The 117241-nt window shown below is 38.4% G+C and overlaps 2 protein-coding genes across 4 annotated transcripts; one reads left to right on the forward strand and one right to left on the reverse strand.

The window, feature by feature from the left end:
- Positions 1-7166: 7166 nt before the first annotated feature.
- LOC120299278 (transmembrane protein 151B-like) lies at positions 7167-28247 on the reverse strand. Of its 3 annotated transcripts, XR_005554374.1 has the most exons (3): positions 27622-27719; positions 21186-21269; positions 7167-7393 (listed from the first exon to the last, which is right to left on the reverse strand). XR_005554374.1 is itself a non-coding variant. In XM_039323921.1 (2 exons), the coding sequence occupies exons 1-2, from the start codon at positions 27712-27714 to the stop codon at positions 13029-13031; spliced, it is 1515 nt and encodes a 504-aa protein (XP_039179855.1). In that variant the 5' UTR covers positions 27715-28247; the 3' UTR covers positions 12559-13028. The 3 variants fall into 3 exon arrangements, 1 of the variants encoding a protein (XP_039179855.1); XR_005554373.1 differs by lacking the exon at positions 21186-21269 and having other exon boundaries at positions 27622-28247; XM_039323921.1 differs by lacking the exons at positions 7167-7393; positions 21186-21269 and adding an exon at positions 12559-14450 and having other exon boundaries at positions 27622-28247.
- A 29702-nt stretch (positions 28248-57949) lies between these two features.
- Positions 57950-110918, forward strand: RPAP1 (RNA polymerase II associated protein 1). The gene is made up of 25 exons (XM_039323895.1): positions 57950-58074; positions 59353-59584; positions 63359-63504; positions 64632-64724; positions 66227-66386; positions 68266-68442; positions 68968-69204; positions 76998-77113; positions 77315-77413; positions 77997-78098; positions 80296-80463; positions 82324-82518; positions 83325-83459; positions 84144-84323; positions 85130-85287; positions 86435-86614; positions 93371-93572; positions 95429-95538; positions 96079-96274; positions 97214-97363; positions 99493-99635; positions 106158-106962; positions 108092-108268; positions 109850-109906; positions 110510-110918. The coding sequence occupies exons 2-25, from the start codon at positions 59401-59403 to the stop codon at positions 110630-110632; spliced, it is 4293 nt and encodes a 1430-aa protein (XP_039179829.1). The 5' UTR covers positions 57950-58074; positions 59353-59400; the 3' UTR covers positions 110633-110918.
- The last annotated feature ends 6323 nt before the right edge of the window (positions 110919-117241 follow it).

Genomic DNA, 117241 nt, shown 5'->3' on the forward strand with positions numbered 1-117241 from the left:
TTATGGGAGGAAGTAAATTTGTTTCTTGCTTGTTTGTACTGTGAACATCTATGTAAGGTTGTTACGTTTGGATGGCCTTGCTCAGTGGAAATTCATCCAAAATCAGTACCTTTTACTGGAAATTAAAGCCAACAGAGAAAAACAAGAATTGAGTTATCATGTTTTGGTTGCAAATTGGGCAGCAGAGAGATGTAATAACTCTTAACTCTATGTTGCTTAACTGGTTGCACAGTAACTGGAGAAAAAGGAGTGTGTAACTGTACATTCCCTAGTTCTAGGTGTATGGCTGGCCCAAGATATCTGGCTGCCTGAGGTATGGCCAATTATTTTGATACAAAATATGAGAAAATTTCACAATAGCCTCTCCTGCCAGTAATACCACAATAATAATAAATTACATAATATTTGCTGTTGCTTCACAGCTGTCCAAATATAGCGGGTCACTTCACATTGCCCAAATTAGATCCATAAAGAGCTACGTACCAATGGTATGATAATAGTATAAAAAACTAAGAAATAATAAGAAATAGTAAAATCCAGTAAAATATGTAAATATCAGCATTAACAAATTCATTATTAGTCAATTGCAAAAAGCGGCTTTACTCAGAACATCTTACATCCTGTGACGATATCTGTAAGACTATCAAACATCCATATCTGCCTATCCCTTGGGAAGAATTCAATAGGTGGACAAAAATGCCAAACTCCAGTCTGAAGATCTGGCTGACTGTGTGATGAACAGTAATAATAATAAAGGAGACAATTTTTCTGAATATTGTAATCAATAAACAGTTGCCAAACTCTAAGAAAGCCATGCTAGTCTATGATGATAAAAAAAATCAGGAATCTGATAACATCTTTTCTAACTAACAAATTTAAGCTCACAAAAATCTGTTAGCCAGAAAAGGCGCTACAGATTTTTGATCTTTTGCCAAACTCTACTGAGTTGGGTTGGGTAATGAAACATCTGCAAGAAAGCAACCAAGCTCAGAGAGCACCAAATACTCCACAGTTCAACCTTGAGTAGACATATTCACTTACGTTGAATTGGTTAATTCTTTTTTATCTCAGTTGTGTTGTAAAGTTAAACATGGAAGCTGCCTCTCCAAATTCAAATTCCTCTCCAAATTTCAGCTGTAACTTCCTCAGAAAATAGTTTATTACTTCCTTTGGTTACTTTGTTAGTATTTCCTTTATGAAACATGATGACAGGTAAATAAAATTAAGTCGCCTTAAAGGTTATAATTAGCTTTTAATAAAGAAGAAAATTATACAGAGTACTCTAATAGTTTTTTCCCAGCTCCTGTAGATTTACTACCTGTGTGCATGGTTAGCTATGGCTATTCGAATCATAATTCAGACCCTTTTCAGGTTTCACATAAATGCAATGTTTTACTTATTTCTGGTTTGGTACAATTAATTTTTTTATTTCTTATCATGATGAAGGGCTTTATCCAAATCTTGTTTACATAACAAGAAATTGAGAGACACTCCAAATAAATTATTATCAAATGTATTCATTTCAGCAAACTTTAAGACAAAGTCCCTTTAAACCCCTCTTCTGGTGATTTTATGGATGCATCCATTCAATTTTCATACCAACAATGGGGAAGTGATGGTTGCTGCCTTAGCTTACACATGCCAAGGGAGGGAAAACAGAATTTTTTTTATAGGGAAGAAATTATAATCTCATAAAACATTTGGTTTGTAGTAATATATATTAATCCAACTAGTGGTGTACAAAATAGTTGACTACTGCATCCAGTTTTGGTCACTACCATGTAAAAAGGATGTTGAGACTCTAGAAAGAGTACAGAGAAGAGCAACAAAGATGATTAGGGGACTGGAGGTTAAAACAGAAAGAACGGTTGCTGGAATTGGGTATGTCCAGTTTAATGAAGAGAAAGACGAAGGGTGACATAGCAGTGTTCTAATATCTCAGGGGCTGCCACAAAGAAGAGGGAGTCAAGCTATTCTCCAAAGCGCCTGAAGGCAGGACAAGAAGCAACGGATGGAAACTAATCAAAGAGAGAAGCAACCTAGAACTAAGGAGAAATTTTCTGACAGTTAGAAAAATTAATCCGTGGAACAACCTGCCTCCAGTAGAAAATGCTGCAACACTGGAAGTTTTTAAAAGAGACTGGACAGCCATTTATCTGAAATGATATAGGGCAGGCAGGCATGTCAAACTCTCGACGTATCGGGCCGGTTTTGCCATTGCCGGCAATGGGGTCGGCATGGCTTCCACATGACGCATCCAGCCCACAGCCCAGCAGTTTGACACCCCTGGTATAGGGTTTCCAGCCTGAGCAGGGGGTTGGACTAGAAGACCTCCAAGGTCCCTTCCAACTCATCATCATCATCAACAACACCAACATTATTATATCATCATCATCATCATTATTATTATTATCATTATTATTAAGATTCCAAGAACTGTTCTTTAAGCAGATTGTGCAAAAAACTATTTCCATCAGAAATGCTGATTGCATGTCAAGAAGTCATAAGATATCCTTATCAGTATTGTAAGAGTGTTTAATTAATATTATCCCTTCCTGCCAGCATGAGATTTTGGCCTGCAAAGAAACTACTGGTTCAAGGCCTTAGAATGAAAGTTCTGCTAATTAAAAGTGTTGTTCTAATGCCTAAGTATGAAAGTATAGTGGGATATTTATATAGTAGGATGATATTGCTTTGCTTATTTATCCTTTAAATATGTGTTTAACATGCTTTTCATTTAGCTTTGGGGAAACAATAATTCCACAATTCTTGTAATTCTTCAAAAATAAACTTTGTTTCCCATCTGTTATACTTCAAGAAAGGCAATTTGTTTTTTTATCATGTTTTTTAAAAAATCCCCTTTATTACATTTGAAATCTGGTCTCCAACATTAAGTCTATTATTTTATTTTATTGAGCTAATTTGCGGCTATTAATAAAATTCCTGTGTGTTTAAAATGTCCTGTTGAGTTTTCTGTTTTGTAAAATTTTTTCTTAATTTCTGTATTAAGTGACACAAAGGCAACTTGAAAAGTATTCATTTTAAAATATGAATTATTAGGAAAAATAGCTAGTAATTCTGCAATCTCAACATGCTGAAATACTTGGACTAAAACTAGTCTAATAGTAGTTTGAATCTAAATGTGATACTTATTTGTGGGAGCCCAGCCTGGGCACCAGTAAGATATACTGTCTTTAATTTCCAGAATTCCGTAATTAGTATAATAATTACTGGGACTTTTGAGTGCATCTCAAGAACATAGTAAAAAAATGTTTTAAACTGCCAGTGAAAAGTATCCAGCCATGGGAATTCGGGGTCTCAGCTGAGTCACACTTGGAATATATGTTTGAGTGAATACATGGATGGATTGTGAATGAGTTTAAAAGTGAACAGGATGAATGTGCCTGAGAATATTTGTGTGAGAAGAGCGACTTAGTGAGCGTGGTTTCACTAACATAATGATATTCATTTCTGCTTCACTTAAGTTGCCAAAGGATTAGGCTATTATTTGCTGCTGATTAAAAATTAACAGATGTTATTCAATATCATTTTTATAATTATAAAATATATAATGAAAAAATGTACAAAAAGTATTTTCATGATTTTTTCCCCGCTCAGTGTGTATTTAAACAGTAGCAGAAATGCCACCTACAATGCTAGCTGCATTTCTTTGTTATATGCTTAGTCACTGGAGCTCTCTGGGTAGTTCAAAGAAAACAGATAAAAGAACAAGGGAACATAACATTAGTAATAAAGACACAAAACTAAACTGGTTAAATCACCACAGGAGTCTAGTAGGAAAGTAAAATCAGACTGTTTCCTAGAAGCAATAATGCTATAGCTTAAGTATTTTGGATTCATAATGTGAAGAATTTGATGCCTGGGAAAAACTCAAGGGCAATTGAAAAAGAGGCTGACATTAGCGAAAATGTTTAAAAATGTTTTGGATATCTGCTGGAAATGTAAACAACAGCCAGGCACTTATTACCATGCCTGGTGGATATGCCCTATCGCTAAGAAATATTGGTCTAAGATGCATAGATGGTTGGAAAAGATGATGAAACTACATAGAATTTAAACCAGAATTGTTTTTGTTAGGAATGTTAAGACCTAATTATGGTAAAGAGAATGATTACTTGATATTGCATGTTTTAACTGCTGCAAGGATAGTATTTGCCCAATTTTGGAAAAATGAGAATTTACCATCTGACCAGATTATAATTACTAAAATTTTAGAGTGTGCAGAAATGGATAGACTAACATTAGAAATGAAGGAAAAAGATGATTCAATTTATTTTAGAACTTGGGAAAATTTTTATCAATGGTTAGAGACACGTTAGAACTGGAAGGATTCAATATTTTAGAATAGATGACTGATTTTTAATCAAGTTCTAACTAACATTTTGATAATATGATTATTTTTCCTGATTTACTGATTCTCATTTGTTACTTTTGATTGTTAGGATTTTTTGAGATTTTATTAGTAGTGTTTACTTAATAGATCAACGTATTTGTTTACTAATTGTTTCTAATATGTTATAGTCCAAGCTCTGGTAAAAATGATTGAATATGATATTTACTCATTATTATGATCCGGACGGTAGCTTGTTTGTTGAAATATGTGATTGTACCTATCCTTACTTTACCCTAATTCCTTATATCCTTCCCTTTCCCCTTTCCTTCCACCCCTTCCTTTACCATACCTGTATTGTTCCTATTTTTCCTTATCTATATAAACTTAATAAAATTTTGTTAAAAAAAAAAAGAAAAAGAGGCTGACAGAAGTCAAGGTAGCTAGATGCTGTCACTGATGACACAAGCAGAAGCTTACAAGAATTCAGTTACAACCATCAGTCCTGGCATAAAGTAACAAAGAGACGGAAATGACTGAACAATTGCACAGCAAGAAACCTTGATATATAGCCTTAAAATGTAGGCTTTGTGATGTCACTATAACCTCCACAGTCATCCTTAAGGAGCCTTTTCTGTGCTTGCTAAAGAGTGTTTCTCAGTATAAGGAACCACCTGCTTCTCCTGCCTTACACATTTGTTGAGAATGTGAATTGTGCAAACATCTTCAAGCCACTCCTGCAAATGTGGCCTCTGCTCATCTTTGTTCCACTTCAAAAATGTGCCAGCTTCTGCCACCATAAACCACGCTGAACAGTCAGTCTTTCAATTCAGGGTGGGGACCTGCCTCACTGTTGTTGGCTACCTGATGTGCCTGGGCATCTGATTACCATTTGCCCTTTGACAGCAGGAGAATCAGAGCTCTCTCCATATGCTCCAAACCCATCTCTCCAATTTGCCTGATCAGGCTACGGTTGGCAGGAAAAGCAGAGTGAGAAGAAAGGGAAGTGGGGCTTTTGATTCTGGTTCTCCTTTCCTTCCACAGAAGGTTTGCTTTTCCATAGGAAGGTCACTTGCAGGGATATCTCCCTCCCCTCCCCCCACAGCAAGGTGCTATGTCCACCCTCAGTGCTTAAGTGTAAAGGGGCTTTTATAGTCACGTAGCACTGAAGCCATAAGGGGACAGCTGAACAGTGGAGAAAGCAGCCGGCACCCCTGTAGTAAAGTCACCCAACCTTTTCAGGGCTTCACTGCAGTTGCCAAAATTACAGCAGTGTTCTTGATACGTGTCCAGCAGGCTTTCAGTAGATCTGTGGGTACATGTAGAGAAAGTCCTGGCTTCCACTTTAGGCATTGCAGCAGCTAAGCTGCAGGAGTACTTTAAGCGCTAGTCCAGCAGTCATACCCTGGAGTGCTAGACACATTTAAAACACCCCTCTGCAAATTTGCCAGTGGCAAACTTAAATGGGGGAAAGCAGTTGCAAAGAATAACTCCTTTGTTGCAAGGTGACCTATCCCATTTGTGAGCAAAAGTCCCAAAGGTCTTTTGCTGCTGGCAACTGGTACTACAAGACCTGTTCTCCACCTACTGTCCTCTCTTGAAGGAAGTCATAACCTCTGTTCTGCTTTGTTGCCCAATAAATTTTCTAAGACAGTATTTCTCAACCTTGACAACTTGGAGATGTCCTTGCTTGAAACTGAATTAAATTGTTTTGAAGTTTGCTAGCTGGAGAATTCTGGAGTTGAAGTCCAGACACCTTCAAGTTGAGAAACACTGTCCTAAGGTTAGCCAGCATGGCTTGGAGCACTTGCAAATGATAACAGAATAGTTCTTTATGTGGTCTAAGTAAACTTTGGTACCTTCTTCAGATACAGAGAAATTTTCAAAGGTCAAAGAAAAGGGAGTGAAGAAAAATCAGGTATAAGCTGATGAAATTTCTGCAAATAAGAATGACAAATGCAGTGATCTCAGTAAATAGCTATTCTATTCTACCCTTCTGATTTCAACAATGGAATTGTTTATTTAGTCTCTTAAGATTCTATTTACTCTCCTTTTTTCATATACAACTCAAGGTGGCAAACATACCAATACTACTTCTTCCTCCTATTTTCCCCATAGCCCCTACCCTGTGAGTTCATCTGAGAGAGGATAACTGGTCCAAAGTCACCCAGCCAGTTTTTCAAGCCATAGGCGGGTCTAGGATTCACAGTCTCTGATTTCTAGGCCAACACCTTAACCTCTGCACGGTTTGTGCATGTTGTGTAACAACATTGCATGACAACTCTTACCAGGGATTTAGTTTTAGCATAAATTCCTTTTGATGTAGCAACATCTTAAAATTATGTAAATTCTTCCAATAGATCTTGCTTGAAGCATGTTGTTCTAGATGACTCTTGTCAACATTTTGAATTCTTGGGCATCTGGCAAGGCATGCTGACAGGGCCAGCTACAATCTTGCAACCCCCTTAAGTAATATCTTTTTGTAGCATTTTAATTTTTAGTGTCCCTTCTGCTATGTAATTCTAGAGCATGGTAAAAGATTACAATTATTTGAAACACAGCTGAACAGCAATGTATTTGCAGGGATCACTGCTCTATGACTATACAGGAGGCAGTTCATCACATCAGGGCTGGCCCACAATGATTTCACACATAAATTAAATGATACTTTGCAACACTTTCCACCCCACCCTGACTCAACTTCTCCCAAATTAGGAGATTAGGTAACCTCTGCTAATATTAGGGTTGGTCTGCCATGGATTCCCTAAAACATGGAATTGGCTCTGCCACTCTAATTAAGTGAGCCTTTGACTTGTTCAGACATAATATCTCATTTAATTAAGAGAATTAAGAGAATGGGTTTTGTTTGTTTGGTTGGTTGGTTGGTTTTTTTGATGATGTCCTCAGCACTGACATTAGGGAATGCAAGAATGGCCTGCTGATTTTTTGTCATTACGGGTGAGTCTTTGCAGATACGCTGCTTCCCTCCTCACATCCAATTGCTAGGTGAGAATAGTAGCTTCCTCAAAGGTGAGCAGATAACTGAAAAGGAAAGGAAAGTAAATCAACAAAGTCTCTTGGAGAGAAAACTTTCCTCAGTAGTTTCACTTTCCAACAGAAGAGAATATATGTGCTTCAGGGTCCAACTGTGGAGTGTTGCTGAGATGGGTAATGAAACACCTGCAAACACTCAAGCTCAGAGAGCACCAAGGATTCCACAGTTTGCGCTTTCAACAGGAATACTCAGGAGAGCATTTAAAATACAGTTTGAAGTTCAGAGAGCCAGATTAGGTTTGTCAGTCAGTCCAAAGGACAGTTTTACAAGTAGAATTCACAGGAATGACACACTAGAGCAGGAGGTTAGATAGTTGTTTCCAATGTAGAAACATAGGTCAAATCTGCCTCTTAAATCAGGCTGCAGCCAGCTCCCTTCAATTAAGTTAGTCTTTCCTTGCTTGGCAGGGACTCTCATTGAATATCTTTGTTCTGTTCTCAGCTCTGCTTGCTGAGTCTGAGGGTATGGGGGGCGGGGCACGCTTCATTATGTGACTACTAAAGCTGTTTTATGGTGCCTGTGTTTCATCAGCGTTACTTGATCCCTGAGGCGGACACTCCATAAGTTCAGTGGGAACAGCTTAGTCCTGTGCCATGATACCTCTTGTGGTATCCCCAAGGTCACCCATGTCTCAAAATGCAGTTGTATTATTGTCTTAGTTTCTTATTCTTATGTATAAGGCTGACAGCAACCTCCCAAAGTATTGTGTGCCTCACTCTTGTGGGGATTTTGTTGGGGAGCCTCTAATGGAAAATGCACAGCAATATTGTATTTTCTCCATTTGTGTACTGTTCACTATTTGCCTGACTATGTATTCTTTTTGGCAATGATTTTGTAGCCTTTTCTAGCCTTATGAATATCTTGATCTACTGGAATCTTTTTTCAATTCACATCCATAAAACTGTGTCACGAATAACAGACTCTGCTGACGGCAATCAATATGTGTGCATTTTTTAGGGAAGTGTGCCCCTCAAATTTACACCTGATTGTCATTTCTTGCATAGGAAAGTTTGACTCAATTTACCTTGTTTGGAGAGCTGAGTATCCTAGGGCTTCTCATACTTTTCCTAAAAAGTAGAATGAAGGTTAGCTCTGTGTGTTCCGTAAAGGCATGGCACACAAAGCTGTTTTTATGTTGTTTGTTTAACCAGAATTTCTTTATCCATTGATAGAACTTAGAGGAGGCTCTGAGCACAGCTACATCACAGCATTTCAGAATGATAGATAGTTCTAAAGTATCTAAAGAATTCATAAGCTGTCTGTTGATGCTATGAATACAGCTTGCTCTAAAGTTAGTGACTGCAGCTTCGATGTTCTACCCTTTGTATTATTGTCACATGATAGATTTACACATTCTAGGAATTGGGTGATTCACTTGTGTTTGGTAAATAGCTCTGTATCTGCTGCAGCATGTAGTGTACCTCAGAGTTTAGCATTTCTTGGCTTCCGGTTCTGTTTTCCATGAGCTGATTAGATTAGAGCTGCCCACACATTTTTCTGAGCCCCACTGTAAAGATAGTAAGGAATGACATACTGGGTGGGTGGACTATAGTCGGGAACCAAACTTACAGTTCTCATATATGAATCGCTTAGGATTTTAAAAGGAATGAAGATCGTTAAGGCAACATGATAACCTTCCACTGAATTCAATTGTGCTTTTGTTAGGTAAATTCAGACTGACTACTAAATAGCAGCAAATGTAGGTCATTTAGCATAACTTCACAGGATCAGCAACAATGGGCACTGGCTTGAAAATTATGGGTATGACTGGGTGATCAAAGCCCCACCCTCTTTTTAATGTGTTTTGCACGCATATAAAGAGAAGTAGGACTTTGCTTGTCTGGTTGTGTTTTCCAGTATGACAGTTGCTGTGAGTGCCTCTGCACAACATCACTGCCTTCATGTAGTCCTGAATGGGGCTGGTGAATAATAAAGATGTTAAGTCATTTAATTATTTTTTTTAAAAAAAATAGTGATAAAATCATATTGCTAAGTTTTTGAAGTATATCTGAAGTCTTGAAAAATGCATTGATTTAATGCTGCTTGTCAATTCTGGGATCAAGTATTGTCCCCCTCACCATTTTGCTTTAGAAAAGGACTGCAATTTTGGGGCAGAAAATGGAAAAGAGGCTTTACCATGGATCTCAAAGCATTTCTCTTCCATGCATTTACGTTGAGTGGCAGATCCATGAGAAAAAAATGGGCACATCATAGTTATATACTGTATGTAAATGTAAAACACACAACACATTAGAAGCCCATTAGGAGCACCAGTTTTATAACTGAACAGCAACAGCAAAACATTTCTACCCATTTAATTATCAGTAAAGCAAGGAAGCTGAAAAGATATTCTCCACTAAAAGCAGTGATCTTCTTGTACATCCAGTCAATACAGTCAGTACACATTAAGATTTATAAAATATTTATATTTCAGGTAGTAAACAGTCAGTGCCATCAGAAACAATTACAGTATGCAGGTGCCAGATAAGTCTGTGTATAATAAAGGCTGAGAGTTGACTTAAATAATTTCATAGGCATGTTCATGCAGGGATTTTTTGGGCAATGCTGCTTTGCTACTGCCTTTTTTCTAGGATATTATTTCACTTCCCAATGAAAACTACAGCCTTGGGATTCTGTGTAGTCTCCTATCCATATACTAAAGAGGCCTGACTCTGGTTAGCTTCAGAAGTCAGAAAAATGTTGCTACCTGTGTAAGGCATCTATGTATTCACATATAGTTCAACATATAACTAAATAAGGGAGAATATTTGTAGCTCAGGGTTGAAATGAGGGGTCCTTGGTGCTCTCTGAGCTGGCTTGTTTTCTTGCAGATGTTTCATTACCCTAATTGGTAACATCATCAGTGCTGATGTCTGCAAGAAAGCAAGCAAGCTCAGAGAGCACCAAGGACCTCTCATATGACTAAATAAAGGGCAGTGTAGTCTTAGTCCCTAACTCATGCCTTCTTCATTCTTAGCTCATTAGACCACATATTCCATGTTTTTGTCAGCATGATGGCTAACAGCCAATACCTCTGAGGGACTGAAGAAGATTGTTCTAATTCAACATTGTTAATAATTTATTTTCTTTACAGTGGCATATGCATTGGTGTTTATAAAAGATAATAATACAGTTTGGCAGTTGTTGCAATTCAGGAATCATGTACACATACAGCCCACATCCATATTCCTTCTGAAGATTTCTTCAATATGTGTACGTATGTGTGCGTGTATGTGTTTGCGTGTCCACAGTCTACTGAAAGTATAATTTTACCTGAGGAAAAAGGGAGGAAGGTGAATGCCTTGGTTGTTAAGGCTACCTGCAAGATGTACAGACTGCTTTAGCCAATGGTGCTAAGGCATGCTAGTTACCTCTCTGGAAAGATGCCCTGTTAAAGCTGTGTGGGAGAGAAATATACTTCATCAGCACCAGCAGATTACAGTATATTGCAAAAATAAAAAATAAAAAAATGAGATAGATACTTGAAAAATTCAAGCATATTTTGGTAAGAGAAGGAGATGAATGAATAGAATATTAGACAGTGAGACATGGCAGATACATCTGTGATGAACCTGGGAAAGATCTTGTTAAATCTCTCAGATCACATGTTTTGCTTCTTTTCCTTGCATATTGGAAATAGAAAATAAGGTATTTTCTTATCCCCCCCCCCTATTTCAGACTTTGGAGAAACGAGAAGAATTAAATTAGATGTGCTATTCAATCATGATACTGAGATAGTGTTCTACACAATCTGGTACATTGTGTTGGAATAGAACTCTTATAATAGTACATATATCTGCTGGACATCAGGTTGGTAAAAGCTAGACATAAGAATCTAGTGACTTCCTAATGTTTTAATAATTGAACTTCCAGAATCCTTTATCACTGACTGTGCTGTCAATAGATGTTATCAGAAAAACAACATCTGGAGAGGATTAGATTGTTGACTTCTAAAGTAAACCAGTTGTTATGAGCATGGGGTAGGGTGGGAAGTGACATCTCTTCTAAGAACTTCTCTTAAGATCTCTCTCTCTCTCTCTCTCTCTCTCTCTCTCTCTCTCTCTCTCTCTCTCTCTCTCTCTCTCACACACACACACACACACACACACACACACATTTGTAAATATGTAAATATTCATGAACCTAACTTTCCCCTCCCTTTCATTTGTCTCTGATTTTTAGACTGCCTGGAGAAATCCCTGCAGTTCTCTTGGCATGAGTTTTCAGAAGAGGTTTGCTATTGCATAGTCCTTGACTTACAACTGTTTCTTTAGTGACCATTTGAAGTTGCAACAACTCTGAAAAAAAATTGATTGATAGTTTTTCATGCTTAGGGCATCCTCATGGTCACATGATCAAAATTCAGATATTTGGCAACTGACTCATGTTTATGAGAGTTGCAGTGTCCTGGGGTCATGTGCGACCGTCCCTTTTGCGACCTTCTGACAAGCAAAATCATTGGGGAAACCAGATTCACTTAACAACTGCGTTACTAACTTAACTGCAGCGATTCCCTTAACAACTGTGATGAGAAAAATTAAAATGGGACAACGTTCACTTAACAAATGTCTCACTTAGCAACAGAATTTGGGCTCAATTGTAGTCATAAGTGGAGGATTACCTGTAATTGGCCCAAAGTCACTCAGCTAGCTTTATGCTATAGATTGCTACCACCTGAATTTAAGATAGGGTCTTTGCACATGTTATGTCCTGGGCCGGCAGGCACAGGCTGCAGCGATTGGCCCGGGCAGACCATGTGGATGCCCGGGACAAGAAAGGCTGCTTTCAGCCTTTGCAATGATTGGCCAGCAAGGTATTGTGCTGCCTGGGACAAGGAAGGCTGCTTGCAGCCTTTGCAATGATTGGCCAGCAAGGTATTGTGCAGGGGGGCTATAAAAGGGGGCCGCACCATTTTAAAACCTGTTCTGTTGGTGTTGCAATAAAGGAGACTGTTGGAACTCGTTGCTTTGTCTCAATGCCTCTTTTCCTGAAACAGAACAGCACATATTTCTTTAACAGTTTAAATTTAAAGTAGGAGAGGAAGCGAAGTGTGTTTCTATCTGTTTGACAAGAGGGGGGGGGGGGAGGGAGAGAGAGAGGTCTTAGAAGAAAAGTGAAATGAAGCAAATAGCATAGAAAAGGTATGGGATGGTTTCAGGGATAATCATTTTTATTGTGTCTTCTGAATCACACACAATAATTTTATTTAAAAATTAGATAATAAAATCAGGAATCTGGCTCTTACCGCCATGTAGCATATATAGGAATTAGATTAGTATGGCGTAGGAGTTGAGGTTTATGGAGCTTTTCAGTAAATTCAATAAAGTTCACAGGATGGTCTTAGAAATTTCTCTTATCCTAGCCATGAGCTTTAAATTCACTGGAGATAACCCTATAAACTGTAAAAATCCCTGAAGAAGCAATCATATCATGATAACCTCCTAATTAACCTGCAGCCTTTATTGACTCTTTGATTCAGAATTGGCTGTTTCTTAGATTTCTAGATGAATAAGTCTCTTTTTTTTGGAGAAATGGACAATTGAGACATTAATGAGTTTATGCTGTATGTATTGCTGTTACTGGCAAACAAGTAGTTGCCCTTAAAACTCTCCTAGGATAAAGTCAGAGTGAGGTCTCTAGGCAGGAAGCACGGCGAAGACAGAAGTGCCTCCTTTCCTGACCCTCTGACCTATGCACAATTAGTACTGGGAAAAAACGAGCTTCATGGTAAGTGGGTGGGTTTTCATTGATAACCAGTTGACTAGAGTGGGAGCAGCACTGGTCATCCTGGCAACCGTGGTCAGTGATGCTGCTGCTGTGACTTCTCCAGAGTCCTGTCCTATGAGAGCCATGAAGCTGGCATAAGGAGAAGCGGCTTGTGTTCAGAGAGAGCTGTGAGTTTGCACTTCCACTGTGGCGAGAAAAGATAGAGGAGGTACTGGAGGCATGACGGCAAGTATCACAGCCATGAGTGATTTCGTTGTACCTGCAAATGGAGTAACTGTTGCATATGGAAGAATGGGTCAGGTCCATGAGCATGGCCTCGGAATAGCTGGGGATCAGCTGGCGATTGGTGCAGATGTGCCACTCAAGCTCAGTACTGTCCTGACTGCTTACCCTGGGGATTCGGTATCTGTAGAGGGGCTCCTCTGCCACAGGGGGCACGCTGTACTCCACCCCAACAAGTTTCTCCACATGGTAGTGTACGTGTGCAGTCTGATATTCTATGAAGACTCTCAGTGGCCATGAAATCATCATTAACGTAGCCACCCAGAAAGCATAGTGGGATGCATACCAAGGAAGATGCCCTGGGTTTCCATAAGCCATCATGACTTCTTTGAAGTCTATATTTTTGAGTTTCATGCCTTCTCTGATCTCCATGTAATCATCCAGCCCTTCTATTTCTGTGAAGAAATGAGCTCTCTGTGCCAAGTAAGAATTCTCAGATTCCCTGTTGGCAAAGCTGAAACATTTCGTGAACTTTAGCCTTGTGGTGGAATACCATTCCAGGCCCATGAGTTCTTTAGATATGTCTTTGAACCCACAGTGGGAGTAGTCAAACTCTGCCTCAGCCACATGGGTGTTGACTCTCTCATGGTAAACCTGAGTTGTTGTATAAGCGTCACCATTGCGATACCGAGTCACTTGCCTTGTCCGTCGGACAAAATGGTAGCTTATGGCTTTCCACCATATACATGGTGTGGCCTGTTTCATTCTGGCAATTCGGTCATAGACACTTTCCACATCAGCTTTGTATTGAAGTTCACTTTTGGTACGGCAGTGCCAACACTCCGCCAAGTAAACCACATAAAGAATAACAAGGAACGCTAATGGAATATACACATAGCCATCCGAACAAGGACTGTCATGGTAAATCATAGACTTGCCTTTGAAAGAACTATCAAAACTGAGCTTAGTGACTTGTGTGAGTTGGCACCAAGCTATAGCCCCCAGGCAACTATATATCAGAATTGAGAGAAGGAGACACTTCCAGTGAGATTCTCTGCACAGTGAAGAGCTCAAAGATTGCTTGATTGGTCTTTGCTGAAAATCAGATAACAGAGAAGAAAAAAGAAAGGTCAGAAATGAAAAGAGAGAAAGAGCATTTTTGGTGAAATAATTTGCAGTAAATAATCTTACACATTTTAAAATTTCACATTTCAATGATATAAGGCACATCTCATCAAGATTTTCAGGTAGAGGATACCCCAACATTGCAATATGTCCCAGGATGCCTCCTCCAATAAATAAACAAATAATTGCTTTGAAATAATTCAGCAAAGTGCAAGAACTATCGTAAGCACATTTTACTAAAACTAAGACTTAGTATTGTTCCTAAAATAACAATGTATTATATAATTATTTTTAAGAAAATATATGTAATTTATCTAGTTATTTGAAGAGATCTTGGTATACAAGTCTCAGATAACTATACTTTTATACAGTTTTCAGTGTAGGTATATCAACCTAAGTAAAAACTTGCAGTAAATTTAGTGTACCTCTTGGCCTTGAAGTTGGAAAATAGTTTATTCTTAACACAATTGGTATCTCTTCCCTGAGAAATTCTGGCTTACATTTAAAGCCTACGTAAACTTAGTTACTTTTACCTTGCTTAGATTTAGGGGGGGGCATTATAGGATGTAGAAAACAGCTAATCCAACATGTAGAAAGCTGGAGATTTCAAATCTCCTGCCTTCACCCAGAAACCTTCTGGGTCTTCACTCCAGGGCCCCTCCCCTGTATGGGGGAGGGGCAGATAGGCATTCTTACTGCCAGTATACATCATCTTTGGGGCATCTCACCTAATGTCTTGCCCCTAATCTGGGAGTGTGAGACAGAAAGATTTCTCACACTCTATGTGATATTTTAAAGGTAAAATGAAAAAGTAAAATCATTTCAGTAATGCAACCTCCTGACTTTATAGAGAAAGGTGTGTGTCTAATGGTTTTATCCCTTCCTCCCATTCTTGGGAGAGAGAACAATCTCATAAGAGATTAACAAAATGAAAATTTCAGAATGTGATTAACAAAGTCAAACCCTGCAGCCTGGCAAAAACTGGCAAGCGAGCTATTTCACAACAATAATTTGTTCAAATCCATCCTGCTTTCGTCTGACTATAGTTATCTATTTTGTGAATAGAAAAAAATGGTTTTATTCAATAATTAAATTTATGCAAATGGTACAAAGGCAGTTATGTATATCCCATAATATGGGACATGCGTATGTAACAGAAGTACTGACTTCAACTGTTATAAACCTGTTAGGAGTATCACAAGCCTTCTTCATTTCCACAGCCTAATTTAGGTAGAAAAGTAGCATTCTTGTCACTGTTGCAGCTTGTTGTTGCTTGTTAATCCACTGCAGATCTCTCAGGGATAGATTAAGAGACTGTCACTTCTCTTCGGCCCACTTCTGCTTTAAAGAATCTAATACTTGATGAAATCCTTTAGAAATGTCTCCAAGTTCTTAAATTTGATTCAGCTTCTTTCAAAATCCAGAGAAGGTAGCCTATATCTTTCTTGTGAAGTCCTAGTCATAATGTATATATAAAAAAATAGAGTTGCCTTGAACCGCAAGATGGGTAGCAAATAAATGAAATAAATAAGTAAATTAATAAATAAAATAATTATATGAAAATAAGATTGGGCGCACATCCCGAAATGACCACAATTGGAGCAGTTTTTAAACAAACAAAATTGAGGGCCAAGTGTCTAAATTGGAGGACTCTTTTGAGTTGAGGGTTCCTGACCAAATGGTCTTTCTGCTCTTTTTGCATTCAGCTAGTTGTAATTATTGTAATTATTCAGAATCAGGTGAAATTGGAAGGTAGTAAGTTTCTATCATGTTTGCCAAATTATTTCTAGATAAGATTTTCACATTATTAATATAGATTAGATTAACTGATTATCGATTAGGACAGTGGTTCTCAACCTGTGAGTCGGGACCCCATTTGGGGTTGAACGACCATTTCACGGGGGTCGCCAAACAACGCAGTCTGCCATATTTTTCCCCTTTTCCTTAGCTGTGCTATTCCCTTTTATTCTATTGCTTTTGAAAGCCAATAGAATAGACTCTCTTGAATAGAGTCTAATTCTATTGGCTTTCAAAAGCCAATAGGAATTGTCCAGGCTGTCTCTGCCCTGCTGAGCCCGCCAAAACTCCCATTCTGCAAACGGTGCTACACCAGTTGAAGAGTCCTCGACTTACGATCGGTTGAGTAGTCCTTGACTTACGACCGGTTGGGGGTAGCGGCATTAAAAAGGTTGAGAACCACTTGATTAGGACATCACTGTCCTAACTGATTCTCAGTATTAGGTCATCTACAATAGTTGTTGGATTTCTCTGTTTATAGAAAAGCTGACCAGCTTGACAGCTGGCTAAGTTTTCTTCAGTTCTTCAACGAAGTTAAGTCAGGAACAGATCCTACAAAAACTTTATATACTATTATAGGATACAATAAGATAATTTTGAAAGTCTGTTTCTCTCTGTCTTTCTCTTATACCAAAGAAATTTCTTCCTGATCCTCTTCTGGCTCTCCAGCCAATGCTGATGTTTTTGTAAATGTTGCATACCTTCTTAAAAGTTATCTTCATAGTCCTCTACAGTTTTTTTCTCCAAATCGTTCAGAATGTGGACCAGGAGCTTCTCATATTTTTTTTTTAAATAAGAATTTTTCATCTATCTGACCATGAAATGTCTCATGTTCCTAAAAGGCTATTATGAATACCACTGATTCAACCCAGCTGCAAGTTTGAAATACAGTTGCATAATTTTCCATTTCTTGAACCAGCTTCTGATATTGAAGCTACTATTAATGTTTAAAAATGTTTTGGGTTTTCAAAGACTAAAATATTTTTCCATTGTGGTCCTAGTCATCACACCAGTTTCTATCATATCAGTTTTTGTTAGCAGAACACAGTACATTACAATTACCCAATCTAACAACACAATCTGCAACAGGACAGAAATTTATATAAAGCTTGTTATGAACTATATAAATGAATTCATCACTTGCAAATCTTATAAACAATTTTCCAAGCTTAATTCTTTAGAAGTTAATTAAGATAATAATAAATTACTCATGGATTGAGTTCTTCATATGGTGTAAAGCATCTTGTGCTACTTTGTTTAGGAAGATAATTCAAATTAACTATCACTCTAGTATTTGCAGATTTAGAACTGAAATTTTTGATACACATCTTGCCAAGTTGACAACAGCAGAGAAAATCTGATAATTCTGATTTAGTGTGTTTAAAGGGCAATTCATGTTCAATTAAGCAGCTATTCTTTCCACGCTATGTAACCTTAGATGTGCATTAGTTTGCATTTTGTAAATATGTAAGTATTGTAAATATGTAAGTATTACCAATCAGTCATAGCATTTCAAAATTTCCACCAAAGTGGTGGTATAAGGATCAAAAACAAAAAGGCCTGTACATGATACTTGAATTGGAATGTATTGTATTATGAATAAGTATGTCTTATTAATGCTTCTACATTATTATTTTTGCTACCAACTCCTGGCTGAGTTTTTAATAGCTACTAATTAGCCATCCAATCAATAAGCCAACTAAGGTTAGCCTGAAAATTCAAAAAAATCTTAACTAATATAACTGAAATAGATGTTGAATGGTGTCATCTCAAAGAGTTTTAGAATAAAATGAAGAGATTGTACTTCTAAAAGCTGCTACCAAGATAGACCCTATAATTTGGTAAAATTGATCCTGAGAGACAGCAATAAGATTTAAAAAACACAGTTAAAGGTACTTTTAAGCTTGCTGTGCAGTCTCTGAACTACTGAGCTATTTTTCTACGAGGTATTAAACGTTGTCCCAGCATAAGGACTGAACTAAAATTTAATGCATTTCAGTTGATGTTTTTATGTGAAAAGCAACCATCATATTCTTTGCCTCTTGCAAGTAATGATTTGGATCTACCGTGCTGTATTTTCTAACTGTTTTAAAAAATATAATGCCTAAAGGGGGATAAAATTCCCAGTCTCCTAATTTCTAGTCTGATGCCTTAACCAATGCACAGAACTGGTTTCATAATAAATTAAAATACTATTTATTTTTGTTTATGAATATTAAAGAAAAAAAATAAAAAAATAAAAAGCAACCTTGAAAAAAAATAATGTTCCCTTTCTTTATATTCCAACTAATTTACGGTATTCAGAAACATTTAGACTGTCTTAGAAACCATGTTGTCACTGCTTGTGGTTTTTCGTTTTGTTTTTTTTCATTCTGCCTTATATTTAGTATAACCTTTCTTCTGGATGTATGCTATCAATTTTGCCATTGCTGCATATCTTCCAGGTTTGAGTTTCCAATCAGATATTGTTGATGTAGTATGTTTTGTTCAATATTGGGCAAAAATTAAAAGTACTATTAAGTAAAAAGTACTATTAAGAGTCCATCTAAGAACTGAACTACGATCAGTTGAACTTAAGTCCTGTTCAGATTTACATACATATCACTGATTTTCCTCAACATTTATATATGAGCTACAAGAAATGAATATCTATATCTATATATGCCTGTGTGGTTTAGCCTGACAATGTTCTTGTTTTTTATATATATTCTGCTTATTTGGTTCAATTTCCTCTTTGCTCGGTCCTTTTGCATTGTGTCCTATGCTTCTGATCATTATTTACTATTTATCTTACATCAAATTACCACTTCCACTCTTCACCATGTCATGCTTGGAAAAAAAGATAAATTTCATACATGCCCACATTTTTCATACTTGGAAAGCCTTTGATATCGTCATGGAGCCAAAGTGAAATAGATAGAGCGCCCTCCAAATTGTTAGCTGTAAACAATGACAAAGTTCTTAGCCCTTCACCAGAATAGGATCTAAGCTGGTAAGGTAGATTAATATATCTTTATTTATGCATAAGTAAAAAGCGATACAGGTAGTCCTTGACTTAAGACCACAATTGAGCCCAACATTTCTGTTGCTAAGCGAAACAGTTGTTAAATGAATTCTGTCCCATTTTATGACCTCTCTTGCCATAATTGTTAAGTTGTCAATTGAGGGAGGGGCTATTCTGATTTGGGGAAGAAGGGAACACTGAAGGATTGAGCAGGCATGAAGAAAACTTTTCTGCTGATGTCACCCAAAACTTTGGAGAGAAGGAACATAAGGATATCTTTCTGACTTGAATGTATAGGGTGGAAAGAGTCTCCTTTAAGAAAATGGTCCATAAAAATTGATGCCCCAAGAGAAGGGTGTCAAACCCAATCGCATCGTGGACCGTATCGTGATGTATCAGGATTTGTTTTGCCCTTGCGGGGCTGGGGTGGGTGTGGCCAGCCCCAAGACATTAAGAGATCTATAAATAATAATGAGGACTTTGAATTGTATCTGAAATTTAGGCAGTTCTTATTAAATGGCATAAAGCGGCTGAACTGTGATCGGTCCCTCTGCATTTGGACCATTCAGTTTTTAAGTAACTTTCAAAGACAATGCACCCTGAATAAAGCACATTACAAAACTATAATCCAGTTGTGAGATGATGAGGACATGAGTGACATTTCCCAGTATATCCTATTCCAAAAATGGCCACATCTGATGTAGCAGCTATAGCTTGTTTCAGCAAGACCCAATGAGTCCAGGAAATCTCCCAAAATTTGGGCTGGCTTCCCCACGGGACTGCAATCAGTCAGACTGGTTTGCTAGAAAGTAGATTAGAATTAGATAACCTTAAACCCAATGAAATAAATGGGATTTAAATCTTATTCTGTTCCTGCTACACTAGTTTTATATAAAACCTACACTAGTTTTATATGAGTTATTTTAGAATTAAGACCAACAAAATTATTTTAAATATATTAGTACATAAATATGATTAAGGTTTTGGGCAAAATGATATGACCTTAGACAAAACTTTGCCTTGATTCATTTCATTAAGGCATGATTTATTTAAGTATGTTGCACTGAATAAATCTCAGCTATTGTTTATTATAAATAAATAATTTATAAGTCACAATGGCCTATAAATAGGCCATATAGCGTATTTTATAACATGCTATATCAAAACCCAATAAACCATATTTTGGATGTATACAATATGTGAGTTTAATCACTACCACATTCTATAATTGGAACTATGTACAAAAGTCTACCTTACTTTTTTTTCCTAAAGATATATAGGATGCTTATTGAAAATCAGCTACATTCATGCTGGGGATTATTAATACACAGCTTGCTGGAGCAATGATCAAAGACCATTAATTTTCAGCCTGCAGTGAAAGATTTTGCATAATCTAACAGGTCATCAAAAAGCAAACACTTCAGTGCAGACAGATACCAAACAACCATAGGGAAGAAAAAAGAAAGCAGAAATTAGGAGGAACAATTTACAAATACAGCAATCAGGATAAAAAAAATGAAATCAGTCCTTGTCCAGAAATAGATAATCAGGGTTGCACAGCTATGAAAATTAAGCTCCCATTTAAAAACAGTGTCTATACTTTTTTTCCTTTTTTTCTTCAGTAAACTAGACCTTTCTCAACATTATTATGTTGGATCAACTCAATTCTGAGAAAGTCTTTTTTAAAAAACAATGCAGACTTATTTTATGGTGCTTCTTGGGAGTTTATTCAACTTAAGCATTTGCTGTTTGAATTATTTGATCCAGATGTTGTCACTGCTTCTGAAATTCCACAGTGGTGGGCACTTTGGGAAGAATTAACCCTTGCTTCAAAATTAGTAACTTTTCTTGTTTAAAGAAATTGGAGATGATATAATGAATTGAAATTGATATTAGTTACTTACATCTGGAATTATGATCTTGAATGTCCCATCCTGATAAACCAGTAGATGATCACTTTAAAGAATTTTAAATCCATTTCTTATGACCTTAAAATGAAGTTAATAAATTTTTAAGTATTGGCTACTCTCATTGGGCTGTCACATTTTATGCTGAAACCAACAGGATTGTTAACAGAATTCTGGGTTGCTAGGTATTAAAATTTTATTTTTATCCTATGTTAAGAAACTATCAAAATTTAAAGATTGTAGAGTTGGTATGGAGACTAGCTAAAACATATAAAACTGAAGGAGAAATAATATGTTGGTGATTTGTAGAAACATATTTAAATATGGTAGTAGTCAACATTTGCATGCTTTCCAACAAAGAAACAAAATAGAAGGTTTTCAAATAATTCGGTCAAATTCTTAAAAGGTGTTCTAATTACCGGTATATATTTTTTCATGGTATTATCATCATTATTAAAGAGGTATACTATTTTGCAATAATGTTGTAACTAATTATACTTTTTCTGATAAGTAGTTTAACATCATTTTCTTTTTAAAAAGTTCCACGAATCCGTAGAGTTTATAATAACTTTCTGTATATTAACTTACTACAGCCTAATACAGGCTCCTTTTTGGGTTGCCTTCACGTCAGTCTTGAGTCCTGATGACTGCCTGGACAAGTCCCTGCAGTTTTTTTTTTTTTTTTACCAGGTTTGAGAAAGTGGTATGCCATTGTTTCCTTCCTAGGGCTCAGAAAAAATGACTGGCTCAAGGTCACCCAGCTGGCTTCATGCGTAAGTCGGAATTAGAATTCATCATCTCATGATTTCTAGCCTGCTGCCTTAACCACTTATGCCAAATTAGCTCTCATTATAAATAGTTGTCCTCTTATTTCTCCCCTGCAGTTTTCTCCTCTTTTTTTATGTTTTGCTTTATAATATCTCCTAAATTTGCCTTGTTTCCCCTTGTTCTCCTTACCGTTTCAGTGACTAAGGCCAGCATTACACATAAGGACAGTGTTTATCTGAGAGCAATGAGCAATATTTCTGAGCTTTTTACATTATAGGAAATATGATTACCTTGAGTCTCCATTTTGCCAACGAGATGCAAGTTAAGTTAATTTGAAACTTCCATTTTTATATTTGCAGCATCACATGCATGACAGCTTGTCTCGTGGAATAGATTTCAACAATAAGGTTTCTTGTAACCTTAAACCACCTTGCTTTCATCTACTTCCATTAACTAAGCTCATTTACTTTCATTAACTAAACATGCATTTGAACTGAAACATAGGAGGTACATTAAAAGGCTCTTTGGATTTAGCCATTTAATGCTGCAATCACAAAGGACTAATTTTAATTAAAGACTCCAAAAAGTCATAGGCAGAGATTTTCTCTACGGAATTTTCTTTTTTAGTCCCCTAAACAATCATTCCAGAAAACTGGGAATCATTCGGTATGGAAAGGGGCTGCAGGCAGATTGCTTGATGTGAGCGCAGTGGGTGCACATGTAGAGTGTGTCATGTAATAACCCAGTTTGAATAACTGAGGGTAATTTAAACAGCCAAGGTCCCATTTAGTGAGCATAGCTGATGATACACTGAGGTATCATCCAGGATGAGTCAAAAGGAACTACATTGTCAGAATAACCTGCATATAGTATAAGACATAGCATTGTTGAATTAACTGGAATCAGCTATCACAGAATTATGCTTATCAAAATATAAATGGAATGTTGCCATAAGAAAGTGCCATCTGACTTCAAAGGAAGCAATTTCTCTAAAATGAGAGATCTGGTAAAAAGAAAGCTAAGAGAAGTCAAAAGTGCCAAGTCTTGTCAGGATGTTTAGGAAGGAATATCAGAATTTTTGACTACAGCAGATCAGGAAAATTGTTACTAAGAGATCAACAGCATGATCAATAAAAAATATTAAGGGTTGGAGAAGAAAAAAAAATTACTTCAGAATCTGTGAAAACAAATCTGCTTAAATAAAACAAGCACCCTCCCACACACATAAATATTCTTATTAAGTAATGTTTTGGGAGGGTTGTTTCTTTTTAATCTTGGAAGCTGGTTAGAATCACTTGTGTGAGGTGGACAGCCATATAAATCATATAAATAAAAATAAATTAATAGAAAAATACATTAATGGAAAAGGATTGTAGTTTTGTACAAAAGAAACAGGAACAAACAGTAAACGATAAAAAGGGAGATTTGAAGCACAAATTTGTAATAACATTAAGACTATAAAAAAAGTAATATAATTAGATACATCAGAAATACTGTAAGCATTTGGATAATCAGGTAACAAGGACATAACAATATTAAAAGAGGTGAGGAGATTGCTCAGGAACTGGATATTTTGCATCTGACTTCTTTGTAAAAAATACAGTATAAACCCATGCTGAAATGTCATTTTCAGGAAGGGAATCTGTAGAGCACAGGCAATTTGCAGTGACCTCAATAGACTTACATATCTACTTAAAATAAATACATTACAAGACTCCAGATGCTGTCCATCTGAAAAGTTCTTAAAAGAAGAGTGGGGACAAAAAGTAAAGCAGATCAAGCATAACAACTGTCTCCTTGAAGCTGGCCTACTGTATCATCAACCCTGTGTCATCAGCTAAAAGACTGATACAGAAATACATCTTTCTTGGAAGATACATTCCCAATGACATAACCTCCTTCCAACCCTGTAAACACTGATTTGTAAGTAATTGCCTGGTAATTGTGATTATTTCAAGGAAACAGATAGTAAATTTCACTAGGGAGTGTGGGGAAAAAAACATTTTATTATCATAGTAAAGTCTAAACAGAAGATGGTAGAGGACAGGAAGACCTGGAGGAACGTTGTCCATGGGGTCGCGATGGGTCGGACACGACTTCGCAATTGGTCGGACACGACTTCGCAATTAACAACAACAACAAAGTCTAAACAATTGACAATTGAAGTGTTTATGCCTTTGATGTGCTGTTCATGGTATATAGAGAACAATTTTCTGCTGCAGCAGACAAGAAGAAGAGACTAGCTTCCTTTTGGTCCTATCTGTATTTCTTATCTATAGTTGTAAACTAACTCTGTAATCTTTCTAAGACTAGTGGCTGGAGCACTTCACTTTGCTACCTAGGAATATGGCCATCACAGTCTTCTAATAAAACAAAAATCAGTTTATACCTCTCCAATCCTTTAACTCAATTCCTTAAGGTGAGATTTCTACCACAGAAGTCAGGTAGAGAATTGCTGTCTTTTTGAGAAAAATATATAATATTGTCCTAACATTAACTTTCTATCAAAGGATATAAAAATGATCAATTTAAACTGTTTTTAAAAAAAAGATCAGAGGAGGTAATAGAGAATTAGAAGCTTCTCTATAAAATGATAAGAGCCTTGCTGAAGAGAAAACAGGGCAACTTTTGTGAAGGTAGATGTTGTTTTTAATAATCTTTTAGAGGTCTGTGAGACTGCCACTGGACAGGCAGATATCAATGATCCAGTGAAAGTGTTTATGTGCACTTTAAAAGATTTATCCCTTAGCAGACAAGGGAACTAGAGGAAATCTCAAGTTATGGACTGGGAACTAATGCAGGAAAAGAAAGTGTTGGAATAAAGAGATATTTGTGCAATGAAAGAGTACCTTAGGTATGTTTGCTACCTTGAGTTGACACACACACACACACACACACACACACACACAAAACAGAAAGATTCCACAAGAATTGGTATTGAAAGCAATGTTTTTAAACTTGTTTATAAATTAACTGGATAATTAGGATAGGGGATCAACTAATTTTTTAGAATGGCCAAAGCCTCTAGATCACGGGTGTCAAACTCGCCACGTCACGTGACGTGTTGTGACATATTGCAACTCTTTTTGCATTGCTGGCAATGGGGTGGGCATGACTTTGATATGATGAAACTGGCCCGCAGGCCAGCAGTTTGACTCCCCCGCTCTAGATGAGATGGGCGGCACACAAATCAAATCAAGTAATCAATCAAAGCAAAAATAATGATTTTTTTTCAAGAACTACAAGAAATCAGGGGAATAAGGATTAAAATGGCAAATATAATAGTATAAACAATTATCAAAGGAGAGAAGTCCATTTATGTCTCCCCTCCTCTCTGGAATTGGAAGTGATTACCCAGCAGAGTGATGCTATAAAACTTGATTAAAATGTACTGTGAAAAAGACAGATATTACTTGGGTATCATTACAGTATTACTAGGAAAATAATATTTTCAAAATCATGACAATTTAACCACAATGCGTTCAACTATGGTTGAGATAATGTCTAACATTCTGGTCGCGAGACCTTAAAAAGGTTACTGTATAGATGGAACAGTGTAGAAAGCAATAACAACAATCTAAACACTTTAACAACTTTCACGAAAGGCAAAATAACAATTTAAAGGGCCTTTTTAACCTTTACAAAGGATGGGAGGAGTGATAGGGATCTCACAATATTAGAATGAAGGATTTTTCGAGTAAGCTGCTGTTGGGAATTTCAGACCAAATGAAAGAAAACCTCATTGCACTATTCCAATACAAAGGATTGGTGTCTACTAAATTTAAAGTTAGACCAATTGGTCTACAGATACTAAAATGATGGTTTATTACTATACTACTATAGTACTGTAATGTTTATTTTTATGGTTATTCAGTTGCTAAATTATGTCTAACTTTTGCAACCCAATTTGACCATAGCATGCCAGCCCCCCCCCCTTCCCCACCACTATCTCCTGGAATTTGCCCAAATTTTTGTCCACTGCATTATTGACACTGTAACCATCTCATCCTATGCCATCCCCTTCTCCTTTTGCCTTCAATTGTTCCCAACATTGGGGTCTTTTCCGGTGACTCCTCTCTTCTCATTAGATAGCCAAAGTATTTGAACTTCAGATTCGGCATCTGTCCTCCCAAAAACCAGTCAGGGTTGATTTCGTTTAGGAATAGCATTTATTACTAATGCTATTGCTATAGCATTAGAAAAATATGTCTCTAAGTACTAATTATTGGGCGCATAAGGGAAGTAGTATGGGCCAGTATTTAAAGAATTGTACTGGAACTGGGAAGTCCCACTTCAAGTCCATATTGACTGAAATCACTGGATGACCTTGGCCAGGCATTGCCTCAGCTGAATGTATTTTACAGAGTTGCGGGGGGGGGGGGGATAAAACTGGAGGCAGGAGTACTAAATACGCTGGCTTAAGCTCCTGGAGAAGAAAGCATGGAATACATTAACACATAAAAAATGAATGTAGTGAGATAATGGTGTTGTGCTCACATCCAACAAGGATTTGGCAGGGTTCTCTGGGTGGCCACTGAGGAATCCCTATGTTAGGCTAGATAAGCCCTTGATTTGATTCAGCAGCATTCTTTTTTAAGATCTTATTCTTTGCCTTGTATGCCATGCGGGCCTTTGAATTTACAATGTCAAATTTATGATTGCAAAATCATTTACAAGTTGATTCTACTGGCATTTTGTTGTTATGGTTAGCAGTTTGCACCATGACAGACAAATACATCTGCAGTATGTTTTGTGGACCCAGGTGGAAAACAGATTGGTTATGCTCCATCTACCAGATTAGCACATTTCAGTTTGGAAGCCCAGTGGTACAAAATGTCACTCAAACAGCAGCAAAACAGTGAGTGAGAGAGCGGTTGTTTATCGGAGAAAACGCACTCTGGATATATTCATAAAAAGTCGGGAGGAAATCTGGAGCAGAACACACCCCCCCCCGGGAAACTCAAGTTATAGTTTTTATAGATCCTTGAACCTAAGAGAATCCAATATTCATTCTTACTCCAGAGAAAGGTTTTCAGAACATTGGAGATCTCCTTTCCCTGCTATTGGAAATGGCTTTAAACTTGGTAACCTTTGACTGGCAAAATAATACATTTTGGCTGGCTGGTTACTGCCCCAGGTAGGCCCAAGGTACTGCTCGAAGGAAGTCTACACAACACAACATAACATAAAACTTCTCTTGCACACCCATCTTATCATAAGAAAAAGATGAGTGTACACACACCAATGCACACGCACACACACATACATTAGAGATTACCATTACAGATCTCCAAATCTACGTTTTCGACCAAAAGAACATGAAAATGACTCCATCATGCCTTATTACTGTTTTCCTTGACCTGCATATTTTTAACAATACTTTCGTATGAGTTTAATGAAGGCCTAATCGGAAAGAATCCCAGTGATGTTTGTAGGTTTGGTTCCCCCTTCCCCTCCTTAATCAATTTTTCCTAGTGCCACATGCAAGTTGCATGGGTACACAAAGTCCCTTCCTTCTGGGTGCGAACATATTCTTCATGCTCGCTCTTTGGAGGATGGGTGCAGCTGTACACGCATCCTCAGGTACAGACAGCTGGGTTTCCCCGTCCGCCTGGCGTTGCCGACACACAACGCCTTAGACCCCCAGACGCCCTTCGCTTCTCACCTCCTCTCTAGCGTCTGTAGTTGCAGCCGCCGCCCCCACTGCTGCTTCTGGACTATTTCCAGCGGAAGGCTCCGGCTCCCCCTCCGAAGACATCCTTGGCCATTACAGATCTCGCAGCCCAGCTCCCGCGTCCAACGGAAGGGAAAGTTCCTCCGTTCCGCTCCAGAGCAGCCGACCCGGGCCCTCTAAGGATTGGGGGGGGGGGCTGGTGAGGAGAGAGCGGAGAGAATCCACCGGACTCTGCCTCCGGCTGCAGCTTCCCCTCCAATTGGTCCCGCTTTCCCTGCGCAGACCAAACGGGAGATCCGCTCCAGGTTTTCGAGCGGGGCGCCTTCGCTTGCCAGCCCGCCCGCCCGTCCGCCCGGCTCCCGAGTCAGGTGCGTCCTTAGGGCTAAGGGGCTGCTCCGCCTGCCGCGGTCCCTGCCTGCCTTTCAAGTCGGGATAGACTGCGGCTGCTCTTCAACTTTGGAAGGAAAGACGCTGGAGACGCCTCTGGGAGACGCTGGAGAGGCGGCCGAGCCAACTCAAGGTCCCTCTTGCTGGGTACGGTGCCAGCTGTCTCCCCCGCCCGCTCTCTCTGGCCAGGAATCCTCCGCAGCCCCCAACTCTGCAGTAGAACTAGTTGGCTGCCCACTTCGAGTTCCTCTCTATTTTTGGTCACTCGGCATTCCCGGCGCCCAGTCAGGAAGACGGGAGGGAAACCAAGATCTCTGCCTGAGGGCATTCCCTGGGAAAAGCCCTCTCTAGCTTCCTCTGCATATCTCTTGAGTGACACAGGTTCTTCCTTCCCGATAAATGATAAGCCAATGATACGCTTAGGACTGGCACAGAAAGAGGTCAATCTTCTCTGGAACCAGGAAGCCACAAAAGTCTATGGGGTAACAGGAGTCCCAATAACCGTAGAGACTTTTCTGTCCTATCCTGACACGTGAACCAGGTATTCCAGGGTTTGATCTGTTCCTCATTGTTGCCTGTTTGATGGGGGGGGGGCGGAAATAGAATCGGAAGGAGGGATCCATGGAAGGCATCTTACAGCTCTTTTGATCCAGCCTCTTGTCCAAAGCAGGAAGCCTAATAATGGCTGTCTAACCTGACTTATGACCTCAGGACAAGGTGTTAAATAGATTAAATGCCTAACATCGACATCCTAAACATAATTTAGCCACTGGCCACTAATGGCCCCCTATACAAAATTATTCTTGACCCTCTAGAACATAACCACATGTGAGATTTATTCTTTCTGCTAATTTATATGATTCCATTACCAATAGAATCATAAGGAATTGTCTTCTGTTTTTATCTGCTGTATAGATGTATTATACACACACACACACACACACACACATACATATATACACATACACACACACACACACACACACACACACGCACTGAATTGTCAATGGCATTAACAGATTGATTCCAAACGACAGTGGGAATTTTGTAATACAGTAGAAGGATTCCTATAAGATAAAATTCATGGCAAACTGGCAGAAATCAAGTATAAAGCTGAAACTATTTACAAAAAAAGAAAGAAAAATTGGAATGGGGATCATCAGAAAGTACAAAAAAATTGGAGAGCAGCAAGCAGTGGTGAAAAAACTAGGAGATTCGGAAAAAATGGATTGGGGAAATAAAGAAACCCCATATGATTTGTGATCTGTACATATCCTTTCCTATTTCTTGCTGGAGGCCTAAAAAGAGTCTTGTGGGTCAAGCAAGAATAACCCATATCGGTTCATTTTGACTGTTCGTTTTTTAAAAAACAGAGATGACAGATGCTTGGGCAACATTTGTTTTGATTTCAGCAAAGCACATGAAAAGATCTATGATTTTCTTGCTGAGAAGATAGTACAATGTAAGCCAGGGAGTTCTAAAATAGACCCACCACTGGTTGAGTTACCATACTGAATAAATTCTCATTAATGGAGTCCAAATTGCAAATTAATGGAGGATGCAAATTGCAAATGGCTCCTTCAGAGAGAGCATATCAGTACTAAATCTATCCTTAGACATAAAGCAGGTTCATTAGAAAAACTAGATACATCTCAGTTTTAACAAAGAAATATCCTGATCTATTCTCAGTCAGTTCATGCTGAAATACAATGCACCTCCTGCAATAGCCAAATGCAGGCCGGTTATATGTTAGCACAATGGGAGTTTGAGGGTTCTTGCAGTATCTTAGCTGTTCCTAGCATTGCATCTTCTGGCTAGAGAGCTCTGATGTCATTCCTGGGATTTGTTGGAGACAGTCTCCAGCTTAAGAATCACAGCCCAACCACGTCTGGGACCACTTTGGCCTTTACTTTCCACATAGTCTCTCATTTCTTCTTCAGGCCCTGGTACTTCTCCAGTTTTTCATACCCTTTCTTTCGGATGTTGCTCACTTGGCATTGCTACATCTATCACCATTGTGGTCGTCTGGTCCTTATCTACAACCACAATGTCTGGTTGACTGGCCAGTACTTGCCTGGCCATCTGAATCTGGGAGTCCCACAGAATCTTAGCCTGTTATTCTCCATGACTTTCTGGACTTGGGAGGGTCTAGCCCATATATTATGCAAATGTTCCTGCACACAATACCAGCTACTTGCTTGTGCTCTTCAATGTATGCTATTCCTGCCTGCATCTTACACCCTGTCCCTATGAATTGGACAGGCTCTGAGGTTTCTCTGCATAGTCTGCACTTCAGGTCCTATCTAGTGTGGTAGACCCAAGCTTCGATAGATCTGATGCGTAGTACCTATTCTTGTGCCTCATAGGACCGTGCCTCAATTCTGTCTTTAGTCTTTTAGTTCAGTCCTTTCAGCCACTGGTAAAATTTCCTGATGTCTGGCACCTCAGCTATCTCTTGATGGTACATTCCATGCAGGGTTTTCTCTCACTATAGCACTTCCTCTGCTTGATCTTCCTCCCATATCTCCCATGTCTGTTGCTGCCTTGGGGATTCTCTTAGCAGCTCATCTTTGGGTGTTATCATACTGATGTATTCCTGGATGTTGTGGGTTTCATTCAGGACAGTGACTTTGACACTCAACAAGCCTCTCCCTCTTTCCAACTAGTGTACAATCTCTGGGTGCTGGACTTTGGATGGAAATCTCTATATATTGTGAGGAGCTTCTTGGTCTTCACATTGGCAGCTTCCAGGTCCTTCTTTGGCCAGCTTACTATATAGCAGCAGGTTATCTGATGATTGGCGAAGTGTAAGTGTGGATGATGTGGATTTTGTTCTTCCCATTGAGTTGGCTCTTTAAGACCTTTTCATCATTTGTTGGTACTTGGATGTTTCTGTCTTCCTTGCCTCCTCCTCATGGTTCTCATGTTACTGTGGGTTACCAAAGTACTTGTAGCTGGTCTATATATTGGCCCACTGATAGTTCCACCCCATCAGTCTTAACTACCTCCCTTCTCTTGATGACCATCTGATCATACTTCTCTAGTCCAAATGACATCTCAGTGTTCTCAATGTAGATCCATGTTAGGTAGATCAGTGAGTCAATGTCTCATTCATTCTTAGCCTCTTGATGTCATCCATGTAGAGAAAGTGGCAAATGATAGTTCCATTCTTGAACTTGTATCCATATCTAGTCTTTGTGATTATTGATGGGGTTCAAGCCTATGTGGAACAGCAGCAGGACAATGGATCACCTTAGTATTTGCTGCATCTGATAGCCAGTTATGTGTGGTGTCTTGAGTTGAACTATCCAGTGTTGTCTTCCATAGTCCTGCTAAGTACTTGAGGAAAGCCCTTAGTGTCCTGTTGACTTTATATAGCACCAGGCATTCACAGATCCATATGTGTGGCATTGAGTTGTTGGCTTTCCTGTCGTCAGTCCAGGATGTGCTCATATTTGTCTGTCTTGATATTTAATCTGTTCTACCTATGAGTAACTGATGTTGCCTCCAGTGTTGTTCCAAATGCTCTTCTGAGATTGCTCATGTACCAGTCCATATAATCCTGAAGCTTAATAGCTATGATACTTAATAGGACTTTCCATGTTGTGGGGAGGAGGGTTATTGGCTGGTAGTTATTGTGAGAACATACACATACACCATCCCTCTTCATTGATGACCTTCAAGCATACAAAGATTTTTGGTATCACAGCAGTTTAGTGAATGATAAACTGGGGCATCATAAGATGTCTTTTAGGTTTAGACCAAAGTCTCAAGGCAGCAGTTTTCTTTTGAGTAAAATGTCATGGCCAAAGTTGGTACAAAATACATCCAATCGAGCTTCTTGACAGAGATATAAATTGGTTCTCAATATTAAATGCATTTTTCTGCAAAAGCATTATAAAGGAAATTAACATATGGAAAGAAAACACAATACCCCTTTTAAAACTGAAAACAACAGATGAGTTGTTTTAGAAATGGCTCACCTTTTGCAATTATGATTGGTTTTGGCACCCCAAGGATAGAAAGCAGTCTAAAAATTCATGTTTCAGAAAAAGTATTCAGTATTCACATTAAGAAGATAATTCTGGGATATCATCAATGGAATGTCTTATCAGTAGTACTTGCAGCTTACTTATTCTGTTCTCCAGAACTTTTTCTTCCTATTCTTATGCACATTAATTATATATTCCATGCTAAATGTTTGATAGATGCTTTATGTACAGGCATATCATACTCAAATGCCCTCTGCTAATTTTATCTCTTAATAGCAGAACATCAGAGTTAGGCAATTTTTCACATGAGTAGCAAATGAGGATGTGGGATTAATTCTACCGATGCCTTCAGAGCATTACATAGCTGGTGCAAATTGTTATCTTCCTCAGCTCCTTCAAAACTACAGCTGACAATTTAACTGGAAAGGGAGAAATAATTAAAATAACTGCAAAGAAATTTCTGACCTTTCTCATTTTCGTTCATTGATCAAAGAGTGAAGATTTAATGTTAAGCCTTCAAACTAGTTTAATCTCGCCTGTTTTCAACCATGCATACTAAAAAGGTGAAATACTAATATGAGCCTGTTCCACATCTTACCATAATTCTGAAACCAAATATATTCTGTCTTCTAAGTAGTGGTCTTCTTATGATGGAGCTTCCAGAGAGGGAGGAAAGGAGAGAATCCAATTTTTAACTTTTAGACTATTTATATAGGTTCCTAATTTGATTAACATATCAATACTGGAGCTGCTCTGTACAAGTGTAATGATACCAAACATTAAGAACTGTAGGCTTTGCTTACCCACTCCATGCAAACAGAGAATCCCAGATGAAGTTCCCCTCCTATTAACAGGTGCAAGGAAAGGACTTTAGAAAGTGGGCAGTCTCTGTAGGAGCTCCACTCAGTTGGAACAGGTGGCCCCTTGAAGTAAATATGGCACTATTGTGGACATCTGAAAACTCAATAAGACCTAGTTGCTTCAGAGGACCTTCAGGAACTGATGAATTCGAAGTTAAATAGTAAATTGTTTTAAATTGTTTTATCTAGTGTTATTAAATTTGATGTAGTCTTTTAAATTTTGCATTGGTATATCACATATATCATTGCTCTAATTGTATGTTGCTTACAATTGCCTAGCCTAAAGTGGTATGTATAATACAAAACAAAATAATGAAATGATTAATATCACAACTTTTCAGGGCTGTGTCAGAGACTGATGGAAAGATGCCTCCAAACATGCATATACCTGAATGTCATTTGTCCTTTTCCCTTCAGTTTCCTTGAGATGTTTGAAGAAATCTGTAGGAAAATATGTTTTAGGTTTAAATCTGGAGACTTGAGGGGGCAGATGGCTGCACTGTGTGAATGCAGATAGCCATTATTACACATTAGCAACTGATACTACTTCCTTGTAGTCTCTGTTCTACACACATATAGGTTGATCAGTAAGCTTATAGTGATAGCAGATCACAAAGAACAGAAGAAAACATTTTTTAATCAAGAGAAACTTGGCGGCAGTTCTGACATCCAGAGGATGTTGCTTAACTAATGTGGGTGACTGGGATCACACAAGATCTCTGCATAGGTGAAAGAGAAGGTGCTGCAAAGAAAGCCACTGACCTTGCCAAAGACCTCTCTGAATTAGCTTTGATGGAACTTTGGAGAGATCCTACCTCACTCCACTTACTTCTCACCTCCTTTCCCCACTACTTATTTGTGACTGGATGAAAAGGATGATAACAGTGCCAACCCTTTGACTCTCTCGCCACTCCTGCTTTTCATATGTTTGTTAGTTTTCTCTGCTTGCTTTGTAGCTCGTCTTTACCAAAGGCATTTCAGGAAATGACTGCTTGGAATTCGTAACAGAATGAATGAGGTTCAATAAACTGAACTTGAATTTTGAGACAGTGGAAGGACCATTCGTGGAATTGTTTGTTTGTCTGTTTGCCTGGATAGTAATGTTCAACCTCTTTTAGACAATGTGGCATCCTTCTTAAAGCAGTCTCAGAGTATTCATGAATATAGTTTCAAAGTGAGTGTGACGATATGGACACAACTTTACAGATTTTTTGGCAGTATATTATGACAGTAGTTTGCCAGTGCCTTCTCCCAAGGTGTTCCTTCCCCGCAGTTCCTTGGTTGTCTCCCAGGCTTGCTTAATTGAGACATACATTTATTTATTTCATTCATTTAACCCCACTTTCAAACCCAAACAGCTTTGACTACATAGACTTTCTCTGTCCTCTGGCTTAGAATATAAAAAGGATGACGTGATAGGAATTAAGAAGGGGGAAAAATAAGGCAGGCATCAAATCTGAAAAAGTTCACTGGTTTATGCTTGTCTTTAACTATAGTAAAGAATGATTGGTTATTGCAATTATTAATCAGCAGTAATAGAATTTATTACAAACAAGGATGTCAGGAAGGTGATCATAGCAATGTATTTTTTGTGCACCTTGCACCATCACAGCTGCCATCTTGACTATTTTTTAACCATGGTTTGTGGACACTCCCAATTCCAGTTCTTTTAGATCAGGCATGTCAAACTCGTGACATTACGTGACATCACGTGACATATCGGAGCTTTTCCCCCATTGCCGGCAATGGGGTGGACCGCGGTATCCTTGTGATGTGTCTGGCCCGTGGGCTGGCAGTTTGACACCCCTGTTTTAGATGGTTATTTCCTGCAGCATTTTCTTCCCTCATCTATGAAAGCAGGAGGCTTTCCTCACAATGGTGTTCCTGGGACCAGTGGTGGCCTTCGGCTGCAAGACAATGGAGATGGCCAGAGTCTGCTTCCCTTTAGCTTCGCAGATTGAAGGCAACAATTATTGAGTTCTGTTGCAGTCAATGGATACTCTAATAGTGGGGATAACTTAAAGCAGTGTTTCCCAAACTTGACAATTTTAAGGCATGTGGACTTCAACTCCCAGAATTCCACAGCCAGCATTGCTGGCTCAGGAATTCTGGGAGTTGAAGTCCACGAGTCATAAAAGAGCCAAGGTTGCCTACCCCTGGAATATACAGTCATGTGAAAAAGAAAGTATACCCTCTTTGAGTTCTATAGTTTTATATATCAGGACATAAATTACAAAATTTTATATTTTTATTATTTTATAAAAATAAACCTCAAAAAGAGCTAGTTTATGCTTAATAAGTTCACCAAAGAAAGAAAAATCTTTATATCTGGAAAAGAACTAGACGCAGTAGACCATTACATATACCTTGGCCAATGGATCTCAGTGGAAAAGGAAATTGAACAGCATGTTAAATGTGGTTGGCAGGCATTTGGCAAACTAAGCATAATTTTCAAGAACAATCTCCTCCTATGCCTGAAAAGTTTTTGGTCTGTGTGTGCTATCTGTTCTAACATATGCCAGTAAAACATGAACACTAACCTCACAATCAATACAAAAGAGTGATGCAAAGAGCCCTGGAAAGATACATGCTTGGTATCACAAGACAAGATGGAAAGATCTGAACATGGATTATTAGAGAATAAATGAAAATATATGGCACTATCAAAAGAGTAAAAGAATTGAATTGGAAATGAGCTGGTCACATAATAAGAAGAACTGATGACAGGTGGACTAAGGCAGTCATAGAATGGATCACACTTGTCCACAGAAGAGACAGTCTCAGCAAGTATTGTGGGCCCAGCTGGCAAAGGAAATCTCAAGACCTCATTGGGCAAAAAAGACCTTTATCCTGTAGTGCAGCAGTTCTCAAACTGTGGGTCGTGACCCCATTTGGGGTCAAACGAACATTTCACTAGGGTCACCAAACAATACAGTCCGCCATTTTCTTTTCCCCTTTTCCTTAGCTGTGCTACTCCCTTTTATTCTATTGGCTTTTGAAAGCCAATAGAATAGACTCTCTTGAATAGAGTCTAATTCTATTGGCTTTCAAAAGCCAATAGGAATTGTCCAGGCTGTCTCTGCCCTGCTGAGCCCGCCAAAAGTCCTATTCTGCAAACGGTGCTGCAAGTTGTCTGCAGCGAAGGCGAGCTGTCTGGAAATTTCCACCCCTCCCTACTGAGCAACTACTAAAAATGTAAGTAAAAGAAGGCCAGAGGTGGGAGGTGGGAGGCTGGCGGGCACAGGGAGGGTTGCTGGCGTGTGTGGGGCCTGGCAGGTGCCTTACCTCCCTTGGTGGTCACCCTGCACTGTCGCTGCCCCTTGCCAGCTACACCTCGGCCGGCGCAGGGGGCGGCACCTCGTATGCGCAACACTCCCGGGCAGGGAAAGTCCTTGACTTACGACCGGTTGGGTAGTCCTCGACTTACAACCGGTTGGGGGTCGCGGCATTAAAAAGGTTGAGAACCACTGCTGTAGTGGATAGATGTTGTTGATTTCAATTGTAACAGGAGTGTCAAACTCAATTTCACTGAGGGCCGCATCAGCATTGCAGTTGCCCTCAGGGGGCTGGGTGGGTGTGGCCAGGATGGGTGTGGCCTACAGGGTGGGTGTGGATGGAGTGGGTGTGGCCTACTGGGTGGGCATGGCCAGCTCTACATCGTTTGTGTCAAGGGTGCCTGTGGGGGCCTGGGCAGGAGTGGGACAGATCTGGGGGTCTCTGGCAGAAGGGGCTGGGACCGGGGCAAGTGCCAAGGCATGGTGCATTTCTTCATTCCTCACAAAGGGTGACACCTTCCCAGAATGCACCCAGGGGGCAGGGTCAACATGGCAGAGGCGGGGTTCCTCGCTGTTTCTCGACGGCCTTGTGGAGCTAAGACTGAATGCATTTCAGCATAGATGGCCACCACAAAATAGTAAATTGGCTCCCTGCCAGCCTGGGCCAGGGCCAAGGCAGCAGGGGCCGTTCCCCTAGTCTCCAGGATGGCTTCATGGGCCACATGAAACCACTTCGCGGGCCACATCCGGCCCCCGGGCCTTGTGTTTGACATGTCTGAGTTATAACATGAAAAAGTGCTATATGGTTAAATAATGTGGCTATATCTTCCCTGAAGACCAAAGGGCAGCTTCAATTGTTGAAAAGCAGGGTAGAAAACTTGCCTTTAAAGAAAGCCAAAATGATGGAGTGATCTAAGAACAATTACCAGTTTCTTTTTTTTTTAATGTCTTACTTGAAGCAGGGATATACAGTCTCTTCAAAAAATATAGTATCTATAAAGAACAAAGTTACATTGAAAGGCAAGCAACTCTATACAAGATTGTCAACTATTGTAGCTTTCTAGATTCTATGCACTTCATAAAATATATGCCCTCCAATATATACAGTCATGTGAAAAAGAAAGTACATCCTCTGAATTCTATGGTTTTACTGTACATATCAGGACATAATAGGTAAAAGTAGGTAACTATAATCTACACAACACATGATATATTACACCATGTCATCATTTATTTTACAAAAAGAAAGGCACAGCCATACATTTTCTATGTATCAGGGCATAGAAAAAAATCACCTGGTCCTCAGCAGTTCTTGAAAGTAGGTAAATGCAACCTCAGATGAACAACAACACATGACTTATTACACTATGTCATCATTTATTTTACACAAAGAAAGCCAAAATGGAGAAGCCATGTATGAAAAACTAATTTACACCTTATGTTTCAACAGCTTGTGCAACCACCATTAGCAGCATAACTTGAAGTAATTGCTTCCTGTATGGCTTTAATCAGTCTTTCACATTATGGTGGGGGAATGTCGATCCATTCTTCTGTACAACATTGCTTCCCTTCATTGAGGTTTGTGGGGCATTTGTTTATGCACAGCTCTCTTGAGCTCCTGCCAGAGCACTTCAATCAGGTTGAAGTCTGGACTTTGACTGGACAATTGCAACACTTTGATATTTTTTCTTTTTCAGCCATTCTGTTGTAGATATGCTGGTGTGCTTGGGATCATTATCCTGTTGCATGACCCAATGTCAGCCAAGCTTTACCTGTCGGACAGATGGCTGTGCCTTTCTTTTTGTAAAATAAATGATGACATGGTATATGTCATGTGTTGTGTAGATTATAGTTACCTACTTTTACCTATTATGTCCTGATATGTACAGTAAAACTATAGAATTCAGAGGATATACTTTATTTTTCACATGACTGTATATATTGGAGGGCATATATTTTGTGAAGTGCATAGAATCTAGAAAGCTACAATAGTTGACAATCTTGTATAGAGTTGCTTGCCTTGCAATGTAACTTTGTTCTTTATAGATGCTATCTTTTTTGAAGAGACTGTATACCCCTGCTTCAGGTAAGACATTAAAAAAAAAAAAGAAACTGGAAATTGTTCTTAAATCACTCCATCATTTTGGCTTTCTTTAAAGGCAAGTTTTCTACCCTGCTTTTCAACAATTGAAGCTGCCCTTTGGTCTTTTGGGAAGATATAGCCACATTATTTAGCTATATAGCACTTTTTGATGTTATAACTGAAATTATTTTAAAATATATATTGCAAATTACTTTAAGAATCCCATTGAACTTAGGGCCTCAATGCATTGAACTTAAGGATAGAAATACAGAATATTTTAAAATATCAATTACTGGCCAATTTAGGTACAAATATAATTATTACATGCATTATTGTAGGGGAAGAAGAGACACACCCTGGGGGCAGAGTCAAGAGAGGAATAAGCCTGGAGTCATTACATTCCCACAAGCGATCTAGCCCTCTCCTTGAGTTCCATAAACTCTTCTAGCACCAATTTAGTGCCGACTATGTTGAATATATTCTTATGTATAGGCTTGAGCAATAAATCTTTTTAACTGGAACTTTGGACCTGATTCTTTGCACCTGACAATTATCTACTCTAGTCTACAATACAAGTAATCCTCAACTTACAACTATTTGTTTAGTGACCATTTGAAGTTACAACAACACTCAAAAAAGTGACTTATGACAGTTTTTCCCACTTACGACCATTGCAGCATCCCCATGATCTTGTGATCAAAATTCAAATTCTTGGCAACCAGTCCATATTTATGATGGTTGCTGTGTCCCGAGGTCATGTGATCATCTTTTTCAATCTCTTGTCAATAGGGAAACCAGATTCACTTTACAACTGTGTAACTAACTTAACAACTGCAGTGATTCACTTAACAGCTGTGCTAGAAAGGTCGTGAAATGGGGCAAAACTCACTGTCTTGTATAGTAACAGAAATGTTGGGCTCAATTGTGGTTGTAAAAAGTACATAATTGATATACAAGCTTTTATGAGCTACAAACCATTTTTCAATTAACAAGTAAATTAACAATAGTGAACAAATATATTAAGTTGATCCTTAAGTTAGATAATTGATTCCCTTTACATTCCTGGGTAATTAAATATGTTTCCAAAGAAATGGATACACTGAAGACTTCTTTATATACATTCTTAGAACATATTGGTATGTGTGGTGCGTTCGTGTGGAACTGAATTGTTGTCAGGACAACTGCTATGTAACCACATCTATAGTTATTCTAGAATAAACATTCAGTTTTCACATTCTTCCTATTCCTTCACATCTACCAAGCTATTGGTCTTGAATATGTTTGGCTCTGAACACCATAAGAAATTAGAGAAATTATTGACATTTTATAGAAGCCACCCACAAAAAAACTTCTCTTCCGTACAAAACAAGGAAAAATACTTTCAAATAAACAACAATAGTTTAACTCTGGTAACTCCAGTATCCACAGCTGAGAACATTTTGTTCTTCTACATAATTAAAAAGATTTAACTGTAATAAGCCCCGAGATTTATGTGGCCCTGCAGTGACCCCTAAAGCCTCTAATAGTTTGACCCATAAAATCAATGTCTGCATAAACTGGTACAATGAAGACTTGATGTGAAAGTTGGCAGGGCCTGGATGGGGAAAAACAGGCTCAGACTCATCCAAAACAAAATTGTTTTTATAGTTAGATTGATTCCAGAATTGGACCATCTTTGACTCTTGATGGAGTTGTGCTTCCCCTGAAACAGCAAGCTCACAGTCTGGAGTCCTCCTGGTCTCACAGATATTGCCCAAAGAGTAGGCAGTGAGCACAGTCAGGAAGGTTTTCCAATTTCAGATGATGTACCTTTGGACGTAGTTATAACAGGATGCACTGAAGATGCCACTCATGCCTTGTTATTGTGGATTAGACTACTACAGCTCATTATACATTGGGCTTCCTTTGAAAACTACCTGGAAACTTCAGCTGAATCAGAATGCAGTGGCATATATGTTCATGTTAGCTGTGATATTTCCATACTGCATCTCTGCTGCAGAAGCTGCACTACTTGTCCATATTTTGCCAAATGTCATTCAAGATGCTGGTTGTTACACAAAGCCTTAAAAACTGCCATTTCTCAATAGCTTCTATTCACCCTACTTGAAAAACTAGAGCCTCTCTTTGAACCCCAAATCAGACCAAGAAATCAACTGCATATTAAGGCTAAAGCTACCTTTATTTAGATTGGCTATAGTGACAGAATCTTGCATGTCTGATTAAGGTTTACTTCTTCCTTTTTTATACTACAGTATATAAATTAGGAAGGTGTCTGAAACATACAATATTCACATTCCTTTTCCATTGTTTAGTCTTAAACAATATCCCTCCCAGTGCTTTGGTAATGGATCTCCTCTCTCTCTCTTTCAAGACATCCTGTTTATCTTTATAACGTCTGCTAAATGGGCCCATCAGCCAGGAAGTATGATGGGAGGGGGCCCAGTGGCAAGCATTCTCTGGAACAGCTTGTTCCTTGAAACAACAATGGCGCCCACTCCATGCCCCATGGCCTTGTAGTAACAGGTGAAAATCTGGTTTTTCTAAAGCTTTGGAAGATTAAATATAACAAGCAGAACCATACCAAATAAAGTTTAGCTACCAAATCTGGGGGTTTAATTTCAGATTTTACTATTTTAACTGATTATCGTATAATTTTTTGTAATGTACTGAATTTTATTTGGCTAACTTCTGTAAACTGCCTAGAATCTGTTATGTTTCAGGCAATGGACACAGCTCATAAACAAGCAAATAAAGTTTCTGATAGACTTTATGCAAAAAGCCCTGAATCCCATGAAATCCTTAATTTATTTTCCCAGAGACTCTTCCATGTAATCCCATTTGTGGGAAGAATCCAGAGAAAGAAATATTTTGAGAAACATTAAAAAGGCAGAATATATTTCCCCAAAGGAATAATGGAGAAGATCTTTTAAAAAAAAAAAAAAGACAGAAACCAGACCCCAGAAGCCAGCTTTTAGAAATACAAATTCAATAATCCTTTCAGAAAGGTTGGAGCCTTCCAGCTAGAAACTGAAAAAATTAGGAAGACAAAGACCCTTAAAATCTACATATCTCACCCAAACTCTAAGACAGGACATAATAGGATCAACCCACCAATACCAAAAGGGCACACTCAGACTCAGGTCAGAGTACATGACACAGGAAATACAAAGCTTCAAACGGGAACAGGAAAGAACCTCAAAAGCCCCAGAAGGTTTGAAAGCCCACCACTCTGTTCCATGTAGTCAGTTGTTTTTCCAGAGCCATCTTTCTGTCTGGGTGGGTCTCCTCTTCAATAAACTACAACTTTCTTTCTAAAGCAGTCTCCATTTTGTTTATTCTCAGCTTAGACTGGACCCTGATGAAGATTTTTCTTTCAACACATTTATGTGCAGAACTGGTGAAAGCCAGATGGTGTCTAGTACCATTAGAGATCCTTAAGATGAATTTAACCTGTTAACAATTCCTGATTTGCAGGTTCTTGACCCTCTATGATACAGAGATGGGGAACTATGACCCCTTTATGACTTGTGGACTTCAACTCCCAGAATTCCCAACATGGCTGTCTCGGGAATTCTGGGAGTCGAACCCCATAAGTCGTAAAAAGGCAATAGTTCCCCATCCCTGCTTATGCCATGAATGTGCTGAAATCCAAAACCTTATGAAGGAGTAGTATTATTACTTTAACTATACTGATACACTGTAATGATTTTATTTAAAATCCTTTGGGTGATTGTTGCTTTCCCTTCCCCCCCCGCCCCTTATATTTCCTTTTTCTCAATAAGCTCTTTGTTATATTTACAGATTTAGCTTAGAAGGTAATTTCTTACTATTTAGAAGTAGATTAAGAATTTAGGATTAGAATTCTTTTTTATTTAGTCAATGCATCTTACAGGTTCATGGATGAGGACAGCCAGATATGGCAGAGGAAAAGACTACTTTAACACAATAACAGAATAACAGAGGAGTTGCAAAGGACCTTGGAGGCATGCCAGTTGAGAATCTGTGATGGTTTTTAAAACTTATTTCCTTTGGCAAGTTATATGCCTAGTAGAAAATGGCTCTGCACACACTTTTTCTAGGCACCAGAAATGTGGCTAGCTTATGAAAACAACTATACCAGACATGTCAAACTCGCGACGTCACGTGATGTTGCGCAACGTATCGGAGCTTTTTCGCCATTGCCGGCAATGGGGTGGGCGCGGCTCCAGTATGATGAAACCGGCCTGCGGGCTGGCAGTTTGACATCCCTGAACTATACTTTGGAAACAAAATGGGTGAAGTAGACTCCAGTTTTGACTGACAAAGTTTTGGATCATTTGAATCAACATATGTTCAAAAAAGAGGAACAATAGAAAGAATTAATTCCTGAAGGTGCATATTTACAAACAAATATATATATATTTTGGAGGAGATGATGTTTTCCGACTTATATCCAGTGATGAACAAATAACTTCTCTAAATGTAATTAAGTAAATTACTAGCGGGGAAAATGCAAGCTGGGCAACTAGCCATGTCCACAATAGAGAAAAACATCACCAAGGTAACCAAGGCCATGATGCTAGGCATCAACAGCTTCTACGATACAACCTGCCTATACGCTGGAAACCATGGGAACCACAAAAATGGCAATTAGAGAAGTTGAGATAAGTGAAAATTCCCTAAAGAATGCCAATTTACAAATCAAATATTATTTTTAGCCATTACTTCCTAGCCAATTACTTGACACAGTAATACTTTCAGATCAATTGATATGACTCCATATATTAAAAAAAAATCTTGTAGTGATGAAATAATAGATTGATCTGACTCCGTGATGGAATAGCTGAGCTGACATATCTGATTCAGATATTCAGAGTTTATGAAGAAAACCACAAGGAAAATGGATTTGGAACCGAAATACATAATTTTCATTTTTATACAAGTATATGAATATAGATTAATAATAAATTAGGGAAATGAGAGCACTGGTGGAGTTATTGTAAGCAGAATAATATGAATGCAACACACTTTTATTACAGGTAGTCCTTGACTTACAACCACAACTGAGCTCAAAATTTCTGCTACTAAGCGAGACAATTGTTAAATGAATTTTGCCCCACATATTATGTCCTTTCTTGCCACAGTTGTTAAGTGACTCACTACAGTTAAGTTAGTAACATGGTTGTTAAGTGAATCTGGTTTCCCCATTAACATCAAAAGATGGTTACATGACCCCGGGACATTGCAACTATCATAAATAGGAGCCAGTTGCCAAGTGTCCAAATTTTGATCATGTGACTATGGGGATGCTGCAATGATCATAAGTGTGAAAAATGGTCGTAAGTCACTTTTTCAGTAACTTTGAACGGTGATTAAATGAATTGTTGTAAGTTGAGGACTATCTGTATTTCTATAATAGGTGAATACTACCAGGGCAAGCTGAGAGTTGCATTCAGTCACCTATTACTCAATCTGAAGTACTGACTTACAGTACATAGAATTCATACTTGATATCCCAAATATATATGTCAAAGATAATTAATATTCTAACCCACAGTCACTAAGACCTAGAGGCCTGACAATGGTTCCACTTTATTTTGTGATTTTATCTGTGTGGCAGATTATTTTAAAAAGAGGGGAAAAGCTGCTATTGGATCCAATGATTTCCTCTTTTAGAATCTCAAGCATTTGCTTCTATTACTGTTTGAAGAGGTGAATTTTATAGACATATTAGTAGTTTGAAACAAGCCGAAATTAGGCTAGACCTCAGAGAGTTAAGCATGAAATGGCATTGTTGTTTTCAGTTTGAAACATTTCTTTGAGTTACTTCAACATTCTTCAGCATTTTTGTCAGTTTTTGAAGCTTGATTGGCACCTAGGTTTTTAAATAGATGATAAGAGCGATGGCTAGTCATACAGAGTATGCCCTGTGGAAACAGCACTAGGATACTTTAATAATTTATTTCCTTTGCTTTCACCTCTGAACCTATTAATTATGCATGTGGTAACATTTAGTTGGTAAAAAATATGTTTCAATATTGTTAAACCAGTAAGAGCTTATCAGTAAGGAATTTTTTTTACTAAATTAAGGAATAGAATAACTAATGGAATAAACAGTTCAATAAAAGCAATTTTATACATTAATTTGTCCTCAGTTCAAATATATTTTTTTGCAGATGGGAGAAAAATGGCACAGCATGGTTGATATTGACAATACTGGATTTAGAATTTGCTTCACTGCATTTAAATATGGAATTGTGTTGGAGTTTTCAAACTATCCCCTGGGTTATAGGTATAAATTTTATTCTTTGGTGGAAAAGCATAAACAGTAAACTGCAAAACAATTCAACGTAGGAAGAACTGTAATAAGCTCCACAGCTATCTTGGAAGATAGAACTTTGGGTCTTTCCTCACTATCTAATCATCCTTTGTTGTTGTTGTTAGTTGCTAAGTCGTGTCCGACCCATCGCAACCCCATGGAAAACATCTGATCATCATTAGGTCTGTACAACAATGCTTGTAAAATATTTGCAATCAACATTTGTTATTTCCCATGATTAGTTATTGTCACTGTGACTTTTAAGTCACTGTTGAATTGTTTGTGATTTACAAGCAAATCAATCATCGCAGGCAAGATAAGTGATTTTCTCCTGGCTTTGCTGCTGTTCTTCTTCAGCAAGTCACACGCACATGTCTGGAGGGGGGGGGGAATTACACAATAGGATAGATGTGGCAAATTGCACAATTCAGGGATTCCAGCTGGTTGTTTTTTCTTCTCTTCTTCCAGCATCCCATTTGGGCATCTCACAAGTTCAGAGTAACTTGTGATTAAAACAAACAAACACTTTGAATATGTGTCTCACCAATGTACATCAATTATTCAGTACTGAGCTAATTCTCTTTTGGACAATATAGTCAGGAACACACAAGGTTCTAGCAATGACAGTTCAGCTATTGGGTCTTCTGTATCTGGAGAACTGAAGCTGACCATCTGCCAAGCAGTCTTCTCTCTAAGCAATGTGTGACGTGACATGCAGAGGAGATGCTCCCTGTGGCTGTATAGTCACTGCAATGCAGTGGAATCATACTTTACTTTGTTCTGGGGTACAGGTGGTGGAGCTTTTGGTGGCTACCATCACTTCCATTCATGCACAGAGTAATTTGCGCGAAGTAGTCGACACCTTCCCTCCCATTGCATTCTGGAAATGTGGACTTTTCTACAGAAACTGTTGGGAGCGTTAGATCGGATGCAATAGAAGACATTCCACTTTTCAATCCCTCCTTTTCTAGTCACACTCCTTCTTTCCCCAGCTCTAATTTAACCCTTTTAAGGTTTTTCTTTCTTTCTCCAATTTCACATTTATAAACTGTTTCTTTCCCCCATCCCAGTTTCTTTCCTCCCTCCTTCCACTCAAACCCTCAAATTCATTCTTTTTATTTGATGTTGGATTTCCAATTTCTTAATTCAGGTGGGTGGATGAGGTGCCTGGGTTGCCCCAGTCTCTAATATGATAGTTTATGACTCTGATATGTTATCCTTCAAGATATCTTCAGCTATTTGGTCAGCCAAAGATGTTTTCCTAAATCTCAAGAACATAAAAGATAACTCTGCCCCCTCACAATAGTCTAACAATTGCATCAAATCCAAATGCTAAACAATGTTTATTTGTGCAAGCCACTGGTTTTTAAAAGATATTGAAAAAAGAGGAATTATAGGCAATAATAAGAGTTTTCTTTCATAAATGTGAATTAATTTTCTCTTTTTGGGTATCCTTTAGTGGTTAGTTTACCTCACTTCTGACACTATAGGGCAGATCCCATAGGATGAATGATTAAAATTCTCAAATCTCCTCTCCCAGAAATCTCCTGGGTCTGTACAGAACGAGCCTCGCTTTCTTGTCTCGGGGTAGCAATCTGATGGTTTCTGTTGCCACTACCTGTCTTTCCAAACCTCCTTCCAACCCCCACATATGTATGGGAAAGAGGCTCAGACTACTTTTGTTGACTTACAGATACTAAAAAAACACATTTGTATAAAACAACCTTCTGGCTTCATAGCTTACAGGAATGTGACTAGAAGTTTCAGCCCATCTTTTTCCTTTGGGAAATATACAATCTTACAAGAGATAAAATCTGATTCAATTATTCTGAAAAACAAGGAACTGAATGTTAAGATATATCAGGGGTCTTCAAACTTGGCTCTTTTATGACTTGTAGACTTCAACTCCCAGAATTCCTCAGGCAGGAATTCTGGGGGTTGAAGTCCACAAGTCATAAAAGGGCCAAATTTGAAGACTCCTGAAGCCTCATTTAAAGAAATGCATGCTGGATTCTCAGCAGACAAGAATATGTTGCTGGTGGTGTTACAGTCAGTGAGCTGGAGCAGAAACACTACTCTCCAGTTAGATTTTCCGTTCACAAAAACACTGAGAAAATAAAACTTCTGGAAAACAGTCTCCATCGTAACAGGTTTGTGTTGTCGTGAAGTGCTTGAGGAATGGGGAATGATATGCTATGGTTGAATTTCTAAGAAGAAATATACCAACAGATGTCCTAAGCCTAGTTCAGCAATGGTGCCCGTCAGCTCTTCTATTGATTAATTTGCAAGACATTAAGATTCAATGAGTGCTGAAAACTAAAGAGCATGGCAGTGAAAGTTAATGGCATGATAACTAGGGAAAGAAATCTTTGTAGTGCCTCCTTTCCCTTGGTGCCAAAATCATGTGCATATTTACTTATTGGTTAATCCAAGCCTGTTAGCAAAGTGCGAATGAATAGTTCCTAGGCTAGAGAGGGCTAGAGAGGGTCATAAGCTTATTTCAAACACCCAAGGCTACTATGTAATGTGTTAAATATGCATTAAAATGGAAGGGTGTGATAAATAATCCTAGGTTTAAACCACGAAGAACAGATATACAGTATACCATATATCTGGTTTCTGTGCAAAGTTAGATGTTGTGTTTGAGACTTCATTCTTCTCCACGAGAAGAGTCTAAACTAGTTGAGAGGTACCTAGGACTCTTCTGTCAAGTTTAACTAAGAGTTAGTATATGGACACCTATGATTTATAACCAAGTGAAATGGTGTAATCTGATAGATTGCAAGTCTGAGCAACTACTGATATATTCAGGAATACAGGTATCCTTGATTTACGACAATTGAGTTCAACATTTCTGTTGTGTTGCTAAGTGAGAGTGTTGATAAGTGAATTTTGCCTCACTTTATGATCTTTCTTGCCACACTGCAGTTGTTAAATTAGTAACATGGCTGTTAAGTAAACATGGCTTCCTCATTGACTTTGCTTGTCAGATGGTTGTAAAACAGGGGTCTTCAAACTTGGCCCTTTTATGACTTGTGGACTTCAACTCCGAGAATTCGTCAGCCAGCGAATAAGAGCCGAGGTGGCGCAGCAGTTAGAGTGCAGTACTGCAGGCCACTTTAGCTGACTGTGTTCAGCAGGTCAGCGGTTCAAATCTCACCGGCTCAAGGTTGACTCAGCCTTCCATCCTTCCGAGGTAGGTAAAATGAGGACCCAGATTGTTGGGGGCAATGTAAATATATATATATATATATATTGCTTACTGGTGTACACCGCTTAGAGAGTGCTTGTACTTAAAGTGGTATATAAGTCTCATAAATAAATAAATAAAAGGGCCAAGTTTGAAGGCCCCTGTTGTAAAAGGTGATCATATGACCCTGGGACACTGCAAGTGTCATAAATATGAATCAATTGCCAAGTGTCTAAATATTGACCACATTACTCTGAGGATGCTACAATGGCCATAAGTGTGAAAAGCAGTCTTCAGTTACTTTTTTCAGTAAGGTTGTAACTTTGAATGGTCACTAAACGAACTGTTGTAAGACAGTGCTATTGGAGAACAGAAATTCCCAAATGCTCTTCGACATTCCTGCACTTTCTTAAAGGCATGTGAATAGTTCCTAGCAAAAAGCTGACTACAAATGGCTTTATTTGTCATTGTAACAGGTTTATGTTATCACTGAGTTTTGGGGAATGGGAAGTGATATGTCATCATTGAGGAACAAAATATAGCAACATCTATTGGTTCAGAGGGAGGTTCTAAAGAGAAAAGCATGATGCTAAATGCTACCATGCCTAACTTCCATGTCTATGAACTGTCTAACTAACTACTTTCCTCTGAAGAGAGGCAGGCTAATATATATTTTTATTTTAAAAAACTGATCATTTTATGCAAGGAGCATAGTGGAAAGACAGCCTGTTGATCTAATGATTAAGGGTCCAGGTTAGAAACCAGAAACTTTGAATTTTAGTGCCACCTTAAGCATGAAAGCTGGTGGGGTAACTTTGGCCCCGTCACTTTCTCTCATCCCACAACATCAGGCTTGGGCGACATGCTAGCCGGTCAATTCTGTTGCAACCAACAGATCAACATTAAGTTGATTTGATAAAGCAGACCTGGCATCTGTTGGACAATTGCTAGGAAAAAAAAAAGAGGGAATGACAACCATCCATAACAATGATACAGTGTGAAAAGCCCACGCTGTCAAAACCATACATGATCTCTGAAGAAAGAACAGGAGGTATAAATGCCAGTATACATCGCAAAGCCATGTTGCTTCTTTCACATTTTCTGAGTAGTGCCTCTGCATATATGTGTAACACTGCTGGGTTATTCCATTGTTCCTAAAATAGTTCACAAGCTTTTTTTAAAAAAATCATAGTGAGAGTATAATGATCCTTAAGGGAACAGTCATCTTATTGCACAATAAAAAGAAGCCTGCCAAGTTACTTTTGAAGAGTACCTTTGAGACCAATGAATCAAAGTGACTGCAGTCTTCGAAATACTTACTTGTAATATGCTACCAAGACCTAGTTCAACTGCACAGCTTCTCTGAGCAATTGAATTCAGCGTATTTGAAAAAAAATCTCTTTCAGTCCTGAACTATACCTATCTTTTCACGACCATAATGTCAGACTATGTGTCAACGCTGCTATCTTCTCAACCTGTGATATTAGGACAAATTCAGCCTATTAATGGGTGCACGTTCGATATACCCATTTTTATTTTGACTATACATGTTGGATACATCTATCTGCCTCTCGACCATCCATCCGTCAACATTAAGATAACCCTTGAATAACAGTAAATCATATTCATCACATCAGTATACAGTGGCTCCCAGACTCTTTTAATGCACTGCACTAAAACTATTTCAGTGTTTCTTCCTTTCCCAGAACTAAGTGCTGCCACTTTATCAGGCAAAGAATGAAATATTCTAAGCAATCCTGAGAGGATGTTCCCCCATCTGAAGCTCAATACAGATACTGTAGTTCTTGGCTTACGACCACAGTGGAGCCCAATATTTCTGTTGTTAAGCAGGACAGTTGTTAAGTTAATTTTGTCCTGTCTTACGACCTTTCTTGCCACCACTGTTAAGTGAATCTGGCTTCCCCATTTACTTTGCTTTTCGGAAGGTCGCAAAAGGGGATCACATGATCCCAGGATACTGCAACTATCATAAATATGAGTCAGTTGCTAAGCATCCAAATTTTGGTCACATGACCATGGGGATTCTGCAATGGTCATAAGTATGAAAAACGGTCATAAGTCACTTATTTCAGTGCCGCTGTAACTTTGAACGGTCACTAAATGAATTATTGAAAGTTGAGTACTACCTGTGTAGGAGAAAACCATTAACACTTTGCATGAAAAGGGAACTACTGCTAGATTTTTAATTGCAAGTTTATGTGAAGCTTCTGTGCTGAAACGCCATGTTTTGAATAATTACTTTTACTAAGATATCAAAGCAGAGCTGGAGTGCCAAGGATGAGAAAGACACTCTGTGAAGGAAGCAGCCAAACTGATAGACTCAGTGACAGAAACTTAGTAGAATTTCCAAACACTCAACTCGGTACATTTTGGCTAACCTTGCAGGCTCCAATTCAGCTGATGACTCCAAACATAGAATATAATATGGCACAGCTAGATCAAACTCTGCACTGTACACTAAGATGAGTCTGCTATAGCAGCTGATTGCTCTGGCCAACATTAAATTATAGTCCCTTCTACGTATTTTTGTTACTTCCTTTTTCATGCCCTTCCCATGGATAAATAGACTTAGCCTTGTATTTTTCAATCACCGCATCATTTTCTTCTCCTATTGCACAATTGCATGATGTTTAGTAATGATACAATGGCAAGTTGTAAAGGGGGAAATTAATATAATAAAAGTCTAGGATCTTGACACATGTGCCAAGAGAAACGAACTATTTGGATGAGAATATTAGTACTAATGACAAGGTACAATAATTGAAAGCATGGTGGATGGAGTTGTGCAGCTTCTATGCAGCCATAAACATCAATGCTTAGAAAAAAAAGGAGGCATTGCATTACTAACATTTTTAGAGCATTTAGAGCTCAGATAGAAGAATGACCTTGAGGCATACTCCATAGCACACATTAGAATTTAGTACAGGAGACTGAAAGAAATTTTAGACTTCCAAACAAATACCATGGAGTGTAACCCCATTTACAAACAAGATGCTTGGGTTATTATCCTTCCATATTTTAAAGCATCAAAATGGGCAACAAACAAACAAACAAATGAATTATAAAATTGGAAGGGACATTGGTAGTCTTTTGTTCTGACTCCTTGCTCAGAGCAGGAATCCTCAAAACATTCCATTCAACCTTTGTTAGAAAAAACTTCCAGTGATGGAGCACTTAGCCTTCTCTTCTTCAGACTAACAAAGGCAGTTCCTTTAATCATTTTTACCGGATTTAACCTTCAAGCTCCCTGTCATCTTTGTTAGTTCTCTCTGCACTCTGTCCAGTTTATCAGCCTCCTTCTTATCTTGAGGCAACTAAAACTGGGTCCAGTATACCAGGTACAGTTTAATCAGTGCAGCAGAAAATGGATTTATCTCTTCTTTTGATCTTGGTACTTTGCCTCTATTAATACAGCCCAAAATTTTTGGCTCTTTTGGCAGGTGCAGCACACTGCTAGCTCATGCTTAATCTGTGATTTATCAGGACATCCTGTTCCCACTCACAAGTACTGCTCTTGAGCCAGGTCATGCTTGTTTTTTACTGGTGCAATTGTTTTTTTCATATACAAATGCAAAACCTTATATTTTTTGCCACTGAACAGCATTGTGTTGGATACAACCCAATGTTTAATCCTATCAAGAATGCTTTGAATCTTGAGCTTATCTTCCACGTTTGCTAGCAATCCCCCTTGTGCCATCTACAGATTAAATAAGTAGCAATAGATATATATAGACTTACATATATATATCGCTTCTTGGTGCTTTACAGCCCTCTCTAAGCAGTTTACAGAGTCAGCATATTGCCCCAACAATCTGGGTCCCCATTTTACTGACCTCAGAAGAAGGAAGGCTGAGTTAACCTTGAATCTTGAGAATCGAACTGCTAGCAGTCAGCAGAATTAGCCTGCAATATTGCATTCTAACCAATGCACCACCACAACTCTTAGTATTCCTTTTTATACCTTCCCTAAGTTATTTATAAAAACTGTTGGAGAGCACCAGCCCCAAGACAATATCCAGAGGTATCCTCCTAACATGTAGAGAAGTCCATTAAGATCATGCATTGAATACAGTTCTCCAACCAACTATGAGTTCATCTGGTACTGATACTATCCATCCCCCAGTGTTCCATTTTATCAAGGAGAATATTTATAAACTGCCTTCTTGAAGCCTAGGTACACCAAACCTATAACAATCCCTTGGTCTAATCCAGTCACGCTGTTAAGAAAAGCCGTAAGAGTTGTCTGGCATGACATATATTTTACAAATCCACATTGGCTTCTAGCAATCATCTTGTTCCTTTCTCATTACTTACAAACCACAACCACTGTTTGATAATCTTTTTTAGGATTTTCCAAGATATTAACTGTAAGTTGGTCTATGGTTTCCTCAGTCCATTTACCTCTCCTTTTTAACATTTTCAGCATTAGCTCTTCTATCTTTCCGCACTTCCACTGTACACCAGAAATTCTGATCATGGAGAGATGGTGGCTGTGGAATTCTGGGAGTTGAAGTCCACATGCCTTAAAATTGTCAAGGTTGAGAAACACTGGAATAGATTTATATTGAAGAATTTAATGTTAAATATATGAACCCAGACAACATATTGTTTACTAAGCTCTAAAGATTGTAGTTTAAAAAAATTAATAAAACCTATAAAAATGTTCGCATATTTTGATATTAATGACCTGAATCTGCCATTCTGTTTACATAGCACGTTTCCTTTTTTATTTGGCTTATTTATGAGCCATCCAGAGTTGGTCTGTGGTCAAGCAGCACCAAAGTCAAATAGACAAACATGCAGACAGACCGATCCAAAAGAAGGGAAGTGCCAGTAAAAGATTAAAACACGTATTACCCAACAAGTCATACATGGCCAAATGTCTTGCTCACATAATGCTGTGTATTGAAAATCCTGCATATTTTACAATATTCAGCCACCTCTGCAACAATGTACAACATAATACTTGAAGAAAAAAAAAACCAGTTTTGTATCAGCTACTACTGAGATCCTTCTACGACTGGGCTCTCCCACCAAGGCATTGCCATTATGCTGGGCAAAAAGAAGTAAACACTCTGTTAATACTATATTAAGACTTTCAGGTGAGCTACAGTGAAACATATTTGGCAATGTAGGATCTGTAAATCTCTCTGGCATATCGTTACAGGCAATATCTGAGTCAGAACTGCTTCCACCCACCTTGCCATCTGGGAAGCCACCCACAGGCTTTGTCTGTCCAGTTATTTATGAAACCAGCACATTATCCTCTTGCAAGGAAACAATATCAGAGAACTGACGGCAGAAGATCTGGTTATTCTCTTTCTCCCTTCCCCTTTTCTTGCAGGAGAAGCTGGGGGAAAAAAGCAGAGAAGACGACCTCCTTTTGTGTAAAATTCTCTGATCCTATACAGTGACCTCTCTGGGATTGATGAATTGGCATCCAAAGGTCCATAGGTCTTCTACTGCCAGCAACTAGGAACAATGCATTTCCCCTGCCCTCTCTTTGTAGAGATGCATCTCCCATTCTGTTTCATTGCTGAGGTAAAATAGGAGTTGGAAGTGCAGTCAATACACTTTTTCTGCCAACATATTTTCTGCCCGCTTCAGCACTGGAGAACAGCAGTTCTGCTGGGCTGAGAGGTCCTAAGTGATCCAAAATCAAACTGCTAGTCTTAAGAATGTGCAATGATAAAACTAGCAACAAAGGAAACAAAATTTGAAGCACAGCTTGATTAGCCTTAGCCCACCAGTTCATAGAATCATAGATTCATAAGGCTGGAAGGGACCTTGGAGATCTTCTAGTCCACCCTCTGGCTCAAGGCAAGGAACCTTATACTATCTTAGTCAAATGGTTGTCCAGTGTATTTTTGAAAACTTCCAGGGATGCAGCACACACAACCCCAGGAGGCAAGCTATCCCATTGATTAGTTGTTCTCACTGTCAGAAAATATCTCACTTCTGTGTTGGATTTCTTAACAAGCTTCCACCCATTATTTTCTTGTCCTGTCCTTTAGTGCTTTAGAAAACAAATCAATCGCTTCTTCTTTGTGACAGCCCCTCAAGTACTGGAAGGCAGTTATCATGTCCCACCTAATCCTTTTCTTCAATAGGCTAGCCCAGTGTTTCCCAAACTTGACAATTTTAAGGCATGAGGACTTCAACTCCCAGAATTCCACAGCCAGCAACGCTGGCTGTGGAATTCTGGGAGTTGAAGTCCACATGCCTTAAAATTGTCAAGTTTGGGAAACACTGGGCTAGAGATACCTAGCTCCTCTACTGTTTGTCATATGATTTAGTCTCCAGACCCTTTATCATCTTTGTTGCTCTTCTCTGCGCACTTTCCAGGGTCTAAATATCTTTTCTGTATCATAGTGGACAATCATCATGGAAAGCATAGTGAGTAGTTTCATCTGGAAATATGATGAAACTGAACAGAGATGATTCAAGATTTGGTTTGACTGGGGAAATGGTTGTTTTTAAAAAATCCAAGCTTCATACTTAGGTCCAATATTTTGTAGATGCACACACTGTCATCTTTGGAAAGAGGATATCTTGCTGCAACTTCAGTTAAGAATCTACCTATTTCCTCCTAATCTTGGCAACAGCTGCTGTTACCGTTCTCTTTCTTGTTCCTCCAGACATCGCTAATGTTGTGTGCATTACATTAAGCTGGTTTGAGCAGGTTTGGAGTAACAGATACTTTTGTACTGCTATTTTATTTTTAGCAAATGTAGCTCTTTTGCTTCTTCATTGTGCTGAACCAAGTTCTGGGCTGTCCTTATACCTACCCCTAGGCCATTTACTGGATGAAGGATTAATGAAGGATGCAAAATAAACATGCTTTGGTCTTTTCACAAGATTCAGAACTGTCCAGGTTGCATTTTTGATTAATAATGTTCTCATGGTTGTACATTGCTCTTTCAAATGCAAACTAGACAGTATGATTTTATATAAAGCTCAGAAAGCTATTTTGAATACATCCTAGTTTGCCATTAATGTCCAAAATCACACTAGTTAGTTTTACTTGCTTACAGATTAAAAAACAATTCTCAATGGTTGTCCCAAAGGTGCTTTTTCAAGAGGCAATTGGACTTTCTTGCTTTTCTTTGAAGACATTTCGCTTCTCATCCAAGAAGCTTCTTCAGCTCTGATTGGATGACTAAGTTCTCAGTAGTTCTTCACCTCAAATATATTTTTTATCATCCACAGACAACAGTAAGCAGAAACTTTCCATTAACCTAAGTTCCTAACATTGATTTGCAGGTGACATAAATTTGCACCTTTTTGAATGATCTGCAATTGGCTGGAAGGCAAATGTATTAGAAGGCAGAAATAAAATTCAAAACAATCTTGACAGGTTAGAGAAATCAGCTGGAAATAACAGAAGAAAGTCAAACAGGCATAAATGTAAAGTTCTGTACTTACGAAAGAGAATCAGATGTACAGGTACAGTTAACAGTAGTATCTATGAAAACTATTTTGGAATAGCAATTATTTTCAAATTAATCAGAAAGGGATGAAGCTATTAAAATGGCTTATGAAAATGTAGGCCACACCAGTAAAATATAGTTTCTAAATTATGAGAAGAGGTCTACCTTTTTTTTTGTATTGTTCTGATTGTATTTCAACAGTTGCATCCAGTTTTTGGAACCAAATGATCTGAACTAGAACAGATTCAGAGAAGGATAATAAGAGTGATTGGGGGATATATCAGCCCTCTTTGAGTATATATACTGTGCTGAAAAACAGGATTAAACCAAACCATTAAATATCTGAAAGAATGCCACACTAAGATCTTTGTCATTTCAGAGGGCAGAATATGAATAATGGTCTTTAAATTACAAGGAGTATATAACAATGGATTGTTATTAATAATTTCCTAATAGAGCAATGTTATAGTAGCATGTAGTAACTACAGAGATAGAGATTCTCCTTCACTGGATATGTTGAAACAATTATCATGGTTATTGTGGATGTTTTAATTTAGACTCTGCAGTGAGCAGGAGTTTATGCAGTGGTGAGATTCAGCCAGTTCGCACCAATTCGGCAGATCTGGTAGCTAATTTTTTGTTAGAATGGACTTCTGGAAGCAGCATCCACACAGAGAACCAGTTGTTCACATATTTGAATCCCACCACTGGGTTTATGGCTGAATGGTCCTCAAATTTTAACTGAAACATTTTAGTTTATAATAGCAGTTGTAATGTTGTAATCAATAATTATCACCCTAATTATCTCAATCATGCAATTAACGCAACCTATGAAATACTACTTTCAAGTACACTCACAACAATCTAGATGACAGTAACTTAAAATTTTCTGAAGCATTTCAGCACTTTATTTCATAACTAAATTGCACATGTTCAATCCATCTCTACTCCAGAATATCTGATCACTTTCTTTTAGTTGCATAAGCACACCACATATTTATTTTGCTAATTTATGTTCCTTACAATTTTCTCATACTCGTAATCCTCCATATGCCCTCTATTTCCAGATGGACCCAAATGTTGACCTGCTTCCACTCAACCAAGGCTTTTACATCCTGTAACTCTTTTTGATAAGATAGATAAAAGTGTAGACTATGCAACCAATCTCAGTTGAACTCATGCCACATGCAATATTCCCTGCTAATAGTAAAGTCAGCATCAGTCAGTTTTGGTATGTTTTGGCTACTATGACACAAGTGCAATCAAAGCCCAGTTTTATCCCAAGCCCACTAAGTTAAGGAAGCTAAAGTCTCTACTCAAAAGACTGTCTTGCATATTAATGTACAGTTGCCTATATCCTATCAGTTAAGAGGCATGTGTGTTGCATTGACAAATTAATATATAAGATACATAATGAAATAGGATTCCAGTGATGAAAATTATATTTAATCCAGTTTTGCCTTCCTGATTCCTGGTAGAAGTACTGAGGTTGTGCTAATCGGGAATTTGGGGAATTGGAGAGCACAAATTGGAGAAAGATGATAATGTAGCCAAATCATCAGCATAGTATATTGCGCATTTGAAGTTCAACAAATGTCTATGAAGATTCTCAATTATCCAGGTCACGATTGTCCCAAAAGCGCTTCAACTCCACTGAAGATGTTATCTAGCCTGGTAATGAAACGTTGGGAAACCAATCCACAAGCTCAGAGAACAAACCTTCACCCACATCCAAAGAAGCTTCTTGGATGAGAAACAAAATATTTTCAAAGAAAAAAACAAGAAAGTCAAGTTGCCTTTTGGAAAAGCACCTTTGGGACAAGCTCAGCCGATATTTTGTTTGTACTTAAGTTTCATAAAATATGAGGAATTATATCCTCCAACAGTCTTCTCTTCTCCAACACAAATATACCCAGTGGCTCCAAGCATTCCTAAGAGTTTTTAGTTCCAGATCTCTTATCTTCTTAGTTGCTCTCCTCTGGACATGCTCATTTACCAATGTCCTTCCTAAAATGCAATACCCATAAATCAGCATAATTTTCCAGATACAGTCTGATTAACACAGTTTAGAAACAGTGATTTTTCTTGAATTTGACACTTGGCTTCTCATCCTTATTGATTTAGAAACATCAGTTGTGAGTTTTGAAGTGGATTTCTCTTTCTTTTTGGCACCATTTGATAACAAATTCAATACGAATGATAGACAACTGGAGTAAAATTTCATTTCAATTTCTGCCTCCTAAGCTCACCTTCATCCATCAAAGTAAGGAGGTAACCCTGAAATATCCTTTCAGATCTTTGCCTTGCATAAAACGATATCTGCATTAAAATCCAAAGCCTCTACCCTGCATAAATTTGATAAAAGTCTTTTTCCCAATAAATCAGTATTTGTTATGAAGACAAATTTTTAACCCCAATAAGTATTTATTATGATATAATAAGTCCCTGCCCCTTAGAAACCGATGGTGATATGAATTTTCGCCCTTGCTATCTCTTTTTAAACCCTCCATTGTCAGAAATTAGTATTCTTTAAGAAATTGGTGCCTGACACTCACGGAATGATTCCCCCACCCCCAAATTTCTCTCCAAAGCATTCAGCAAACTATGCTAGCAGTCACAAAAAACTCCACGTGCACCTCTCGACCAGCAACAGATTTTGTACTCTTCCCCTCTTCCTTCGCCCACCAATCACTAGAGAGCAGAGGGGCGTGGCATCCTTCCAGGTGACGTCACCCAAGAGCACCCCCCTCCTTTTTTCCTGACTTGCGCGCGCTTTAAGATGACGTCCTTCTGCGCGTTATCATTTTAGTTTCTAGTAGTGGCTCAGAGCGTGAGAACGGCGAAAGGCGGACGAGCCCGGGAAAATCCGGGCGGGCAATCTTACAAGAGTTTTGTAGGTTGAAGCAAGGTAGGTTGAGCCTCTGAAAATTGGCTTGCTTGGCTATTTCCGATTCAACTAAGATTTCTTTTGATTCCAAGGAATCCCGTTCCTTTCTTTAGTTTAGAAGGAAGCTCATGAAAAAGGATCCAGTCGTATTTTTTGTAGAATGAAAAGAAAAGCAGGGTAGTTTTTGTTTTCCGTTCTGACAACAGAATTGGTTGCAGTGAGAGGCATTGTGCAGAAGAGATGTCTTTTCTGTTACGCTGCAAGCCACTAAAACACGTCTGTCTGGTATAGGATTTCACTTTTAACTAGAGCAGAACAGAAATAGCCACTAGACTCCCTTAAGTTTACTCACACAGTTAATTTGTTAGTAAAATTCAAACAGCCCTGTTTCTTCTGTACATCGTTATTTGCCCGGTGGTGGCTTTTTTGAAGTCTTATTTCTTAAGCCTCTTTGCCCTGCTGTACTTTCTGAAGTGGACTAGCCCTTGAAATGTTGCTAATACTCCATCTACTATGTTTGAAAGCTACATAAATACTGGAGAAAAGGCATACAGAAAAAAAATGAACCCTTCTGTGACTGCAGTCTGTGGAATAGTTGATATGTTGAAATTCTGGTTCCATCCCAAAATAGTGGCCCCAGCTGAAAAATAAACTTGCTCTATTCACTCCCTCCCACATCCCTTGGTTGAGAATGTTAATGTAACTTTCAGAAAGTTGTTGTTAGTTGCGAAGTCATGTCTGACCCATCGCGACCCCATGGACAATGTTCCTCCAGGTCTTCCTGTCCTCTATCATCTTCTGGAGTCCATTTAAGCTCACTCCTACTGCTTCAGTGACTCCATCCAGCCACCTCATTCTCTATCGTCCCGTTCTTCTGTTACCCTCAATCTTTCCCAGCATTAGGCTCTTCCTTCTCATTAGGTGGCCAAAGTATTTGAGTTTCAACTTCAGGATCTGGCCTTCTAAAGAGCAGTCGGGATTGATCTCTTCTAAGACTGACCTGTTTGAATGTCTTGCAGTCCAGGGGACTCGCAGTAGTCTTCTCCAGCACCATAGTTCAAAGGTCTCAATTCTAGTACTTACTGCAATACTTTTTACCTGCTTTCATTAATGTGGTCTCTTTGCACTTCTAGAATTGGATATTAACAGTGATATTCTGGGCGGGGGGGGGGCGATAATGATGTGATATAGAATTGAGAATCATAACTTCTTTTTTTAAAAAAAGGATCCATTTGACTTATAGTTTTCATAAATAAAACCTTGTATTTTTCATTTTCTTTCTTTCATTATTTGCCTTAGGTATGCCATAGATTCTTTTTTAAACAGCAGCAGAAACATAGAAGTAGGATGTTGTCAAGGCCTAAGCCTGGAGAGTCAGAAGAAGATCTGCTGAGGTTCCAGAATCAATTCCTGGAGACTAAATCTTCCCCAGCAGTTAAATTAGTAAAGAAAGCAGATAAAAGAAGAGGAGATGTGGACAAAGACGACAGACATCCACTGCAGTTCAGCAAGGATGTGGTGATGCTAGATGGTATGTTCCTTTCTAATTATTTTATGCAGATTATTGACAATTTAAAAAATGGATATAGCCAAAAATGTGTCACCTTGTTTGTTAGAATTGTTATATTTTCATGGCATTTGGATATGGCCCTATCTACATTTGATATGATAAAATTCCATATATAGTTTAATCTAAATTAACCTTCCCTAATCTAGAATCGTCCAAATCTGATATACTATCGCATCTAATTTAATTCTTCCTCTTCACATTTATCTTCTTGGTTGAAGAATCTGTTTGATTTAATCTGTGCTTGCCATTTCATCCCATCTGCAGCATTTTTATAGTTGAACTTCACAAGGTACATGTAATCTTTTAGTTGGTTGAGCCAGAGTTTTTTTTAGTCATTCCTTTAGCTCAGGCATGTCAAACTGCCGGCCCATGGGCCAGATGTGTCACACCGAAACCACGCCCAGCCCATTGCCAGCAGTGGAGAAAAATACATTGTGTGATGTCACATGATGTCACAAGTTTGACATGCCTGCTTTAGCTGGTGACCTTCTGCATGTAATTCTAAAGCTGTTCTTGCAATGGAGTTGTTGCTGCTCTGTAGTACGTGGCCATCACCATTGTAGATGTGATTATTGCATTTTCTCAGCAAGAAATACATCTTAATTTTTCACTTGGTCTAGTCTTGCTATGGAAGTAACCCCTGCAGCATTCTCATCTGTACAGCATGGAAACCCTGTTTATGTTTCTTTGATACTAGCCAACATTCTGCTCCACCCATTGCTACTGGTCTGATGGTCATTTAGTAGAGTTTGGATTTCAGGAACAATATAGAGAAATTTACTTGTCACATAGAACACCAGTAACTAGGTGCCACTTCATTCAGGCAGCATTTGTCATCTAATAGCCTGTCACATTTAGAAGCATATGTAGCCCTAGGTGTTTGAATGGTTATCTTATTTAATTTGACGCTATCTTTCTTGAGTGTACCATTGGTCTGGATTTAGGAAATTAAGTATTCTTCATATTGATTTTTATTTCAAAGTCCTTAAGATGCATCTCTCATTCCTATATTAAATTTTCAGGTTCCTTTACGTTTTGCTAGCAATCATGACATCATTATATATAATAAATCCATTAGTTGTAATTGGAGGTTTGTGGTCATAATGTCATACAGAGAATGAAGAGCAATACTGAGAAGGTAGATTCCTGGAAGACACCTATGAACATTACAAAAGCATTTAAGTGTATGGCAGCACTACTTACTAAGCTGATAATATTGTGGTTCAGCAGATGTAGACCTTGAATACATTAGTCTAAATCAGGCATGTCGAACTTGTGATGTCATGTGATGTCATGTGACGTATCGTGACTTTTCCCCATTGCCGGCAATGGGGTGGGTGTGGTTTCAGTGTGACACATCCAGCCCGCAGGCTAGCAGTTTGACATGCCTGGTCTAAATGATAGCTAGATAAAGGCATATGATATTTGGCTGATATGCTTTTACTAGGCCTGTGAATGCCACACGTGTGTGTTTTCTTTTATTGCTTCATTAGTAGCTTAGCAGCATTTATTTCGTGGGTTTTTCCAAAGTTCTTCATAGAGCCACACACTGATTTGACAAAATGGGGATGACTCAGAAATGTGCATCAAAAACTTTTATGGTGAGGTATGATAGCTGAGCTGGCCTGTAGTTTGAGCTGTGTTATGCATTGCCTTTGTCTTTCTTGCCTCGTATTTTTGTATAGCTCTGCCAGATTGATTTTCTTCTAAATTTTGTTGAGCGCTGTAAATTATTCTGCTCCTTGTGCTTCAAGTAGCTTCCAGATTTCAGCTGGGATGTCATCCAAGCTAGTCACTTTGTTGTTCCTACTCTTGCAGATGGCAGTTGAAACTTCTTCAATACTAATGACAAGTAGCAAACCAGAGACAGGGTCAGTTTAGCCCAGTGGTGGCGAACCTATGGCACGGGTGCCAGAGGCGGCACGCAGAGCCCTCTCTGTGGGCACGCGCACTGTCACCCCAGTCCTAGGCCTTCAGCTGGGATTTATAAAACCTTTTCACCTTAGGCCTCTGCCGCCATGTGCAAAAAAAAAAAAAAAAAAAAGGTTCAGCCAATTTCAACTTCTTGTGGGGGGAAAAAAAGATCTTGCAAAGTTGGAATTGATTGATTGAACTTTTTGGTCTCACCCAGTCTGCCGTCACCATTGCAGCCACGCCCACCCAATGGGCCACACCCACACAATTGGCCACACCCACCCGGCACCCGACAATGCATAAATGGGTTTTGGGTTGCAGTTTGGGCACTCAGTCTCTAAAAGGTTCGCCATCACTGGTTTAGCCAATAGTGGAAGAGGGAGCTGTTTAATGCAGCTTATCTTGAAATAGTTCCTACATTGACTGTGTGTGTTTTTGGCTGATGTAGCAGTCAGCTGTTCTTATCTTTAATATTGATGACCTGTCCTAAATTTTGTGTGGAGTATTAGCATGCTTTAGCAAGGTAGTTCCTTTGACTTCCTTTGTCCCACCAGTATTGCCTAATTGGTTATATAGACTTTGCAGCGGTCACTTTTTGCTTTGCAGCAAATTTTAGTTTCTGATATTGCTAGTGATTATCTGCATTTATTGTCATCCAGATCCTGTAGGCATTTCTTTTTGCCTCATCCATATTGTAATCTCACCATAAGGTTTGTTTATCAATGTTGTGATAAATGGATGTGTGCCAGATGTTCTGCTTCCTAAGATTTTAATATGTCCAACTAGCCTGTTCCAGATATTGGTTTTTGTTTTGCTGAAGTTTGTAGTCAATGTTCTCAGTGAGATCTTCAGCTGGCCCCATGTTTTGATGACTTGAAGCATTCACTACTGATGGGAGGCCTTATTGAAGCTATAAGATAGATCTGAGTGTCAAGAACTAGTAATCAATATTGGGTAATTATAGTTTCTGAAAGAATATTTTTTGTATCTGTGACTATCTTTAGCATATGTTTCTGTGCTATTCTATAGTCCATTTGTATAGCAGGTTGACATGTCCTCCATACATTTATCAATCCCATTTTAAGCTAACCCAGTTAATTGTCATCAGCAAATCTTGGGACAATTAATTCCATGTTTTAATTATGTATTGTGTTAAAAATGCTTTTAAAAAAAAACAAACCTCTTTCATTGATCTTCACTGGGTGATCTTAGCTGTAACATTTTGAGATAGGGAGAAAAAAAATTCTCCTCACTTTCTTCATCCCATGCAAGATTTCATATTCCCAGTCATGTTCCTGCTCACCTGTTTTTTTTCAAGCTTAAAAGTTTGAAATATTCTAACCTTTCACTCTAACCAATATCTTTGACTCCTCTGATAATTTTGATTGTCCTTTGACATAAGAGGGTGCAAGGGTGCATTTAATATCACTTGTTTTGCTTTGCTTTGAACTTTCTGAGAAGCCTACATCAGCTAGTTAATTAAGAACCCTGAATAAAAATTGCTTTGGCTGAATTCTATTATTGTGCTTAGCCACAATGTGATCAACATGATTTTGCCCAATATAATGTGTGAACTTTGGTATTATGTTTTGTTAAATATGGTTAGTTATTATCATAAAGTAAGTAGCTATGGCTTCTTTAACAAATCATGTAATAAAAAGCTGGCTTAGTACAAAATGTTTATTTTGTAATTTTATATTGCTCCAATTAATACCACAGTTACTTAGGATTTTTTTTTCATTTTCCTATCTGTTTCCTTGAAAAAAGAAACCATTGGATCACTAATTTTCTATCTATTTGTTATTTTCTTTGATTTCTCAGATTTTCCAGATGTTCCTCCACTTCTGACACCAGCTCCTCCAAAGAAATCCAGATTCAAAACTGCCCATGTCCATTTTGATGAAGATCCAGGGAAGCAGATCGATCATAATGATCAACATATCACAGCAGTCTTAAGCAAAATCATTGTATGTCACATTTGTAAGAGCCATTATAAAAATAAACCACTAAAACTGAGCAGTGTGCTCTAAAAAAAGTAAAATAAAACGATATCTACCAAAGTAATGCAATCAAGACATTTCCTGAACATCCAAACATCCTGCAGTTCCCAACCTTTTCTATACCCTGCACCCCTAGAACGCTTCTGATATATTCTCGCACTCCTTACAAAAGTTCAAAATAACAGCAACGGATTATGCATATATACTATAATTTTGAAAACCCAAGTTTTCGTACCCTGAGTGGGTGTGAGCACCACCATTGGGAACCTCTGGTACATAAGATGTGTATATTTGGTCATGTTTTCTCATTTTTGTTTAATTTATACTTCATCTGTAAATACAAACTGGGTTGGTAGAAAAAAATTTTCAGGATCTGGCTACTGGATCTACAGAATGTACTAAACCTTATGCTTGGTCTTTTGCTAGCATTTACAGTGATATATCACTGGCGTGTCTTTCCAAGTTTTATAGCAGAGATTGTTACTACTTTTGCCCCCTAGGATTTCTTTAGATGGAGGTACATAAGGTTGATTTTGGAATATTTTGTATGACAAATGTTTTTCGACTAAGGAGCTCCTTCCTTCAGCTGTTCTTAGATAGAACAGACTTGTTGGATGTATGATGAAGATAGGAAGAGAAATGGATAATTTTGTTCAACCAATAGATGTTGTGAATCTGTAATGTTTTCTGCCTGAAGCATAGCCATTAAGTCATTGCTTAGTGGCTATGAACAGCTGCCTGTTTAGTTTTACAAGAAGACCATTCTTAATCAAGGGGGGAATGAGAATGTAAATGGCCATGAGAGTTATTTAAAACCTATTTAACTCTCACTGAAGAAAATTGTGTTTGAATCATCTGCATCTGAGTCCCAATTCTTTCTGCTAGGCCAGGTGTGTCCAAACGTGGCTATTTCAGGACTTATGGACTTCAACTCCTAGAATTCCCCAGACAGCCAAACTGACTGGGGAATTCAGAGAGTTGAAGTCCATGAGTCTTAAAATTGCCAAGATTGGATATCCCTGTCCTAGGCCATACTAAACCATCATAGTTCTGATAAGTAAGACTCAAACTTTTCATCTCTTTATCTATGGCAGGAACATGATACTAGCAGTGCCAGGGTGACAGTACCAGTATTTACAAGTGATCCATTTCCCAAAGTTTTTCATCGATCTGAAATAAAAACTGAGGTAAGAAAAATCAGCACTGTATTAAACAATTTGCTTGACTCACTTAGTATTGCCTCTTTCTTTTTTGTTCTACTAATTTTAAGTTTACTTTTTAATTTTGAGTTTTGTGCTGAGATTCAAAAATATTGTCTGCAGATGGATATTTATTGTGTTCTTTTGTTGTGATAACGTTTCATGGAGCACCTAAAGTTTAAGCAATGCTACTTCAGTTTCGAAGAAAGCTGTGATGATGGCTTAATTCAGAGGACCAGAGCTAATTGAAAGGGGAGGGGAACTACAAAGGAAGGCCTACTGTGTCAGGAAAAATGAATGCTGAGAGTGAGATAACCATTGGGTCAATTTCTACCTAACTCCATCTGCTCCAGGGTGTTTCTCAAGTATGTCTCTTCTACAGGAAAATATAGTGATAGAATGAGAGATAGATAGGAAATATAGAACTGCAATTCCCACAAATCTAAGCTAGCAGAATCAAAGGCAAGACATAGGAATTACCCTAAACCAGGTAGGCAACCTTGGCTCTTTTATGACTCGTGGACTTCAACTCCCAGAATTCCTGAGCCAGTATGGCTGGCTCAGGAATTCTGGGAGATGAAGTCCACAAGTCATAAAAAAGCCAAGGTTGCCTACCCCTGCCCTAAATAGCTAGAGGGCATGATAGGAAGAGGGAGCCAGTCTGTCAGGTTGATTTATGGGGCAGGAGCTCTTTTGTGTGCAGGAATGGAAGACACTTGCTGGATTTTAGCCTAAGGTTTGATTCCTGAATATAGGCCAATCTCCTTTCATTCAGCAATGGATTGCAAAATAAATGTTTCTGTCTGCAGAAAAGAGCAATGAAGAGTTGCATTTTTCCCCCCTTATATCACAAACATCTAAGTTTTACCTGGGTTACAATTAGTGCTTGGGATACTGAAGTGCCAACCTCTGGATACAAAGGAGGTGATACTGTGGGAAAATGATTCTGCAAAATTCACTGAAAATGTTTATAATCACGGAGTCATCTTTATAGATAAATATATAGGAAAGCAGAGCTCCTGTATATTCTTATTAGGGAGCAGGGCCCTAGTTTTACTAGATTAAAATGTAGCAAAAATCCATAGGACTGCACCATGAATCAAAGAGCATATATTAGTACACATTAAAGAAGAGAGCAAATGTGGATAATGCATATCGATGTGACTGGATGAAGTGATAGGAAATTTAATGAGTTGTGTATGGTCATACAAGTGGGATCTGTAAGAAAAGCCAGCTAATGCTTTACATCGAGTTAGTCTATTCTGTCCTCTAGTCATGGCACACTCCATGGCAAGTTTCTCTTTGAATATACATTTTCTATATGTGTCTTAAGCATTAATACTAGTTTTGGGGTTCCTGTGGTCTTGCTGCCACCTCTTTCTTGTACATACATTGTACATATACATATACCTGTATTTACTAATACCCAATATAGAATGAAATCATGGGAAAATGGTGAAGTTTTGATTTGCAGCCCTGTCTTCCTGCAGATGAAATCAGCCCCTGCAAAGAAAAGCATCTTTGCTCAGAAAATAGCTGCCAAGAGGGCAGCTAAAGGAGATTGGACACCTCTTACTGCTGCCCAGCAGTCAAATTCAAGACAGGCCACTTCACATACTTCAGAGGTACAGATCCATGAGGAAAATGCAGGTGAATGTTATGATGGGCTCGGAAAGCCTTGGAGATGCTTATGGAGGTGAACATGTGAGAGCAAATAGCTTTTAAAAAGTGGGTGGTTGTCTTCAAGGTTTCTCGACACTGTGGGTATAATTTTGTGCACGCTTAAACTGAACTATTTCAGAGTGTAAACCTGCTTAAGATTATAAATTAATCCAAAGAGCTGTAAATGACCTCCTGCATTACTGAAAGTGGGGCAGTCTTTGCTGATTGTCATGCCGAGATTTTTGGGGCATATCCTTTCTTTTTGTAGGAGAATTTTCTCATGCTTTGGGGATCACTGCCATGGCATAAGGAGTTGTCCTATTTTAATCTGTTTCTGTTTGCTACTTAGCCCCTCCTAGCTATGAGATTTCCAAGATTTCCCAACCTTTAAGCCAGCTCAGTTCCTTTGTCTGAAAAGGGAATCTGGATTTAACCTTTGATAAATTAATACAATTCCATGTCAGATTATAATCTGAATTCCAAATAAAAATTATGTATCTGGACAAGAAAGGAGTAAGTAAAGTGTGATGTTGCATTTAGGTACAATGGTTTAGCTATGTATTGTTTCATTTCAGACTTTCTTTCTCACGAAGACATTGCATGCTGCACCCTGCAATTTTTATAATTTAGATTTGGAAGGCTGCCCAATTTCACATCTCTACATATTATTGTGTAGAAATTAAAAATTAGGGAAATGTCTAAAATCAAGCAAAATGGAATAAATATAACAAGGGAACAAAGATGCATTGTAACTGAAACAGAGCATACCAAGTAAATATACTCTGAACCATCTCAGAGCGTGGAGAAAAGAAAATATTTTCAAGAATCATTTAAAGCAGGGGTCCCCAACCCCCAGTCTGTGGACCAGTACTGGACTGCGGCATGCCACAACTGGTCCTCACAAACAAGCAAAGCCCCATCCGTGGGATGCAGGCAGCACAAAAAACCATGCACCCTCCGGTCCGTGGAAAAACCTCTCTCCACGGAACCGGTCCCTGGTGCCCAAAAGGTTGGGGACCTCTGATTTAAAGGATTCCAAGTTGGGGCAATCTGAAATTTCCTGGAGATGCAATTGCAGAGAAGAGGCATTGTGATAGAGAAAAAAGAGATAAAAATAAAATGTTGATCTTGGATTTTGATGATTAAATAGATTGTTGTTATAGAAATGGCTGCTACTAACTTTATATGTGAAAAGTTGAGATTATAATCTTATGTAATTTACTGCACCGAAAAAAGTTATAAGTCATGCTTTTTTGTGTCTTTTCCCTTGCCTTACTCTATTCCACATCCTTTTCCCCCTTCTATTGTCTTTGTTTTCATTTGGATTTTATATTAAGCAATTTTTAATATAAAAATATGTAATAAAAAACATTTGCAACCTCCTGCTGGCTTCCCCGTTGACTTTGTTGGAAGCTGTCAGTAGAGGTCACAAATGGTGATCATGTGATGATAGGACTCTTGCAGGACTGTTGCCAAGTACCCAAATTGCAATCATATGATCATGAGGATGCTGACAACCACAGCTACAAGGACTGGTTGTAGATCCCTCTCATTCAGCACTGTCATAACTTTGAACAATTGCTGAACAAGTGGAAGCTAAGTGAGGACTATCTCTAGTCAAAATTTAATACTGCAAGTGTTTTTCTTGGGGCAAAGCTTCCAATTATTATGAAATCCAACTATGGTGCTAGATTATTAACTTTAAGTTATAGAGCAAAAGTGTAACAGAATACTTTATTTTAGCACCTATAGTATATATTTTTCTTAGGAAATAAAGCTTAAGAGCAGAATGTAACTCTGAAGGATATGGAGAAAAATAGTGCACCCTATTTTTTTTGTGACATTCTAAGTGCCCTTGATTTTTTAGGTGAAGCTGTTGGTAGCATACAAAGTCAGTTGCCTCGCATTGTCACTGGTGAAGGTCTTGGAAGTCTGAGTGGTGAGCAGGAAGCCCAGAATATCCACAAAGAAAATTTGGAAAGGTTGCAATCAATGTCCAAAGAACAGATCTTAGAGGAGCAGAAGCGACTGATGGCTCAGTTAGGTAAATTATTTTTGCTGACTTATCTTAGCTCAATACATATCTTGGCAAACTGCAAATCAATCGATGTGGTTTATTCATTTATGTATTTTGATTTCTTTACCTTCCTCTATAATTAAGGTGTGATACGTTCCTTAATATTTTAAAAACACTAAAAAGAGATAAACTCCAGTACAGTAGAATAGAGTTCAAAGTACCAAAGCTCTGTTAGTTTACAATTCAAAAATACAGATTGGTTCCCATATTTGAGGCCTTCCTCTTTGAATGTTTAATGTATGTAACAGTCCACATAACACAGGCATGAAACAGAAAATTGATCCTGGGTCTGCCAGAATTAAAAAAAAAAATGCTTCGTGGCATAAATTGGGATGTGTGTAGTTAATTTGCACTCCCAAAGTGTCCCTTACCTGAAGACTAGATACATAAACCTTTTCCAGATATTTAGTCATTTGACTGAAAGAAGCGTAATATTATTTCATTGAAGGACCGCTAACCAAGTTTATATTTTGTCCTGTTTTTATTTGTCAGATCTCAATTTACTTGTTTTCTTAAAGTCACGAAATGGTACTGGCACAATTAAAGAAGGAGAAAGAAAAAGTGAACAAGAGAGGCCAAGGCTTACAGAACCCCAAACATTGCCTGAATCCCAGCCTGAGGCAGCCGAAACACTGAAAGATATTTTCCAACTGAAAGCAAACACAGAAGTGGAACCAGGCACGGAGCTCCTTTTAAGATCTGAAGCCCCTCTACGAACGGATGCTGCAGGTAACAGAAGGCATAGCTGTCAAAGTCAATGCAATAACTTACTTTTCTGAACAAAGATGCCAGGTGTTCAGTTTTGTAGGATGAGTTTCACAGTTTTAGTCAAACTAGAACAATTGCATTTTTTTGTTGTTGTTGAGCACCGAAAGTTACTAAAGAACCAAGAAGACACTATTTTACACTGTCTTGATTGGGGGGAAAAACTCTTTTCCCCTTCTGGTTCCTTGGGGTGGAGAGAAATTGTTTCCACTCAACTTTGAGTAAAATCCAGATGAATGCCTCTATTGGTTACTAATACTCAATGGAAGAAGAGCAGAGGTCCCTAACCTTTTGGGCACCAGGGACCAGTTCCGTGGAGAAAAGTTTTTCCACGGACCGGAGAGTGCGTGGTTTTGTGTGCTGCCTGCATTCCACAGATGGGACTTTACTTGTTTGTGCGGACTGGTTGCTGGCATGCCGCGGACTGGTACTGGTCCATGGTCCCGGGGTTGGGGACCCCTGACTTAGAGAATGTATTGGGAATTTACTAGGGCTCTGTGAAACTTCAAAGGATTGGTTCGTTTTGATGCTTAAGGGTTTCGGTATATTTAAAAAAGACCCTTCTGTTAGCATTATCGATGAAGTACCTGTCTGATTTGAAATGCTCTGCCTCAGTGATTCAAATAAAAGCATTGTTTTTACGCAGTCGCCTAAGCATTTCGAGTCAGGATTTCCTCTTGAATCAAATTTTCCTTCGCGGTGGTTCTGCAGAGCACAGCAAATAACACCGTTTCCTGCATGTTCCCAATCCTCCTCAAAGCCCATATTGGAAATTCCTGATGGAATGAGAAAGTATCATTGTATTAGTGAGTACATTAAAGCCTCCATTCAGTATCAGTTTTTGTATTATGCTCTTTCTGCTGTTGCTTTGTTCTTTGGGAGGGCATATCACAGAAAAAAGGCATGACAATGAGAGATTAGACACTACTGGAGTAACTTTGAACGCTTCCCTTCCCCTGAGAGGTCATGTGTCCTTTGGGAAGAATGAGTGTAAGCCTTTTCAATCCTTATCTACTCTACCTTCATCCAATGGTAATATTATCTGCTTGCTTCCTATTGATATATGTATATTTAGGAGGCTTTTAAAAGATTTTTTGCCTTTTTTGGTTCCAATTTCTCTGCAATTCCTTCATTCTGCGAGTCTAAAATTAGGCCTTGCACAGACATTTATTTACAATACTTTAAGATGGCTGATTGATGAAATCCTCTGTACAGTATACAGAAGTTTCTAATAAAAAATAAAATCATGTGCTGCCACACATTGAGACAAAAAGGCCTTTGTCTGGTATCAAAATGAGATAGGTATTCTTTTATTAATTAATTGCCTTCCCTCATTTGTTAGGGGAGTCTGGAGAAGAGCTTCCAATGAAGACTTTAAGACTGAATTTACTTTCTGTTCCCAGGGCAGTAGTAAGATCAACGTATTTGATGGACTATCTATTCTAGCAGAGATAGATGAGATTTGTAGGATTTCAGAATTTAGATTACCCTCTTGGCTTTTGGGATTGCTTTTATAGCTTGGCTTTTTTTAAAGGCAGCAGCACCAGGATGTTAGGGGAGTCTCATATATGTGTGTTTATTTTCTGAATTTATTAATATGGTATCTTGCTTTTCTTTCATGTGTTGTATTATTTTAGATTTGGTTATGGAGCTTGTCAGAAAGGGCTTAGCAAAGGGAAATGCACAATAGGAAGAGGCTTCGGAGGTTAGGAAATACCCTGGATGTCAGATTCTTCAACTCTTGCCTCAGCAATGCATCCTGATAATGCCTGTTGGTTTCCCCCTGAAACAGACTATGATTTACAGCAGGGGATCAAACTGCTGGCCGCAGGCCGGATGCTTCATGCCAAAACCGCGCCCACCCCATTGTCGGCAATGGAAAAAAAGCTGCGATACGTCGTCACATGTCACGTGACGTTGCGAGTTTGACACCCCTGATCTACAGTCAAACAAAGCCCCGCTAGTTGTATATAACACTTCAGAGTAACATTATGTTTTTCTTATTTTCTGATATTGTGAAACAAGTGTAACTAATTCAAGGAACTATATGTTGCTCAGGCCTACTCTCAAGTTTCAGTTGGAGTTTCCTTTGGGGTTCGTGCTTCTCTTTCCATTGTTGCCTAGCTCCCTAAGCCTTCCCTTCTCCCTGATCCTTGTTGTGCTACCTTTTTGAAGTCTCAGCAGCCACTCGCAGCCTGCTTAATGAGACTTTGAGATTGGAGTGGTGTGCTTTGGTGAGATAAGGTAATGTGTTTACTGTTTCCTTGTTTAACGTGGAAGAGGCAAGAGTGGGAGAGCACAGTGATTTAGTACCTCGACCTCCTTTTTAACTCCTTTGTAGCTTCTTCAGCACATCCTCCACACTTTCTGCTTAATATTCAGCATTCTGAGGCTAAATAATAAGGTGCTGACTTTAAGAGAACTGTTGATGCTTTCTGTAAGGGGAGGAAACTAGCCTTCAGGCCCAGCTATTCGTAAAATTGTGGACAGCAGCAAAGAATTGATGAGAGAAAAGCAGTGCCATGGTCAGAAAAACAGATTGGTCTTCTCAGGGAACACAAAGTGCTTTGACCAAGAGGGCAATTACTTTGCAGAGAAATAAGCATATCTTTGGAAAGAACTGAGCAATTCAAAATGTCAGTGAAGCTTTTCAAGCTTCCTGAAGTTTTGCTTATAGAACATTGTGCCCAGCAGGGTAAATAATATTAATTTTGCATTAGCACTTAGCACCGGAAAGCCATCACTCTTGATGCCGATGAATAAACTAATAGTAGTTATAACTCCAAAACGAAAGAGGAATTCTGCTTTTGCCACAGGGAGAGATTAATTCAAACTGAGAGACTAATTTTTAACAAGATGGAAGGATTTGTCTTTTTATTTTCAAGGTCCTATAACCATTTTCCCAAATGGAACCAGGCCATTAATGAGGCTTTTTGCCATGCCAGTTTTTATCTCCATCAGGCTAGTATTGCCTCTCAAAACTGTAGCACTTAAGGGGTCTGAATTTTAGTAATAGGACATGGGTTTTCCATGCTGAAGGACCCAAATACAATCTTTGATCTCTGCAGACAAAAAGTTTGCAAGTAATGAAAAATACTTCTGCCTGGAATCTTCAACAGTAAAGCCAAATAAGAGTGATCTTATTGCCGAGTCACATATTTATGTTGGCTATTTAATGACTCACACAAATGTAAATGAGGTATTTAGACAGAACTTTGAAATTTAGCTATTTATTTAACAAACTCATATGGGTACCTATCTCATACAGTGATCCTAGGTGGCTTACCAATTAAAATCAACAATATAAAAACAAATATCTTTCCCAGCAAGTGCCAGACCACTCATATGGTGAACCCCCTGAGTCTTTGCCCAATACATGGAAGGCAGAGCCAGTTCTTCACAGCTTTCCAGAAGGCTAAAAAGGGTTGGCCCCCCCAATCTTAACATACATTTTTGGAAGCATTTCTTCTTCCAGAGTTCCTTGAAAATAATTTTAATTAGAGAAAATGTAAATTTTTCATTTTCGTCCAAACATGACATAATAATGATTTATTATAAACAAGCCACTTTTAATCCATGTAATATAAACCAGTCTTGTTTCACCAAACCATGCCTAAGATGAATCACAGTTTAGGTTTTCTGCAGTATATTAAGCTGCTGCAGTTAAAAAAACTGAAGCAGATAGTAATATTTTCCTCAGGTTTGTGCTGTAAGAGGGAATGCATGTCAGAGTTACATTAATTTCTATCTCTGCAAACCCCGATTTCTCATAATGCTTCAACTGGACTGCTATGAAGCAATTTTAAAATTCACTAGATTCTCAGCTGCAAGTCATTAAATGGCCCAAATTCAAACAAATTCATGGCCGCATGGCTTCTGTTAGAATAGCAAGTGGAGTCTGTGATCAGGAGAGTCTTTCTAGACCAGTGGTTCTCAACCTGTGGGTCGGGACCCCATTTGGGGTCGAATGACCATTTCATGGGGGTCGCCAAACCATGCTGTCCACCATTTTGTTCCCTTTTCCCTAGCTGTCCTACTCCCTCTTATTGGTGGCCACACCCACTTGGGGGTCACCACAACATGGGGAACTGTATTATGGGGTCACGGCATTAGAAAGGTTGAGAACCACTGTTCTAGACTTACTCTGCCATTTTTGGATGGGAAGCTTTGCTGGCCATTTAGTCAAGCCCCTGTCATCTTACGTCTGGACTATTGCAGCTCATTTGTAATGTTGTTGCAGTTGACCTAAGATGCAGTGCCCCAGGTATTACTGGCCCATCTGTGTTGGCCAATGCTTTCTCTCTCTCTTCTACAGGACCTTTATTGGCTGCCAGCTAGTTTCTGGCTGCAATTCAAGGGACTTTTTATATCTGAAATCCTGCATGGCTCAGGATCTAGATATCTTTGAGGGCACCTGCTCTGGGAAGAATCTGGATGCCAAAGAAGATTTGTTAGAGAAAATATGTTCCTCTGAAAGGTTGTGATTATTAGGGATCTATTGTGCATGCCTTCTCAGTGATGCTTTCCCCTCTCTGGAAAACCTCCCCTTGGATATTAGGACAGCCTCTTCCATTCTCAACTTCTATAAGGTGATCAAGACTTTTGGCAACAGGAAAGAGGGATGATTTATCCCAGGATTTTGAAACTATTGGTTGGTTGGGGGTAGATGTTCATGGTTTGTTTAGGTTAAGGAAATTCAGCGACTGCCTTGATAGAATACTGTTATACATGCCTTCAAGATATAAACAGAGTTTCTGAGTTTGAACTACTCTGAGTTCTCATTTTGTACCCAAAATAGAATGTTTCTAGCTTAAAGTGGTCCCAAACTAACATTTTGTATATACAATGCCTGTTTAATGCTTCTAAGGAACATTGAACTGCATTACTTGGTGTGCTTTGCAGCACTAGGATGGGCAGTGATTGTTGCTGAATCTTAAATGTAGAAAGGCAGATCTTTAGTGAATGGAGTGGGCCATGTCTGTGAAACTCCCAGGTAGGGTAGATCAAACTGCAGGTAATGGCACCACAAGCTGACTACATCTAAGTATGCAAAACTAAATAGAAGCTTGAAAAGATTCTGTGCCTATTCACCTTCTGGGCTGCCAGCTTGCATTTCTGTAGGAGGATTTATCAGGGATTGAATAGTCTGCTGATAACAGTAGAATAAGTAACAGTATTTTTTTCTCCTCTTGACAAAGTTTTAGTGTTTGTGTTTGAGGTACATATTACTAATCTGGTTCAGAGGGTGGTTTAATTAGCTTTCCTCATTCAATGATTAATTGAAAGGAAACACACACAACACACACACAGAATTATAAATACCAGAACAGTACAAGTCTCTGTTTATTTATTCCTTCTTCCTGCTTCACACCCACCATCTTCATGTGTTAAAAAATAAGAATTTGTAATGAACTGAATGTATTAGATAGAAATTTGCAGAGATATTTTTTGATGCGAATGAGTGCTTCAATTTTCTTATTATGTCTGTGTGCATGTGTGTTAGAATTTTAGATTTTTTTTCCTACAAAAAGGAAAGGCATGCTGTATATTCCACACACTCATGGAACTAAAGGGGCAGGAACAAGAAAACTTGCCTGAGCCTTAAAAAAAATAGCCTTGTGGTCCCTGACATAAAGATGTTAACATTTAGGAAGGAAGTGAAAACCATTCTTTGTTGCTGGGTCCTTGCATTTTAACTTTCCAGGGAGGCTCTTAATCATGTTTTACTAGCTCAGGAGTAGGCAACCTTGGCTCTTTTATGACTTGTGGACTTCAATTCCCAGAATTCCTGAGCCAGCCATGATGCTTTAAGCCAGGGGTCTTCAAACTTGGCCCTTTTATGACTCGTGGACTTCAACTCCCAGAATTCCTGAGCCAGCCATGGCTGGCTCAGGAATTCTGGGAGTTGAAGTCCACGAGTCGTAAAAGAGCCAAGGTTGCCTACCCCTGTACTAGCTGATATTATTAACATTATTATTGTTGCTGTCTATTCATACAAGGAATAGCACAGTCTTTAGACCGGAATTTTGCAGTCATCTGGGTTCTAACTCAGAACCTAGGAATGATGGAAGTATAATGATATTGGTAACTATCATAATGGCTTTAACTTTTTATGGTGTTTTACATATGTAAACCAGATAGAATATAGGCACAAATGTACACACAGAGCAACACTCCCAATCTGTGGAGAGTGTGCCAGCAAAGAATTTAAAATGGCCAAGGTGGAGAAGCAGAAACACAGTGTAATGGTAGTATGTGGGAATGACCTTGGGAGACAGGAGGGAGAGCTGTAGAGGGATAACTGGCATGTAAAAGATATCTCCGTCCATAGAAGGAGGGAAAACCTAGAAAGCATGTTTAGAAGCGATCCTCCTGGTTTTCTGGAAAGTAAAATGAAAGGATGGGAGAAATGCTAGAGATAAGACCGTATTAAGATCAGACAATATTTATTTATTCTTTACTTAATTTATTATTTCAGTATACCGTATATAGTCATCTATCTGGCAATTCCAACTTTAATATTCTTGTCCCTCAGATTGCAGAAGGTAAATTGAATCTGAGGTCAAAATGGAGGGATGGTTTCTTCAAGGTTAATAATGAATTCAAGGCTGATGGAATCTCCAGGGACTTCCTGGTTTATTAGTTAGACTCCGCACATGATGTTAGTGACTTTAGGGATGGAGGAAAGTTTATTTTTCTTTTTTAACTTTTTAAAATTTTAAAATTTTGCTTTTTTAGTATTAATACTTGAGAACTTGTATTCTGGACAACATTCCACAGATAATATTATAGATTTATCTCAAATTCTCAGGGGATTGCTTTGTTATTGTTTCTATTTATTATCTAGGCTAGGCTATAATAACTAAATATTTGAAAGGCTCGATGTCCAGTCCTTTCCGAGACTTGCTCACTCTTCTTGTAACCTTTTATTTACCATAGCTGGTTCTGATTGAGTTGTTACCAGTTTGTATTTAGTTCCTTGGATGCCTTGCTCTTCCTGTTTTATTTTTTTTACAAAGTCTAGAATTCAAAAGAATTTTTCAAGTGAAATAATCTCTTTGTTTGAGAAGCTCTTCTAAGATTTTTTTAAAAATATTATTACAACCCAGATTATTATTTGTATACTTTTTCCCCCTAATATGTGTATAGAATGTAATTTAGGTTATTAACCTTATTTTCTGCTCTTGATTTCTGTTCTTACAAAAAGTAAAGGTTAAAGCTGGTTGAGTGAGAATCTCTGATTCTTATGATAGAGAAATCTGGGAAATCAGTAGCTATAAGGCCATTGATTGGAAAACATAGCCTGGAGAGGCAAAAGTTTTAAATATTAGGGTAGGATTCTTGTGTACCATTAGACAGAGAACTTTTTTTTTCTATATATGCCTTCCCAATTCTCTGCAGTAAATCTAGTTAGCTAACTTTCTTATGTTGGCATAGGAATGTAGAATGAGGAGAGAGTTTAATTATCATACCTGGTATGAACATTTGACAGTGTTATTCATTCTGCGCACAAGGTGATCACCAGCTTAGCTTCATTTTATCATTAACAACCTCTTCCCCTTTCTTCTCTAGAAGTCATGAAAAATTAAATTGTCAGTGGAGCTGTGATGTTCATGTGTGAAAGATGAATCATTTGGGTGTTTTTCTTCCCGTTGCTGTAGCACAAAATTATTTTTGAGGACCTTTCAAAGACAGTGATACCTACTCTTGTTTTTGTGCCTGAGAACAGTAACACTTGTCTTTGCCTTTCCAAAAAGATGGTGCCCTTCCTGTGAAGCCTCAGAAGGAATGGGTCCACATGGACAAAGTAGAATTTGAGAAGCTGGAGTGGACGAAGGACCTTCCTCCGCTGAGGCAGAACAAAATCAAAAAGGTTGGCAAATAAAAAACAATTTCTTCTCTCTTGTTTTTCTAGTGATCATTCTCTATAAAACACATGAAAGTGGCAAGAATTTGGTTTACTTCAATAGATTTCAGTGCTCTAAATTGTTGTAGATTTTCTGCCAGGTTTTTGGATAACTGAATAACTGAATAATGTCATAAGAAATAATATTTTTGTCTTTTTTTCCAACAGGGGATGCAAGCACGCTTTAGTCTGAAAGGAGAGCTTATTCCTCCAGATAAAGAGTTTCCCACACATTTGGGCCTACATCACCATGGAGAAGAAGCAGAGGTAGGTGAAGAGCAACTTCAGATTTAAGCATATCTACAATCTTATTGCATGTTTGTGTCATAATGTTCTGTCAGTTTTTACCTAATTCTGAACTAATGATTGCCCACAGTATAAACTTGTAATGAACTGCTTTAAAATTAAAAAAAAATACAAAGAAAAAGAAGAACAAAACAAACATGATGAAAAGCCTCAATGTCTGGGACTTTTATAGCCCTTAAAAGAGAGCTATAAAATAAAGAACATTTAAATTGTGGCAGATTGTATTTTTCCAGACTATTTTGCCATGCGTAGCTTATGTTATGAGCTTAATTCCTCCGAAGCTCTTGTTTTGTAGTTTTCTTTGTTGTAAACATCCCCTTTTAGGCAGATTATCAGGCACATCATCTGCATCTGCCATACTCTGATATAAATGGGATGGAGGATGGGTAGAAGATGACTTTTTTTAACTCTTTGCTCAATGCAATTTTTATTCGGAGAAATGAAAAATGGTCTGAGATGGCATTACTATTACTGCTCCTTTCTACTGATAACGTGTTATACACTCTAATTACTCTTGACTGGTTTTGTATTTATTTGTTAACAGAGAGCTGGCTATTCACTGCAAGAGCTCTTCCACTTGTCTCGTAGCCATGTCACTCAGCAAAGGACACTGGCTTTACAAGTGCTGGGCCTCATTGTCCAGAAGGTAAGCTCAGAGTTTGCATACAGTTTGGATGCTTTCCCAGCGGTGCTTTTGTAGAGCTCCACGATCTTTTTTGTTAGGCATTGTGGTAGGTAAAGTTGACAGTATGAGACCTTTATATCTAATATAGAGGTGTAGTTGTTGAATCTAAACTGGGAGAAGGTATGGTGGATTCAGGGGAGTCACTCATGACTAAAGTCCAGCTCCTTTAAGAACTTGCCAAAAGATACTTGATGCCAATGCCGGATCTGAACCATTGTGACTTGCTCACAATTTGAATTGTATCAACATGTAACAGTGAGACATCTTGTGACAAATAGCTTTCCCATTGGTAATTACCATTGCTGTTTGATTTTCAGGTTTGATATATAGCCTGTAATTTGCCTTGAGAATCTCTTTTCCATTTATTCTTTATTTTTTCTTTATTCTTTATTGGCCAAGTGTGGTTGGACACACAAGGAATTTGTCTCCAGTGCATAAGGTCTCAGTGTACATACCGTGATTCTCCAAAAATAAGACCCAGTCTTATTTTTATTTCTCCAAAAGATGCATTAGGGGTTATTTTCGAGGAAACATGGTATCAGGGTGATCAGCCTGGCTGGGCACCCCATCCCCCAGTACATGCATAAGAGGCGGTGAGCGTGCAGGGGCTGGCCCCATGGCTGTGAGTTGATTACCTGACCAAGCAGCAGGTGGAGGCAGACACGCAGGGGGAGAGGCAGGTGATCTGGACGTGCCACGTGGTTGCCTGGCTCACAGGAGGCTCGCATGGTGGCACCGGTAGCAGGCGGTGGCAGAGGCACGGGGGGGGGGGGAGGCAGGAGATCCGGACATGCCATGCGGGCTGCCTCCTGTGCTAGCCACGCCCACCCCCCAGAGGTGATGACGATCTTAGTTGAGGCTTATTTTGGGGGTAGGGCTTATATTAGGCGCACGCTAAAAATCATGCTAGGGCTTATTTTCTGGGTCGGTCTGATTTTCGGGAAAACATGGTACAAGCAACAGTGATAAATCATGTTCATAATCAACATAAAAATCATAAATCATAAGATACAACAATTTGTTGAGAACATTGACTTAGGTCTCCTGCCCGATATGTGAACCGTTAAAAATTCCTTTAGAAATATAATATGGAGGCACTACACAACTGGAACTATTCAGGCATAGGTACCCTGCAGTGGTGTGCTAATAAATATATAAAAATTGGTTCTGCCAGCTCCACGAGTAGCAGAACTGCTGATCTAGGCATTAGATCTAAGCACTCAGCTCTGCTTTCAGCCAGCATGCAAAATTCCTGAAAATTTAACAGTCAGCTCTCATAAGCTGGTACAAGCCAGCTCCATCACACAATGGGCATCCTCTTTACAAGATGTGTGTGTTAATTGTTTAATAGGATTTGAACCCTCAGGCCTTCACTTGATGACTTGGCAGTGCATTAAGATTTAGAACTAACTTGGCCTGGCTATCAGTGGCTGCAGGTAGGCTGGTCTTATAGAAACTGTGCAGGTACACTTTCCTTTGTTCCCTCTATGTTCTCATACTAGCCTCTGGGGAATTAAAAACAAATAGCCCTGGAAGAAACTAAAGACGTTATGATGTTTCTTCACTCCCACTCCTTCTTTGCCCACCTGAAATCCAAAGGGTATTAGAGAATTCACAGTGCTCGGAATGCAGTAAAACATAGCTTTATCCATGCTATAAAGCAATAGGAAAATATGATAAAATGCTTCTGAATCTGATATTGTTTTAAGTCTTAACATTTTGGCTGGATTCTTATTTTTTGTGGTATTCAGGTAGAATGTTCAGAAAGCAGCTAGACCCTCTCCTTGATTTTGCATTTTTTGGGGGGGAAATACCAAAACACAAAGTAAAACTATAGCCAGCAACCCCACCAAATTTCATTGTCCTTTTGGAGCTTATCCTTCTGTGATATGATATGAAGCAGAACCTGCTAAAGACTAGCCCTTTTCACCTGTTTTACAGGACTAAGAATATACAGAATTAGCCTCGGCTATCACTGCTTCTATTGTCAGTGATCTTCCATTTCATGGAAGGCCTTCCAAAATTGCCCCACAACACAAGAAAGAACAGCGCAGTAGCAGCTTTTCTGCTTTCTGAGGCAATTTTGTTGGGGCCCAGCTGATAAGGACTAATGTCATCTTCCGTGTTAATGCTGGTTTGCTTGTGGTGTATGTTTCAGGCCAAGGCGGGAGAGTTTGCCTCCTCGCTGAAAGGAAATGTCCTGCAGGTGTTGTTTGATGCTGGTTTTCTATTTTTACTCCGCTTCTCCTTGGATGATCCAGTGGATAATGTCATGGCAGCTACTGTCCATGCTCTCCATGCACTGCTTGTCTCTTTGGATGATGAGGTTTGTATCTGCAAGATGCTTGAATCTATTTAAAAGACTTCATTGTTCACTAAAAGGAAAGGAATAGCTAAATTCCTTAACTTGAGATGGATTTTTCTTCCCTTATTCTATAGATGTCTGGCATCAAAGTGATGCTTTAAGCCAGGGGTCTTCAAACTTGGCTCTTTTATGACTTGTGGACTTCAACTCCCAGAATTCCTCAGCCAGGCACGCTGAGCCAAGTTGGAAGACCCCTGCTTTAAGCTTTTGTATCTGACTTTGTGTTAGTGCTTGCTCACCTTCTGAGCAACTGTGTTTCCATTTAAACATCTTGTAAATATTAAGTATTATTCAGAGATTGTCCTGAATGATTTCTTTTGGAAATAGCAATAATAATGGCAATAGCATATAGACTTATGTGCCTCTCCATAGCGCTTTACAGCACTCTCTGAGCAATTTACAAATGTCAGTATATTGCCCCCAATAATCTGTGTCCTCATTTTATAACACAGAAACACAACACACTTCATTAGTTATTTCTTTTAAGGGTCTTTTAGTTCCTGTATCATGAAAACTGTCCTAATTGGAAAAATATTGATGTTGTAGAAGTGGTTATATTATGGATATTTTCTGATTCTTGTTGAGCTGTCTTTTTAACTGTTGTGTTTTAAACCTATTGTACCAGGAATGTAAGCCACCTGGAGTCTCGTGATTGGAGAATAGTGTAGAAACTGGTATAATAAAAATAACATAAATAATTATGTTTTCTAGTTTTGAATTAAGCAGATCAACTAGAATCACCTGTGGTTTATCTCCAGACAATATGGTAGCCAATTTAAAACAAATATTATAAACAAAATGCCAGAGGAAGTGGTCTTTATTTTGCATTCCTTTAAAGTGTCCTTTGGGAAATGAGCATTAATATGATAGTGGATAATTGTGCTTATCTTTAATTAAACAGATGTAAAGTAAAAAACAGAATAAATTTACTTTCTCTGTTTCTTGCTACTTTCCAAGCTGTGTACCTCAGAGAGAGTATATAGCAGGAGTGTTAACTGCCGACCTGGGGGCCGGTTGCATCATACGGAGGACACACTCACCCCAGCTCAGGCAAAGCAAAAAAAAAAATAATTCGTGATACGTCGTGACACGTCATGTGATGCGGCGAATTTGACATCCATTGTATACAGAGTTAGGTTAAGAAGAAAGCTTAATAACATTTTGTATAGTTTTTTCAAAATCCAAATGTTCAAAAATATTCAGTATTTAGCATTATTTTTCAGTGGCTGAATCAGGACTACTAAGTTATTTTATTGGGGAATTGATGAATGTGATAAGGCTAATTGCTAACTTTCATCAAAGAAGCTATGTAGTTCCATGGAGTTCTTTTAGGTGTCTAGACCAAAGATATATCATCAGACCCAGCTACTGGGATTAAGTTTGTTCCATCAAAATTTCGAAGATCTCAATGCCACATTCTCCTTCCTTTCAAATCAAACCTGTTGGAAGGAGTGATGGTATTGGAGAGGAGATGCATGTTAGGGCAAAATCAATTTGACACTTCCCCTGCTTTTCTTTCCTTTCCTCTCCTATCTTTAATTTTCATGATCTGTATTGCATCAAACCCCTTGATTGCAAACTTTTAGAACTTAAACAAAGAGACTTGTAATGAAAATTATGAAAATCTGACCATTTTACTTATTTAAAAGAGCACTTTTCAACAAAACCTTTTTCAATATTACTTCCCAAACCCCTTTTCAAACTGGAGATGCTGGGAGTTGAATCTGGATCCTCCTCCATGTGTTATGAATCTCAATTGGTTTAACTATAAATCCATGTTTTTTCTCCGCTGAGAGCTTTTTGATGTTTATTCCCTTCCAGAAATATCTTGACAAGGCTTTTGCCTGGTACCAGGGCATGACTGTGTACCCTTTAATCCCAAACAGTGAGGAAGAAGAAGAACTTGAAGAGGAAGGGGAAGGTGATGAGTTAACTCCAAACAAAAAAACACCAGGGAAAAAATCAAAGGATGAAAGCAAGCCAGATGCAGAAGTTGCACGATATGATGTTGTAAAGGTGAACATCTAAATTCATACCTCAATAACTCCCTCCTCCATTGTTGTATTATTTTGAGTAAAAAAAATAATCAATGGTATGCTGACCATTCCCTCAGTCAAACCAAACTTTGCATTAGATGCATCACTGATTTTTCCTAGCATTCCAAAAACTCAGTGGATTACATTGGTATAAAAAGCCAGTTGCTTTGAAGAGCTTTTGATCAGGGTTCACCTGCACAAGAAGATCTCTGCAATTAATGTAGATTTAGGCTCAGTGAGGCTAGTACAATTAAGTACTTGATCTGTAAATTTTCTGACTTTTTTAGGTCATTAATTCTAATAGTGGCAATTTGGAGATATTTTTTATCATGAAAATTAAAGATGTCATACCTCATATGACACACTTCTGCAGAATATCAGATAATTTTTAAGGGTAACTCTGTTACAGTTACATCTGAGTGGTTATTGCAGATATCTTACTTGGTATTTTTCAAGGACTTATGTTCAGATGAGAAGATTGTATCAATTGAAATGTGAATATAAAAGCCATTTCTGTAGTGCAATCTGGTTGTTTCATACAGACAAGTCATGGTTTAAATTCCAGATAGTTTGAATTCTCCAGCCATCTCTTTTCCTCTTTGAGGATAATGTTTCTATCTTCCTGAGCAAGTTGTTGAAATTCCAATTATAAAATAGCAATAACTTTCTATAAGGAACAGCTAGTAACCCCTGAAGCACTTAATAATGAAAACAAAACTCCAGTTTGTGGATTTAATTATTAGTATTAGCATTGTTGTAGTATAAATTGCATGGTTTGTATCTTAGGGACTTCTGAAGACCAAGATACTTCATCGCTTGAGATATATCCTGGAAGTAATGCAGCCTGTGCCATTGGTAGTTTTGCAGATTCTAGATATCCTCATTCGCATAGCAAGGCATTCCACTGAGGCTTGTGTCCAGGTAAGTCATGTAAATGTCCTTCACTAGAAAAGAACATGTAACATAAGTGAGCAAGGCTATGCCAGATATCCCAAATTTGTCACTTTTTGAGTTTTGTGTTCTGACCTTAAAACAAAGTGTTCTGACCTTAAAACAAAGGTCCAGAAGTTTTGTGTTCTGAGGTCAAGACAATCTCAGCCCATGTCAACCAGAGTTGTTTACAGAGTTCCTACCATCCTGAGAATAGTGATTGAATTGTAGCATGCTGGCTTGTGACTCGATTGCCTTTCCAAACTTTTTCTAGCCAGAACAACTCCAGACAAAATGCTTTGTCCCGCCAGAACACAGAAGCTTAAAATGGAATATTTTGAGTTGCACTTCTTTTATCCAGAATTTGAAACAACACATTTTTTTTCATTCCTTGCACTTTTCTACTAGAGCAGGGGTAGGCAACCTTGGCTCTTTTATGACTCGTGGACTTCAACTCCCAGAATTCCTGAGCCAGCCATGGCTGGCTCAGGAATTCTGGAAGTTGAAGTCCACGAGTCATAAAAGAGCCAAGGTTCCCTACCCCTGTACTAGAGAAATCATAAAAAGAAGGGGCATTGCCAATTTTTTGGAAAGATTTTGCAAGGTACTTGTATTGCTACAATGAAAAGTTGTTAGCTTTATAGCACTGACTTTTGTTAAAATACATGTTAACAGGTCCTTGATTGTCCTCGTCTTGTTGAGACTATTGTCAGAGAGTTTCTTCCCACCCAATGGACTCCAAGACCAGCTGAACCCGGGAAGTTGCTTGTAAGCCTACACGGACTACCATGTCCCACTGCCATGAAACTCATTAGAGTCTTGGCATGTGGAGGGCGAAACACAGCTGCCAGGCTGGTAAGAACTATTTTCAGCCAACATGACGTAGCTAATTAAAAATAATAAAATGTGCAATTAACCAAATATGATTGAAATAAAGAAGGCAGTTTCCCCATTTCTTCCATTTAATTGGCATTCTTTTTATGCGTAGTGTATACTAGAATTCAAATTTGCACAGAGGAAACAAATGTACCTGAAATAAATCATGTATGATTTTCTAAATTCTGTGCATATAGGAGCTGCAGCCTTCCAGGAAGAGAAGCCTGAAAGAAAGGCATTAGCATAAGGGACTTGTAGCAAGCAGGGACAATGTTTAATATATAAAAGAAAAATATTTGTTTTTAATGTGCGTATTCCCATGGAAAAAGCCTCTTGCTAGTATACACCATAAATCCATCTGGTCTCCCATTCGCATGGAGAAAACTGATAAGCATAACAGGAAGACAGTAGCCCTTTTCTTTGGCTTGTCCACTGGTAACTACTATTCAGGAGCATTTTATTTCAGTTTGTATGGTTCCATTTAGTTTTGTCTATGGAGATTCTCAGTCATCCAGGTCATAGTTGTCCCAAAGATACTTTGTCACAAGGCAACTGAAAGTGAAAGTCGAGTTGTCTCGTGAAAAAGTATCTTTGGGTTCCATTTAGTTGTCGTGCCTAACAGTGATTCACAGATCTGACCTCCATGAATTTATCTGATTCTCTTTAAAGCCACTAAGTGAGATACCAAGTTTATTATATTCTGCTCAATATCAGTATGAATTCTCTTCTCTCGGTACCCCATTACAAGTCCTAAATCTTACTTAACATTTGGTTGTTATTTACAGCTAAACAATTTTGAGATGAAGAGTCGGCTGAGCCGGTTTATAGCTGAAGATCCCAAAGACCTTTCTCTAAGGAGAGAGGAAGCCATAAATATGAGCACAGAGGCATTCCGCTTGTGGGCTGTGGTCACTGGTTATGGTCAAGCATGTGATCTCTATCGGTATGGTTTTGACTGGGTGTTTGCACTTCAAATTTCACTTTCTTTCACTTCCAAGAATATCAAAGCTTCTGGGTTATTTGGAAGTTTTTCTTGCCTTTCTTAGATGTTATAGTATACTCCTTGGTTCATTTACTATTTTCCTTCTCACCTAAGTGCCACAATAGATGGAAATTGGCCTCAGCAGATACGTGATGGAGTAGCTTGGATAAACTACAGCTGTAATTTAGTTCAGAAATGCAAGTTTCTCTTCTAGAAATTAAGCTATTACATATTGTACATAAAAATCACAACTCAGTGGCATCTAATGTATCAAACATCGCTTATTTATCTGTAGTTCTTCTAAACAAAGGATAAATTGGAATAATGTGGCTGAATAAACCAGAATAAGCGAAACAAGTCAGTCCATTAAGGATCTAAAAAAAAAAAAAAAAAAAAACTGGCTGGAGAGGAGTTGCTTATTAAATTACAGGGAAGTTTCCTTTTCAATTATATTCTTTGCTAGATTCTTATGTATCAATGCTACTTTTTAGGATGGTTTTAGCAAGATCCGTATTTGAACTTTGGAAACTGGATGTTAGTTATTAGGAGGGAAGTGTCAGTGCTTCCTCCTGTTTTCCCAGGCTGATCTCCAACCAAGTGGATAAAAGATAAGATGGAATAAGAGATAACTGATGCATAATCCAGTATTGATCTATATGGAAAGACCTGAACTCCAAATAAGTAATTATTTTGTTTAAAATAGCAACCAACTAGAAATGATTCACTTGTTTGGAATCATAATTGATTTCTTAAAATGTTAATATTATCTTTTTCTCTTCCTCCTCCATATTGGAAGTTTTCTGACCGTTCTGGTGTCTCAAACCCAAAATAACTTCCTTTCAAGCTCAAAATAGGAATCCTTTAATTTGGAACACTTATAGAACAATATTAGACCGCTTCTGGAACAGTTGTTTTATATGATCTGAAGAGAAACCAGAGCATAGAACATCTGTTTTGAACTCAAAATGGAATATTAAATTTGAAATATTTTGCACATTGCTATAAATGTCTTGTAACTCGATTTTGACTTCAGTGAAGTTTTTTTAAAATAAATGTTTTAACTATGCTAATGTGTTTCTGTGACATCTCATTTTATTGAAATTCACAGAGATCTTTATCCTGTGTTAATGAAGATAGTTTCATCCCTATCCCAATTGACCAGCAGTTTTCAAGAAAATAACATCTTGATTGAGCTTTCTATCCAGCGAGCTGCAGCTGTTGTGACTTTGCTTACTCAAGTGACCCAGACAGCTAGCTGCCAAACGGAACTGCAAGCCCAGCTTAGCAGGTATAGTCATTTTGTCCTGCTAGTGGTTTACCTTTCTGTTTTCCTACAAAGAATCTTCTGCAGCATTTCTCTGAATATCCAGAAGCAAAATATTCTTATAGTGGTTTTGTGTTGAAAAAATGGCTTGTATTATATTTTGAAAACATAATAATAGCAATAGTAATAATAATATACTAGCAATAGAAGATGAAACCTGGTTTAGTCTAGCAGTTAGGGTGCTGGATTAGGATTATAGGGAATAGGGAAACATGATTTTAGTCTTGCTTTAGAGCACAGAAATTAACAGGCTGGTCTAGGCCAGTTATTGTGTCTCAGTCCTAGAAAGAAATCAGTGGAAAGCCACTTCATTTCCATGTCCCAGAGGTGCTTTGTCAGAAAGCAACTGGACTGTTTTTCCTTGAAGATGTTTCGCTTCTCATCCAAAAAGCTTCCTCAGTTCTTCTTCATCTCTTGGGTAAGAAGTGAAACATCTTCGAGGAAAAACAAAGTCCAGTTGCCTTTTGAAAAAGCAAGTTTGCGACAACCGTGACCTGGATGACTGAGAATCTCCATAGATACTTCATTTCCATGTTGCCTAGAAAACTGCTTGGATTTGTCCATGCAATCAGCAAGTTTGACTTGGAAAAAGATAAAGTGAGAGAAAATGGATCAAATAAACATCAAAGATGTGATAAACAAAGAATTTGGCAGATCAAACAATTTCTAAGCAACAAAGAAAAAAGGTGGGAGAAGTCTGGTTTTTTTTCAATCATGGAACTCATGGTGAATGTATTATTTCTAATGGCACTTGGATGTTGATCAGATTTGGATCTGCTTAAATTCACTGAGGAGAATGTTGCCCTATGTTATTTCACAGCATTCTCTCAAATCTCTTGTTCTTCTTCCATTAAAGTTACCTCTTTCCACTGCTTCCCTTCCACTAAAATTCTCTGTCACTAGTTGCAGATGCTGTAAGAACATAAATATTTTGGGTCAAACTCATTCCATGTGGTCTACCTTTCCAAGAATGAACGACTGAACACGAAGCAACTCAGAAGCAGGCGGGGTTGGGAAGAGATGAAGGGAATTTGGGGGTGTTTCCCCAGCATGTAGTGCTTGTCAAACTGTGTGCGTGGAATTTTGTAAACATTTGGAAATGGACCACTTCTTTTTCTGGAAGCCTTAACCTTGTAATGTTTATTTGGCAAACTACAATGAAAATAATTGAGGAGACCAAATCTTGCTGAGAGGCATCTGAACAAAAAAGAAAGAGAATGCAATTTATTTTGCTTTTATTTTTCCTTGATTTTGGAAAGCTTTCCTTCTGAGTATCAACTTGACAAAACTGCTTTTAAGAATTCAAAGTTGTCTTCCTTGTCAGGGTTTACATTTTTGTTACATGTAAATCTTAACTTCTCTATACATTCTTATTTATCCTTCCTGCTCTGAATCTTTTTAATCTGTTTACTGGAGATACTGATTTTCTTTATTGTAATAAAGATAAAATTAAATCACGGACTGACATTGTGCAAGATTAGTGCTTTAAAAAAACTTACTTTATCAATTCTGTTGCACAATTGCCCTTCAAATAGGACTGTTAGATGTCATATATATTTTTTGCTTTGTTCCTTTATTTTGTATATTTTCCTTTCTGTTAATTTCCTCACTTGCCTTTAGGGTAAGGACAAATAAATATTAATCGCACTGAATAATTGATAATAGGTTTTCCCCAGGGTTTCATTACTGAGGCCACTAAATGTCAATGTTTATGTTTGCTGTAGAAATTGAGGTTGACAGTGAAGTTGATTGAAAAGCTAATCAGCTGAGAGAGTAAATACCCAGCTGACTGAAAAGCAATTAGAACATCTAAATGAAAGAAAGCATAATCATATGGGAAGTTATAAATACCCAGCTTAGTGAAGGATCTATTGAAGCAACATGGCTTGGACAAGTGTGAGGATGTTTTCAAATACAGTAAATAAAAAGGGATTGCCAAGGGATTCGGATAACATTGTAAGATAAGATATTGTAAGAATTCCAGTTTCCATCATTTGCTAGAGATTATTGATTAATGTGTCCAGCAGCAGGATAGAATGTTATTGCAAAATGAACATGTTCCTGGGTTAATTTGTAACTTTTTTGTGACATCTGATGATTTGTTCTACACCAGAGGTTCCCAACCCCAGGATTGCGGCCCAGTACTGGGCTGTGGCCTATTTGGAACTGGGCTACATGAGTTGTGTGTGCATGTGTGTGTGTACCAGCCCACTGCTTGTCAAGTTGAGCTGCAGGTGGGGCCCAGTTCTCCTCTCCCCCCCTCCCACCAGCTGGGTCACCAAGCCCAAAGATTGTGGACCACTGTTCTACACGAACAACCAAGTGATAACTGCGTGGTTGAAGCAGTAAAAGCATTCATTTCTATGTTGAGTCATATTAGTTTAACCATGGTTGTTTATCAACCATTATGGCTGTACTCAGCATTTTAAATTGCAAATCCTTGTTTACAAGTATAGTGGCTGCTTTCATAGATCACACTAATCTGAGCCATAAAAATAGAATAATGTATGAAAGCAGTTGTTGATTTATGAATCATTTCTGAGTCATCACTGAAAGCCTGTTGATGTAATTGATTCATGCAAACCAATAGGATTATTTTCATGGCCTTTCACCTTTCCCAGTTTTTATTTTACTTTGTTCTATTTTTTATGATCCTTATTCTGTGAACCCTGAACATTTTACCTAATTGCAGTAAAAATAACACAGATGCTTATCATCTATCGATGGATATTAAAGTTGCACTATAGTGTATTTATGTTTGTTTTAACCTTACAAATAATAATAGTTGAGTGCAGGACATATTAAGTTTACACTAAATTATTTTTTTAAAATGCCATCTGCAAGAAAGCTAAATAATACAGAAAGTAAAAAAGAAAAAAATATTTTAAATTTACACCCAGCTTTATAAATATTGAGTCAAAAGTTAGTGAAGAAATTAATTTTGAATTATTCCAGCTCTTCCAAAGATCATATGTGACCAGATTACAGGTAGCCCTCATTAGTGATTATTCACAGTTATGATGGTGATGAAAAAGTAACTTCACAACCAATCCAGGCATTTACAACCTTTGCAATTCTATAAAACAAAGGAAAACCAAAGTAAAATCATAAGCATAGTCATGGTTTCACTTAATGACCAATTTGCTGGTCCCAATTGTGGTGGCTAGAGGACTGCTTCTATGTACTTAGCAGCACTTTTAGTTCTTCAGTACTGAAGATTTTATTTATTTGTTACATTTATATGCCTGCCAGAGTCACCTTAAAGGGGAGAATGGGCGGCACAGAAATTAAAAAAAATAAAAAATAAAAAATGTTAACACTGTGAAATCTATGAAAAACAGGAATAGCTGGCCCTAGGCCTAGGGTGACCTGCTTGAGTAGGGTAAGGCATATACAGCTAGTCCTCAACTTACAACAGTTTGTTTAGTGATCACTCAAATTTACAACGGCGCTGAAAAAAGTGACTTATGACTGTTTTTCGCAATTATGACCGTTGCAGCATCCCCATGGTCACATGATCAAAATGTGGATGCTTGGCAACTGATTCATATTTATGACAGTTGCTGTGTCCTGGGGTCATGTGATCAGCTTTTGCAAACCTCTGACAAGCAAATTCAATGTGGAAACCAGATTCACTTAACAACCGTGCTACTAATTTAATAACTGCAGTGATTCGCTTAATGACAGTGGCAAGAAATGTCGTAAAATGGGGCGAGACTCACTTAACAAATGTCTCACTTAACAACATAAATTTTGGGCTCAATTATGGTCGTAAGTTGAGGATTACCGCATGGATTTATTCCCCTCCCACCATTGGATGACCTAACAAGTCAGAAAAACAGTGCATTCAACTAAAACCTATTCTGATTTAGTTCCAGATACATTAATAATATTTTAAAATTTCTGAATAGTTCCCAGTACAGAAATGCATTTTGCACTATTTTGAACCTACATTTTTATAGACAAGTAAATGATATTTTACTATATTTTATAGTTCAGGAAAAAAAGAGATGTGGAATACTGTATGCTGATAAATCAATAATTAAGAATCTTAAAAGTATTAAATATTTTTCATATGATATTCTGATTAATTCAGCAAAATGTTTATGTTTTTTTAGGCCAGATGAGCTATTTTTTTAAAGGGTTGTTGATCATACTTTATGCTTGACATATAAAATGGAAAGAGTACACTTTTCTTACTGGGGATCTGTTTTGGCTTAATAGCCATGAATTTTTTGAAGTATGTCTTGTGAAAAGTAATAAAGTTTCCAGATGTGAGCAGTATTTTGAATCATGTATCTGAAATCTGGAATTTATCAAGCAAGAAATACAGCAAAAAGATTATTTTAACTTTTATGGAGTCTGTGATATATATTACTTTGATTTCAGGTTTTTCCTTTGAACTGGCTATTGATGAAAGGGAAAGACTGATCATTATTATTATGTGTGATCAAGATGTAATGCTATATTTTAAAATGTTTGCTATAACCCTGGTAATACATTTCTGTACTTTTTTCTTTTCCTTTTTTGGAAAAACATATTGCACAAAAAAAGAAAAAAACTCTCTTAACTCAAACCTACACCCCCAAAAGTACAATACTCTCCTCCCCACATAAATAGTATATTACAATCGATCTATGTGAGGAACTCCATTTTTTGGTAATGGCAGAATTCTCCTGAACATTATATTTCCTTTATATTAATAAGGAGCTATCATGGGGTGTTTCTGTGTGTTCAGGAAATAAGACAGTTCAAAGTGCAAATAGCATCCTTTTTCTTTTTAATTCACATTTCTGATAAACCCAGTGAAAGAAGTGTTAATTTCAGCCGAGCTTTGATTTATAGTTTAGAGCAGACATGTCAAACTCGCGACATCACGTGACGTCGCGTGACGTATTGGAGCTTTTTCCCCATTGCTGGCAATGGGGTGGATGCGGTTTCCTGGTGATGCGGTCTGGCCTGCGGGCGGCAGTTTGACACCCCTAGTTTAGAGACAACTATATTCCATTGGGTGTGGGACGGCTCAGCAGTTAAAGACTCTGAACTTGTCAGCTGGAAAGTTGACAGTCTGGGTTTGAGACTAGAGTGCAGCGCAGTGGGGAGAGTTCCTGTGACTTGCCCAAGCTCCTGCTCCCCCAGCATTTCGAAAGCATGCAAATGAAAGTAGATAAATAGGTACCACTTTGGTGGGGAAATAACAGCATTCTGTGGGCCTCAGCGTATAGTCATGCTGGTCAGAATGACCGCGGAAAAGTCTTCGGACAACACTAGTTCCCTCAGCTAAGAAACGTGGATGAGCCAGACATGACTGGACAGGGGAAACCTTTATCTTCATTTTTATATTCCATTATCAGCGGTTTCTCCTTCCTCCATCCCTCAGGCTTCACTGATAGCACAATATGCTATAACTTTTCTTACCTATTCTTGACAGCTCTAATACTGTACATGTATATGTGTGTGGATTGTGATACAGACTTAACACATGTGCACCTTCTATTTTAAACTCCACTGCTTTCCTAATTCTAGGATTTATAGAGATTAGTGACAGTTTCCCACCTACCCACCCTTTATTTCTGGATGCTTATGATTTGCTGGATTTCCTTTGACAGGTAGACCTGTCTTAGAAAATAAGATTTTCTGTTCCCTTTTGACAGCCCAACCCTGCTCTCTGTAACTTAACGTTTCTTCATTATTTTCTCCCTGTCTTCAACCCATTTCTTTGGTCCTTTGAAACAATTCTCTTCAGAAATGTTAACATTACCCAGTGCAGTTCAGGCTTGCCAGCTCCTATTAAATTTAACAGTCCACATTCAACAGCCAGTTTTTGTCTAAGTCAGTGGTTCTCAACCTTTCTAATGCCGTGACCCCATAATACAGTTCCCCATGTTGTGGTGACCCCCAAGTGGGTGTGGTCACCAATAAGAGGGAGTAGGACAGCTAGGGAAAAGGGAACAAAATGGTGGACAGCATGGTTTGGCGACCCCCATAAAATGGTCGTTCGACCCCAAATGGGGTCCCGACCCACAGGTTGAGAACCACTGGTCTAAGTCTATCTTAGAAACCAGCCTTTGCTACCATTCCAATTCCTGCTTCACAGGGGTCTCTTTGGTGGTTTTTAAAATTCCTTCTGTAGTGCTAATGTAGTATCTGATACTGATAGGCCACAATTCAGCCTTTCTTTTACTGTGAAAACTATTATTTATAAAAATCTAGATAATATCATTCTTGACTGCTTATCAGGAAAGTGAATGTAAGCAATGGGAAGTGTCCATACAGTAAGCTTGATGGCATTACAGGGCCCATATTGGAGATTCAGGGGTCACAGGAAATAATTTTCTATTTTGTGCAAAAATGGATTTTTTGACATTCATGTTCTTTCCATTTATTCTTTTAGGGATAAGCTTGGGGTAAGAGACTGATGTAGTAAAAGTATTGATGAAACCACCAAATTGTTGTTTCATCATCAGTTAATTAAATTACTGAAATTAATTTTAATTAATCTTAAAATTAAATGTAATTAAACTTTGTTATATATCAGCTTTCAAAAAACTAGATTTCCAAGCCTTTTCCATGGTAAAAATAGTCAGCAAATTAAACAACTTCATACCTTGCTTGGGTTCCTAAGTACTTTTCTCCAGTCATGTAGGAAGCCACCTTAAGTAATGGGCATTAGCAATTCCCATGTTATTGTCTTTATTTCATATTTGTGTTATGTTACAGGAGAAGCCCAGAAGAGGGTGATCAAATTCCGCCCCCACCCATCACCTGGAGTCAAGTGGCAGGTTTTAGGCCTGTTATTGAAACTAACATGAAGAATTGCTTTAAGGAGATAACCCACATGGAGAGATGGCAAGCATTGCAATCTCTTACTACGGCCTATGTCATCTATATGGGGATGTATTACAGAAACTGTAGTCAACAGGTAAGAGTTCAGGAGATGAAGTTCTGTGTCTGCAGTTACCTTTGGAGTTTCTTTTGTTCCATGATTCTCCTTCCATCTGGTGCAGCAGTTTGGCTAAAAAAAGAAAGGAATAGCAGCGGGCAAAGTTTAGGCTTGATAAATCTGCTATTTATTTTCTTTCTTAATTCTGCTTTTATGCTGCTCATTCTATGCCCATTCTAGGCAACTAACAATAAATGATTTAACCCCTTCCCACCACCAAATGAATGAAACCCCGAAATCTATATGCCAGGCTGGCATGCTGCAGGCCTCAACTGCATATTAGAAAACATGTCTTCCTGTGCTTCTAAGGTCTTTTCAATCTTGCAGGGGTGGGGCATGCAAATAATTCTAGGGGGTCTGGTCAGACGGGTAGATGAATGCCAGAAGAAGCAGTCTCTTTCAAATAACTAGGACAGAGCCATGCAGGACTCAAAGGTGAGAACAAACGGCAATCAGTAGAGCTCCCAAAGCAAAGGGGTCACCCAAGTATATTGGGGTCCATCTGCCGTTGCTTCCAATGCCTTATTCTCTAGCTTCCAGATGTTCTTCAAGGATAGCCCCACATAAAGTATGTGAAATGCTAGTTAGACAATAGTAATCTAATCAGAATATGAGTAGGGCATGACAGATCACACATGGAGCCTCCTAAGCCCCAAACAGTGCTATAGGTGTAGCAGATATTATTCTGTAAAAGCTCAAGCAGAGGTGGTGATTTTTGGAGAATTCCCAAATTGCAGACTGAATAGAGATCTGAAAGTTGCCTGGAAAACTAGGTCAGATGTGAAACGGTGCTTTTGCCCATTTAAAACTCGGGGTGAAAGTTATCTTTTAGTCCAAGCTCAATGCAGGAATTTGTATCTGGAATTAGAACTCATCTCTCTCTTCAGTGTCAAATGAATCCCCCACCCTTTGCCTCTTCTGCAGATCTCTCAGGAAAGCCCTGTCTGTCTTTTCTCAGGAACTTGTGATCTAGCTTGCAGGTTCCTTCGCTGGCTGGAAATTCAGAAATTTGTACAGGTGGTCCTTGACTTATAACAGTTCATTTAGTGACTGTTCGAAGTTACAATGGCCTTGAAAAAAGTTGACTTACAACCATTTTTCACACTTACTGCCTTTGCAGCAGCCCCACAGTCACGTGATAAAAATTCAGATGCTTGGCAACTGATCCATATTTATGACGGTTGCATTGTCCCGGGGTCATGCAATCACCTTTTGTGACCTTCTGACAAGCAAAATCAATGGGGAAGCCAGAATCACTTAACAACTGTGTTACTACCTTAATACCTGCAGTGTTTCACTTAACTGTGGTAAGAAAGTTTGTAAAATGGGGCAAAATTCACTAAACAAATGTCTCACATAGCAACAGAAATGTTGAGCTCCGTTGTGGTAGTAAGTCAAGGACTATCTATACCAGGGGTAGGCAACCTTGGCTCTTTTATGACTCGTGAACTTCAACTCCCAGAGTTCTTGAGCCAGTCATGCTGAGGGGAAAGGGAGAGGTTTCCAGGCTGAGCCATGCTGGCTCAGGAATTCTGGAAGTTGAAGTCCACAAGTCATAAAAGAGCCAAGGTTGCCCACCCCTGACATATACCACCTATACACCAGACTGTTGAAGGGTGGTTTAGAGTAACTTTGGAGCAGGCCTCATTGACTTTCAGATTTTCAATTAGTATCAGTCTGTGTAGCTCTGTGGGCATTTAAGTGAAACCTGCCCTCCTCTTAAAACATCCAGTCACAAATGTGTTTGGAAACATTATCCATGCAGATAAAAGTATTCATTATGTTACTGTGAAGAAAACCTCATAATGATTTCTTTCCTCTCATTTTCTCCATAGCCAGTAATAAACCCAGTTGATTGCTTAGAAGAAGTGGAGCACCTGACAGCCCAAGTGCTGTTGCCTCTCCTCAGTCAGCCAGCCATGCAGGCCCTTTGGGAAATGCTCAGGTGAAAACTCCTTGGATTACAGACATCACAATGTCTTGTGACTGCAGAAAAAAATATAGGCAATTAGGATAAAACTCTTCATCCCTTTGTGTGTTTCTTTGAATGCAAATCCTATTGAGTTGCAGCTTAAATTTACACTCATTCCTGCCTTTATGTACAACTACGTGTTACCTCATTGAGGGTGGCTTATTGAAGGCTTAACTAATTTGTACCCTGTTGAGTATTAATTTTAATTCCAAGCAAGGTTTTATAATAGATGAGTTGTAGTATTTGGAAAACAATAGGATGGAGAAATTTGCTGATTACATAGATTTCCTTTTTAAAGCAGGGTGGTATTTTGTTTTCTCAGTAAAACCAATTTGTGGGACAGAATAGATAAATTGCTACTGCCCGGATGGGTTTCTCTGTTCTGTTGTTCCTTACTGTCAACCATGGTGACTGGAGACTTGTACTCCAAAAAACCTACACAACACTAAGTTGTCTGTTTATTAAGGTGCATCATAATTCTCATTTCTTCTTCTCCCTTTTTTTTTTTTGCAGACCATGCTCTGCTTTATGCAACCCTCCATCCTATCCCCCAGGACCAGAATCTGTTCTCAGCATTGTTTTTCTGAACTGCAGTAGAAACAAGACTTCAGCGAATTTAGCAAGCTCCAAATCACCATTTCCCTTTCTTACTGCTTTTCTCGTCCTTGTGAATAGTATCCTCCATGTACATAAAGGGCTGATTAACCAAGTAAGTACTGACATTTGGGGATCATTTTTAATGATGCATAGGCATATTACACACACACACACACACACACACACACACACACACACACTCACATATATCTTGAGTGTTTTTTTGATGCACCCTGTCGGCCCAAATATGGGAGAAAGAAATATTTTGGCCAACACAGCTGCCTAATGTGCAAGCAGTCCAGGTTTGAATCTCAGAATGGTATGTCTGGCTGATGAGAGCTAGTCAGCTCGAAATAGCTATCCCAAATATTCAGATGAACATTGGTCTCTGATCTAAGGATAATAATGCTGTACTACTCAGTTGTCAGTCTTCACTTTAGTCCTTGTCATCCTCTGCCATTAAAGGTAAGGGAATTATCTTTGTCTTCTTCAACTCCAAAAAACAAGACATTAGTATTTGTCAGGTGTGTATAAACTACCTCCCATTTTTCTCTTACGGGTTTCACACTAAAGATCAATGGCCAATGGCTGAACATTTACATTCTATATGCAAAGGCTACTGATTTAGTTAACCTTTTTCCTGCAGCTACACTGAGTGGAGTTAGGCTTTTTGAAGAGTCCATATTCATAAATTCAAGATAAACTTTGATGTCCCTAATGTACTGGTGTTTTAGAAGGAAATATTCCAATAATTGATTTGTTTGGGTTCAGGTATCTTGAGATGAATTTTAGTAAAGCAAGCCAAGGACAGATCAAAGCTTTGGTATTAAATGTATGTAAGGAACAAATATATAAAATACATAATTTGTTTCTGGAAAGCCATTATAAACAGTCCCAGAATTAAAAGAAATTGCTCTGTATTACCTGAGCTGGTGGATGTATGAATGCCATTCCTGTGTGGCCGAAGAGACTAACTCAAGAAGTATAGTGCTCCCGATTCAGGTATTTGATAATCATCTCAAATATATCTCTTTATTGTTGTTTTGTCCAGTATGTTTCTATTTTAGAGGTGAAGAGTCTGAAGGACTACCTGTTTCAATGTTGCACGACTGATCGTATTTCTTTAACACCTTCCTCCACTTGGTTGTTGCATCACGAATACCATTTCCAGTATGTTGTACTTTCACTTGCTCAGAAAATTGTAAGTTCTTTGCATCAGCCATCATTTTGGATTGCCTGTGACCATTTGCTATGTATTTAAAAATCTTTTGTATATTTTACTTTAAATCATTAGCTTACCAGTTTCTTTTGAGTACATCCTTAAGCTTCTATTTCTCTAGGGTCTTAGATGAATTTATCTATAATTCAGCCTTTAAGGCAATTTTTTTTTAAAAAAACCTTAAAGCAAAAATAGAATTGAAAGATTATAAAGTTGTTTAGAATTCATACAGGAAAATCATGAATACATTTTACCTTAGGTCTTGTAAAGTAAATTGCTTCGCAGGTCTACTTGAGCCAAAGAGAATGGAACAATTTAGTTAGCTGAAATAGTTCCAGTATATATTATCTTTTTATATCTTTCTAATCAAGTGGTTTGTGTCTCATGTTTGATAAAATGTAACCAGATAACATGAAATTATATTGTTTTGTCCTGAAATCATAGTAAATAATGCTGTATATCTGAGTTTTTTTTTATTGATTTATGTATGTGTGGGATAGGTTTATAGAGATAGTCATATATACATATCTGGAATATCTGCTTAGTGTTTTCATTACTGCTTTTCTATATGTTGTGGCCAAAAACCTGAACCACTTAAATCAACCAAATCATTTTTAATATACAATATGCAATTGACATGTATATATGAGTTATCACATCTCGGTTTCCAAGATTTGTCTATCTAAGACTTAACCAAAGAATATATGAATTCCAACACTCATAAAGTACCATACATTTTATAGTACTTTCTAGCTTTGAGTTCCACTGATTATAGTGTTACCAAATACCAGGGTCAGAATTAGGATAAGGAATGTAAGTTGATTTTGGTCAAATTTACTCGTCAGTTTTTCCTAGATTCCTTTTTCTTACATTGGCCTATATCAGTGTTTCCCAAACTTGACAATTTTAAGGCATGAGGACTTCAACTCCCAGAATTCCACAGCCAGCAACGCTGGCTGTGGAATTCTGGGAGTTGAAGTCCACATGCCTTAAAATTGTCAAGTTTGGGAAACACTGGCCTATATGATCAAATGTTTTGTCCTGGGCATTTTCTGTATTGGATTAAATAATATTCCCATCAAAATTATAATGGCCAGGCACTCCTTCCTCCGTTACATTATTTTTGATTATTAATTATAGAAGTGCAAGGGAGAAGATAGAAGAATGTAGTGTGGGGGGGGGGCAAGATGGCTTGAATGTGACAGTGGCTTTTGGGGCTGGCTGGATCATTTCATTCTCCAGCCTCTTGCCTGCTTCTTTTCCTTTTTGTTTAAGAAATAGAAATAAAGAAGATATGAAATCTTATGTTCTTCGATTCCGAATTGTGAGAAATGAACATAGCATGGTACCCTTTTAACCTTCGTGATTCTGGGAGCATTTAGGTTATACTTTTTTTTCTCCTTGAAATGCATTCCATTTCAAAGAATTTGGGAGCCCGGTGCAGTGAATTCATTAACTGTACTGTGGGATGAAAAAATGTGGGTGAGCTATACGCTAATGGCTGACAAATCTGGAAGTCTGACAAACCCAGGTCTCTGTTTTGTTTTATTTCTTGCCAAGTTAAAGACAAAGTTATATTACATTGGGTTGATTTGAAGACAATGCAGAAGCATTAGAAGCAAACAGATTGTTAGTGTATTTAGCAAAAGTAATGCCATTTTAGAACAAAAGGAGTAGAAGCACCATTTGAATGAGGCTAGAAAAGTCTAGAGGAGATATAAGACAAAGAAGCAAGTAGTCAGCTAGAAAGAAGACAAAGATATTCCTAAATAAGAACATGCCTAGTCATTATGTGTGTGCTAAAGAGATGCAAGGTGAAATACAAAAGAGTTTTTGGCAGTGTTTCATGTGGCCATTGCCAAACCTTGCTTATTTGCTATGCTTGCACTCTTTTAATAAAGAAATAGTTGATTCTCCCCCAATCTCATATGGCATCTTCTTTCTGGGCTTGGACATGAACTTAGGGAAGGGTTATCTTTCTTTCAAAGAGATGATTTATTTGCAGCAAATGAAATCAAGCCATTGTAAAAAGGCTCATGCTATCATGTTTCCTTCTGTGTCGGTGACAACAGCACTTGTACCTTTTTTGTTGTTGTTTGCTTCCTATGCAGGCAGATGCTTGTCCAGATTGCAACCAACATGCTTCACTCCATCACTCTGTTGCCATGGCACTGTTAAGTCGCTTGTTGCCAGGTAGTGAGTACCTGGCTCATGAGCTACTCAGGGGCTTTGCTTTCAATCCACAACTGATTCCGTAAGTTTTATTCTCCTTTCCCTCACTTCCTCTTACATTTGAGTATGTATGTATATGTGTGCACACATGCAAGATGTATATAGCAATAGCACTTAGAGTTATATACTGCTTCATAGTGCTCTCTGGGGGATTTACAGAGTCAGCATATTGCCCCCAACAATCTGGGGCCTCATTTTACCGACCTCGGAAGGATGGAAGGGTGAGTCAATCTTGAGCTAATCAGGATCGGACTCCTGGCAGTGAGCTGAATTAGCCTGCAATACTGTATTCTAGCCACTGTGCAACCATGGCTCCTATGTCTATATGCACACACATACACTTTCTCTCTGAAGTCTTAGTATTTTAAAAATATATTGGCAAAATTTTATAAGCTGAGCCAAGAGGTTCCTGAGCTTTCTTGTAATTAAACATACATCTGAAACAGTACAATTCCCTTTGGGGGGGGGGTGTTGTCCTTGTTAGGAATGGATAACAGTGTAAGACAACAGGGTTGGCTGTAATCATACAATCATCGCTTTAGATTTCATTCTTTAGAAATACATTTTTGTCATTTTTTTTAATGGTCCTTGTCACTGGTGATCCATATTTGAATCAAGCAGGGTGGTATTGCCCATCATAAATCTGTACTGGAAAGATCTCATTTTACGATTCATTTGCTAAAGATAGGATCAACTTTAAAATATTAGGCAAATTGATAGAAAATTGATTTCTCAGTGACCCAAAGGTGCTTTTTCAAGAGGTAACTGGATTTTCTTGTTTTATTTTTGAAGATGTTTCGCTCCTCATCCAAGAAGCTTCTTCAGCTCTGACTGAATGGTGGGAAATGGAAGGATTCATATTCCTTGCAGACAGCTGGTCATTTGCATTCTTTTAGAGCAGGGGTGTCAAACTTGGAATGTCATGTGATGTGTCGCGACATGTGACATATCATGACTTTTTTCCCATTGCCGGCAATGGGGTGGGCGCGGTTTCGCCATGACGCATCCGGCCCGCAGGCCGGCAGTTTGACACCTCTGTTTTAGAGAGTCATTGAGGCCACTTAGAGCTTTACCTGTGTCCTCAGGGTCACCTGAGTAGCGCAAATCGGTGTGAAGGCAACCATGACCTGGATGACTGAGAATCTGCATAAAGATTTCTCACTGACTTAGGCTGTGATGCTTTAAATGGGACATCCTTGTTTATGAAAAGTAGGCGTGTTGCCTTAAAACTCAAGCACCCCAAATGCGTGTGGTGCTGAAAACCTATTCCCTGAATTTGGAAAAGAAAATACCTTTACCTTTGCAAAGTGGCTTCTTTGCCTTCTGAAAATATGAATCACCAGTAATTCAGACAAAGCAAAAAGCATTTATTAAGGGGGAGGGTGTACAGAAACAAATACATACACTCAGTACATGTGACATAGTAAATAAATGAACAAACTATAAAATACATGAGAGTCTTAAACAATAGCAAACACTGATTCTAGATAACATTCAACAAGTGGTAAATTTGTGGATTACGTTACCCTTTCCCAGCTGGGATTGTATCTTTCTTGAAAGTTGCAAGTGTATTCAAGGACTTTCCGAATGTGCTCTCTATTGTGTACTGTAGATGCTGAAAAAGCAAGTTATCATGTACCAAACAAATGATCTTGGCTAAGGAGGAAAATACGCTTTATTAAAGTTGAAAAAGAGGCCCAGACTTCCATATTAAAAGTACTAATAACACCTTTTAAAATGCTAATAATGAAGCCTAAAATTGAGGTAACAAGTATAAGGAGAGGTCCCACAAATAAATGGGCCTTGCCAAGTTATATCAGGTTTATTAAAGAAAGATAAACTTGAATGTAAGATGAACTTTCTACAAAAAAACTATGCAGAAGAAAAGGCTGTACACTTTGTTCTCACTGCCGTGTTCTTTTTTTTTTAAATTATCTTCATTTTTCTCACCTTTTCAGACATTAACAAATCATCTTCAGCTCCATCTATGGATTTTAAATACAGCATTTTTTCCTGAATGTTGAAATTTCAAATAGCCCTTAAAGGGCTTGCTCATTACTGTTTCTTTGTGCTGGTATATCTGTCCGTCTGTCTGATTGCCTGTCTGTCCCTACTGCATCTGGTACCTGCAGTTGTGATGTCATTCCCCATCTCTGATCATTTTCTCTCTTTTTGGTGTAGTTCATACTATAATATATTTAGGATAAGAATTCTTTTGTTTAATAATACGTTTGGTCATCTCTACCAATTAATATTCAATTATTCTGTATATAGCCATTCCTTGTTTTGATGGCAAAAGTATTTTGAGGGGCCGCTAGATGATTTCTGATTTTTAATTTAGTCCATAGAACTTACTGGTCTAATTGCTTCAATCTTCTCTTATTTGTCTCTGTTGTATTAAAGTACTTTCCAAACTTAACAAGTGTTAGTGCAGCTTCTAATCTGCATTGATCTTGCAATGTCTGTACACTGTGATATTTTAAATCGGAGATGTATGTTCAGGGGAAGTAGGTGTGTATGGAAGGTGCTGAAATTAAACTGGGTAAGCCATCAGATGATGTGGTGTCCTTTATAACTTTGCTTACGTTATCTTTGGTTCTTCTGCCTCTCTCTTCTACACAGTCTGCCATTTATGCATTGTTTTAAGATGCTCTGGCCTAAACAATGGAGTGCCTGCATGAGCAGTTCATGCATGCACATTTGAGCTCTTCATGCCCTTCTCCTTGTAATGTCTTTCTTACCTTATTGACAGTAAGCTTGTGTGCACAGATGGACCTTGTTACTCACAAGGACTACAGTCCAGAGTTCAGTTACAGATAAAATATAAAGCCTTTGGGAGTGGGAAGAGGGAGTGCTTTAGGAGCACCAGAAAATGGGGGGGAAAATCACCTAAAATATAAATAAAAAGAAAAATGAACAGTACATACTGTACTGTACCTTGGCCACCTGCTGTATCTCCTCCTCTTTCCATTTTTTTGAAAAAAAAAATGTCTTTGTAATTCAAAGAAAGAATATTCCCACAGTCTCTAGCCTATAGAAAAATCAAAAGCAAACCAGCAAGAAAAATGTGAAGTTCTTTTATTCCATCTCTTTTGAGTCCCTGGCCTACGACAAAAATCAAAATAGGGATACAGTGGTGCGCTCCTCCTCCTCTTCAAAGTATCGGTGTCACTTTCTGGTGGTGACTCAGCTGTGGTGGGTGTAGCTACATTTCCAAATGGCTGTGACGCTTTGCGTTGTCTTGCTCTGCAGAGCCTTGAACATATCCTTACTGAGTTGCAAAGCTGCCTCTTGAACAATGCTGCAGTACACCGGGAGATCGGGCTCTGACTCTTGACCCCCAAACCACTCTCCGCCCGTGAGATCTCAGAGAAGATTTCTGGGATAGAGAATTGTTAAAACACATGTCCCAAAGGTGCTTTTTCAGGAGGCAACTGAACTTTCTTGTTTTTCTCTGAAGACATTTCGCTTCTCATCCAAGAAGCTTCTTCAGCTCTGACTGGATGGTGGGGAATGGAAGGATTTATACTTCTCGCAGACAAGCTGGTCATAGGAATATAAATCCTTCACCATCCAGTCAGGGCTGAAGAAGCTTCTTGGATGAGAAGCGAAACGTCTTAAAAAAATGAGTAAGTCCAGTTACCTCATGAAAAAGCACCTTTGGGACAGCCACCACCTGGATGACTGAGAATCTCCATAGACATAAAAAAAAATTTTTTTCTGATACTTTGCTCTCAAGAGCTGTCCAGATGAGGACATCTGTGAGCTCCTCCTGATAGAGTTGGAGAAGGTCCTGCATTTTGTATAGATCTGTTTTCAAAGCTTTCGCTAATATATGTGTGCAACGTTGACAATGTTCTGTCATTCATTTGCCACAAACAAAGTGTTGACTTCCTTGAGTCATTCCTTGTGTGTCTTGTCTATTCCTGCAAGGGATGTCACTGTTGTCAGCGCAGTTTTCAGTGCTGTGGCTTCTCTAGCAATTGGTAATTGGAAAAGAGGTATAGTGTTCCATGACAACCAACATCCTGGTAGGCATGATACTTGTAGTAGGAATTGAAAGTAACTACCAGGTGTTGGTCCATTAGTTAAATCAAGAAAGGGGGTGTTTGGTGTCAAAAAAAGTGATCTCTAGCATGGCCAAGGGTATTGACAAGTAGCAGAGGACAATAAAGGCTAGGTCCCAAAGGTGCTTTTTCCAAAAGGCAACTGGACTTTCTTCTTCTTTTTTCTTTGAAAACGTTTCATTCAGAACTGAAGAAGCTACTTGGATGAGAAGCGAAACATTGTCAAAGAAAAAAAAACACGAAGAAAATCCAGTTGTCTTTTGGAAAAAGCGCCTTTGGGACAACCATGACCTGGATGATTGAGAATCTCTACAGACATAAAGACCAGGGGTGTTGAAGGCATGATGTTTCTACATCTCATCCAGGAAGTGATTGCTAATAGTAGTAAGAGAAAGTATCATTTGCCTTCTCTTTTTTTAGAATATACCAATTTGGTTTTCATTCTTTTCAAGACACATGAATTCAGAAGCATATACTGGATCACATGGTCCTCAACAGCAGTGCTACCGAAAGTAATTCTTACCAAATGTGAGTCTCACAAGATTGATCATAGCGAGATTTACTGAAATGGATGGGATGGGTTTCCATCCAGCAATTTGAGCAATTGAACAATTGTTTCTTTATAGGTATTGTATCCCCAGAACATTAGAATGAAGACTTTGAAAAAAAGAATCATTCTAATAGCCGTTCTGTAGATGAGTCTTTTCACTGCTAACAGAGAATCTTACATCCAGCTGTTTCTCTAATATACTCCTGAACCTTTGTCAGTCTGGGTATTTCTATGTGGTTCTTGAAATCTGGAATGCTTCTTTTTGATTTGCTGATGAAAGAGTAAGGGTGCATCTATTACCAGAACAGGATGGTCTCATTGCATTGAAGATTTTCTCTGGCTTGTACTTTACATAATTAATCAGCCAGTAGAACTCTGGATATCTTTGTATTACATTGTGATCCATTTATGTGGTTTTTCATGCCAGTTTGCATGATGGGGGCTGTAATGGTGCTTGAATTTTTGAAGCCAGTCTCTCTTGCCTGGAAACATCACTAAGCATTTTCCATTGCAAATTCTCTGTATAGCCACAATACTTTTTCATGGTTTCCATGGATTGCTGATACGTTGAGTGGCATTTTGTTCTGGGCTTGGTCCTCCGTCCATAGTGTGATGGTCTTTCCCATCCAAGTGAGGATTGCAGAGATGAAATTCCACCTTGAATTTCTTGAGATGTGCCAGAGATCACACTGAGCGAATACTCACCTTTTCCTTATGGCATGGACCGTGACTCACCGATGTCACAATCTGTTTTGTATTGGCTGATGTATTTATTGGTGTACACTGTTGAGAGTTGCTTTTGGTGGAGATGGATGGCTATATAAATTTCATTAATAAATAATAAATAACCACATGAAAGAAATACCATGTGCACACAGCAAACCAACAATCTATTTCACCTTCTTGCTCATGGTCAGCATTTTTTTGGGGGGGGGGGTTACATTTGCCACTTTCCTCAGCAGAGCTCCCCAATAAGCATTTACCATTCTGTCACTTTAATGGACATACTATAGCATGAAGGAAGGAGAGAACCCTGCAGACCTTGGATAATTGTCAAAATGGGGGCAGAACGCCTGTCTGTGGGCTTACTCAAAGAATGGCCATATAAGGTAAGAGTAGTACAGACCTGCAGCATATATAAAGCCAATTTCTCTACGTTTGGGCAAGTTTCAAAATGGTGGAACGCTGCCAAAATTCACCAGTACACAGAACTACTTGCAATGGGTATCAAGTTCAGTTATATATATTCAGAGGAATGAATCCATACATGACAGAACTCTGGATAACAAGGTCCACCTCCCTATTCAACAGGATCCAACTTCCATTTTTCCTCCTATCCCTAACCTGTTTTTCTTGTTCTTGGTGCTTCTCTAACCTTACTGCCCCCTCCCATTCCTTTGTTGTACGGCCTATCCTCCTGTCTTTTTCCCATAAGCAAACACAGCTAGCTTCTCTAACTCTGCTGCTTCCTCCCTTTGTACGTATAGTAGCATATCAGGCCATGATGTTTCTTTCTCTGACATTTTGCTGTTTTCATTCCTATATTCTCAAGAGAAGTGTGTAGTGATGCCAAACTGGGTTTCATCGCTCTTGGCGAACACAATGTGCATTTATAGTAATCTGCTTTCATTTGGGGTTTCATTTTTGTGTTTTTAGCTAATCCTCTGTATGTTCCCCTGAAAGTTTCTTAAGGAAAGACACTCCTCCTTCCTTCTTATAGCATGTTGCCTATTTATGAACTTCCCCAGTAGTATCTGTTAAGCCACTTCTGGAAAAAGCCAGTTGCTTTATTACCAATGTTATCTAAAGAGTGGGATTTATTTGTAAATACAGTAATAGTGTGCTTGATTGGGGATTAAAATAGAACATATTTGAATATAGTAAAAACATTTTGTATTTATCATCTGTTCTCCCCCTCTTTTTTCAGTGAAGGCAAGGTGGGAGGACCAGAAGCTGCTGACTTCTCAGATCTTCTGCACTTGAATTCAAAGGCAAAGCCATTACAGCTAAGCTTAACAGCTCCCATTTCTTCAGTCCCTAGTTACGGTGCTTTATTGGAAGAAGCTTACCGACAACTTCCACTGATACAGTCTTGTTTTCTTTTTCATTTTGCCTACTTGAAACCAGCTCTTATTCATTCTAGAAATGTTTATCAAGGCCGAACCCATCTTGTCCAATCCATGCTGCTTCCTGAGGTCAGAGGGCCTCTTCTGCCTTCGGACTGGCTATTCCTTCCTCTTATCAGCCTCTATAACAAAGCGACTGGGACAGAAACACGATGGGCCGCAGAAAGCCCTCTTCCTCTAGACTTTGTGAATGTCGTGACTCGGAATCTACAGTGGATCCTCCTCCTGGAGACCTGGAGGCCCAAAGTCCTTCAGAGTATCCCCATTGCAGCTAAGCTTGCAAGGCTTATGTGTGTGTTCCTCACAGGCAGTGACTTATTTCTGGAAGGCCCCGTGCATTGCTACACAGCAGCTCTGCTCTCACTTTACTGCCAGTCCAAAGTTTTTGAGTCCTTGAATTTAGATGCTCCTCTCCCCGGCTTAGCTTCTTTCCATGACCTTTATGTAAGCCTGTTGGAACAATTTGAAAGTGTCTCTTTTGGAGATCCTCTCTTTGGAGTCTTTGTGCTTCTTCCTTTGCAGAGGCATTTCAGTAGTCAGCTAAAGATGGCTGTCTTTGGGGAGCATGTGAATACCTTAAGAGCTCTAGGAGTTCCACTCCAACAGGTATGTCTCACAATGGATGCTTGAGAGCAGATCACTCAGCCACTGTACTTGAGTCAGCTGATTAGAACTAAATGGCTATTTGAACTTAAAGAAAATTAAGAATTTTGTTTGGACATTCTACCCAAAGATTTAAGGTCTTTGTGACAATTCCATTTGTGTGCAGAATGCTAAACCCTTTGATGACCTCATAGAGATTTATTTTAGAGCAGGGAGAAAATGCAAATGAAGAAGTATGCGTTCCAAGTACTGGCATAGCAAATATAATCTTGCAAAAAATAGATTTTAAAGTAATTAATGTTCCAGGGGCACCTGTCCTACAGCATTCACTTCCCCTAAATAAAAATCTTAAGGGTTTGATGGAGAGAAAGAGAAAGTGCAGTGAAATGGAAGCGGCTTGCAAAATTATGAAGAGCTTAATATTTTTACAACAACTATAAGGCTGTTTGGTCTGGCCTAAGTCTCAAGCAAGTAGAATGTCCTCAGTTTATGCAATGAAAGGGAAAAAAAATGAATGAAGCAGTTGTTTGTTTTACTATAGGCCCTAGTATGATTGATCTCCATATGTATAGGCTCTAAACTTGATGTATATGCTAAATATGACTCAGGGCTTTAATGTAATTTGGACTGATCTCTTTGTATCTAATCTAATTATTCCTGCAACTTTTCCATTTTGAGTGAACTCATATGAAGGTTAGCTTGGATATCAGGGAACTGGAAAACTCGGAGATACAAGGAGGAATGATTGTGGACCCCTCCTCCAGTCATTTAGGAAGAAATCTCTCATAAATCTCTAACAGCTCTGAGACAGGGAACAGTCTGTTAATGGAGAGAATAGACCAGCAAAAGGAAAAATAGGTTGAACAGTAACAAGAATGATCCGGTTTGTTTCTTATGCCATAGAGTAGCGTGGAACATACAAGGAGTTGAATCACAATCAATTCTTAATTTTTAACCTAGAATAGAATGGACACTTCTGTCTTTCAAATACCATTGGATGTTTGCATTCTGGATTATTTTTATCTGCTCCTCTAATTACTATGGAATAAGTTAAGATTTGTGTGTGTGTGTGTGTGTTCTCAGACAAGACTGGTATTTAAAAAGAAATATTGCTTTCTTGATTCCCTTGCAGTTCCCTTTGCCTCTTGAGCGATATCTTTCTCCTCCTGAAGACAATCTCAATCTCTTAAATCAATACTTCCATGTCCTGGTCACGGGAGCCCTGCAACAGCACTGGTGTCCTGTACTTTATGTGGTTGCAGTGGCCCATGTCAACACTTTCATTTTCTCCCAGGAAAATGTCCCACAGGTATGTGATAACTTTTCACAAGTTGGCTGAGAACAGTAACTCATCCTGTCTTAGCAGTGGTATGGGAACACTTGCAGTTTGAATGTTCCATATACTGTGTTTCTCTGAAATTAAGACCCAGTCTTATTTTTTTTCCTCCAAAAGAGGCACTAGGTCTTAATTTTGGAGAATGTCTTACCTTAGGACCACCACAGCCAGGCCTCCCACACCTTGACACCTGTCGTGCTGCTGCATGACTTCTTCTGTGGCCGGTTGCTGCTCCTCCCGGCAGGACACCACATGGTGCTTTATGCTGTTTCTGCTGCTTGTGGCAGGACGCTGCGTGGCTCTTCAGACTGTTTCCGCAGCAGAAATGGCCCGAAGCGCCACGTGGCCTCGTGCTATGAACAACAGAAGTCCGAAGCGCACGAGCAACAGAAACGGCCCGAAGTGTGCGAGCAGCAGAAGCGGCCTGAAGCGCCATGCGGTGTCCTGCCTGAAGGAGCGGCAACAGCGCAATGCTCCAGAAGAAGTCAAGCAGCAGCGCGACAGGTGTCAGGGTGTGGGAGGCCTGGCTGTGGTGGTCCTACCAGTAAGGTGAGGGGCATGTGGGGCAGCTTCACCCCCCCATACCCTCACCCTAGCTTGATTTTTAGGGGTGCGCCTTGCCCCAAAACTAGGGCTTAGTTTTGGAGTAGGGCTTATATTAGGCCCACCCCCAAAAAAATCAAGCTAGGGCTTACTATCAGAATGGGTCTAACTTTCGGGGAAACACGGTAGATGTATTCCAACCTGGATTTACCATTTGAATTATAAATGTAATAAATAGTTTGCAGCATCATTGTATGGTCTTCTGTTGAAGTAATTCCATAAACTGACATTTGCTGCCCAAATTAGCTAGTTCTTTATACAAGTGCAGATTAGATTTTCCTTCTGCCATTTGTATTTGGACTAATTGTTATCTTCAAAACTATTTACAATTTAAATTATAAATCAATAAATGAGTTTTGCTTTCATTAATATTTCCTATATGCTAGCTAGACTATAGTGAAAGAAGGGAATTTAATCATAATAAAGTTTTGTATGACTTTTTCCTTCTTTTTATTTCCTAGTGCTGTTTAGTAATGCAAGCCACAATACAAGATCCATTATCCTCAAGTAGTATCCTAATTGATAACAAAAACTTGCAAGCTAGAAATGTCTGACATTCTTTGCCTCACTTTTGGTTGTTGCAGAGGATACCAATTTCCTGTATGATTTTCTTTCCCGTGCCACCATACAAACTGTCTGGACTTTTTAACATCAAATACGTATGGAGGGAATAGATTGTGATTGTAAACTGTTGGCTCAGTTGTGAGGGATGCTGACAGAAAGTCAAGATATTAAGATGCTAATCTAGAAAGAACAGCCCAGAAGGAAAATGCTTCTTTTAAAAAAATTCTTCTAGGCTCTTCATTTGGAAAATAAAAGGACTAGTGCACAGGATCTAGAAATGTCCACTCTTCAAACTATTTTAATTCTTTGAGACCACTGAAGAGTCCTTTCACTTCAGAAAGCAGCCAGAAATATCTGAAATTTAATGTCTTCTATATTTTGTTTCAGGAGATAGACATTGCTCGAAGAAACATGTTACAGAAGACCTGGTTCTTAAAAAATGAGGTAGTTATTTGCATCTGTTTTTCAACTCCAGCATTGCTAAATAAAGTCTTATTCCATCAGACTACCAGACTACAAATCTTCATGGGATGTATAACTACAGATTGGGATGGAGGGCCTTGTTAAATAATTTGTCTGGAAAATATTCGTAGAGGTACTGGGGCTACAGAATGAGAGTAGCCCTCCTAAACATTCTTACAGCCAACAACAGAGTCCTTTATTTTTATTTGTGACTATTTGTTTAACTCAAATCCCACTTGATCCATAACTTTATTGGAAGGATAAATAAAGTACTAAATGTAATGGGAGAAAAGGAGTACTAATGTAAAACATAAATAGAACTTAATTCATTTTAATCATCAATAATACTATGTTAATACTGTTTAGTGCAAAATCAATAGTTGTGGCAATGTTGCAATTAATGTAGAACTGATAAGCTGCAGATTTTCCATGGCAAATCTATGGATTATATGAATTGGATATGACTGAACATGTACTATGTATTTCATCTTTTCTCCTAATTCAAGTTTTGAGGTTGTATTAGGTATTACTGAGGCAGTTGTTTCTCTCTTCCATCCAACCTTACTTGTCTATTACTTCTTTCAGGGATTAAAGAAACATCTTCTCTATTACAAGAGGGCAAATAAAGAGAACTCACTGGGATTTGACCTTTATGAAGACCTTCCTGCCATTCGACTGAAATACCTGCAAGCAGTAACTAAAAAATAATGCAGCAAGGGAAACTCAGTTTCAGACCAATAAGGCTGACTGAGGAAGTGAGCACCAGTGGACAGAGATTTTGGAAACATTTGGTTAGGTGCATGTTTTTTTTCTGATCACAAGAGGAAATGATCAGTTCTTACTTGACCCAGTTTTGATAAACCATTTGGACTGTTTCATCTTTTCATCTAGCTGATGCTTTACTTTGGGGAGAAATAAAAACGAGAGTAAGAAATGTATATGTTAAAATGAACAATAAATGATCTTTGATAAATAAAACATGGTATAAATTTAACATGTGGGCAGGGGAAGCCCGATATTTTGATGTCAAATGATAGTTTAATGCCTAGTTTTGCATTTGATTGGTACAATGTGATACAGATGTCTGGAAAACAGGAAACTGGCTCTCTGAAGCTGCCCCGAAGGATACTATCAGATTCTGCAGCTGTTTCTGAGCAAGACTTCTCAGGAAAACCACATTAGAAGTTTTCATCTCTGCTCCAAAGCCACCTGCCCCTCCTTTCCTCCTGTCTTTCTGCATTAGCTGCTTTTGCTCTATTTTTATAACCTTATTATATTTAATAAAGTTAGCTTTCACAGAACAGGATGCTTTGGCAGCTGCAACTATGGACCATAAGAGAGAGAGAGAAGAATGGTTGGTTGGTTGGTTGGTTGGTTGAAAACGTGCTGCAAAGAGTGAAGCATTATTGAGCCGAATGAAGGCAGATTCCATAGGGATAAGGGCATAATAGTTTATGTAGAGTAATATCCGCAGTCGGGTACATAAATCTGCTTTTTATTTGTTCAAAATTAAAGGCAGACAGCAGACCACAATGTGTGTGTGACTTCTCCATCTTATTACTTTTCTAGTGTGTGGTTTGTGAGAAGAACATCATATATACAGTATAGTGGGTAGGGATGTATGCATTCCTATAGAGTTGAGGTTTTTTACTAGTTGTTTCATGATATTGTTCGTCACTAAGCCGTGTCCTGCCCCATGGACCGTGGGTCTAGATCAGGGGTGGGGAACCTTGGCTCTTTTATGACTTGAGGACTTCAACTCCCAGAATTCTTGAGCTAGCTATGGCTGGCTCAAGAATTCTGGGAGTTGAAGTCCTCAAGTCATAAAAGAGCCAAGGTTCCCCACCTCTGGTCTAGGACAACTCACCACCGCCAACTCGCCAACACAGGATGATTTGCCATGGCCAACTCACCGCGGGACAAAAAGTACCTAATATGGAAGAAATGGTGAAATAGAATCATTAAAGAAAGGATGCAAAAGGAGGGATAAAATAAAATGCGAATGACAATAAATAAAATAATTTCTAATTATTTTAAATAACGAAATGAAATCGTTGAATTGTCCTGCAATGAGTTTTCCTGTGGCGATATGCTTGCTTTTGAAGAGGTGATTAAGACTTCTGGCTTTTCCTTTCATAGCCAAAAACCTCTCTCTCAAGAGTACAACCTCTTTAAAGAGGCAGGTTGTTTTGGTGCAATTCTTTCTGAAATGAGCATGCTGGGTGGCACAATGTCCATCCAGGCAGGATCACAGAAGAGAATGTGTATCTATGGAAAGGCCCAACCTAATGTGAGCCCATGTTAACGAACCTTGGCCCTCTCATACATGCAGTCTTTCAGTGTTGCTTGGGTACTATGTGTCTTGAGGATGAACTATCTGCTATCCATACTTTTCTCCTAAATACTATAGGAAAATACGTAAAAACTAGAAGAAGCAATTAAATATAGTTTACAAAAGAGTGTTTAAATAACATTTTATTCTGCTTTTCTTTTAACCTAAAATACGCTTATGTTGAGTGTTAGCAAGATCCACCAGATTGCCTCTCAAGTGTTAAAGTAAATCTTTCAAGCTACATCACAACTGTTACACACTTCGGAAAATGGACCTCTTCCCTGCCACAGGTTAGGTTCAGATATAATTTTAAACAACTGGCTGCTGAAATAATTTATAGTGAAATATTTTGTTGTGTATTCTTTTTGAGGATCACTAGAGGGTGATGTTCAATAAAATATCAGTAAAAATTTCTACCATAGCCTATTGCAGATGAGAAAAAACTCCAAACATTTGCACTCTGCTGAGAAAATTAGCAATTTTTTAAAAGATGTCAACCTTTTGTTCTATGTATTGGAATCTGATTGTTAGACAATAATCCAGTTCTTATAGCACAATGTTTGTTTTTATTTTTAAAAAGATCAAGGTAAAGTGCGCCTGGTAATAATAATCATATAAGTGACAAAATGTTTTTTAATTTGGCATGTGCTTTTCATTGGGTGATAAGAACAATTGTAAGGTGATATGGATAAGTTATCTTAGTACATTGCTTCAAGTTTTGTTACCACAATAGCTGTTTCAGTAACCTAATTGGTCAGTTTTCTTTTCTGATCAGAATAGTGCAATTGCACAATTTCATAGCTGATAAATGGAATGCTAGTTTGCTGGACAATCTTCCTGACATTATTTTCATAAAGCATTTGATGTTTAAATGATTAGCAGCTTCATCCTCAGACATTCATTCCCTGTTTTCTCTTTGGTGAGATGTTGTTTGCTTGTTTTTTTAATTTTTTTATTTTATTTTTCCAAACTCTCCCCATACATATACCGTGATATTTATCCGATGTTAACATACATTCTTTTTACATTCATATATAAGATACTTTTAATAAAATGAAATAAATACATACACATGACTTTTGGTGTTGCTCGCCCTTTTCCCCTTTCACTGCATCCACACTCCTTCTTCTCTACCTTCTTTCTCCCTTTCTTCTCTTCCCTACTTCCCTCTTCTTCCTCTCCTCTTTCCTTCTCCCCACTGGTGAGATGTTGTTTGTGACTACTGACAATGAGTGATTCCCTGCAGCTAATGCTTTTTCTTCCCCTTTCAGATAACTTTTGCTGGTTATAGTCCACACATTTAATAGCTCTAAAACACGGGTGTCAAACTCGACGCATCGTGATGTGTTGCAATGTATCATGTCTTTTTCTCGCATTGCCAGAGTTGGGATGGGCGCAGCCTCCACATGATGCAACTGGCTCGCAGGCTGGCAGTTTGACACACCCTTGTGTGTCTAAAAGGAAAGAAATTTGTAACTTTTGTATCCTCTGTTGATGATACTTAACTCTTGTTAGGCAGTTTTTAAAATGTAATTTGAATAGTTAATACATTTTGAAATCTGCATATCCTGAGGGATTTTCTTGTGCTGCCTTGTTAAGGAGCAATATTGTTTAATTGTTCAAATGGATCGTTTGATATAGAGCTCCTTCTGTTGTTTTCTGCTTCTAGAGCGAGCTGCTGAGGCTTGCCACCAGTCTCAGCTAGTTGTCTTTAATTAACACAAGTCTTAAAATTGACGGTGTTATTATTCTCTTCCCCTTTTCTATTTTTATTCTACTTTATTGTCAACATCAAACAGGTACTTTGCCACTCTTAGTTATTCTTTTTGATATGCATGAAACCAGCGTAAACCTCTTTAGTTACAGCAGTAGCATTAGCTTCTCACCATGCTTTTTTCCCACTGAATTACATGGGATTAGGATAGTAAGAAATATTTAAGAGACTTTTCCCTCAAGGTGAAACAAGTCTAGTATTCTGATCAAATCTACTATACTGATTAATATAATAATTTCTAAACCTTCCTTTTGTATTTTTCAGTATCCCATTATAAACCCCTCAATTATGTCAGTGCATAATGGTTTTAGAGACAATTAGCAAATGACACTTTAGCAGAATGCCTATTACTGAAAACTCGCTGCAAAATTGATAATATAGCATGGAAAGGATGACCTGGTCAACCATTAATGATGGCCCTCATAACCTTTAATTAAACGTCATTTTGCACAGCAGCCACAATACATTTTTCCCATATTGCATTCAAGATTGGACAATTGTGATTTATCAACTTAGATAAAGGTAAATTGGTATGTATACCAGACCAGTACCAGGCTAATATTCCAATTTCAAATTGTACAATTATAGCTGCCCCCCCCCCCAAAAAAAAAAGTCTGACGTCTTTGAAACTTCTCTGCTAGTTGTTTTCTAGCAATTGTTATCAAAACCGTCTGGTTAGCTTCAGACTCAATATTCCATATAGCAAAAAAATGTTTTATTTTCTTTCCAGATTTGTTCTCCATATTTGTGCCTAGCATTTCAACACCTGTGAAAGCAAGCAGAGCATATGCTACAGGTCTCAATGTGAAAAAAATGGTAATAGCTGAACTTAAACAAATGGTGGACTATATTACTATTAAAATAGTAATTATTTCTACACTTGTATTTCAGTATTAGTTTATTGATGCAAATCAATTATGATTTATGAAGGGGAAAAACGGACACAAAGGGGAAACATGAGACATTTGCAATGATATTTAGATGACAATGATATTTAGGTCCTGATTCGAGGTAACTTCACTACCAATGAAGTATCTTACAAATGACCATAATCAAACCAGGTGGGTTTGAGGTGGGTGCTAAACAAAGGGAACTGCTGTCAAATAGCTGTCAAATTCAGAGCTTTTTTTTAATGTAAAGTTGAGGCTGGAGCAAAGAACTAATTCCTCCCTTGAAGATTCTTCAGAAAGGACATGGTGATGGGCTCCCTGCAGCTCTGCTTTTGAACTGCAGGCAAAAATCCCAGTGGCATCCCTAATTCACAGTGCCTACTTAATCTGTTATTTCAGCTTGCAGTTTATCTTCTATTAAATTTTCCGCTCCTGATTCAATATGGCTCCCATCACACGCTCAGCTTTGCCTTCCTTTCTTTATTGCTTTTGTTTTGGGTATACTAGCTCTCTCCCAGGTTTAGTAAGAATATTTCTGTCTGTTCTCTTGCTCTCCTACTTGTCATGGTTCAACTGCATAGCATAAATAATTGTCTCTTAGCTCTCATATTAAGAGCAGTCTGTAATGAATAATGTGCAAGTCACACAGTCTTTGGGTGTTTGTGGGAATAATAAACCAGCACATCCAATATTTAGATGAGACAATCAAGGAAGGGAGGTCCAGTGAACTATGTTTTTTCCTCTGCTCACTAACAGAGACTCAGAAATGTCTTTTGTTCAAGAATATGAGCCCCCCCCTTCCCCTCCCCCAAGTCCCACTGTGCTATCTGATCATGGTGGGGCAATGTTACTGAGAAGGACGAATGAAGAAGATCAAGAATGCAAGCCAAGAGAATATATTCCCAGCAGGTTCTCCCAAGCAAGCAGACACCTATGTTGGGCAGTAGCAATATAGGAAGATGATGGACACAGATGGTCACTTTAGTGACAAAGGGTATCAGATCATATTTTGCAGGAGAAGCCAATGGTAAACCATTCCTGATTTTTTAAAAAAACCAAGAAAACCACATGGATAGCAAATATAAAATGACTGGTGAAATGGTGCCAGATAATAGGCCTCTCGGGTTGGATGGCACTCAGCATGCTAATGAGGAAGAGCTGAGGCTCTTTTGGAGTACTAAAAGTGTCCATGATGTGGCTGGTTTAAAGTCTTTGCTATACAGGAAATGAAAATCCAAAGCTGCAAAGATAGAATTGCAACAGGAACATTGGAAGGATAAGAAGCAGGAATACAGAAGAGCTGAACTCAGTGAAAAATGAAATCAAATGACCTATAATTGACATCTTAGGCATTAGTATATTGAGATGGGCTGGATCAGACACTTTCAGTGAGAAGATCACACTATTTATTACCCAGAACATGAAAAATAAAGAACCTGTTGCTTTTATAGTGAGATAGGAGTATATTAAGAACATTACTTGGATACAATGGAATCAATGATCAAATAATATAAACTAGACTTGACAGATTCTTTAATATGACAGTCATTCAAATTTATGTTCCAACCATCAGTATAGAAGAGGAGGGTGATGAGTTTTGATCAAATTCAATTTGCAATTGAGAAAGGCTGCAAGCAAAATATGCTGCTTATGGTTAGAAACTGGAATGCCGAAGTTGGAAACATGAAAGAGGAAAATATAGTTGGATTATATGTCTTAGTAAACTGAAATGAAGCAGAAGATCAACTTATCAATTTCTGCCATTCCAAATGAATTCTTTATAATTAATACTGTCTTCAAACAACCAGAACAATGCCTCTATATACGGACATCACTAGACGGAATGCATAGAAACCAGACTGGCTTCATTACAGCTAAAAGGAGGTGGAGGAACCTCAAGTCAGGTGCTGACTGTGGAACAGATAATGAGCTGCTCATATGCAAGTTATAAATTAAGCTAAAGAAGAAAAAGAAAGACATTTTCCATTATATGATCTTGAACATATGCCCACCATTTTCAAGGAGAACATCAGGAATTGCTTTGAAGTCTTAAACCTCAAAGGAATTATGGAATAAATTTAAGTCATTAAGGATGAATGTGAAAAGAGATTGCCAGAAATGAAGAAAGAGAAGAAAGCAAATAGGTTGTCAGAACAAACTATGGAAATTGCCTAAAAGAGAAGTCAAATTCAAGAAAGGAACTTAACAAGAAGTTTCAGAGAAATTTTAGAAGAGACAAGAATCAGTATTACAGCATCTATAAGGACATCAAAGATGGAAACAGCTATGGATAAAGAAAGTATTTCAAAATTTCTCTGACC

Source organism: Crotalus tigris, unplaced genomic scaffold (genome assembly GCF_016545835.1).
Source record: "Crotalus tigris isolate CLP2741 ecotype Arizona unplaced genomic scaffold, ASM1654583v1 scf7180000024286.1529876, whole genome shotgun sequence".
Lineage (NCBI taxonomy): Eukaryota > Metazoa > Chordata > Lepidosauria > Squamata > Viperidae > Crotalus > Crotalus tigris.

Bases quoted from the DNA above. Each gene is read 5' to 3' on its own strand.
- LOC120299278 (XM_039323921.1), bottom strand. From the start codon at position 27,714: ATGTCTTCGGAGGGGGAGCCGGAGCCTTCCGCTGGAAATAGTCCAGAA. The intron at 14,451-27,621 runs GTGAGAAGCGAA...TCTGATTTTCAG, and splicing joins CTACAGACGCTAGAGAGGAG to CAAAGACCAATCAAGCAATC.
- RPAP1 (XM_039323895.1), top strand. From the start codon at position 59,401: ATGTTGTCAAGGCCTAAGCCTGGAGAGTCAGAAGAAGATCTGCTGAGG. The intron at 96,275-97,213 runs GTAAGTACTGAC...TGTTTTGTCCAG, and splicing joins ATAAAGGGCTGATTAACCAA to TATGTTTCTATTTTAGAGGT. The intron at 97,364-99,492 runs GTAAGTTCTTTG...CTTCCTATGCAG, and splicing joins TTTCACTTGCTCAGAAAATT to GCAGATGCTTGTCCAGATTG.